Source organism: Cotesia typhae, unplaced genomic scaffold, assembly GCF_013202065.1.
Source record: "Cotesia typhae breed Kobodo isofemale line unplaced genomic scaffold, CoteBio_Ctyphae contig_20, whole genome shotgun sequence".
Taxonomy (NCBI): Eukaryota; Metazoa; Arthropoda; class Insecta; order Hymenoptera; family Braconidae; genus Cotesia; species Cotesia typhae.
In genome coordinates this window covers 3,706,122-3,850,300 of record NW_027423725.1, presented here as the reverse complement: position 1 = coordinate 3,850,300, position 144,179 = coordinate 3,706,122, and the positions used below count along the sequence as shown (strand labels likewise).

The 144,179-nt window shown below is 31.9% G+C and overlaps 7 protein-coding genes and 1 long non-coding RNA gene across 9 annotated transcripts; 3 read left to right on the top strand and 5 right to left on the bottom strand.

Moving 5' to 3' along the window:
- Positions 1-24,476: 24,476 nt before the first annotated feature.
- Positions 24,477-33,573, bottom strand: LOC141538425 (uncharacterized). Its single transcript, XR_012481050.1, has 3 exons — positions 33,302-33,573; positions 33,132-33,222; positions 24,477-24,606 (listed from the first exon to the last, which is right to left on the bottom strand). It is a non-coding gene; the product is annotated as an uncharacterized LOC141538425 (long non-coding RNA).
- A 943-nt stretch (positions 33,574-34,516) lies between these two features.
- On the top strand, positions 34,517-36,428 carry LOC141538421 (acaloleptin A-like). 2 transcript variants are annotated; one of them, XM_074259860.1, is made up of 2 exons: positions 34,517-34,710; positions 34,912-36,428. In XM_074259860.1, exons 1-2 carry the CDS (start codon positions 34,612-34,614, stop codon positions 35,908-35,910), a joined length of 1,098 nt encoding a protein of 365 aa, XP_074115961.1. In that variant the 5' UTR covers positions 34,517-34,611; the 3' UTR covers positions 35,911-36,428. The 2 variants fall into 2 exon arrangements, with proteins under 2 accessions (XP_074115961.1, XP_074115960.1); XM_074259859.1 differs by having other exon boundaries at positions 34,837-36,428.
- A 2,513-nt stretch (positions 36,429-38,941) lies between these two features.
- LOC141538007 (uncharacterized) lies at positions 38,942-42,117 on the bottom strand. The gene is made up of 5 exons (XM_074259260.1): positions 41,454-42,117; positions 41,229-41,381; positions 40,924-41,100; positions 40,314-40,502; positions 38,942-39,786 (listed from the first exon to the last, which is right to left on the bottom strand). Exons 1-5 carry the CDS (start codon positions 41,526-41,528, stop codon positions 39,607-39,609), a joined length of 774 nt encoding a protein of 257 aa, XP_074115361.1. The 5' UTR covers positions 41,529-42,117; the 3' UTR covers positions 38,942-39,606.
- A 3,594-nt stretch (positions 42,118-45,711) lies between these two features.
- On the bottom strand, positions 45,712-63,517 carry LOC141538292 (putative gustatory receptor 28b). The gene is made up of 6 exons (XM_074259675.1): positions 63,478-63,517; positions 63,303-63,383; positions 46,440-46,563; positions 46,302-46,373; positions 46,149-46,238; positions 45,712-46,083 (listed from the first exon to the last, which is right to left on the bottom strand). Exons 3-6 carry the CDS (start codon positions 46,473-46,475, stop codon positions 46,003-46,005), a joined length of 279 nt encoding a protein of 92 aa, XP_074115776.1. The 5' UTR covers positions 46,476-46,563; positions 63,303-63,383; positions 63,478-63,517; the 3' UTR covers positions 45,712-46,002.
- LOC141538232 (uncharacterized) lies at positions 52,469-53,367 on the bottom strand. Its single transcript, XM_074259609.1, has 2 exons — positions 53,175-53,367; positions 52,469-53,010 (listed from the first exon to the last, which is right to left on the bottom strand). The coding sequence occupies exons 1-2, from the start codon at positions 53,356-53,358 to the stop codon at positions 52,469-52,471; spliced, it is 726 nt and encodes a 241-aa protein (XP_074115710.1). The 5' UTR covers positions 53,359-53,367.
- A 9,410-nt stretch (positions 63,518-72,927) lies between the features above and the next one.
- Positions 72,928-74,584, top strand: LOC141538301 (E3 SUMO-protein ligase ZBED1-like). Its single transcript, XM_074259683.1, has 3 exons — positions 72,928-73,612; positions 73,684-74,357; positions 74,402-74,584. Exons 1-3 carry the CDS (start codon positions 72,928-72,930, stop codon positions 74,582-74,584), a joined length of 1,542 nt encoding a protein of 513 aa, XP_074115784.1.
- Positions 74,585-76,522: 1,938 nt separating this feature from the next.
- Positions 76,523-78,739, bottom strand: LOC141538300 (uncharacterized). The gene is made up of 7 exons (XM_074259682.1): positions 78,352-78,739; positions 77,937-78,040; positions 77,809-77,844; positions 77,533-77,740; positions 77,268-77,453; positions 76,798-77,181; positions 76,523-76,702 (listed from the first exon to the last, which is right to left on the bottom strand). The coding sequence occupies exons 1-7, from the start codon at positions 78,737-78,739 to the stop codon at positions 76,656-76,658; spliced, it is 1,353 nt and encodes a 450-aa protein (XP_074115783.1). The 3' UTR covers positions 76,523-76,655.
- A 42,222-nt stretch (positions 78,740-120,961) lies between these two features.
- LOC141538231 (uncharacterized) lies at positions 120,962-122,129 on the top strand. Its single transcript, XM_074259608.1, has 3 exons — positions 120,962-121,108; positions 121,194-121,332; positions 121,504-122,129. Exons 1-3 carry the CDS (start codon positions 120,962-120,964, stop codon positions 122,127-122,129), a joined length of 912 nt encoding a protein of 303 aa, XP_074115709.1.
- Positions 122,130-144,179: the final 22,050 nt, after the last annotated feature.

Genomic DNA, 144,179 nt, shown 5'->3' with positions numbered 1-144,179 from the left:
TTGAAAAATCTTTGCCATCATTTGGTGATACAATAAAGAAAAGTGATGGATTTACAACTTTTTGCGAGAAAAACATAACTGGACGATTGAAAAAACATTTCAAGTAAATGGTTGTACATTAATTGGTAAAGGCAAAAATTATAGTCTAAATACATCAGAGCAAGAGATTATGAATTCCGCAGGAAAATGTCGATCATTTAATAGATTTATTTCTAATGGTGTTCGATATACTTCAGAACACTACCGCGTGTGTCAGAAAATAAACGATTTTATCGTTGAGTTGAAAGATGGAAATTTTGGTAAAATTACAAATATATGCTGTTTCGGAACTGATGATGATGAAAAAAAAATTTATATTTTCTATAGTGAAATAAAACCCCATAACAAATTTTTTTATCAAACTAAAAATTTGACTGTTCACAATATTGAAAAATGTTCTGTTACTGAAAAGTTATGTGTATGTGAACCTGAAAAGATAAAGCAGCCGTGTATGTTAGCTACAGTGCACAAGAATAATTATATTGTAAAAATACCAAAAGGATGTTTTGGTGATTAGAAATATTTATGTATATGTACACAAAAGTTGTAAATAAGTCAGTAATGTTAAATTAATATTATGTACCGAGTAGGGTATTTTTGATATATCGTATTCATGAAAATATTTAACGTAAAAAATATTGTTATAACTAAGATAGATGTTTTTATCACATCTTTAATTCATAATTGTAGAAATGTATTAATACATTATGTAAAATATATAAAATTGAGTATAGCAATTCCTATACTCAATTTTAAATTACAAAACGTATTAAAAATTACTTTATGTTGTTAATATTTCGTAAGAAAAAAATAATTTTTCGTTTGATCTTCGTTATACTCAGATATAAATTTATATTATGTTTTGCAATTTTCAGATAAGATCATTTTTCGATTAAATGAAAAATTGGATAGTTATAGTTTCTATCTAAATAAAAGTAAACGTTTTTTTTTATTTTTAGTATTTTATGCCTTCCTTATATTGTATGAAAGAAAGACTAAAATAATTTTGTAAGAAATCGGATGCTCTGTTTAGAAACTCATTTAAATTTTTTTAAAAAATACTGTCTCGAAAGTTATTTGAAGTTAAATTCAAAATAGACGATAAATTCGATCAACTTTCTCATACTTAGAATTTATAACTTTTTTTGGAAGTATTGCAATAAATTATTTATAACAAATAATAATCAAGAAATGCAGTGATCTGCTAAAGAAATATTAAAATTCTTCAGAAATTCAGTTTGATTTTTAAATAACTTTTGAAAATAACATATTTATTAAAAATTTATCGGAAATTCTTTTTCTGCAGCGTCCCATTTCTGATGAATAGTTGCTCAGAGTTTTTCTGTTAGTATATTTCAACAGTATTAAGTTATTATTAATAAGCAAAAAATCTGGAAATAAAATTTAATAATTTATAGAAGTAGGATAGTAATATTTTTTTTTTCAAATAATACTTCTCCGTTCTAATTTTTATATTCCCTATGAAAAAGATTAAGTGTAAGAAAACGGACGGTAACTTATTTTTGTAGAATTTCACATGTTTTAAAAATTACTGATTTACTCCGAAAAATTATAATTTAGACTTCCGCTTCATATATACCAAATTTCTGAAAAGTTCTGAAAAAGTCTTCCGCAAGAGTCTAAAAACTATTAAAAATATGATCTTAAAATTGCTTAATACGACTGAAATAGATTTTTTCATACTTTTTCAGAGCGTTTCCGAATTTTTCAGACTTATTAATTCTTGAACAATTATTTTTTTGAACACTTCAGGAATTAAATAGACTTCTAGCAGAAATGTATTTCCACCAGGGCACGTAGTAACAAATTTACATCTATTTGTTGACGCCTTTTAGTGTCGATGTGCGACATAGATTTTAGGTAAACCGTAAATTGGCACCAATCTAATGGTAATATTTCGAAAGTCAGCAGTTGCAGGTAACTGGACTTCTAATTGACACTAGTCATCAGATAGCTAATTTTGTATTTGATCGATGGTTATTGAGAATTCTACAGTATCACTCCACTTACTCAATACTCACTAGATATAACTATTTATTTACAATTATATATAAATTATATTGATGTTTAACTTGACAACTAATTGCTGCTTTACATTAAATAAATCTAAAACTCACGAAACTTGACTATTTATTTATTTATTCATTTATTTTACTTCTGGAAATAGTTCTATAGAGGTGGGATACAGCTGTGCATAGAGACTAGAAGGAATACAAAAAGTTATACAATGTTTTACATAGAATTATAGAAGACATGTTTTATTGTACAAAGTATCAAGTATTGAACACATGCATAGTAACTTAAAATCTACAGATTCGGTAGAATCTGGCGCCAAGTTCCGTTCAAAAATTCCGTTGAAAACGGAGCGCCAAACTACCGAATGTGTTTACCGTAAGCAGAACGATATTTTTAGGTTGTAAAATTTTATTAATTCTACAGAACTTTTTTTTCTCCAATATTACTCTATAATTATACATTATATGTTATATTATCAATATTAATTGATAATGGTCATTGAAAATAATAAATTCTATTTAAAATTAATTAAATTCTCTAGCACAAACTATAGCGACCCAGATTTTTAGATTTTGACTTTTTTCTTATCGAGAAAGTGACATGCCACAGACTTAATAATTCGAGAATGTATGGTAACTCTCTACTAGATGGGAGACTACAGTTAAAAAAAAAACTTATGAGCTTGCGTCGATGCTCACTAGGGCTCGTCAATGTTACTCTAACACAAACTGTAGTTAGAAAGTTCGAAATCGAAAATAAAAGAAATAGTAACAATCATCAATATTACAAAAACCATGGAAATTTATTTTACGATTTTATAAAATATAAATATTATGATTGATAATTTGTCTATCAATTTAAACCAAAAGATACACTTGATGGAATTTTATTAATGCTTATTAGTTACTCTACGAGAAATAAAAGTTTAACGTGATTTTATTGTTACAATTGTTTGTGCACTAATTTTCTGCGGCAAAAGTACATAATTTGAAATGAAAATTTTTTTAATCACATAAAATGTTGAAATTTTTTTTTTTTAAATAAAATCTCTAGAATTTACTATCTATCACCTTTACATATGAATTTTTTTAAATTAAGTATTATTTATTAACTAGAGTCAATATCTACAAGAGCTCACATTGTTTGGGTTTAGTTTCTATGTAATAGTCAGCTGATCATTGCCTAAGTAATTCTGGTCGAGTGTTTTACAGATATAGGTGGCACTGCTAGACTGCGACCGAACTGCGCGGACATTCAAAACGACAATATTCTGTACATAATGCTTATATTCATTATGAGTTTGATGAATCGTATTATTTACTAACAACATAATTATGATAATAATAATATATAATAAAAATGATCATGCTAATAATAACAATAAAAATGAAGATAATACTGATAGTTATTATAATGATAACAATAGATTGATGTTAAAAATAATTGCATTCATAATATTGAACAATACGATTATTTTATTAAATTATTAAGGATTGTGGTATTAAATCCAAATTCACAATTTCCTAAAATACAAAAAATATAAAAAATTTTTCCTACGATTTTATAAAATATAAATATTATGATTGATAATTCAAGTCTATCAATCTCATCCAAAAGATATACGCGACTAATTTTCATGAAATTTTATCGATGCTACTAGTTTCTTTACGGAATATAAAAGTTTAATTTATTTTTATAATAATTTTATGAACATTTCATATCCGTGGGAAAAGTACAAACTTTAAATTAAGAATGTAAAAAAATTTCTTATGAATACAAAAAAATTTACAGAGTAAACTACTAACTAAACTATCCAACAACCTATGTGTATGTTGTTAAACATATTGTTCTAATTTAATTTAATTTATTAACCAGACCAAATAGATAATACGCTAAACATTGTTTGAGTTTTACTTTCTTCGGATATACCAGCTGTTCAGGGTCTCGAGAATTCTCATTAAGCAGTGTGTACATGCTATGATCTTTTGGTCATTTCCTGTAGGTGGCATTGTTATTCGATTGAGCGGGTTTCAAATAATCATAATTTTTAGATAATTCGTATTGTAATTATACGTTTGATGCATTGTCTTATTTACTAGCAACAATATCATAATAATAATAAATGATAATTTAGGAGCTGATTTTTAAAATGGTATCTTTTCATTTTTGATTAATCGAGACACAGAACTGATTATCTCCACTTCTAAATATTTTTATCGAACTTTTTTAATTTTGCTATAAAGTGCTATCGGTTATGAAGCTACAATTTGATTTTGATTTAGGAATCTTCATAATTCTTGAAGTAATAAATATTTAAGAATTCAAAAAACTGCTTTTTTTAAAATATGAAAATATTTCCTTTTGAAAATCAGCTCCTCAATTGTAATCATATCATAATAACAAATAAAAATAATAATACTAATATTTATAATAATGGTAATATCGACAACACCAAAAGTAATAATAGTTATAATACTAAAATTATAATATCGACAAAGCCAAAAATAATAATATTTACAATATATTAAAAGTAATTATATCGGTAATAATAAATTGATGTTACAAATAATAGTAATATTATTATTATTATTATTATTATTACTATAATAATTATTGTTATTATTTAATTATTGTGCATTGACGTATTTAATCTAAATTAACAATTTTTTTGATTAAAAAAAAGCGTTAAAAATTTCTTTATGTATATAAAAAATTTAAAATTCCCATTGATCATCTGGTTTATTGATTAAAACTGAAGATCAAACGATTCTTAGTCATATTAAGTTCTTTAATGCTACTAGTACTATAAAAAAAAATTAATTTTCTGATCAGGATTTGGGCTCTTTAATTAACGAACATACGACCTTTTATATAATAATATCTTTGCCTGCAATAATCCATTTATTTGTGACTTTTTAATTTTACGCGGGAAAAGTACAAACCTTAAATTAATAATGTTAAAATTTTTATATGAATACAAAATTTTTCGTATAAACTAATAAACATTCTTATCCACAGATTCAGTAGAATCTGGCGCCAAGTTCCGTTCAAAAATTCCGTTGTAAACGGAGCGCCAGAATACCGACTGAGTTTACTGTAAGCAGAATGGTATTTCTACTATGAGAGAAACAGAATTTTAATTTTTTTGTTAGGATTTGATTTTCAAAATTAACGAACAAATAACCTTTTATATGATAATAGCTTTACCTGCATTAATTAATTTACATATTTCTAATTTTGCGCGGGAAAAGTTCAATTTTAAAATTAAGAATGTATTAAGAGGCGAGCAAAAAATTACACGTAACAAAATTACACTTAACAAAAAGATATGAAATCCGAACAAAAACAGTTTCACTGTTAAAAATTGCGCCAAGTCCACGTTCATAAAACTCATCTTAATAACATCTGCACTTTGCAAAAAAAATAAGACTCGTTACAATAATTTTCATTCTATACAAAAAAAAAGTTAAATACAAAAAAATACCAAGAAACCGTCATCCCGATTAGAAATTACTTTGGGAATGCTCAAGGTATACATTGGGGCCCCATTGGGTTTCAACGGGGCATGCCCAAGAGGGAAAACCCAACGAGGACCCAATGAGAACCCGATTGGGAAAACCCAACGTAAAAATAATAAATTATTGCCAGTTTTTCCCAATTGGGATCTCTGTGGGACCTCATTGGGAAAACCTAACGTAGAAATAATAAATAATTGCCATGGCATAAAGTTTATTTTATCTGAGATCTATTGAAAAACTGGATTGCGAAATTCATAAATAATCTGTAAATTTAACCAATCGTTAATTTAGATAAAAACAATCATCCAAATATGTGTGTGCTTATATTAGTTGTATATATTTGTCATAAGTAAAATAGAAATAAAAATAAAAATTAATCGTTAAGAAAGGTAAAGCACCCAGTAGATAATAATAAAAAATTCTGAAAACTGTTCAAATTCGCGTAAAATGCCACTTAGAGGAAAAATCAAAATTTTCGAAAAATTCAAATTTTTGAAAAAAAATTGTTTACCAAAATAATTTTCAACAGAAAACCTCTACAAAATTGTATTTTCAAGTCAGTTAATTAAATAAATAAAAATACATTCTTGAAGCTTGAGCATAACATAAAGTATATTACAGTCAACCGATCGAGTTGATGTGCACCAAATGAGTATTGTATTCTTCAGTATTCCTGCTTGGACCAGAAGTAACGTGAAGGACTGACGAAACTAAGGACCCCAGTTCGAGCCCAACCCACGCCAAGGATTTTTTCAATCGATAAGTCTGTATCAATGCAAATAAAGATCGTAAATAAGTTCAAATATGATATGAGTATCGGATCCTAAATTATTCTTAATTTTTTCAAAAATTGTACTATTTTATTTCCAAAATTTAGATTGAGCTTTGATGGGGATTTTCCCATTGGGCCCGAGGGATTGCCCAATGAGGACCCCATTGGTCTTTGCGTTACATCCCAATGTGGGGCCCCAACAGGGGATCCCAATGGGGACCCTATTGGTTTTACTTTTAAATTTCTGGTCGGGATAATGTTGAAAAAATTGAAAAAAATTTGTTGAAAATTTAAAAATTAAAAAAAACTTTTTTATCGTACTTGGCGCGCGTCATTGAGTACCCCAAATTTTTTCGGACGAATTTCAACCCGAGAAAAAACGATTTCGCTTGAATTTATGTAATATATATATATATATATATATATATATATATATATCTTATCAGCTCTAATTATATAATATATGATTTCATACATTGTTATGTTTATAGATTCACATCAGTGAAGTATACTCAACGAATTAAAAACACTGCTTACTGGATTAATATCAGTTTCAGTGAAAAAATCCGTTTCGAAATTTTTTTTCAGATTTTTAGTGAAAATAACTGTCAATATGGTAGTCTGGTGAAGATATCTGAAATAACACAAAATTTATTAATTCAATTTTTTTCAGTTCCGTCATTAAGCTTTCATGAAGAAACTTGATCGTGCTTCATTTAATTGTAATTAACACATTTTGATTGGCAATCACACCGCATTTTCTCAATTTAGTCGGCCATATGTTTTATTTTTTAGTCAACTCAATTTTCGCAGTGATTCCACTACAGAGTCAACGTATGCAGGCATATTCACTTGTAAGCATATTGCATAACCGAACAGGAGAGGGCGTTTTATTGAAATCATAAACGATGGGCGGAGAATTTAAAAATTTCAAATAAAATACGTATGCCATGTTGATTTTACCTAACTTTTGTTAAACGTATCATAAAATAATATTTCATTAATTACATTTATGCATTTTATAGGTTGACTTACTTATAAATGTTGAAACATTAAAAGGATGTTCATGTATCCTGAAAAAATTTGGGGTACTCAATGACGCGCGCCAAGTACGATAAAAAAGTTTTTTCTTAATTTTTAAATTTTCAACAAATTTTTTTCAATTTTTTCAACATTATGACGGTTTCTTGGTATTTTTTTGTATTTAACTTTTTTTTGTATAGAATGAAAATTATTGTAACGAGTCTTATTTTTTTTGCAAAGTGCAGATGTTATTAAGATGAGTTTTATGAACGTGGACTTGGCGCAATTTTTAACAGTTGTTACGTTCTCGTAAATTTTAAATTTATTTAAAGTTTTATAAATCTGTTTTAAAAATCATTAAATAATTATTTAAATCATTTAATTATTATCCGAGGTATTTCGTAACGGAAATACCTCGAGATAACAGATTTATAGAACGTCAACGCAGTCTAGTAGACTAAACAGTCTACGTTGTGGGTTTTGGACTGCGTTGATGTTCTCATAGGGTAACCTGAGATGCAACGTTGCTTAAATTCATTATAAAACTCATTGTAATTATTATTGTATGATACATTCTGTCTCCAGACTTCCTCTGGAACAGTCAGTCCGAGGACTTAGCAGACGAGGAATCTCTGCTGGTCCGAGGCTGAACCTTCCAATTCCTTATTAATAAATACTTCTTTTTTTAATTGTCAATCGATTAAAATGGGTACTTATTAAAACCTTCAACCAGGGTTGAGAGCGCTTATCAGCGTTTCACCCTGGTTGCTTTACCTCGAGCGCTAGCCAGCGTTCGGGTATCCTATCCAAAAATATCCTAACTATTACCCCCAAGGTAAGAGCGCTTATTAGCTGTTCTCACCCTGGTGAAATTGCCCAGAGTGCTAGCCAGCGTTCAGGCACTCTACCCATTATCTACCTGTAGGCAGGTAAAACAAAAGTAAAATATTAAAATATATTTTATTTATAAATTAAAAATGAGAATTATTAAATTATGTATATTTAAAAAGTACTTCGCGGATAAATCAGTGACATGACCCACCTGGAGTCTATCGACTTCCTAACGAGGTCAAAATCTGGACATTTAAATAAATTATTTAAATTTAAAAATTAATTACACCCAAAATTTGGGAACGTAACACAGTGAAACTGTTTTTGTTGGGATCTAAATTCCTACAGTAGGACTGGATTTTATCCACATCCCTAACTTTTTACGCAAGGTTTTTTTAGAAACACTTAACTTTAGAAACAGCTTCATATCATTAGGTAGAAAATTGAAATATTTTATTGCTACATAAGAGGCATTCTTAGTACTCAATTTCTTATTTATTTTCGGGAGGAGGAGTTGTTTAGTTCGAGTATTTAAAGGTCTTTCAACATACTGATTTTTACAAAGTTCAAAATAATTGATCAAAGCTCTGACAACAAAATTTTCTTTGAGTTTTAGCGGGGCAGTTAGTTGATGATTAATGAATATTCTGTCTATTAATTTAATTTGTATATTAACAAGAAATTTAACGGAGTTTTCATATGCTCCACCCCAAGCAATTATTCCATAATTAATTAAGCTATCAAACAACCCATAATATATTGTTTTCAATACAATAGGTTGTATACAATGTTTCAACTTATAGTACAAATACAAGAAAAATTTAATTTTTTTTTGCCAGTTCATTAGTATGAATGTTCCATTTCATGTTCTTATCAAAGATTAATCCAAGATATTTACAGCTATCTACTTTATTAATCTCTTTAATGTTTATAAATAGTTTGTATTTGTAAGGAACACTATCAATGTAACTACCAAAAGTAATATAATTTGTCTTATCTATATTTAGGGAAAGTTGATTACCCTTGAGCCAACAATCTATTACATGGAACCATTCAGTTAAGTGTAAATTAGTATCATTCCAGCTATTACCACTACATAATATAGCTGTGTCATCCGCATAAGAAACAATATTATTACTTGGAATTACATTAAAAACATCATCAATATACAGTATGAATAGTAAAGGGCCAAGAATGGTGCCTTGCGGTACACCAACCCTGACAGCCTTATATTCACTAGTATATTTATTAACCTTTACACATTGTTGTCTGTCAGTAAGGTAATTTTTAAGTAGTTGATGAGGTAGGCCTCTTATACCTTTTCTCCACAGTTTATCTAGAAGCAGCTTGTGGTTGACAGTGTCAAATGCTTTTGCAAGATCTAAGAAGGCTAGTACCGTAGGTCTATTGGAATCAATATTATTATAGATAAAATTAGATGTAAAAGCCAGAGCATCATTTGAGCCCTTGTTCTTCGTAAAACCAAATTTATTATCGGATATTAAATTATATTCAGAGCAAAAGTTAGACAGCCTGGTGTAAATTAATTTTTCAAATATTTTAGCAAGATTGGAGATAAGCGATATTGGTCTATAATTCGTAGTTAAATGTTTATTCCCAGATTTAAAGATAGGGATAATATCAGCTTTTTTTAGTGCAGACGGCCAAGTGGCCTTGCTAATGCATTCATTCAATATAAATTCAAGCGGACAACAAATTTAATTGACTACTGACTTTAAAACTCTACTACTGATGTCATCCACACCCCCTGCTTTGTCTTTCATGTTCAAGATAATTTTTCTAATTTCATTCGAGTCAATAGGTACAAGAAAGAGGCTATCGCAGTTATGTTTAACAAATTTTTCTATATCTATAGGTTCAGTATTAATTTTTTTTGCTAGATCCACTCTAATATTGCTAAAAAAATCTACGAAATTATTAGCAATATTCTTACTATCATTTATAATTATGTTATCACTAACTAGATAGTCAATATTATTCGAAGACTTAGTATTTTTACCTAACTTATTATTCACAAATTGCCACATTTTTCTACTACTATTTATGTACTTATTAACCCTTTCTCTTTCATATTTAACTTTGGCTGATTTAATCATTTTGTTTAGAGTTTTACAATAATTATTATATTCTAGTTTTAGAGTAATATTATTTCTATCTAATTTCCATATGTTAAATAGAGATTCTTTGGTTTTGCAAGATTTAATAATTCCCTTGGTAATCCAATTACTTCTTGGTTTATTATCACGACTAGATTTTTTAACAACAAAACTAGAGTCTAATAAACGATTTAATTGTCACTATGAGAGTATCGAAAAACTCATCAGGATCTAAAATGTACATAAACGAAGACCAATCAAAGTTCTTACTGAGTTCACTGATATTATTGTAATCCAGAATAGTAATATCTTGTATTGATTTAGCACTAGGTCTAAGACCAATGCTAACAAAGATGGGATAGTGGTCAGTGAAAATATTATTATATGTAAAACATTTAATTTTGTTGTTATTAGATTTAATGGAACAGTTATCAATGCATGACCCACCATGAGCATTAGGTCTGGTTACTCCGTTAAAATATGGAATGTAACCAGAATCCAAGAAATTTGATAAAAATTCATTAGTTGAATTATCTAGGTTACTCACATTGATGTTAAAATCACCAACAATTGCATGATTTTTTCCATGAGAAATAGATTTAAGGTAATCAGAAATTAAGTTAATAAAGACTTCTTTATTAACATCATGACATCTACATACACCTGAGACTTTAAATTTAACATTATTGTCACGTTTGACAATAGTGGAGACTATTTTTAAATTACCCACTTCTTCAATCACGAAACTCGAGTTTAATGTCTTTTTAATATACATTAAAACACCATCAGCTTTGTTAATCACACTATGATTGTAGCAACAATCATAATCACTAATCTTGAAGAATGATAAACAGGGCAGTGTCCAGGTTTCAGAGCAAACTATGATGTCCGGTTTAACAGATAATTTTTCTATAAATAGTTCTTAGTTTTCAAAGTTAGTATTGAGACCCCTGAAATTAAAATGTAATATCAGGATACTATCTTTACACAACGCAAAATTTAAACTTTCAAGTTCACTGTAATTTTCTTCAATTTGTAGATCCATTTCAGCCATCGATAAAACAGATAGAATACTTATTGATTGATGATCGTTGTTTTATTACTTATATTACCGAGTGACTTTGGTATTATAGATTTAGCAGGGTAGTCGGTATAGTAATAATTATCTGATTCAACTTAAAAGCCAAATACTCGCAGCAGGTGTCAGTTGCGCAGTGGTCAGTTGATCTACCCTGATAGCCACCTTACCTATAACTTACTGTCAATCTACGTCCGCAATTTGAAGCAAACTTGACGGAAAGAGTTGGCAAAGCGAGCGATTATCTATTAGTTACCTATAACTTACTCTGCAAATAGACGTCAAAACTTGCTGTACAAGTATTTCCTTCAAATTGTAGTAAAGTTGAAAGGAAATTTAACTACAAGTTTGATTGTTAACTTGTATTCAAGTTGCGGCCGTAGATTTCTGTCAATTTGCTTACAACTGTTGTTGAGTGAAGAATTACCGCCAACTTGATGTATAACTTAACCGTAACTGCTGGGAGTCAACACTTACTGAGAAAGCGCTGGCTATCAGGGTACTTTTATGAAACTTCTCATTATAGTAGATACAATTGAGACACTTTTTGACTTGTGATGTGCAGGTTTTGGTGGGATGATCACCTGCACAGTTTAGACATTTAGTTTCATTGCTACACTTTTTATGACTGTGGTTCATTCTACCACATTTGAAACATAGGTTTCAGTTAAAATGATCAAAGATACGACAGCTTTGATGACCAATAAATAACCTAAAACCATTATTTTTAACCTGTCAGTAAGACTCGGTAGTTAGTTCAAGAATTAAAGTACGTTTGTTTACCCTATTATTGTAGTCTGCACATATATTAAACACACCATCAAGGTCCAAAAAGTTTCTGTTATAAATATCTTCACAAAGTTCTTCCGTTCCTAAATCAGACTAAACATTAATCACTTTTATTTTAGGCATTTTCAGATGCTTAAGATCAACACTATAATCAGGGCCGAGTTTTTCACTAAGCACAGACTTAGTTCTACAAACATCCTCACTGTTCTTGCATTTTATTAACACACAACCATCTTTATTTTCACTCACATTGTTAATAGGCACAGATAAGTCATAAATTAGTTTCTCTTTAACTTTGCTAAGCGTCTCACGATTATCATTGCTCTTAGCTTTGACATAAATATTTGGAACTTTTTCAGTTTTATTGATACTTTTTGTAGCAACGGCATACGACGTATGCTTATTTACTCCAATACTAGAGGTATTCACAAGTCTGTTTCTTTCTTTTAGCTCTATGTTAAGTTGTTTCAGTAATTCATTTTCCATTTTCAACGCATTTAGTTCATCAAGTTCTTGAGCTTCAGACAGCTCTGAAGTATTTTTTTGAAGCATTTAAAGATAAGTTATTAGTTAGATAATTTCTGAGCTCTTCTTTGTAGAAAAGTTTAAGCTGGATAATTATTTTACGCGCGTTTTCATCAAGAGTATTCAGTGTAACGGGTATTTTTCCGGTTTCCAAAAGGAGTGAATTTTAATAAATTTAAAATTTTATTACTGTTGTGTTACAGTCAAGGCTTTACCTATACATCTATATCCCCTAGCTCGCATAAAATCTCGCCGGAGTCCAGGATCTTTTAAGGGATAACTTATTTTACTTATAAATAAATTTCGAGCCTAATTATAATTAATACTCTATTTATTTAAGACAACAAACAACAAAAATTGAAACTCAAGTTTATAAAATTTACAAGCGTTATGTCAAACTTTACAACATCGCACATAACCCGCACACAACATTTACTTTCCGGTTCTCTTTAGAGCCACCTGGTGGCCAAACTCTGTCTACTACCTTTACACAGTAATATTCTTCTTTACCGACGGTCGCGTTTTTAAATCACGGCCCTACCTGCCCCTAATCCCATCCGGATGCTTGAAAAGCAACCCTTCCCGGCCCTACTTACCCCTAGCCCAGTCTGGGTGCTTGGAAAGCAACCCTTCCCGGCCCTACTTACCCCTAGCCCAGTCTGGGTGCTTGGAAAGCAACCCTTCCCGGCCCTACTTACCCCTAGTTCCCTCTGGGTGCTTGGAAAGCAACCCTTCCCGGCCCTACTTACCCCTAGTTCCCTCTGGGTGCTTGGAAAGCAACCCTTCCCGGCCCTACTTACCCCTAGTTCCCTCTGGGTGCTTGGAAAGCAACCCTTCCCGGCCCTACTTACCCCTAGTTCCCTCTGGGTGCTTGGAAAGCAACCCTTCCCGGCCCTACTTACCCCTAGTTCCCTCTGGGTGCTTGGAAAGCAACCCTTCCCGGCCCTACTTACCCCTAGTTCCCTCTGGGTGCTTGGAAAGCAACCCTTCCCGGCCCTACTTACCCCTAGTTCCCTCTGGGTGCTTGGAAAGCAACCCTTCCCGGCCCTACTTACCCCTAGCCCAGTCTGGGTGCTTGGAAAGCAACCCTTTCCGGTGGCCAAATTTCCCCCAATGGATAAGTCAGCACTTACCTGGTTCCTGGTCGGAGACAAGGTAAGAGTTCCTTGGTTATTCCTTGGTGAAGGGTCTTCTACCAGAAACAAGAACCACTGGAAAACTTGGTTTTCTTTCCCGTCGATAAAAATCGCTTTTGGCATTTCCCAGACCTTTCTCCAAGAGTGAAAGATCTGGGAAAATTATCGCCATCTATCGCTTTTCGCCAAACTTCAGATTTTTTTAATTATTTAAATCTGATCAAATATTAAATTCACTCATTAATTTCAACAGATTACAATAAATTTCATACCAAATCAATTCCATACAAAAGTCGTTCGGGACTTAGAAAAAAATTAACATTTGCTAAATAATAATTTTCACCAAAATAATTTCCCAATGAAAGTAATCAATTGAATAATTATTCAGATATTTTGAATCTGTTCGAGAATTCAATTAATTCTTTCTTTCAGGTAAATAAATTTTTGATCTTTAAAAGAACAAAAATTATCGCCACGCAGTTTCGCTTATATTAGTTCGTCGGTTTTTACTGCAAACGAACGAGCGGCGAAATTCTTCGCCATCTCTCGCCGCGGTGGCGTACTCAAACATTCGCGCGCATTTTAAAATAAATCTCAGTCAAGTATTTAAAACTAAATAAACTTTTTCATTAAACAAAGAAATGTAAATGAACAATGATATATAAAAAAAAAACATCTTTAGTATATTAAATATACTCCGGTATTAATAATGACAAGAACGATAATAATAGTAATAATAATGATAGTAATAATAGTAATAATAATGATAGTAATAATAGTGGTAATAACGATGATGACAATAGTAATAATAACAATAATAATAATAGTAATAATAACGATGATAACAATAGTAATAATAATTCTGTTGCTCTGCCGTCTCGCTCGCACTCACTTTTACCATCACACCCCCTTTCCTGGGAAAGAAAAGTGGTGAACTACGTTTGCCACTTTTCTTCTTGTTCATCATTTTTTTTTTTTTTTTTTTTTTTCTTCATCCACTGTTGGACCGTCTTTCCCAGCGGCTTGATCCATGGGCTTGGGGTCTTCGCTGTACGGGTAACTCGATAGAGCTTCATATCCCGGTCGTACGCAGTGAATTGCCGGCGCTTGGTCACGTGCTCGTTCTTTACTTCCTCTAGTCGGGTAAGGGTGGCTAGAGCTTTTTCCAGTGGTGTCTGGGTCTTGGTTGGTGGTGCAAAAAGATCTCCGGCCTGACAATCCAATTCTGCTGCGTAATCCTTGAGTAGTGGTGCATCGTCGTAAGTTAACCACGCTGCGTTGTCGTTGGTCGATTCGGCTTCCAGCTGGGGACTGCTCCTTGGGAGCGGGCCCGGGTTGGAGGTCTGCTCAGGTGTGACTTTCAGCTGGGGACCGCTCTTTGTAAGTGGGCCCGGGTTGTAGGTCATTTCTGGTTCTCTCCATCTTCCGATCCTTCTCTTCTTTTTTATGAAGCTTGCGGCTGCCTCGGTGGGGAAGGATGGCTCGTTGATGAGCATGTGGGACGCTTCGGCGTCGCTAGATCCTCTAATAGCTGTTGACTGGGGGATGCTCTTTGTTTCCTGGGCTTTAGTCGCCAAACGGGGACCACTTGTGATGGGTGGGCCCGGTCTGGTGGCTTTCCTAATCCCCACAATCATCTCGGTGCTGGCTGGGCGAATCAGGGGCTGTTTACGGGATTTCGGGAGCCCTGGCTTCGTCCGATCGTACGGCTGTCTGAGCCAGTGAATCCGGGTCCTTACTGGTCGATCTTCTCTTATCCGGATGTTGGTTTTCTTCGGCGTGGCGGGTGTGATGGTAGTGGTCGTGGTGCTCGTCGACGGTGTGAGGAGCAGTTGTGGTGGTCGATCCAGCATCTCCTGCATCAGCCATATCTCCTCTTCTATGGTTAGCTCGGGTTTCATTTTGTTATTTGCTAAAACAGGCAAAATCACACACACATACAGTATCGCAACATTTCGCGTATAACATCGGTCTTGGCCGCGGTTTTCCGTAACCTCGTTTTATTATATATATTTCTTTTCTTTTAGGTAGCAGACAGAGTTTGAGAGGGAGAAAAAAAAAACATATGGTGTCGGGTTACTGCCCAGACTCAAGTTCTTTGTACTAAAAAAAAAAGTTCTATAGTCCGGTTTATTTCACCGATTTTCAAAGAGTTTTAGGTTCAATTTTCGGGTTTATTTTAAGGTAAACTTCCGGTTTTTCTCCGTTTCCGTGCCCCCTGCCCGAGACCCTACTCTTAGTTAATAAAGACCACTCAGAATATTCCTTCTTAGACATCAAGAAAGGATTATTTGGTCATCATCGTGGCTTTCTTTTGGCCTGGGCCCGGGTTAGGTAGCGCGGTTCGGGAGGTTCGTCCGGTTCTAGATTCTCCGTATCTAGGTTTTTGGATATTAGGTTCTCAGGATCAAGGTTTTCATGGTAAGGTTTCAGGTCTTTCAGGTGCGCGATAAACGTTTTCCCTTCTTTGGAGACTTCATAAACCGAGGGCCCTATGATTTTAGTAATTGTATACCCAGTACTGAACTTTTCTGCTAATTTTGCTGCAAAATTGTCGACCGCGGACGATAGATGGTGTTCTCGCTTACATACAAGATCCCCAACGGCCGGTTGCCAAGAACCTCGCTTTTTATCATAGTGTTTGGCTTGCTGGCCATATGCTTTGGCTAGATTTACGTTTACGAGTTCGATAGTCTCGTTCAAGGTTTGTACTGCGCGTGGCACGTCGTAGTGTTCGTGGTTTTCTGGTTCTCGCTGTGATTTTACAGATACAGGTGGTTGGATTTCGCGACCGTAGTTCAAATATGCTGGGGAGAACTCGGTGGAGTCATGCTTCGCGGTATTATAAGCAAACATTAATTCGGGTATGAGTTTGTCCCAGTGTCTCTGATTGGCACCCACGAATTGGGCAATCATTGTTCCGATGACACGATTTGTTCGTTCGACTGGGTTACATTGTGGAGAGTATGGGGGGGTTCGCACGTGTTTAATGTGGAAAGTTTCCAGTAGCGACGTAAATTCCTTACTAATGAATGGGGTTCCATTGTCAGTGATGATTGTCTCAACCCTTCCAAATCGTAATACTACATGTTCCTTAAAGACCCGAGCGATTGCCGACGCTTTTTGTTGCCGGAGTGGGTGGACTTCGATCCATTTGGTGAACTTGTCTTGGAAGACGACGAGGTACGACATTCCATTCGATGATCGCGGCTTTGGTCCGATTATATCAGCAGAGACGACGGCCCATGGACGAGTGGCTGGAATTGTGCCCATCGGCGCAGATGGTGGTTGTTGCGAGGGTTTATACGCTTGACATTTTATGCATCGTCGTACGTACCCGGTTATTTCTGCTCTCATTCGCGGCCAATAGTAGCTTCGGGATATTCTAGCAATCGTTTTCGCGATGCCGCCATGCCCTGCCGAAGGAGTGTCATGATTCTCTCTCATGATTTTATCAACGCCTGCCGCAGGAATACATAGTTTCCATGTGTCCCCTCGGTCGGTATAGTCCAAGCTGTGATACGCGTGTCGATATAGTAACCCGTCTTTTAGGCAATACTCGGCGTATCTCTGCGGATCATTTTCTACACCTCTTTTTATGCGTTCGTACCATGCGTCGCCTAGCTCTAATGATTCTATCACGAGTTGACTCCTAGAATCATCAGTTTCGTCATTGTTACTCGGGTGGCTACGTGATAGCGCGTCTGCCACTTTGTTCCACTTTCCTTTCCGGTATACTACGTCGAAGTCGTATTGTTGTAAGAATAGACTCCATCTTGCTACGCGTCCGCTCGGACTTTCCATTGTTCTAAGCCACTTTAGTGATTGGTGATCCGTAATGACTGTGAACGCATACCCTTCGAGGTATGGTCTCATTTTTGGATCGCCCAGACCACTGCGAGGCATTCTTTCTCGGTCACGGTGTAGTTTTTCTCGGCTTTGTTCAATGATCGGCTCGCGTAGGCAATTACTTTTTCGTCACCGTCCTGTTCCTGTGTCAAGACGGCACCTATTCCTACGTCACTAGCGTCGGTTTGCACGGAGAAGCTTTTTGAGAAGTCCGGGGCGGCTAATATCGGCGCGGTTTTCAAGCATTTTTTTAGTTCTTCGAACGCGGTTTGCTCTGTCACTTCCCATTTCCATTTCTTTCTTTTCTGGAGCAGAGAGGTGAGTGGTTTGGTCCGGTCAGCACAGTTTGGAATGAATCTCCTATACCAGGAGATCATTCCGAGGAACTGGCGCAATTCTTTCAGGTTTCGCGGTGGTGCAATCTCGGTGATTGCCTTAACCTTTTCTGGGTCTGTCCTGATGCCTTGTCCATCGATGACATGGCCCAAATACACGGTGCTACTTTTTAAGAAGTGGCTTTTTTCTCGGTTTATTTTCAGGTTCGCGGCGTGGAGGCGTTTCATAACCTCTCTCAGTATTTTCATGTGCTGTTCCAGCGTCTCGCTAATGATAATGATATCATCGAGATAAACGACCACGTATGGTTCGAGGTCAGCGCCGATTACTTCATACATCACGCGTTGGAACGTTGCTGGAGCAGAATGTAACCCAAAAGGCATGACGCGGAACTGGAAAAGTCCACGACCAGGGATAGTGAACGCAGTGATTGCTTTGCTGTTCGCTTCCAGTGGTATTTGCCAGTAACCGCTCTTCAAGTCAATCGTACTAATTACTTTTGCTTTTCGCAGTTTGTCCAGTGACGCGTTTACATGGGGAATTGGAAACGCATCTTTCTCGGATACGTCGTTTACTTTCGGAAATCAACACAGAACCGGTATTTTCTATCTTTTTTTCGAACTAGCACGACAGGAGAATTCCAGGGGCTGTTAGAGGGTTCTATGATCCCATCCTCTAACATTTTGTCGACTTCGGCATTCATGATTTCTTGCATCTTCGGATTTTTCGGAAAGTAACGAGTTTTGATCGGTTCTGTTCCGGGTTTGATCTTAATCCGGTGTTCCGCGCATTTAATCGGTCCGTGAATGTCTTGGTCACGTTGGAGAAGTTCGTCGATCTCCTTTTGTGCAGTTGTTTCGTCGTATTTCGTTTCTAGTTCATAGCAAGTAAAAGATGGGTGGCATTTAAGAAGTTGGTACCCTAATATGGTGAGATTATCCACTCCTAACAGCATGTCATTCCTGTATGTGGGAATAATGTGAAACGGCAGGGCGAAAATCCGGTTGTCTTCACGGATTTTAACCCACGCAGTGCCCGTAGTGCACACTACATGCTGACCGAGTGTTGATCCCCTCACCTGGTACCGAATTGTATTTTTCGTACAAGTTGTTTTGGCGGATGAAATCCCATACTTTTTGCGATATTACCGACGCCGTGGCTCCGGTGTCCATTAATGCGTGAATTGTCACCTGGCCAACCTCTATTTTTGCAAATGGACGCTTGTCCCCTGGTTTTACGTCTTTTGGTTTGAACTGCCCGGTTGTGGTGTTGATTGGTTGGTTGGCTGATTGAATGTCACCGGATTGGGAGCTCCCTGGTGGTCTCTGGCTCGGTTCTGGGAGCTTGAACCGGTCCTCACTTCGTTTCCCTGTCGTGGGCATGGACAATCTCGTGATAATGTATCCATTTTCCCACATCGCATACAGAATTTTACCCATCGATTCGTGCATTCAAATTTCCGGTGCCCCTTTTGACGGCATCGCCAGCAATTCTCCCGCCAATTGTATTCGAAGAGTTCGAGAGGTGTGTTTGGTTTCGAGGGGGCCGAAGTTTTCGCGGAGGTAGTTTTATTTTCGCGGCGCGAAGATGCTTTTTCCTGAACAGTGAGTTGTTCGAGCTCGCCTGCGAGTCGTAGCAATTCTGGGACGCTGGAAAACTCAGTCCGCTTCATGTATCGTCGGTATTCCGGTCTTAGATTCTGGTAGAGACGAGTGAGACGAGCTGAGGGTGACATTTGTCCATGCCTCCTCATTAGAGTCTGGATCCGGGTGGCGTATTCGGCTGCACTCTCTATTGGGCCCTGGACCCGATTCCGTATCTGCTCTTCCAACAGCAGTTCGAGACCTGGTGGCAGATAAAACGCTTTCAAGTCCAGTACGAAGTCTTCCCATGAGTCCCAAACTCTCTTGTTATTACGATACCAGAGGAGAGCCTTTTCGCGGAGCAATATCGGTATGCAAGGAAGCAAGTCGTCCATTTCGTACCCGTAACTTTCGGCCAATTCTTCAAGTCGTTCCAGAAAATCTAGGACATCGCGTTCCCCTTTGAACACGACGCCCCATTTTCTCACCATGTCCCTTCTGTGGAGTTCGACGGAGTCATCCCTATACCTCGATTGGTGATGATTGTCAAAACTGGGTGTTCCTGGATTTGAGCCGACTGCCCTGGGTAAGTTCACAGGGTCGGTCGCTCGTCCTGATCGCCGTGTCCCATCCTCTCGTCCTGATCGCCGAATCCCATTTCCTCGTTTTGACTGTCCATTGTCTTCGCTCAACCAATGCCTTCGGTTGTCGCCACGGGGGGGTGTGCGGCCATCTTGCTCCTTCTTTCTTCGTTGCTCGGCTTCGCACCTCATTCGGGCCTCTCTTGCGTCGAGTTGAAGCTCGTACGCTCGCTGTTCCTCTCTTTCCTGCAAAAGACGCGCCCGTATTTCCTGTCGCAGACGTCCGCGTAGCTCCTGTTCGGCCCGTTCGGCAGTTTCGCGGGCTAACCTCTCTTCTTGGTCCCTTTCCGCCTCGAGTCGCTCCCGTTCTTCCGCTTCGATTTCGGCCCGCAATTTTCTTTCGCGTTGGTCCCCCCTTGACGTTTCGATGGCTTGATTATCATTTGTATCTTCATTTGAGAGTTGCCCGTCGTCGGGATCGGATTCATCCTCCTCCACTACATCGTCAAGGGTTTCAAGGTTGTCTAATTCGGCTTCTGATTGATCGAGGTCGATCAAAAGTTGGTCGTATCGACCAGCGCGACCCGCATTCGCCGCTCGTGTCTTATTCAACTCGGTTTTTAATAAAAATCGCAATTCCGCCAATGTCGCCTTCGGCTCGATGGCCACCCGGTATTTCTCTAATTCGCTAATGACCGCGTCCTTTCTTAGCGACCAAAGCCACGTGTGTGTTCCCGGTTTTTTACTCGCCATGATTTGATAGACCGACGAAAAAGCAAAGAGGAAAAAGAAAACTACCTTTCCATCAATCAACAATATCCAAAAATTCCCGTTACCATGAAAACAACAAAAATCACGGTCCCTGTTCGAGCGCCATTTTTTTTGTAACGGGTATTTTTCCGGTTTCCAAAAGGAGTGAATTTTAATAAATTTAAAATTTTATTACTGTTGTGTTACAGTCAAGGCTTTACCTATACATCTATATCCCCTAGCTCGCATAAAATCTCGCCGGAGTCCAGGATCTTTTAAGGGATAACTTATTTTACTTATAAATAAATTTCGAGCCTAATTATAATTAATACTCTATTTATTTAAGACAACAAACAACAAAAATTGAAACTCAAGTTTATAAAATTTACAAGCGTTATGTCAAACTTTACAACATCGCACATAACCCGCACACAACATTTACTTTCCGGTTCTCTTTAGAGCCATCTGGTGGCCAAACTCTGTCTACTACCTTTACACAGTAATATTCTTCTTTACCGACGGTCGCGTTTTTAAATCACGGCCCTACCTGCCCCTAATCCCATCCGGATGCTTGAAAAGCAACCCTTCCCGGCCCTACTTACCCCTAGCCCAGTCTGGGTGCTTGGAAAGCAACCCTTCCCGGCCCTACTTACCCCTAGCCCAGTCTGGGTGCTTGGAAAGCAACCCTTCCCGGCCCTACTTACCCCTAGTTCCCTCTGGGTGCTTGGAAAGCAACCCTTCCCGGCCCTACTTACCCCTAGTTCCCTCTGGGTGCTTGGAAAGCAACCCTTCCCGGCCCTACTTACCCCTAGTTCCCTCTGGGTGCTTGGAAAGCAACCCTTCCCGGCCCTACTTACCCCTAGTTCCCTCTGGGTGCTTGGAAAGCAACCCTTCCCGGCCCTACTTACCCCTAGTTCCCTCTGGGTGCTTGGAAAGCAACCCTTCCCGGCCCTACTTACCCCTAGCCCAGTCTGGGTGCTTGGAAAGCAACCCTTTCCGGTGGCCAAATTTCCCCCAATGGATAAGTCAGCACTTACCTGGTTCCTGGTCGGAGACAAGGTAAGAGTTCCTTGGTTATTCCTTGGTGAAGGGTCTTCTACCAGAAACAAGAACCACTGGAAAACTTGGTTTTCTTTCCCGTCGATAAAAATCGCTTTTGGCATTTCCCAGACCTTTCTCCAAGAGTGAAAGATCTGGGAAAATTATCGCCATCTATCGCTTTTCGCCAAACTTCAGATTTTTTAATTATTTAAATCTGATCAAATATTAAATTCACTCATTAATTTCAACAGATTACAATAAATTTCATACCAAATCAATTCCATACAAAAGTCGTTCGGGACTTAGAAAAAATTAACATTTGCTAAATAATAATTTTCACCAAAATAATTTCCCAATGAAAGTAATCAATTGAATAATTATTCAGATATTTTGAATCTGTTCGAGAATTCAATTAATTCTTTCTTTCAGGTAAATAAATTTTTGATCTTTAAAAGAACAAAAATTATCGCCACGCAGTTTCGCTTATATTAGTTCGTCGGTTTTTACTGCAAACGAACGAGCGGCGAAATTCTTCGCCATCTCTCGCCGCGGTGGCGTACTCAAACATTCGCGCGCATTTTAAAATAAATCTCAGTCAAGTATTTAAAACTAAATAAACTTTTTCATTAAACAAAGAAATGTAAATGAACAATGATATATAAAAAAAAACATCTTTAGTATATTAAATATACTCCGGTATTAATAATGACAAGAACGATAATAATAGTAATAATAATGATAGTAATAATAGTAATAATAATGATAGTAATAATAGTGGTAATAACGATGATGACAATAGTAATAATAACAATAATAATAATAGTAATAATAACGATGATAACAATAGTAATAATAATTCTGTTGCTCTGCCGTCTCGCTCGCACTCACTTTTTACCATCACATCAGATCAAAGTCAGATTTAGAGGTTAGGTTGTCCGCATGATGTTGAGGACAAATAACTAACATCTCACTGATGTATTAATTGCTTATCATTTTACCTAAAAGATCACAACAAAATTTCGTAAACAAAAACCTTTTTATCGTATGTTTTGTCTACAATGTATGTTAACTGTAACCAGTGTTACGGTTATTTAAGTGTATTTTACTTCAGGACCGCGATCTGCGCAGAATGACTTACCAAAAGAAATAATATCAGGGGCATTCCATGTGAAATAGAAAAATGGATAAAATTTTAAAATTTCTCTTTTTAAATTAGTCTTAATTTATTATTAAAAGTTGAAACACTAAATTTTTACTTATTCGAAAAATTTAATTATCCAGGCCACTAAACCTCGCGGATAAAGAATAATCGCCTAGATTTCGTTATAATTTTAGTCCACTGCCCTGGGATATTCCGCTCCCGTGTATTAATGATTGTCTTTGTTTTTAGTAGATCGATTAAATAATTTTCGGACAAAAGTTCCCACGTGTGCCAGTTAACTTGTTTTAATTACTTACAAATTTTACTGCAAAGATGGTCCTTTGTCCTTGATTGCCTTTGTAGGTGGTGGTATGAAATTACGCAGAATAGATGTTGATGGTTGATAAACGAAGATTAGTTATCGATAAAATTATGACAAAACTTTACTTTATTTCACTAAATCGGCACTTTGAATAAATTTATTATACTCGGTAACGAAGTACAATTAATTAGTTGTATGAATATTTTATTGATATTCGAGGTTATAGATGATTAATTATTGATAATAAACGCAATGATATTAGTTTAACACAAAATAATAATAGTAATAACAATATAAACTTATTAATTAAATAGTAGATTTGATAGATTTTAGTAATTTTGGTGAGTAGTCACCTATTAGTGGTAATAGTAGTATAGTAGTAGAAAAAAGTACTTGAGAATCTAGCGTGGTTGTTAACACCGGGAGATAGATCGAAGTGTCGATCACCGCTCAAGTATTGGGGTTTGTGACCGCTTTCCCCTCCTCGTGTCGTCTTGTGACGTCACGGGACTACCAAATTATTTTAGCTAGTGTCGGTAACGAAAATTTCGGGTGGTAGTTCGCCAGGCTGATAAAGTCGGGACATTTTGTAGTATTACAAAGTCTACATTTTACTAATAAATATAAAAAATTCTTGGGGAATATTGATAATGTTGTAGTAGTCTAATTCTTTAATTTAACAATTTATTCAATTGATAACTATATCCTTTACAACACTCGAATGAAGTTAATTAAGTTTTATAATAATTAGACAATCCCGTAGAATATAGTTATCTGTAAGCTGATACAATAATTAAAGTTTATTATAAGTCTACGTATCAAGGTGGTACTCCGCGATTACAATATTATGATACGTTAAGTATGGGAAAAGGACCAGTTGTCATAAACCACTGATGCGCGTATCTCAGAGGCTGAGGAAAATCTGCCTCGTGCCCCCTTGACTCTCGAGGGTGTTAGTTTTCCTAACACAGCGTTGTTCTTGGGGTCTCGTGACGTCATGAGCCCCTTGGATGCCGGGGAAGGGATTTTATGGCCCAAAGAGTACGGTGGTTGACGGAAAAATTTGAGAGTGGAAAAGTACTCCCACATTCGGCCTCTCCTGACCACGCAAGCCGTCCTCGGCTTTGACTACCTGGATCTGAAAAATTCATCCAAACAAATCCTCATTAATGACCCGATCAGGGTAATAAAAGTTACAAGAAGGTAACTATCGCCGCTCAATCCACACTCCTCTAGTCAGAGTGATCATCTCTACCCAAGAGCGTGAATTGACCCGCAATAGCGACCAAGTGGCGCCTAGGGATAGGATAAGTTAGGATTCTCAACCATTCCAGGGCCTTACCCCGTGAAGCCTTCCGTGTTTACCAAACGGTTCGGTTCACGGATGCCTGTTCAGGATGAGACCTCAGTTAGGTATCCACATACTGAGTTGTCTGAGCCTAGCGCTAGAGTGTACGTCCCTGAAGACTATTGACTGAAGCCCAGCATGACACTCTAACTAGCGGCCAACTGGTCCAACCTAGGCCAGCGTCCTCCGAACCTGCCTTGACCAATGGCCAGGAACCAAGAGGGCAACTGACTCGGTAAAACAGTCCACGCCTAACTGGCCTCGGACTTTCATAGTATTTCCCGACAGTGACAAGCTGCCGGGCTCTCAAAAGTCCCAGACTTGGCGAAAATAGTCGTGCCTGACGCCTGGAACCTCCATAGTATCTCCCGACAGTGACAAGCTGCCGGGCTCTCAAAAGCTCCAGACTTGGCGGTAGGTGAGATCGAGCATCCACTGCCATGACTAATTGACCCCAGTGGCTCGGAGTTCTCAGAAAAGACCAGCACGGTTACTGAATCCGGGCAACCCAACTCGTCGTTGGTCCCATGGGAGTCAGCTCACCGTCGAGCATTCTGGAGACCTATTATGGATCCTAAACGCCAGAGTACTCGCTGTTGTTCCGGTCACCCTTCTTGGTCGATCAAATGACCCAAAGGCACGTTTCTGAGACCTGCAAACTACCAACATTGATTAAAAATCATAATCTCACCATAATTTATTCCAGTGCGTTGAAGGATATCCATCTTTTCATCCTGTCAACCGCTACGACAGTCTTTTGTCCCCTGGATTTCTGCATCTCCCGCAAATCTTGACCTCATATCGGTCATTGGGCAGCACTGCAGTGACCTTGAATGGACCCTTAGACTTAGCGACTAATTTGTTGCTTTGTCCAGTCGCGACTGGATTGGTAGCAACCACAACGATGTCGCCGACAGTGTACTGTGGTGGTTTGGACCGCTTGGCGTCAAACCTGGCTTTCTGCTTTCCTTGTTCAACTCCCGTAGCTGCTTTTGCCTGCTCCCTCATCTCTCTGAGGTCTAGGGCATCCAACGAGCTCTGAATTGAACCTAAAAGAACAGAATCTGCCATACTGCGGGGCCTGTAACCAAGTAAAAGTTGAGCTGGAGTTTTCTGTGTAGTCCGATTGGTAGCACTATTGATACCGCTCTGGACGGTCTTCACAAATTTATCCCATTGGTCTTCAGCTGCCCCAGCACTGGAAGTAGCTAATGAATTCAGCAACGTGCGATTCATGCGTTCGCACTGTCCATTCGCCCTTGGTGTTGCCACTGCATTGAGGACGTGCTTGATGTTGTATTCTTTACAGAAGCCATCAAACAGCTGTGACGTAAAACTCGTGCCTCTGTCACTGATGATCCTCGAGGGGACTCCAAAAAGTGAAAACAGTTGGGTCAGTGCTCGAATGACCCACTTAGCTTTAACGTCCTTCACTGGTTCCAGAATACAAAATTTAGTAAACCCGTCAACTATAGTTAGTATCTGGGTATTGCCTCGTTTACTTTTAACAAACGGACCCACATGGTCGATGTGTATTGTGTGGAAAGGAAGGGCGACCTTCTCTATGGGGTGTAACATGCCAGGCTTGCGGCCAGAGGTAGACTTATAATACAGACATTGTAAGCATGCAGTAACGTATTTTGAAACAAATCTCTTCATGCCTTTAAACCAATAATGTTCGCGCAGTTTCTCAAGAGTCTTATCAATTCCGAGGTGTCCCTGATCATCATGACACATTTTCACGACATGGAACCGAGAAGCTCGTGGTACTAACCATCTATTACCGTTCTCGGTTCTCCGGAAAACTACTCCATTCCTAAGGTCATAGATTTCAAAATAATGTTTGGTACTCGCTTGACTATCTCCCGATTCCAGGATCTTCATGATTGTCTCAATGTCGGGGTCTTGTATTTCAGCAACTTTGATCCACTCACTGGGAGTGACATCGATAGCTAAACATTCGATGGGATACCGACTTAAATAATCAACATGCGCTCCTTGAGCGCCAGGTCGATACACAATGTCGAAATTGTAGTCTTGTAGATATACCCACCATCTGGCAACACGTGGTTGTATGTCCTTCTTTACAGCTGTGGCCCGCACAGCACTACAGTCAGTGACTACAGTGAAGTTTATCCCTATCAGGTATACGCGAAAGGTTTTGAGAGCTGCAACGACCGCAAGAGTTTCCAAGTCGTACGAATGATATTTTTGTTCTATTGGTGTTGTTTTACGACTATAATAGGAAACAACTTTCTTTTCATTCCCATGCTTCTGCATGAGTATGGCTCCAAGACCCATTGAACTAGCGTCTGTGTGGACCTCGGTTTCGAGGGTCGGGTCATAAATAGCGAGAACGGGTCTTGTTGTTAATATTTCCTTTACTTCGTTTATGACTTCAGTATGTTTTTCAGTCCAAACCCATGGACTGTTTTTCTTCAATAAGTCTGTTAGTGGCGAGACTTTTTGAGCGAAGTGTTTAATAAATTTCCGGAAGTATCCCGCAAGGCCAAGGAATGAACGTACTCCTTTTACGTCTTTGGGGATTTCTGCGTTTTTAACGGCTTCGATTTTATGAGCGCCTGGACGAACTCCATCCCTGGATACTTCCCGGCCCAAATAGTCGATCTTTGTTTGAAAGAACTTACACTTATCTAAATTGAGCGTAAAGTTGTAATTTCTAAGTGCTTTCAAAACAAGCCTTAGGTTTTTGAAAGCCTCTGCTATGCTTGAGCCTATAACCAGAATGTCGTCGACATACACAAGAGCTATTGTAAATCTCAGTTCTCCAAGAGCAGTGTTTATGGCTCTTTGGAAAACAGCGGGTGCATTCTTTAATCCAAACGGCATACGTAGAAATTCGTAATGACCATCTGGAGTTACAAATGCAGTCACTTTAACAGAGTCTTTATCCATAGGAATCTGGTAAAATCCGGATTTCAAGTCGAGTGTTACATAATATGCGACTCCGCTTAATCGATCGATCTGGTCATCTATATGAGGAATAGGATGAGGATCAACAATGGTAACCGTATTAACTCCTCGAAAATCGATACACATGCGGATATCTCCTCCGGACTTATGGCGAACCACTATTGGGCTTGCATAAGGCGAATGACTTTCCCGAATAATTTCCCCGTCCAATAGTTCCTTGACTAGGTCTTTAACTTTGTTACGCTCGTCGTAAGATAACCGTCGTGGTGCTGAATGAACAGGTGCGTCAGTTGTCAGCCGGATCTTCATAGTTGTCCCATTGGCTTTGCCGATTTCTCTCATGTTGAGCGCGATACAGTCCCGGAATTCGTTTAAAAGATTTACGAGTTTGTTTTGCGTATCTTCATCCACTCCCGGGCAGCAAACATCAGTTATTCCTATCTTTCGCTTGCCGGAGTCAACCATGTGTACTTCAATGGTGTCCCTGATGATCTGTATACCGGCGGCGTCTACGATAGCTTTGACTCGGGGTTTTCTGAGGATGTCGCGGCCAATAAGGATGTCCCTTGATAGCTGATCGTCAGGGACCACGTACGCTTTTAGTTTGAAGGTAATGTCGTTGATCTTGAGCTTCAGTTTTGCTCTCGCGATTGGGGTTACCACGGACTGATTAAACGCGGACAGTGTTTCTTGAGTTGGTCTTAGCTTTAGTCCTAAAGAGCGAGCCTCGCGGTCTCGTATGACTGAACAATCGCTACCCAAATCAACCATACACTCCTTTCCTTGTTCATTCACGACGCATGTTACTATCGGTTTGTTAACTTCGACTGAGCATACATCTAGTCATGCACAGATTTCTTCTTCCTGGCTTCATCCCGTCGCTTGGTGAAGCAGTCTTTCTCCGAGTGGTTTGGCTTTTTACAATAGCCACACAGGTCCTCATCCGATGATTGCTTGTTGGATTTCGGATTTCTTGGCTTGGTATTATCTCCCTCTGGGCAGTTGTAGCGTTGGTGACCAGATTTGCCGCACCCGTAACAAACGTTTCTTGATTTCTCTTCCCGAGTTTTGACTTTACTGGAGTCCCGCGCGTGTGACTTTTTCGCGTCTTTACTCCTATCTTTTAATTTATGCGTAGTTTCATAATTCGCGAGACGCTCATTCAGTTCCGCAACAGTTTGGAATTTATGAGTCATCAAAGTAGTGCGGATCGAATCATCTTGAATCCCCCCAACTACGCACGAAACTAATTTGTTCTCCGGTATCTCGAGCTTCAATTTCTTTAATTTACCTATTTTAAGGAAAGAGTACGCGACAAGATCATGACCCGCGGCGCATTCGAAATTCGCGGCTTCTTTAAATAATTTGCTGTATTTCGACTCGCCCGGAAACTGCTCGGCAATTAATGAAGAGAATGTCCCCCACGTTAACTGCGAATCATGCAATTCTGTATACCAAAGTTTTGCATTACCTTTAAGCCTGCATGTCGCCATGTAAAGAGTTGTCCGCTCGTCCCATCCATAAAGTCTAGCGTGCGCGCTGACCTTAGCAATCCACTCCGCAGCAGATAGGTTGGTTTCCTTAGGATCAAACTCCGGGATCGCCTTCTCGTTGGTGAAACAGCCACCACTGGGTCTTGGTGAACGTGCTGTTTGTGCGAAACCCGAAAGGACCTCTGTGAGTTTCTCAATCATCAGGAGCTCACTGCTTCTGCTGCTGCTGGCCTCACTGTCAGTCTGTCGGTTATTTGGTACAGGTGGATCTAATCGAGAATTGGAAGAACCTCTCCCCTGAGGTGGTGATTCACAGTGACGGTGTGGTGATCGGGATCTATGACGATCTTTCCGGTAACGGTCACTTTCATGATCACGGTCCCGCCTTGACCTTCGGTCACGACTCATGATTTTTCCTCTATTGAAAATCACTATTCACCACCCTATTTACTGCACTATTCAATTATATGAGCACGATAGTGTATCCCACTTCTGACTCTGTAGTAGTCTAATTCTTTAATTTAACAATTTATTCAATTGATAACTATATCCTTTACAACACTCGAATGAAGTTAATTAAGTTTTATAATAATTAGACAATCCCGTAGAATATAGTTATCTGTAAGCTGATACAATAATTAAAGTTTATTATAAGTCTACGTATCAAGGTGGTACTCCGCGATTACAATATTATGATACGTTAAGTATGGGAAAAGGACCAGTTGTCATAAACCACTGATGCGCGTATCTCAGAGGCTGAGGAAAATCTGCCTCGTGCCCCCTTGACTCTCGAGGGTGTTAGTTTTTCTAACACAGCGTTGTTCTTGGGGTCTCGTGATGTCATGAGCCCCTTGGATGCCGGGGAAGGGATTTTATGGCCCAAAGAGTACGGTGGTTGACGGAAAAATTTGAGAGTGGAAAAGTACTCCCACAATGTTCATAAAAAAAAATTACATTTTCTAACAAATTGTAAAAATTTTTATCCCATAATGTTACTTAAAATTAAGTTGATTTTTTAATGGACTATATCATTATATTCGAAAGTCAATATTTTTATGCTTTTCTATGTAATACATTTATTATAATATTCTATGTATTAAGTATTATTTTTTGAAAATTGCCATTTTGCCATTAGATTTGCTATAAAATAAAATGAAGTATCTATTTATCGATCATAATCAATATAAATGCATTTTTTTTCTGTCAGGAATGCATAGATTATGAGCGACAGCAATAAAATTCGGTTTGCATGCACAATGAAAATCACCGCAAACAGAATTTTCTGCCATGCATTGATTATCTCTCCAACAATATCCATTCAAAATAGGAAAACATGTTGATAGACTCATTGCCATATTATGCGAATCACAAACACATTTGTGAGTGGGTGTACACTGTGCATGCCATGAATCACTGCACTCAGTAACATTGGTACAAGTATTTATCAGGTTCGCTGAAAATCAAAATTAGACATCAATACACTCATATTCATATTTACAAAAAAAAATGTTCTCACTTTCAAAACATTGGCTCGCAGACATTGCAGTGAAGTCAGGTTTGCATTGACATTTATTATCTATACATTGGAATATCTATTGAAATATATCCCAAATCGCAATAAAATAAACCAATCTTCATGCAGTGAGAATGCGGAATAGTAAGATAGTCGTAAATAATCGAGCACGTTTGAACTAGAGAAACTAAGTTAAAAAAAAAATTATTGTTCTTCCTTAATTAATTATTATAACATGACGATATTAGATAGTTTGATGAATCTGAATATGCTTGCCTTTAAAAATGTATTTTATAACCGAAAATAATTTAAATTAAATGGTAACTCGTCTAAAATCTTCGTCTTAAATACTATAATACAGAATCTTTTATTAACTATCTTGTTTATGAATTGTTGAGTTTACCACGAACTCTGTCAAGTACTATGATCAAGAAATTCATCCGAGATCTATTTTATTAGGTATATAATTTGATAGTTCTGCATCGCGTTTTAGGTAAATAAAAAAAGTCTTAACTTACTTTCTGAAGATATACTTACTTTTCACACAGCGATCATTAGATTTAGCGGAAAAACTTTCATGAGTAGAGAAAGAATTCTTCTCTTTTTTGTTGGTAATTCTTGGTAAGCATTTGTCAAACACCACTTTTTCGAGTGTCGAACAGTGTACGGCTGTGTTCAACAGTGTCGTTGATGGAAAGCGCTTTATCGAGCACTGCGTTACACTGCGTCATTTTTTGTATTAATTGGAAAGCAACCATACTATTCTAACAAAATAAAATGTACCAACTTGAAAATAAAAAATCTGGAGCACCCTTGTGGAAATAAATCTCTGAAAAAACTCTTGAAAAGTCTTTATAACTCTGAATAAGACTTTTCGAAAGTCTTCACATCCCTAACTAAGTAGAGGAAAGATTTAATAAATAATTTATTAATAATAAATAATAAATAATAAATAAAGTCTTCAAAACTCTGCAAAACTCCTAAAAAGTTATATTTTTCCTGCAATTTCGGACTTTCTCAGAGAGTTATTAAGAATTGATAAGACTTATTCAGTTTTACAGGAAAAGAAGAGAATATTTCTTTTCAAAAAAATTACTTATCAGAATTAGAGAAAATTGAAAATAAACTATAAAAAAAGAATTAATGCATGTTTAAAAAAATTTTTTTAAATAATATTTTCATCACGAAAATACTTTGATAGGCATCGAATCAGTCACAGTTGAGCAAGTTAAAACATCAACAGCAAATGAAGTGCACTCGATGTTGGAAACAGATACTACTAAATGAGTAAATCTTCAATCGGTATTTAATTTGGACTATCAAATATTTAAGTCAATTTTCTAGGTAGGAAAGAATTTTCTATCCACACGCTGTCTGCTGGAATTAATTGATACTAAACAGATTTTAGTTAACGAATTTACAGTTAGAACCTTTGAGTGTTCTTAGATTCTAATAGGTGGCGTGTGGTAAGTCTTATCAAGTCTTAATAACTCTTTGAGAAAGTCCGAAATTGCAGGGAAAATTTAACTTTTTAAGAGTTTTGCAGAGTTTTGAAGACTTATTAAGTCTTTCCTTTACTTAGTTAGGGATGTGAAGACTTTTGAAAAGTCTTATTCAGAGTTATAAAGACTTTTCAAGAGTTTTTTCAGAGAATTATTTGCACAAGGGCAGAGTAACTATCCGGAGAGGATCTCAGGCGTCAAATGGAAACGGATTAACTCTCATACTCGAAGTGGTATACTATTCGCAGAAAATTGAACAGTACCAACTTCGAAATAAAAAATTCGACCGAAATTAGTAAAATCTCTCGTAGTATCAAAAAACTCGAGAGCGAAAATTTTATGAATTAAGATAACGCAAAAAATAAAAAAAACTATATAATTATTACTGTTTTACAGGAAGAACTAATAATTAAACTATTTAAAGCGCATGACAAGTGTTGACATGTATACAGTAATAAAATAAATCAAGTTGAAAATAGAGTGAGGTTATGTTGACATCTGACTTGAGAATAGAGGCACTGTAGCCTCACGCCTACACGTTCACACACATTTTATGTGTGTTGTTGAACGTGTACTTGGCTTGAGACACGACAGTGCCTCCGGATACCCGATCGTAGTTTCAAATAAATGTTTTGCCTATTAGCTTCCAATACATTTTTTGTAAAATTACAATAGAAATTTTTAACAGTGTAGTATTTTAACTAGGAAATGTATTACTTTACTGAACAGTCCATGAAATATAAATGAAAATGCTTTCACCTGCCGATAAGAATTTCGAGACAAAAAAGCTTCCAAATTTGCGTCAGAATTTCTTTATCCGCAGATTACGAAACAGTACTTCACAAATACATATATTTTGAATTCAAAATTTACCTCTTTCTGTACAGAAAAAGTCATTTCTGGATTTTTTTATTTTGCATGAAAGGTTGTCATCGCAACATGGTTGTGGAGAATAAGGATGACACTAAAAAAATCATTTGAATTATGATAATGTTTAGTCTGAAAATAATTAATCTATGATAATTATACATAAAGAAAGTTACAATTTTAATATATTTAGCACACTTATGACTGAAAGTGGTGTTATTGTAATCTCCATTCATTGAACAGACGTTCACTGTCAAAAATAGTAGAATTAAAAGTGAAATAACAAATGAATTTTGTATTATCATCTTAAATTTTAATGATGGAAAATTTTTCTTTTGAGCACTAATTTTTTTTTTTTAAAACTTATAACCAGATATTTTAGTTCCACAAACGATTGGACTAGTACCAAAAATGACTTCTTAATAACTCAAAAAAAGAAATTAGTGATAATTCGAACATAAGAACCGTATACTGAGCCAATCGAGACTTATTATCAGAACTGCTATAAAGTCTATTTTAGTATCTTATTAAGCAATAACACTTAATTGACATTTTATTGTCATTAAATCTCAAGGTCAACAATTTGTCTCTTTAAAAGAACATACATTATAATTGCTTTACTCTGATAAATATTTTGATAAAAATTAATCTTCGATTTCATAAATATTTCGATAGAAATTCTTTTATTTTGCGTAACTTCTCGCTATTGATGATTAATGGTTTTTAAAAATAGAAATATAATTATTCGGATCGATTTTAAGAATACATACATACATACAGACACGGTGATGTCACCGCAAGGATAGTCGGGAAAATTTTCTACGACCACGAATCGTCGAGATCTGATAAAAACTTGCTTTTCAAAAAAAAGGGGTAAAACCAAAAACTTTCCGATTTTTTGAAAATTTTAATTTTTTTAGCGAGAAGTTAAAATCTGAAAACACTCCAATATGCTTCGAATTATAATTAATGCCATACCGATTGTTATGTCGTATAGATTTCATAACCTTATAAATTATAATTGTACAAGGAAAATAATTTTCTTATTCATAAAAATAAAAGAATATGTAAATAACAAACGAAGTAAATCAGAAATTATTATTAAATGAGAGATATTGAATATTGTTGCTGCAATAAACAAAAAGATAAGAAACTTTATGACGTCTAAGTATATTCATCCGTTGTGAACTGTGAGTGATCAAGTGGAAATGAACTGTATATAAAAGCAATAAAAAAAACTGGGAATCCTCGCCGCTGTCTCGAGCCGGAGTTCCCAATCCCCACTACTGCTCTTAGTATTTCTTCTGACAGACGATTTATACTATGAGTGATTCCCCGTATGCAAATAAGCAGAATAAAATGAAGTATATAAGCTTGCATAGTCGATACTTTGATCACAGTTTTCCAGTTCTTGCAGAATTGAAATTAATTACTACATTAGTAAATAAATTACGAGATTATTGCGAAGTTAAAGTTATCTATCAATATGAAAATCATTTGTCTTCTACTTACCGTAATATTTGCGATTGTTTCAAGCGAACCTGGACTTGGTATCAAGAATGGCCACCAACCTCCTCTTTTAATAGTAAGTAAAATAAAATTAATAAGAAAAAAATATGAATAATTGAAGATTCTATCATAGTAACACTGTTAAATAATTAAAAATAATTAGCTTGCCGAAAATGATTGAATGAACTTACTTATGTGACAGAATCGTCCAAAACCACCGTCTAACCCTTTGCGTTACCGTCGATCACCTGAGCCTCAAGGGTCAATTGTTTTCCAGGGACAGAAACCTTTGAGTGGGCCAGAACGTAGACCTACATGGAACTTGGACTATCAGCATAATATCTATCAAGGCAAAAATGGACAGATAAGTGCTGGAGGCGGTGCTTTGAAGCTTCCTGGACAACACGTTCAACCCCATATTGGTGTTCAAGGAACTTGGAGATTCCGTCGATCACCTGAGCCTCAAGGGTCAATCGTTCTGCAGGGACAGAAACCTTTGAGTGGGCCAGAACGTAGACCTACATGGAACTTGGACTATCAGCATAAGATCTATGAAGGCAAAAATGGACAGATAAGTGCTGGAGGCGGTGCTTTGAAGCTTCCTGGACAACACGTTCAACCCCATATTGGTGTTCAAGGAACTTGGAGATTCCGTCGATCACCTGAGCCTCAAGGGTCAATTGTTCTTCAGGGACAGAAACCTTTGAGTGGGCCAGAACGTAGACCTACATGGAACTTGGACTATCAGCATAATATCTATCAAGGCAAAAATGGACAGATAAGTGCTGGAGGCGGTGCTTTGAAGCTTCCTGGACAACACGTTCAACCCCATATTGGTGTTCAAGGAACTTGGAGATTCCGTCGATCACCTGAGCCTCAAGGGTCAATCGTTCTGCAGGGACAGAAACCTTTGAGTGGGCCAGAACGTAGACCTACATGGAACTTGGACTATCAGCATAAGATCTATGAAGGCAAAAATGGACAGATAAGTGCTGGAGGCGGTGCTTTGAAGCTTCCTGGACAACACGTTCAACCCCATATTGGTGTTCAAGGAACTTGGAGATTCCGTCGATCACCTGAGCCTCAAGGGTCAATCGTTCTGCAGGGACAGAAACCTTTGAGTGGGCCAGAACGTAGACCTACATGGAACTTGGACTATCAGCATAAGATCTATGAAGGCAAAAATGGACAGATAAGTGCTGGAGGTGGTGCTTTGAAGCTTCCCGGACAACACGTTCAACCACATATTGGTGTCCAAGGAACTTGGCGCTTTTAATAAAATGAAAAAGTTACCTCAATAACCACGCAGTAGCAAATTGAGATTCATTTGTTGATGTATTTTGGTGTCGATGTGCGTCATAGATTTTAGGTTAATTGAATGAAAAGTTAAAACGCTTTACTGACCTTCAAACTGCATGCAGAATGACCGTAAGTATCGGATTCCCAGTTTCATTGATGAAACATCGGATGAATTAAAGCTCAGCCTTTAATCTATATATTGATTTTATTTTCCTGCTTACTGACAGTACATTTAGTCTTTTTAACGTTTATTGACAGTCTGATACCAATTAGCAATTATACTGATACCAAAATCAGCGTTAGAAAATTGGCATCAATTTTATAGCAACATTTAGAAACTCATGGTTATTGCAGATTCTACAGTATAACTCCACCTACATCATACTCACTAGATATAATTATTTATTTACAATTTCATATGAATTATAGTGATGTTTAAATTGATAACTTATTGCTGCCTTACATTAAATAAATCTTATACTCACGAAAACTGAATATTAATGGCTTATTATTTTACCTCTGAGATCACAACTTGCACATTGATTTTATTCTATCAAAATTTGTTCGTCCTTTTGTCTGGGATTTAAATCTTTTTCTACTAATTTACGATTTCCGGAAAGGATGTCAATTACTACATCTGGTTGGAATGAATCTTCTAAGACTCTTAACTGTCGGTAGAATAGAAAGTCTGTGCTAGATCAGTCTTTGTAACTTTTTAGCGGTGTAAGTTATCAACTGACTTCGCATATCAAGAGATCTTGTTCTTACCGACCGATGTAAAATACATTTACATTACAAAAATCTTATCACTAGTCTAAAACAACATTTTCAAAAGATAATGCTATAGGATGATTTCAAGTTAGCAGAATTATCGTCATATGCTTGATTGCTCGATGTTGTAGTACTTAGTAGAGAATTTAAATTTACTGTTCAGGTTTTTTTGTAATAACTCCAACGTTTCCAAACCGATTAATTTTACATCTCATATATTTTGCTCAGAATTTGATAAAAAAGCACTAAATACAGGAAATAACTTCAAAATTTTATAATTAGAATATATAATTAGAATGTAATTAGAATTATAATTAGAATATATTTTGATAAAGTGTGCGCGCGCGCGCGCGTGTGTGTGTGTGTGTGTGTGTGTGTGTGTGTGATTTTGAGAAATCTCAAAAATACCTCGAAAAAAAAATTTTTCACATGTGGTTTTTTTTAAATAACTTCTAAACGGTTCAACCGAGTGATTCTAAACACTTATCAGCTTTTAAATTCAAAACACCACGTTGATTGCTGCTGAGCCGATCGAAATCGGTTGATTTGTTCGAGAGATATGGTGAACAAAATAAAACCAAAAAAGTGTTTTTTCGGAATTACTCATTCGAACAATTCTAACTTTAAAATTCTTCAGGAGACTTAAAAAACTGCGTCAAATGCCGCCAACCTCGTAAGAATCACTTGATTAAGTTATTATGGTTTTAAAATTCAAAAAATAGCATTCTATGAAACTTCTATCCGACTTTTAAGATGAAAGAGCTCAGAAGCATAGAAGCAATAGAAAAGGCATTTTTTTGAGCTCGAAGAGCTCAAAAACATCATGAGTGCAACTTTAAGCGCTTAGATATGGAATTAGCGGGAAGTTGTAGGGATGGCCTTTAGGGCCACCGTTCTCCTAATTTTTTTATTTGTCGAAATCGTATTCGAACAATTTATTATGTTTGCTTTTATATGAAAAAAAATTTTAATTATTTTCAAAAATCGACAAAAATGCGTTGAAACGGACTAGAACTGATGTATTCAACAAATGAGTAAACATATAAAATATTGTTCATAAATATTTCCAGCCGAAAAAATCTGAAGTAGAATTTTTCTTATCCTTTCATCAAAAATGCCTAAAAAATTGATCACATTAAAATCGGTTGGCAACGAAAAAACGATAACAATCAGATAAATAGAACAATGGTAAATCATTGGACATGTAATGGTAATGGCGTCAACCTGCCATAACGTGACCCGGAAATAAATCTCAACGACCAAGGTACCGATCGAGAGTACAATGATCTTGATTATGTGCCCGGGAATCACGATTGGGCTTAACTTTATCTTCATAAAACTTTTTTATTCATTTTAAACTTTTACCTGCTCCCCACTTCTGTTTATTTTTTGATACTAGCAGAGTTGTATTTATTTCACTTCAAGAATATTCAACAATAATGTACCATGTCGATCTCATTAAAAGACATAAAGACTGCGCAAAATCAACATTCAAATCTTAACGCATTTTCACGCGCGTTTGCTGCAATGCATGCTTGATTGTAAAATTTATTGTTATTATTTTTATGTCTTATTAACGCGATAAGAGAATATATGATATAATATAATGTAAATTGTGATAATATAAAACATTTGAGAAGCGTGTAACAACATACAATTGTCGCGACACTGAGGCGCCTCCTGTCACTGTGTCAGTCAACCTACGCGAAAATCACTCTGACAATGTACTTTCATTGCTCCATGATCCAGAAAGAAAATTTTCCTGTTCATATATTTGTATATAGGTCGTAGGTTGATAAAATACTTTGCTGAGTTGGCACACGACAAGGATCAAGTTACATTGCTAACGTTCGAGGTTAATAAATAATTTTGTTCTATGGAGGGTAGAGGTAAGGAGAACCATCTCTATATATCAAAAAGTGTCCACGGAAAACAGCAAATTAAGATGACGCCACTGTAGCAAGTGGAAAGTATTTAAAAATAGCGCCACAAATAATTAGAGTAGGATACTAGATTAAAAAAGGAAAGAAAGACTTCCTCTTTGTAACCGCGCTTTTTACAAAAATGTTCATTATTTACATTAAAATCAATCAGGAATAAAATAAAATTAATAATTAATTCAAATAAACCAATTTGTTACCCAAAAGCCCTGTCGATAAAGAAAAATGGAAACGTATTTGATACAATTCAACGAAAAAATTTCTGAATCCATTTGAATGATTTTTTTTAATCAGGGATTTTATAACAAGATAAAAGTCATTTATTGATTAATTTTTTAACATTATATAACATATAGTATAACATTTTTTCTTTAAAAATAAGTCGTACATTCAAGAAATTAATTTTTCATTTTTTCTATTCATTTTGTTTTCGTTTTTGCTGCGTCGTAGCGCTTATTTTCTGATTTCGCTAAAAAATGCGCTCGCATTACAATATAAATGTCAATAATCTTAACAGTTAATTCTTTTTCATGAATAAAGCACCCAACTTTTATCAAGTACTCTTTTTTAAGTTCATCTGATATTTGAGTAATGGTTTCTAGGTTTGTCAAATTTTTGCTTACAGCTCTTAAAACACACTTCTCTAATTGTTTGGTCAGTTCAAATAACTCTTCGCTAGGATAAATAAGCCCACCACATAAATCCATTTTCAGAATTACATCGTTTCTATGTAATCGTTGGCCATCTCTTGGATTCATATGAATATTTTGTAAGCAATCTGAACATTTCACAATTTTTTGCAATTTGCGACTTATGTAACCCGCAATGTATGATTGCACGGCATCACTGGTTACTGCCTCATTATAATCATGATCTTCATCAATTGAAGAATTTTCCACTTGCGGTTCAGAATTTTGTAGCATGTCATCAATACCTTGAAGCCATAGCTGTCGCTCTAAATTTCAAGAAATTGACAGTTCAGGTTCGATTAAGCTTCTCAAAAGATTTTCCCCAGAAACATTACATCCTTTCGGAGGACGTATGAGTGAAAATGTAGAAGCCAATCTGTAAACTTGAGCAAACATTTTCGGATCAGGGTGATCATTTCCTCCACATGAATGTCGCATGACAGAAAAAAATCTCTGAAATAAAATATCAATGATAATTTTTAACATGTTATAATAAATGTAATATCGGGTATATATAGTAAGGTTAACAGTAATTCGGTAATATTAAGTTTTATTTAAAATATAATTGTTACAAGAGATGATTTTCTTCATACAACTATCCGCGTGAGTTAGGACTTAGGAACTATCTTATTTTTCCTTTTTTCAAAGGTCGAGACCCAAACTTGTCCCTTCTGGGACCATCGCCCATCCTTATCTAACTTACACACTAATTGCAAGAGTAATAAAACGACAGATGGTGAAGGATTAAACAATTTACAAAAATCTTGAGCGTCAAAAACATGACCTGAGTTTTATTACTCTAGCATCGCAGGGTCTTATTTTCAAAACTCTAAGTCTAAAATAAAATAAAATACTTTAACTAAAAAAAATATAAGCCTGAGAGAAGAAGAAAAAAAAAAGAGAAAAACACTTATACACATGCATACCACGACATTCCCGATACTACATAAATATAGTCAATAATAATGATATACAATTACCTCTAAAGGATCCTGTGATAACGTTGCTGTCATTAAATATTTAAATCCACATTCGGTTTTAAGCATATCTAGGATTTCAAGGGTAGCTCGCAACGTCACTTTCAAACCAAGTAAAGTGCTCTTCGATATGGGAATTTTTTTTTCTAAATTTTCCCAATTTTGCAAAAACTGCAGGAATTCTAAAATTGACTAAAAATTTGAGAGAGATGATTTAAAACGTAATTACGTAGAATGGCAAAGATTAATTGTACAAAGTTATTAATCTGTATCATCATTTATTGCCATTAGAGGCAGTTCACATGCTAAGAAAAATCTTCGCAGTTTTGACTTCACGGTGGAAATATTGTTTACGCGGAAGCATTCTAAAATAATTGTTTAAAAGATATGTACTAATTGAAAATATCCACTGTTATATTTATCACGAGTCCAATGTCTCCACTGTGTTTTTACTATGAAGTCAAGATCACAATGATAAATAAACTGGACCACAAATGCAATCACAGCAAAACAAAAATCAAGGATGAATCTAAAAATATTTTTTACTTAAGAAATCAACGATAAAACATTATTTTATTAGCCCATGTATTATGTTTTACTAAATAATTCTTACCTGTTTTTGACGACAATCTTCTCTTCCATACAGGGCATCTCTAGGTATGCGAGAAGTCATAGCTTGGATTAAATTAAAAACAAGATCTATGAACTTTTGTGCCGGAGTTGAATCTTTCAACTTATCACACATAGGTTGGTAATGAGCCATCGCGACAGATACCTCATGACCAAAAACCTATAATTAAAATAATAAAAAAATTATTGTAAATCTATTGAGAATAAAATTTTTAAAGTGTCTAAATATTTATCTTATTAGTTTATCAATCGAAAATAGTATGTAATAACATATTCAAGTATACATACTTCAGTTGCAAGAGGTACATTCATTACTTGAAAACCTTTTGGTTTCAAATGTGCAGGTGTTAATTTATAAGCTATTTTCATATTTGGTTGACGATAGTTTTCTTCCTCTAGAAGAGCTTCCCAATGTTTTTTTTTAACGATTCCATAGGGCATCTGAAAAATTTATAGCCTTAGTTAATTATATTATTCTGGATTGTCGGAAATAAACTTATATTTGAACGTTACCATGAATTCGCTAATCTTTTCATCTAAAGTTGATGTTCGGAAACATTTTACTAAATGATTAAAATCAGAAATCATCCACAAACGTCATGAACTATCTGAAGGGTGTTCACAGCTTATGTTATTTTCGTTCACTCCTAATATTTTCCATACCCCTCGGTTCCATGATGCACCGTCAATGACAACTGCGTCTATACAAATTCCGCTGTTTTCCATCAATATGATACACTCTAGAATAAGTTTGTGTAGTGGTTCACTTTTACAAGCACTTTTAGAGAGGAAGCAACCCAAAGCTTGAACCCATCGACCTTGAAAAAGGTACAAACTTAAAAACAAGAGCATGATTTGCAGTTTTATTTCTTAAGTCCTCTGGAGTGTGTTCACCCAAGTCAACAAATCCATTAAATTTCATTTCTTGAGAATCAAAATAAACACCCTCACTCAATTTCATCTCATCAACAAGAAGTACTCCACGTTTTTGACATTTATCCATTGATTCACATTTTTGCTGTAATCCTTGAAAAATAGCTGGCTGAAACCCGTAAGCTGAACTGCTTATTTTTCGTATAAATTTATTTAGTGTCTCAATACACGGTAATGGTAAAATATCTCTAGTACGTAAAAATTGATATGTTCTTCGGCTTTTTATGTGTATTAAAATACACTCGTAAATCCATTCTAATGTGTATCGCCGGCCTTTACAATTTTTCTTTTGAGCTGCGTCAAAGCATGAATTAACTACGCTCTGAAATGTTTTAGGTAACTTCATAATAGCTTTATTAACTGCAACTTTTGATTTCTGAGAACATTCAAATTTCGCCTGATACACTTTTTCTCTCAGCTTCATTTTCTGTAAATAATTAGTATTAAACTTAAAAAGAAAATTGTAAATGTTACATACTTAAAAGTTAATCCAAAAAAATTTGCCATTTTACGGAATTCATCAAACAGCATAACTAATAAACCTCGGTTGTAATAGAACGACATTCACCATTTGACATTAAAGTATTACTTATGCACAATTAACATTTCCTTCTTCATATCAAGTTATTAAATCCGAGATTAAATTAAAATTATTATCGTTTTAATCTGAAGAAGCTACTGAGTATAACATTTAATCAACACAAATATTATTTAAAAACTTTGTATTTATTGTCATTGTATTGTAAAATGTATAAAAAGGGTTCTATAAAATAATTAACAGCTATTAATTCTGTAAACGGAAATAAAAGCAGTATATAGCACAATTATTTTATAGGAATTAAAATATGTACAATTTGAAAAACAACAATTTTTAATTTTTTCGATATTAGGACGAATGTACAATTATTTTTTCAAAATTATAGCTATCTCGACGATATCATTAATATACAAATATATTCAAAAATTAAAAATGTAATATATGACAAATGGATGAAAAAAAACAATAATTTATGGGTCCACAAATGATAGTCGTTGTCAAAAAACCGTTGAAAAAGCACAAATTGTGTGGCTTTCCTGCAGGAGAAAAAAAATAATATCGTTAGATTTTACAGCTTCTTTTAATGTCTAAAATTTAAAACCATCACCGGATTATCTACACACAATAAAATCTAGCTTTAAAGTTTCTGGTATGTATATGTATAATAATTTACCGATATTTTTAAACATTTACATCGTTTTTGTAGATTTGAAGTACGACGTTTTTGAGAAATCGTATTTTCTAAAATATTTGAAGCAGAATTACAATTCTGTAAGCGATGTCGTAAAACTCTACAAGATTTACATCTTGGATTCGCTTGATTTCTTGTATAAGACTTGTCACCAAAAATTACACCCTTACAAGTTTGTGAAAACCTAAAATTTGATGTAATAATTAAAAAAGTTAATTATATTTTTACTCGTCATATAAGTATATTTCTTTGCTAATATAAAAATCGATTATACTTTTTTTTGTCTATTTGAGTACCAACGCATAATGACCATTTTTCTACGAATTTCAAGTACTCGTAGATGGTTTTGAATGAAAATATATTATCGTTTGTAGTCAATTCCTCATTCGTCGAAAAATAACCTATAATGTGTTTTCAATTAATTATTAGTATTAAAGAGATTGAGACAAATACAATTATTTTGCAAGAACTTACAGTAACAGATAAGTCTTTGTTTACTCGTAAATGGTTTACGATTTGCATAGTTTTACCATCCATCCGAAAGAATTCCAACCCTTCTGGTTTTTCAAAATACATCCAACCTTGCGGTAGCACAGAAGATTTCAGATTATCAAAAAATTTCTCGGTTGGCTGAGAAGTGACTTCAGGTTCTTTATCATTTTGTTGATCAGTATGAGTTTCTTCATTCAACTGCACTATTTCTAAATCGTGTTTACTTTGTGTAATCATATCCATAACTCTATCAGAGACTCTCTGATCAGCTAATAGTTCTTGTTGTTTAGATTTATTTTCATGTTTTAATTTTTCTTCAGATTTATTATGGTTAGAACTCGGTTTCTGTAGTTGATTTATAACATTTCCTTCAACGTCATGTATGGCTACAGGGAGAAACTGATGTTCGACCGTTGGCAGAGCTGTATCTCGTAATGTTTTTTTACCTGTTGGAAAAATCGTGATCTCCCCGTTAATGGTGAACATTTCGTACATTTTTATGTCCTCCTCTTTAAAATGTAAATGACAAATATAGTCAGTTTATTTATTTAATTTTTCCAGAGTCTAGAAGTTGATATAAACAAAAAATATTAATTGCCTAAATTATTAAGTATTATTAGGAACATGTTACATTTTTTTAATATTTTTCATCCATCAATAATAATAATGTCTATATTTTCCAAAAAACATTAAGACTTTAATTTTTTTAATCAACTTTTTGTATAATTTTCTTTTATTATAAAAATTAAAAAGTTATTTCACTGTTCACTTCGCTATTGTTAAATAATTAATAAAAATTTATTATACATACTGTTGGGCGAAAAATGATAGAGGTTGAGATATATCAATTCCGTTATTTTTTAATTTACGTCCACTTGAACAACTTTTCACTGAGCAAAGCTTTCCCATTATTATTACACTTATTTTATTAAAATTAACAACAATGAAATTACAAAAAAACTAAAATGTACCTATAAAAATTTTAAAACAATCAAATCGCTATCTGTATTATTTTAGCAGTTTTATAGGTTATATTTACTTAATTACATTCAACTACGTAAGTAGTTTAGATTTTAAATATTGCATTTCTCCTCACTACAAAAGTCACAAAAAATATTAAATTATTACGTCCTTTTGCTACACTAGAGCCACTTTGGCAATTTTTTGAATCATAATTTGCTGTTTACTGGTGGACACTTTTTCAACTGATTCCCCATACTAGATGGTCCTCCTTACCTCTACCCTCCATATTTTGTTCTAAGTGAGTCTAACTACGAGTTGAGAGGAATGATTATGACAAAAGCTTCGATCAAGTTTTTTTTTTTGCATATCATACGCTATATTTATTGGCTATTGATAAATTGCATGCCTTGAGTATGAAGTGCTGATATAGTCTACTTTTTCATGGAATAGAGGATGAAATATTTAGCGTATTTCTTCGATTGATGTCTATTTTTATCCTACAATTGAAATATAATTGTGATAGAAGTATTTTAAGAGGGATAGCAACTGTGAAATTTCAAAAATAAAATTTTTGTCCATTCAAAAATATGTATCTCGGGTTTGATATGAAAATTTCTAATATTTTTAGAGTTATAGTCATTTTTGTGACAGCGATTGTTCTGATAAAAAATTGAATTTTGGCAGGCCAAAAACGATCAAAATTTTGAGTAAAATTCAACTTTAAAAACAAAAAAACGCCGCCATTTTGTCAATTTTTGATATTTTTTTCGACTGACGGTCATTGTTCAGACAATGTCTTCTAGTTTAACAAGAATTTTTTTTTTCGGTTTCGTCCATGAAGAAGGCTGAAATTACTTTAACAGTGGAGGACCTTTTTTTTTTGCGCAGTCGGAGATCGCGTGTAATTAAAAAAATATTAAATTTTTTTCTTCAAAAATTTTACTGTATATTCTTAAAATATGTACACTGTAAAAAATTTCCAATGAATTTTACTATGTGTGCATAGTAACACCGAACTATAAGAAAACTGGTACAAAATTTACAAGTTCCTGTAGTAAACGTATGCGCAGACTACACAATCGTGTCAAAATTATTTTCTTGGTTCGAGAATTTTGCTTTTCATTCAAGTTAATTTTATTTGAGTGTGCTTAACATCCAGGATGAGAGTCCAACTTGTCTCAAAACAATTGAAACGTAAAATATTGATCACACACTGAATTAGTAACTTTTTTCACCGCATATTGGAGCTTAGTATTATTAAATGTATGGTATCACAATTTATTCTATAGCTATGATTCTATTCTGTATGCAGTTTTAATATTCCACGGTAATTACTTTGTTTGCACGTTACAATATCGATTGCTCAATTGCTGCAATATTTATGTCAGTGCGTACTTTATATTAACCTTTTTATCGTTGATTTGATGAGAAAAGAAAATACGTGATCATAATTTGGTTTTATCCGAAGATGGGCTGTCGGCAAACTGTATTGCAATTATTAGATACATTGTAATGGTACCCGTGATCTGAAAAAATAGTCTGTTAGATAACACTTTCGGTGACAAATGTTGATACAATAAATTGTACTCACTACTGCGAGAAGGGTACGATCTAAAGGCATTATATCATAAGTAGTGAATTCTACCTTTAAATGCAAGAGATCGATGGAAAATTGAGATAACTGCAATGAAAAGAAATCAATTTTATTGATTAATAACATCAATTATGATATCAAAATAGTTACTTTTTCCACAATTTTATCATCTGTTATACTTCGGTCTCGCAGTGCGGTTATATTTTTCACCAAGTGACTCGTCTAAAAATAAATTTTCCGATTGTATTCCGATTTTTTTAGAAGTTTGTGTTTTTTTCTGTAACATACCTGTTTCTTGATTGTTGTAATACTCGCAGTAAACATTAGGAATACGAAAACAATCCATATCAAACGTGGCGCCGTAACTTGCCATATCGTCTCAAAATTCCCGAGTTCCAATGCCGGTAAAAGACTGAGATACACACAAAATATAATTCTTTCAGCATAGCAAAGAATAGAAATTAAAACAGACATTCCGTAAAAGTCTGCAGTATACTGGCACATTTCGTATAATTCTACAAACGCGTATTTGAGATTATCAATGTCGTTAATGACCAATCTTCGCGACGACGCTACTTGAGTCACAGAAAATACTTGTGGGGTAGCATCCACTTTGAAACTACTCAACTTTAAGAAAATTGTATTAATAATGTCGAATCTTTTGTTTAACTTGTTAACTACCATAGCATACTGAATCATCACACCCCCGCCGATTATTGTTGGCAGATTTTCGATGAAAATTCTGGCTACCGAAAAATAACATGCGTCCAATATTAATATTAAAAAAATAGTTGTTAAGAAATTAGTACAAAATATTACGATGTTAGTGTGATCGTACTTTCGTTCATAATTTTTGCACTTGCTTAACACCCTATCAACATCTTTGAAGCGATTCATAACTCTTATTAGCTGTTTTTGTTTGATAATGTAAATAAGTGGAATAAAACTCGTGCATAACAATGTTATGAATATTATTTTGACTATTATCAACGGAACTAATTTTCCGGGAAACTTATCGGCGAATGACTCATCTAATACTTCGTAAACACCGAGTAAAATTATAATTAAGCTTATTGATATGTTATAAAATGTTCCGACGTATGAGAATTCACAAATTTCTTTTTTATTGTAAGTCCATGGTGATAATCCGAGAATTCTACTAGAAACATGTTGTATAGATTTGTAATGTTGGTAATACAACATACTGATAGTATAATTTTCTTTTTAAAGAAATGAGAAATATATGCTCTGCACAATGTCACGATCATCACTGAAATCACGCAAGCGCTCTTCAGTTTAAGCTTAATAATTTATAGGGAACGATTTGTTATCTCATGCTAGCAAAGTAAAATATTGATAACTGTTTTCATATTATTTGGCATTGTCAATAGTTATTTACCTTTCTCTCACGTCGAATATCGATTAATTAACTGGAATAGTCTATATAATTTATCAACGGTTAGAATACAAGGTTACAAAGCTTGAATGCTTGCAAATTCAACTGTTTTCCAAATTTAAGTATTTTGAGCATGAAGATAGGTGCAAGTTTGAGGAAAGAACTGCAGGGTAAACCCTTTTTCAATTTTTTTATTTTTATGTATCGTCTTACATGACTATATGGTTTCTAGATCAGAAAATAGAGAACCATGTTAAGCCGTATATGACCAAATAAAAAAATTTTTTTACGAAAAGCAAACTTTAAGGAAGATAAATAATTTTTGAGTGGGTTTAATTCAATTTGAAACACTTTGAATGTTGTTGTCGATTTTTGGGAAATAAATGGCTCAGGGCTTGGACCAAGCCTTGGGGGACTAATTTGCCAGGACTAAAAAGAATGCGAATGTAATTAAAAAATTTAATTTAATTTTAGTTGTATTCGTGATTTTACGGTTTATCAGCCTTACGTTATCGTAGTTCGCGTCTACTCCAGATTACCTGATAAAATCTTTTCTCACAATGGGAATCGGACCTGGTACACGCTGGCGTGAAAGTTCCGTACTGTACTGACTTAGCTGTACGTGGTAGTGACATTAGTAGATTAAATTTAGTTATTTAAACATCGGTCAGTCATTTTGCTTTATTACATGATGTTCCATAATTACAATTAAACTTATAAACTGCTAAAAATGTTGTATAGTTCATATAATATAAGTTATTGACAGAATAAAGTTATGAAATTTATTTCTTTTTAATTAATTTGACTTTAACGAAGTTATTAAATTTTCTATTAACAAAAACAAATACATGATCATAGTTGAGTACATCATAAAAAAATAATAACACTAACCATCTCTGTAATGAAGAATGTTTTAATGATCCTAGATGGGATAAAGTAAAAATACAACTTTTTTCTCATACCACTGCCTTTTTCTTTTTGTTTTTTATGAAAAAAATTGATATCAAAAAATCTCAAAAATGGAAAACAATATAAAATCATTTTTAATAAAAACTGATATAAATAGCTATTATTGTTTAACAACTTTTCTCGATAAGAAATATCCTTTACATAATAATGTTAAGAAAATTTTATTAATAATAAATTTGAACTGCATTTTGCTCTTAAAAAAATTAGGAAAACGGTTGACCCTAAAGGCCATCCCTGCAACTTCCCGCTAACTTCAGTTATGACGCGCTTGCAATTTTGCCGCTTTTGGGATGTTTTTGAGCTTTTCGAGTTCAACAATTTATTGTCATATTTTTAGCTCTCCAAGCTCAAAAATAAGCTGTTTGATTTTCTTGAGCTCTTCGAACCCAAGTCTTATAAAAGTTTTATGAAAAACGATTTTTTTCATTTTCAAACTGCTATAATTTTTAATTTAATAAACCGATTTTTACGCGGTTTGCAGCAATCGATGCAGTTTTTTAAGTACTATAAACAATTTGTTAACATAAATTGATCAGATGTAAGATTTTAGAGTTTTTTGTTAAAAAATTCCACTTCTTTGATTTTTTCGATTTCTTTCGTTCACGATATCTCCCGAACAAATCAACCGATTTTGACGCGGTTGACGTTGGTCGACGTTGTTTTTGAAGGTTGAGAGCTGATTAGTTTTAGAAATCGATCGGTAAAGCCGTTTGAAAGTTATTCCAAAAAAACCACTTAAAAAAAATTTTTTTTGCAGTTTTTTTTAGATTTCTTGAAATCTTGTCTGAATCGGTTCAAATTTTTAGGAAATCTAAGTTTGGTGGAACCTAATCAAATGCCACCACCAACTGCTTTTCGATCGGTGGAGCCGTTCAAAAGTTATAAGAGGGTCACATACTTTTACACACACACACACACGCACGCAGGCACACACACACGCACGCAGGCACGCACACACACACACATATATATATACAGGGTGATTCAGAATGACCTTCACAGCGGAAAACTGTAGATAGAGGAGTCGATTCTAAGAATAAAGTTCCTTAGTCGCTTTTCGTTATTTTCAATAGTTTTTGAGTTATTCAAAATGTAAATTGACCAATCACAGACAAGCTTTAGAAATTAAAAAAAAAATAAAAAAGAATAATAAATAAGTTAAGTAACACTGCCACAGCAGACTTCAAGTTAAATGATATTTATTTAATTTGAAAAGTTCGATTTCTCACAGAAAAAAAAACAAAACATACAATTACAACCTAGAACGTATTTGTATATTTTTTTTTATCTTTTCTTTTTCACAGAAAACATTATTGACTTAAGATTATGCGATTATTAAAAATATAACTTCCGGAGAATTGACAAAATAAATTACGTATTTTTAAATACGTCTCGCTGAATATCTCGCTGGACGTCTCGCCGGACATCTCGCTGGCCGTCTCGCTGAGAGTCTCGCAAATATGCTATGACATACATCAAGCGCTTAGCGAAGTCCTGAGCGAGACCGAGCAAGCAAAATCAAAGATTTTTCAATAATTATTGTATGTATTGTCTATATCTATATTTTTGTCTGTTTGAAATTGCTATTATTTCAGTAAGACAATTTTATTAGTTAAAATTTTTTTATTTATTCTTGGTTGAAGTTTATATATTTAAAAATATATATATATATATATATATATATATATATATATATATATATATATATATATATATATATATATTAGGGTGATTAAAAAAAAAAAAGAATATTTTTTTTTCGTTTGGTACTCTGAAAAATAGGTTCCTAGACACCTCTAAGAAAGCCTCTCCAAGCATGAGTTCTTAATTGTAACGGGAAGGTCCTCCTTCTTACAGTTTTCTATTTTTTCTTATTATCAGATAGAAAAATTTATATCTCGCTTCCAACTACTTGAAAAAATATCTTGTTCCTTAGATTTTGTAGGAAATTGAATGCTCTACAAAAAAAGGTCTCTTACGATTTTTTCGTAAACCCAACCGTTTAAAAGATATTAACGGTTAAAGTTTGATTATTTTTGGGAAAATTATTTATTTCTTATGAATTTTATAACTCAATGAAAAAAAATCATTATGAATGATGAAACTCATAGTTTTGTAGGAAATTTACTGCTCTATAAAAATGGTCTCTTATGATTTTTCGATCAAGTTGAGCGTTTACGAGATATTCATCGTCAAACATCAATGCATATCAATTTTTCTAGTTTTTGATCAATAATTCGAAAAATTTCAATTTATTCTGTGAGTTTCAAGGAAATTTAGACAAATTTGAGTTTCTATGTATAGAAATATGTTATGAACTATTTTTTTAATTAGTTTTTTTAGTCTTGGACATGTTTGATTACATTAAAACAAAAAATTAGTGCATTTTTTTAAATATATAATTCAATTTAGTGTGTTTCACATGTGTTTCACTTTTTTATCGAAGAATTTATTTATTTAATTATCAACTGCCATATAATTTTCAATATTTTCAACATAACGGTTCACTTTTACTGTAAATAATTTCCTCTATTGCAGTTTGGGTAGTTTTTTCGATGTTCTTTGATAATTTGCAATAAGTATTGGAATTGCTCTTCATTTTTTGTCAAGCATTGATTATACTCACTAACTAATGCAACAGCTCGTTCTGCTGAATCATTAACAACTTTCAATTGGTTAAAGTATTCTTTATTTTCAATGTAACTGTCATTAGTAGGCCACGATTCAATATCTTTATCAAGGAAGTCATATGGTAAATCAAAGATTTTAAAGAGATTTAAAGACTTTTTAGAAACAAAGTCACTCAGGCTTTTTTGCGTTAATGAATTCAAATCGTTTTTATCAATTATAAATTTTTTAGCTTTAGAATCTGTACCGTTACGAGTATTAATAGCTCCAACAATATTTTTTTTTACTTCCAATGAAACGGTATCGTCAAATAATGATAAAATGGCAAGTTCATCACTTAAATACCATGAATGCAAAATCATTTTTTCACAAGTTGCTGAAGAAATCAATGAATTGATATTTTTGTACTCGAATAAATTTTTCAAAAACTGCAAGTCATGATTAGCAGCAGTTGTTGCAGAAGTTGATGAAAACCAAGCTTTTAAATACAGTGTAACTATAAATATACAAATTTGCCGAAGACCGTCCAATTCTTTATTAGAAAGTTTAAATTCATTTCTGAATAGAAACATTTTTAAACTGTAAATTGCCTTCGCCATCCACCTAGCATGATGAATTGCACCAGGACGTTTGAAAAAATTTCTTCTTGAGGCATTTCTCCAAGGAAAATCAACGACAATTCCAACAATACTTTATAGTCATCTCGGGGTTGTAGTAACTATCAAAAACAATTAAAAATTTGTCAGAAACAAGAAAATTTTTTTCTTAAAATCGCAGTTAAATCATACCTGTAAGAATTGTGCAATTAAACTAGATATTTCATTTCATTTTTTATCCAAAATGATATCAGCAACAACAGTATCTTCAATTCCAGATTTATAATTAGTTTTATTTATTTCATCCCATGATTTTTAAATCTTCCGAACATTGGTACGTTTGGCCCAGATGACACAGGCCAATATACTTCAAATGCACTTCTCAATATGATCTCAAAAATGTGGTGACGACATGGTAACCAGATTAACTCTCTTCCCAAAGTCTTTTCAATTGCCTTACATGTACCGTTATGAATTCCTGTATAAAGAAAATAGATAACTATCGTTAAATTTAATATTTTCAACAAATTGTAGATTATATTTAAAATCCAAATGAGTAAATAATTCTCAATAATTTCAAAAGTGAAATTCAGTAAGCAATAAAAATTAAACTAAAACGTTAATAATTAAATATTTTTTAGATTAAATTATCATTGATAAGTTACCTGTATTAACTGCCGTCGTGTCAAAACACATCGCCTTAACATAATTAGTAATACCCCATTCACTCAATGTCGATAAAATGGCTGATGTTTGTCAGTTTGATTGTCTGCCGTCCCAGAATTCATTTTTGGAACCCCAAGTAATTGTTCGGTACCAAATGCAGTTAAAATAACTGGTAGCCGTTCCACAGATTTTGATCCAACAAGGTCATTCAGCATTTTTCCGTCCCAATGCACAACGTATTTATCGTGTGTCTTAAAGTTGTCATTAAGTCCTTTAGCAATGTCTTCTCTTTGAAGCATACGAGCTCGTTGAATTGAACTATAACTGAGCGTTGTATCTTCAATTTTAATACCTACTGCTAGTAAAACCGGAGCAATAATAAACATCGCATTTCTACTGCTGACATTAGCTCGGTCGAGTCCAAAAATGACTTCAGGAGTTAAGACATCAAGTTTTGCTCGTTTTGTCGGAATTGGAGGTTCATACTCTGAATCAGATCCAAAATTTGTAACTCCACTTAATGTATACGTAGAGAACGACTCTGATTTTTCACTTGGAACAATCGCATGACTGGTAGACGGTTGATCTAAGTCTGGAATAAGATCTGTTTTATAAATTAAACGAAGAAAATGTATAGAATTTATTCATTTTGATGACAAATAATTAAGAAAGGACTCCAAAAATTGTCTAGTCAAATGTCATCTAGTCATCTATGAAAAGTTACACTACTACCTGACTTTATAATAATTAAATATCTCCGATACTTACTACTCTCATCTATTCCCATCATAGTTGTGGTTAAGTTTGATACAGGTACATTATTAGAAAGAATCTCTTTATGGGTACCGAATTTTTGATCCAAATACAACTTTCTAATATTATCATCAAGCACTTTTAAGGATTTTTCGCTCACAATGTCGAATAATTGTTCAAGATCAGTCTGAAATTTCATTTCCTTTTCGTTTTGCGCTGAATTCTTTTTATCGAAATTTTTTTGTAATTTTAACCATTGACTGTGATAGCGAAGAAATTTTTGACTGCATTAGGAGCTCCACTAGTTGGAATCTGATTTTTTCTCCACAGTTCAATAACTTGGTCAACTGAATTTTTAGCACTTTGTTTGATTGAATACTTTAAAATTTTAAGTTGGTAGAAAAACACACGCATAACCTCTTTCACTTTTGGTAACTTACGTTCCGAAATTCTTTGTAGAGGTATTCCGATAAAACGTATTTCTTTATTCATTGTAGGTTAATTGATGATAAATAAATTTATGTGATGATTATAAGACTTATTTAAAATGAATTATTTTATTACGTATTCAAGATGATCAGTTTTAGGAACACTGAAAATACGGTATTAAATGGGTAGATACTGAAGATAGTTGAGAGTAAAAAACATAGATGGCGTTAGTTTCAGAAGACAAACAGAAGAAGAAATGGAATTCAAAACAAAAATCCCCTCGAACGAAAATTTTATGTATATTTTGTGAAAAACAATTTAAAAATACGCACTGAACAAATTTCATAATAATAAATGACAACGCGATTAAGATTTTAAATTATTAAAGATAAAATTAAAAAAATATTATTAGAATAAAAACTTTCAAATGAATTTTTGAACAGAAAACATCTATAGGAGTTGCTTTTATAATAAAAACTCAAATTTGTCTAAATTTCCTTGAAACTCACAGAATAAATTGAAATTTTTCGAATTATTGATCAAAAACTAGAAAAATTGATATGCATTGATGTTTGACGATGAATATCTCGTAAACGCTCAACTTGATCGAAAAATCATAAGAGACCATTTTTATAGAGCAGTAAATTTCCTACAAAACTATGAGTTTCATCATTCATAATGATTTTTTTCATTGAGTTATAAAATTCATAAGAAATAAATAATTTTCCCAAAAATAATCAAACTTTAACCGTTAATATCTTTTAAACGGTTGGGTTTACGAAAAAATCGTAAGAGACCTTTTTGTAGAGCATTCAATTTCCTACAAAATCTAAGGAACAAGATATTTTTTCAAGTAGTTGGAAGCGAGATATAAATTTTTCTATCTGATAATAAGAAAAAATAGAAAACTGTAAGAAGGAGGACCTTCCCGTTACAATTAAGAACTCATGCTTGGAGAGGCTTTCTTAGAGGTGTCTAGGAACCTATTTTTCAGAGTACCAAACGAAAAAAAAATATTCTTTTTTTTTGAATCACCCTAATATATATATATATATATATATATATATATATATATATATATATATATATATATATATATATATATATACATACATACATACATACATACATACATAAACTTTGGAACCATATGCATTTTCCGACTCAGCTCGACGAGTATAGTCGAAATATAGCAAAATTTATCAAAAGTTCCGTCATGAGGACCAATGCAATAGTTAGATTTCTATGAAATCTACGAAAAAAATATAAAAACATTATTAATAACAACTATAATAGATCATAAAAAATCGATTGTTTTTTTAGAATGTCACTAGATAAGAAGTATGCGTTATAGTATTAATTTTAAAAATACATTTGTTTTTCTTTGGTTATAGTTTTTCGTTTTTAAACTATTATTCTTCATGTTACTCGTAACCGAATTTGTTTTTAATTGTCATAAGAAATAAAATTTATTTTTATAAAATCGTTAAAAGTGTTTCAATGTTTTAGTCGACTGATTATCAAACTTTCTCGAAAATCAATTTTGAAAAATTTTTTTACTCCAATATGTGTGAAATACCGAAAATTTGTGTTATTTAATTAAACTGTTAAATTAAACAGTTAAATCATTAAACTATTGATAAAATCAATATTAATGAAAGATTATCATGTAGGCGACACTCTTAATATTTTTATTGAAAGTGATTATAAAATTGGAGATATATTTAATGGTTATAACGGATCTAAGTTCATAAAAACAGAAAATTTTAGTCACAATGTCAAATGAAATATGCTTGCGGTTTGAATTGTTAAAAAAATATATCTACCCAGAAGTTCATATTAATGAAAGAAAATCGACCAGTTTACCCTCAAAATTATTTCCACACTTAGATGTTTTGAGGGATCAATACTTGGGAATTGATCACTTTTACGTGAATGATAATGTTTTTACATATGGAATCGTTAAATTATGTAAAATGGTAGAAACACAATCTGTAGATATTGAACTGATTACGGAAAAAGATTTTCCACAAATCTCAAATGGAATTAGTTACAATATTTTACGGAATAAAACAGCTGTTTTTCGACTCAGGCGAGACAATGAAAGCCATTATGTTTCATCAATTTCAACTGGTACTTGTTTATTGCAGGTAAGGAAAAAATAAACACTTTTTACAGAACATAAAAAACAATAGTATATTACACCCCTTGGGAAGGAAAAATAAGAAAAGCCTCAGATCACATGTAATTGATGGTCGAGGCGAAGCCGAGGTCAACAAACATGTGATCTGAGGTTTTCTTTTTTACTTCCCCAGGCGTGTAGTATACTATATCCTGAAATTCAAAAACTGAAAGTTCAAAATGATTATCCAAATCCATATCAACGTATCAGAAAATTTAATACGTACAAGAGCGAAAAAGTATTAGACAATATTTAAAGTTTATTAAAAAATTTTGATTTTTATCCATTAATTGATTGTTTTGTTCAGAAAGTTCAATTTTCTGCCCAATAAAAGCCGTAAAATTAAATGACATAAAATTTACATAATTACATGTATTTTTTTTTACAGGTATAATAAAAAAATTTTTTCTTTGTTGTATGAATTTAAAAAATTTTTTTTTATTGAAAAGTAATTTTTTTTGTTGCATACAGATTACCATAAGAGAGAATCCATTTTGTAGTAATCCCAAGGATAGTCTCTCATCAATTAAAAATCATGAATTCTTCACGAATCCAGTATACAGAGGTCACATTATAACTGTGACCAATAATATACAGCTTGAGAAAATAATTGATCAGTACTTTTTTCTGAATGATATTAACTATTCATTGTATGCCTTTCCTGAATTAAATTTCAATCATCAAGAAAGCCTATAAAAAATGTTAGAAAACGATGCTATCCTAAACAGATGAGCCATGAAGTAAAACCAATGGCCATTATTCCGGGAGATGTATTTAATATTGAAGAGTTGGTTGACAGTGAATCGAGTAATATATCCGTGGAAAATGTATTAATTGACAAAAATAACTATTTAACAGCACCATTTGTGACTTCATATTATGAAAAATGCTTTAAAGAGAATCAAAAAGGAGGTCTAAATTTCAAAGCTGGCGAGTACAATTATTTTGACGAACGAATGAGAATCCAAAATTACGGAGTTGACCAGGAATATGCTACTGACCATGCCACATGTTCAAAAATAATTATTTGTTCTGAGCTCAGAATGCAAGACTTGCATTTTCCTTCAATTAAAATAATAAAGCTTAATGAAAAGTCGAAAGATAATATGAAGAATAATATTTTCGAGAATGAGACTATTCTGTTGTTATTTGCCAACAGAAATAAAACACATTACGTAACATCTACAAAAAAAGGCAATTGCTTGTTACAGGTCATCATTTGTTAATGTTGTAGATAATTTATAGTTTAAGGGTGTAGTCTAGGTCGTTGGCTAAAAATACAGGCGCTATTTGAACATTTCCCGCGAGCTTGTTATGAAAGATATGTTAATAAAAATTATTAGGGATGATAAATGAAGTCTAAAATTACAAAGTTAAAAAATTTTTTTTTGTTTTTTTATAAAAAATTTATACTTGAATGAAATACCATAATTTGAAGACAGGTGGGCTCCTACACTAATCTCAGCAACGAGTTATATGAAACGGAAAAACTAAATTGACAATAATTTCTAACGATTATTATTAATTTCAAGTAACAAAAACCAGAAAAATTATTTAAATTAATTTTTTTCGCTGTTATCTGTAAAAATAAATAGTAAAAATCAGCATTTTAATATGATGGAAGTCTGTTTTGTGAATATTGATGTGTAAAATATGTGGTTAAAATTTCAGAAGTATCGGCTCTTGGATTCCGGAGAAATCGTGTTGGCCTTCCGTCAAAACAAAGTTTTGATAAAAACGTGTTTTAAGTTTCTTTAAATAAATAATCTTACCAAAATTTTATTAGCGAACCTTCACTTGTATCGGTTAACACATCCCCGGGAGTCTTATATACGAATTCATTCTAAAAATGTAAAAAATATCGAATTCTCAAAAGTGATCAACTAGACTACATTCTTAATAAAGTGGAATAATTATTTGACAAATATTTATTTTGCAGATGTTGATATTTCCGGTGGAACTTTCATATTTTACAAATAATTCAGGAATCGATGTAAATATTTCTCCCATCCATAAGGGCAGAATATTATCGGCGACTAACAACCATACTCTTGAAAGATGGGCAGAAACTCTGACTCAAAATAATCTGAGTCGCATCTTAGGTGAAAGAAATATCAACATAATTTCGGCAATTTTTGAAGAACTCCATCACGAAGATTCAACAAATGACGCTTTGATAAATCTTTTTTTGAATGAGTTGTATTAAATTATTCAGTAAAATTTTTTAAATAGAATTACAGCGATTTTACTACTTTTTAATGTTTATATGACAAAATTATCTAATTATTTTAAGATAAGATATTAAAATAAAATAAAAATTTAACTGTAATAAAAGATCTGTCAATGGCATGTGATCTGAGGCTTTTCTTATATTCCTTCCCGAGGGGTGTAATATAATATTTTTGTCACATCACTGCCAATTTTTTTTTGTTATTCATTAAAATAATTGATGTCAAAGAATCTCAGAAATAAAAACAATATGAAATCAATTTTGCAAAAAGCTATTACCGAAAGCAATTGTTGTTTTACAACTTCTCTTGATAAGAAACATTCATTAAATTATTATGTTAAAAAAGTTTTATTGGAAATAAATTTAAACTATATTTTGCTCTTAAAAAAATTTAGTGCAGGGAATTCAATAATTTGATTTCTTACACACTTATAACTATTTATTTTCTTGAATGTTTAGCAAAAGCTTAGTTAACGAATTTGGACTTTTTTTTAAGTAATCGATAACATGATAAATTTAGTTTTAAAAAAAAATATGAAAACATTGTTAATAGCAACTATAATAGATCATAAAAATCAATTGTTATTTTAAAATGTCATTAGATAAGAAATATGTGTTGTAGTATGATTTTTAGAAATACATTTACTTTTCGTTGGTTATAGTTTTTCGTTTTCAAACTAGTATTCTTCAGGTTACTAGTAACCGAATTTATTTTTAATTGTCATAAGAAATAAAATTTATTTTTATAAAATCGTTAAAAGTGTTTCAATGTTTTAGTCGACTGATTATCAAACTTTTTCGAAAATCAATTTTGAAAACATTCTTTTACTCCAATATGTGTGAAGTACAGAAAATTTGTGTTATTTTAATCATTAAACTGTGGATAACAGCAATATCAATGGAAGATTATCATGCAGGTGACACTCTAAATGTTTTTACTAAAAATAATAATAAAATTGGAGATATATTTAATGGTTATAAAGGGTCTAAGTATATAAAAACAGAAAATATTAATCACAACATCAATTATGAAATATCACATGAAATATGCTTGCGGTTTGAATCGTTAAAAAAATCTATTTACCCAAAAGTTCTCATTGATGGAAGAATATCGACCAGTTTACCCTCAAAATTATTCCCACACTTTCATATTTTGAGGGATCAATACTTGGGAATTGGTCGATTTTACGTAAATGATAGTGTTTTTACATATGGAATCGTTAAATTATGTAAAATGGTAGAAACACAATCTGTAGATATTGAACTGATTACGGAAAAAGATTTTCCACAAATCTCAAATGGAATTAGTTACAATATTTTACGGAATAAAACAGCTGTCTTTCGACTCAGGCGAGACAATGAAAGCCATTATGTTTCGTCAATTTCGACTGGTACTTGTCTATTGCAGGTAAGGAAAAAATAAATACTTTTTACAGAACACAAAAAAAAAAAAAAACAAAATGTTCATCCTGAAATTCAAAAACTGAAAGTTCAAAATGATTATCTAAATCCAAATTTCAATGCATCAGAAAATTTAATATGTCCAAGAGCGAAAACTTTTTAGACAATACCGGAGGTTCATCAAATTTAATCAAAAATTTTGTTTTTTTATAACAAGATTGTCATAGCAAATTATGCAATGTTTGTAATTTCTCGGATAAATGCAATTTCAGTCAAAAATTTTGATTTTCATCCATTAATTAATTACCTTCTCTGCTCGACGGGCAGAAAGCGTCAACTTTCGGCCTGCTGCGCTAAACGAAATTACCGCTTTCTGCCTTCGTCGAGCAAAAAAAATAGCACACACTTCGGGAAGTAAATAAGAAAGCCTCAGATCACATGTTTGTTGACCTCGGCTTTGCCTCGGCCAACAATTACATGTGATCTGAAACATTTCTTATACTTTACTTCCCTAGGTGTATTATATACTACTTGTTTAGAAAGTTTAATTTCCCATACAGAAAGCGCGTCCAAAAATTTCTACAATGTAAATTTTTGGTCCACCTATCCTTATTTGGCAATAAATGGATGAATCCAAACAGTTTTCTATGCGTTGTAAATAAATTTTTTTTTCTATTTGGCTATAAAAATAAATGATATTCAAAAATTGCGAAATTGTTAGTTTAGCAATCTTGATTTCTAAACGTTGAGTTCCTATCAGATCTCCATATTTTCAAGTCTTATAGGAATATTTTTACGAGGGGGTCACTGTGTGTGTGTTTTTAAATGTTTTTTTTTTTTTTTTTTATTAAAAATTAATTTTTTTTTTTTATTGTATTCAGATTTTTATAAGAGAGAAAGCATTTTGTAAAAATCTCAAGCATACTCTATCACCAATTAAAAATAATGAATTCTTCGAGAATTCAATATACAGAGGTAAAATTGTAACAGTAAGCAATAATATAGATCTTGAGAAAATGATTGATGTCTTCTATTATCTAACTGACATCAAGTACTCTCTGTATACATTTCCTGATTTAAATTTGAATGATCGAGAAAGCCTGTTAAGGATGTTAGAAAACAATACTATTATAAATTTCCAATTACAGTCATTTCCTGAACTGTCGACATACAAAATGAAATCGATAAGACCGATGAGCCATGAAGTAAATCGAGCGGCTATTACTCTGGGAGATGTACTTAATATTGAAGAGTTGGTTGACAGTGAATCGAGTAATATATCCGTGGAAAATGTATTAATTGACGAAAAAAACTATTTAACAGCACCATTTGTGACTTCATACTATGAAAAATGCTTTAAAGAGAATCAAAAAGGAGGTCTAAATTTCAAAGCTGGCGAGTACAATTATTTTGACGAACGAATGAGAATCCAAAATTACGGAGTTGACCAGGAATATGCTACTGACCATGCCACATGTTCAAAAATAATTATTTGTTCTGAGCTCAGAATGCAAGACTTGCATTTTCCTTCGCTCAAAATAATAAAGCTTAATGAAAAGTCGAAAGATAATATGAAGAATAATATTTTCGAGAATGAGACTATTCTGTTGTTATTTGCCAACAGAAATAAAACACATTACGTAACATCTACAAAAAAAGGCAATTGCTTGTTACAGGTCATCATTTGTTAATGTTGTAGATAATTTAAGAGTGTAGTCTAGTTCGTTGGCTAAAAATACAGGCGCTATTTGAAAATTTCCCGCGAGCTTGTTATAAAAGATATGTTCATAAAAATTATTAGGGATGATAAATGAAGTCTAAAATTACAAAATTAGAAAATTTTTTTCAGTTTTTTTATAAAAAATTTATACTCGAATGAAATACCATAATTTGAAGACAGGTGGGCTCCTACACTAATCTCAGCAACGAGTTATATGAAACGGAAAAACTAAATTGACAATAATTTCTAACGATTATTATTAATTTCAAGTAACAAAAACCAGAAAAATTATTTAAATTAATTTTTTTCGCTGTTATCTGTAAAAATAAATAGTAAAAATCAGCATTTTAATATGATGGAAGTCTGTTTTGTGAATATTGATGTGTAAAATATGTGGTTAAAATTTCAGAAGTATCGGCTCTTGGATTCCGGAGAAATCGTGTTGGCCTTCCGTCAAAACAAAGTTTTGATAAAAACGTGTTTTAAGTTTCTTTAAATAAATAATCTTACCAAAATTTTATTAGCGAACCTTCACTTGTATCGGTTAACACATCCCCGGGAGTCTTATATACGAATTCATTCTAAAAATGTAAAAATATCGAATTCTCAAAAGTGATCAACTAGACTACATTCTTAATAAAGTGGAATAATTATTTGACAAATATTTATTTTGCAGATGTTGATATTTCCGGTGGAACTTTCATATTTTACAAATAATTCAGGAATCGATGTAAATATTTCTCCCATCCATAAGGGCAGAATATTATCGGCGACTAACAACCATACTCTTGAAAGATGGGCAGAAACTCTGACTCAAAATAATCTGAGTCGCATCTTAGGTGAAAGAAATATCAACATAATTTCGGCAATTTTTGAAGAACTCCATCACGAAGATTCAACAAATGACGCTTTGATAAGTCTTTTTTTGAATGAGTTGTATTAAATTATTCAGTAAAATTTTTTAAATAGAATTACAGCGATTTTACTACTTTTTGATGTTTATGTGACAAAATTATCTTATTATTTCAAGATAAGATAATAAAATAAAATATAAATCTAACTGTAATAAAAGATCTGTCAATGGTATGTCAATAATCGGCCATTTGAATTTTTTGCGGTATCAATAATATATACATTCGATCTGTTGGTTTTAAGTTGATGGAATAGTTATTAAATGTATTGCTATCAAAGTAAATTAATTGAATTGTGTAAGTAAAAACAATCCGAACAAAAACAGTTTCACTGTAAAAAAATCGTGCCAAGTCCACGTTCATAAGACTATTAAGAAAAAAAAATTTTATTTCTTTACAAAAAGATATAAAATAAAAAATTAAAAAATTCAAGTAACCGATATGGTTGTATATGATTTTCGAAATTTAAAAAAAAATTTTTGTAAATTTAAAAATTAAAAGAAACAATTTTGGAACGTACTTGGTATGCGTTATTGTGTACTTCAATTTTTTTTAAGTGTCCTAGTAGATACAATTTAGGAATTTCATAAAAAGTGAAATATTTCATAACTACGCACACTAAATACGTTCCAAAATTGTTTCTTTTAATTTTTAAATTTACAAAAATTTTTTTTTAATTTTCGAAAATCATATACAACCATATCGGTTATTTGGATTTTTTAATTTTTTATTTTATATCTTTTTGTAAAGAAATAAAATTTTTTTTTCTTAATAGTCTTATGAACGTGGACTTGGCACGATTTTTTTACAGTGAAACTGTTTTTGTTCGGATTTCAGTTTTTTTTGTAATTATAATAAAAATTGACAATTTTAATTTACTACATTTCCGGTGGCAAACTATCTCCTTTAAGCTATAGTTCATGTAAAAGTTATTCTTGCGCCGCTTGGCGTGTGTAATTGCAAGCTGTCAAATATCTTTTTTTCACTGTAGTTTCCCATCTATTATAAGATTAGCATGCATCGTTATATTATTTAGTCTCTGGCTGTCCGCTTTTTACATAAGAAAAAAGTTAAAATCTAAAAATCTGGGTCGCTATAGTTTGTGCTGATTATTTTTAATAATTTTAAATAGAAATTATAAAGATAATTGACAATAATCAAGTAATACGCGTAATAAAAAGCATGAACTACTATTATAAAATATCATATAAAAAAAAATCAAATTAAATTTGAAAAAAAACTTGTAACCTCAAAAAACGATTCTACTTACGATATATACACACTCGGTAGTCTGGCTTGAGAACGGAACTTGGCGCCAGATTCTACCGAATCTGTTGATGAATACGGTGTCCTATTAAAAAAGATGATAAGATTGATTTGAAACACGATAAAAAAATTCAAATATTCATGATTACTCTTATAGTGTCAATAATGGGGGCTTATACCTCAGTGACGTAATTTCAATTTCAAACTTTATTCTGTTAGTTTTTTAGTAGATCTCATCTTATAACCAACAAAATACGCACAATTAATATTATTTTATAATTGTCACATCAATTGATTCGTTAGACTTTATTAATCAGTTTTTCGAGCCGGAAACTATGTAATAAAATAATAAAAACAACATTGATAATAATATCAAAAAAAAAAAAAAAAAAAGATGAAAACAGGAATAAGTATCAAAGACAAAGTCCATAACACTGCGTTTCACGATTCGACCCCAGGCTCGACCTGAGCGGATCGTAAATTTAACGTCATAGCGGTTGTCACCGGTACCTCTTTACGAGCAACGAGCTCGTATTCTTGCCGGTGTATTGCGATATAAGCGATCAAGAGATGCCTCGTGTTCGATCGGCCAATTCTTGGACCTCCCTCCAGGAGTCCTGTGACGTGACATCGTTCGATCTTCATTTTACGCTCTCTCGACAAATGATTGCTTCTCGTAAAATAACTCTTTTCTCTTAAACCTATATGGACCTACAACCACACACTTACGTACTATGCCATCTGCACTTACATCAATTCTGCTTACAGAGTCTTCTGCTTGAAAAAAAAAGTTGTATTGACAACAACTTAAAATTCATAACATCAAAATGGATAATAATTTTATGGTTTAATTATGAATAAATTTCGTGATGGAAGCTTAAAGAACGAATAGAATTTTTTGAATTTCGAGTTAGCCCTGAAAATTTTTTATTCGATGATTTTTGAAGTATGATAAATTATCATATTTCTATGGAAGACTTGGAAAAAATGATTGAAATTCAATGTAAATAATTGAAAAAAAAATTGCGAATAAACTATGGATTTTTAAATTTTCTAATTATTATTAATTATTCGTTTTTTTTTTATTGTGATACAAATTAATTAATGTCTGTTAAATTCATGCAAAAAAACATTTACTGTTTTGTGCAACCTAAACGTGCACAGAAAAAAAGGTTCACTTGAGCCAAGAAAATATTTTTGCACGCCTCATAGCGCGAAGCGCGTGAGGTTGTGCTTTACACTCGACTCGTCAATGTCAAGCAATTTTGCGATCTTTAAATGCCTCTATCTCAACCATATTACACTTATACAATAATTTAAGTAGATGTACACCGAGAAAACACTTAAGTTAAGCCATCTTTTACTTTCTAAAATCATTTCTTGTTGTTATTTTGAAAAAAAAAACGTTTCAAAAAAAATTTTACGTGGACGTCCGGATGTCACCCCATTTAGGATGTACCAACGATTACTCCCGAACGAATTGATATTTCGAGACCGGGTTTTTTTATTAGTTCAAGATTGCGATGAACTGGGTCCGTATTTTATTTCAGTACTCTAGCTCACGTATTTTTTTTTCTTTAAATTGACTTTTTAAAAAATTCACTATCACATACACGTACAGAAAACGAACTTTTTTTCTTTTCTTTTTCTTTTTTTTATTTTCCTCACGTGAAAACGATGGCGCCACTTAATCCAGTTAAAATGAAATAAAGCAGTTCATTTTTTTTTTTTTTTTTTTTTGGTACTTCTGTATATAACGAGTATATACGAAATTTAATAATAATAATAAAATATAAAAAAATAAAAAAAAATGTTTTTTTTTGCTAACTGTGACATACCAGACTTTTTTGTATTTACAGAAACATATAGAATTCAGGAACTAAATAACGAAAAATAAATACTTATTGTTTATTTTTTTATTATTGTTGAATTATATACAGACGCTAAGCAGTACTGGCTAAACATTTAAAATACCTAGATACCGATTAGTTATAACCTGCAACATCACTAGATTTTTTTTTCTCTCTAGATGGAGCTACAAGAGGAATAAGTGTCTTTATATTTAAAAAAAATAATATTTTTTTTTTTTAAACTGCACACGCAAATGGCGTGAAGAATTTTTTATATTTTACTTTAATCAATTTTATTGTGAAATATGAGATTATGAGGCGTGCACTTTTGGATTTTCCAAACTTTATTCTCTAATTATATTCTTGAGCAAAAAAAAAAAAATTTTTTTTTGACACAAGAAATTTTACGTATTCCAACAAAATTAATTCTCTTGATTTTAAGAAGTACGTATCTTGATCCAAGATAATTTATTTAAGTCACGAAAATCTTGTTGTTTTGTTAAAATTTATTGTTATCTCAAGAGCATATTTTTTTATTTATAATGTTATACGTTTAAGTCAGAAAAAAACTTTGAAGTAAAAAAATTTGTATTTATCTATATGCCAAAAAATATTTATTAATACCGAGAATAGCAAAAATACAAAAATTTGTATGCTTAAAACAAGTAAAATGATATCGTAATTCAAGAGACGCGCCATACTTGGAACAAGTCGGTAATATCTTGAATCAATGTTACCGTCCATCTTAATTCAAGAGAAAAAAATTTTTCACGAAGTTTTATACGTCTTATTATAAAACAACCAAATTTTTTCATTCGAGAATCAATTTTTTCAGTTAAGAGAATTGAATTACTTAAAAAAATAATGACTTTTAAAGAAAAAGTTTTTTTGTTATACTCGCTCCAAAAGTTCAACTTCTGAGCGCTGGGTGGCGTCCGTAAAGGGACTCTTTTCTAGAGACTCTACCATACCGTCTTTTTTTCACGGCCTAGGCCATGAAGTTTTACCCCCTCCTTTTTTTTACAAACTTTTCGAGTTCACCCAGACGAAATTGAGAGAGATTGTAAAAAAAAGTCACATTCTAGTGTACCGACCAATGATTGTGAGTAAATTTTAAACAGTTACTATTGAATGTGCTAAGTATTTCTCTGTTGGCAGTTTATTATGAAGCGGACCTAATGTTAATAAAATAACAACCACGCCATAAATAAATATTAATAAAAAGATAAATAAGTTTTGTTGCCCTTGTGAAACTTCATAAAATTTAAGTATGTCATTATTTGCCTCCTATCCCTCAAAAGTTAAACTTATAGAGCGATAATGACAAAAAATATTGTATGTCATTCGGCCGTTAAGTGGCGATTTTGACAACGACTTTCTTTCGATATTCGCTTTAATGATTATGACGCGAATGTTCGAAAACGAGCACAAATTTTCGTCCTCAGCTACGTCTCGAATGTTGAAATTACGTCCGTTTCGAACTTTCCCGCCGCAAATTTTAAGCTCATATCGAAATATCGTTTTTTTTTTTTTTTTTTTTTTTTTTTTATTCTTTTTTACCTTATATTTTACGACAACAATCGACTACAAACAATACTACAAAAAATAAAGATTAGAATTTTTTTATACGATTCATTTCTTCGGATAAAAAATCAACCTAAAAACACACACCTGCATATATAGAAAGAGTGTGGTGCAAGCGTAGGTGTTTTCGAGTAACGATAACAGAACACACATGCCATTATGTTATTTCTGTTCAATATCTATGTATATATCTATAACATAACAAGAAGATATTTTTATGTATTTTAAAATAACCTGCAATACTATTTCCACTCGCCAACGCTTCCACTCTCACTTCGCACTTGTGTTCTACAAATATATACGTATTTCAGTCGAATGGAATCTTCTTAATTCTTTATTTCCAGAAAAACATCTCATCGTAAAATGGTCTAGCTTTTTTTGTCATGTATATGAAGACACATATGACCACATCAAGCTACATAAGAAAATTTTTTCACAGGTAACACTAAAGGTCTCTTCTTCTATATTCAGTGACTTAGCTTTCAATCTTTATAAACAGATAATAATTATAGATATTGTCGTAGTGTGAGCCGAGGTTTACAGGTATTCAGGCATCGGATCCTTATCCTTAGTTATAGTTTTGATCGTAATTATCGTAACGTCTGGTCTATATAACGGAGATCCTGACAATGTCCGCCCCTGGGCATCGATCGATTTGTTGTAGTCAATCGTCTAGACGATCGATGGATTTTCTGTATCAAAGTATCGAGGTTCGTACGCCAGAAACTACGGCTTGCTCTGCAACGAATTGCAATGACTGCGAGATGGAGAAGATCGATGGAGATAGCAATAATATAAAATTATCAGGCTAACTTAGCTCTGTAAATGTAGATCATCGGTGGGTTAGCAATAAGGCGTGATCGTGGATCGAATTAAACCGAGCATAACCAAGGTGTATATGAATTCATCTTTACAATAATTCTTATTGTCACGAAAATATTGCTCTGAAAATTACTATTCATTGATCGTTTTTGTTCTACATCTATATTTAAAGAGAGATATTTTTAATTCAAATTTCCTAAGACATCTCAAAAAAATTAGGAAAACGGTTGACCTTGAAGGCCATCTCTGCAACTTCCCACTAATCCCACACCTAGTCGTTTAAAATTGCACTTATGATGTTTTTGAGCTATTTGAACTCAAAAATACAATTTATGGGTTATTTTGAGCTGTCCGAGCTCAAAGAGATGGTTTTTTTATGCTTTTAAGTTCTTTGAGCTCAGAAGTCTAACAGAAGTTTCATAGAATACTATTTTTTGAATTTTCAAACCGCAATAACTTTTGAATGAACTGACCGATTTTCACGCGGTTGGCGGCATTCAACATAGATTTTTAAGCCTTATAAAAAATGTTCAAATTTTAATTAATCGAACGAGGAATTTCAGAGTGATTCCGAAAAAACAATTTTTTCGGTTTTGTTTCGTTCACGACATCTCTCGAATGAATCAACTGATTTTGACCGGCTTGGCGGCGATCGACGTGGTTTTTTTATGTTAAGAGCTGTTCAATTTTTGAAATTGATCGGTAAAGCCGTTCAAAAGTTATATAAAAAAAACCACAAAAAAAATTTTGTTTTTAGTATTTTGAGATTTCTCAAAATCTACCGGTTCAAATCGGTCCAAATTTTATTCAAAATTTTAGTTTAGTAAAGCTCCTTCGAATGGTACTAACCGCGATAAAATTAGTCGAGCAGTTTCAAAGTTATGAGAGGTTTACATACGGCCACACACACACGGTTACATCACCACGGGAATAGTCAGAGAAGCTTTCTATCATCTCAAAACGTCAAGATCGGATAAAAACTCGATTTTTGTAAAACGGGGTGAAACCAATAACTTCCTAATTTCTGAAAATTTTTAATTTGTTCAACGGGAAGTTAAAAAAAAAATTGATTTCTGAAAAAGCTGAAAAAAATTGTACAAATCTTTTCCCTGCATAAACAATAAATTTACTAAAATATTTACCTTCATGGAAAATAAATTGTAAAGAAAACTACAACAGGTGTAGTTCAACTTACTACACGTTTATTTATTACTTGTTTATTTTTGACGTGATCTTACTTACGCAGAAGTGTTAAATATTTAACATAATATTTTTTTACGCAATGACGCAAAATTTTCACTGTGTGATTAATCTGATTGAACAAGTGCAAGAGTCGTTTAAGTAAAACTGATTTATTTTTCTTATTGTTGTACAAATAATGCTATTTGCGTAACGAATTGGAGATTGACGATCATGTTTTGAATGTAAATGTCGTACTAAGATCTATCAATAAAATAATTTTGATAGTTATTACAATTAAGAAGTTTAATGCTCGATCGAAGTTAACATATATCTAAAGAAGTCAAAACAAATCAACAAATCATTACCAAAATATTTTCATGCAACCTTAGCCTGATTCTTCTATTTGATAAGAAGAACTGTTCAAACATTTTTCAAGGACGTTTTCAGTTTATTCTATATATATATATATATATATATATATATATATATATATATATATATATATATATATATATTGGCCACGTCTAATCATATATAATCAGATTTACTTATGCATTATTATATATGATCATATGTAATTATTTTTACTCATATATGTCTGATAAAAAAATGCTTTCGAGAATAACAAATTCATTTCATAAATACATAGAGAAATGGAATAGTACGGTAATGGTTCGTTACAATATTAGGATAATCAATTCATGACAATATTAAATAAAAAAATCGCAGGCGTATGGAGGGCTCGAACTCAAATCTTTTTAGCTGGAAGCCGTCTGGAACGCTGCTCACTCGTCCAAGTCACCAGCATTAATATTGAAAGACATAAATTTATTAGACTTTTAACAACAGAAAGTACTGGTTTTTATAAAAATTTTTGCAATTTCATCAAATTCCGGAATTCAATAGATTTTTGTAAAGTTTAAGAACTTATTAAATTTGATAAAATTCGCAAAGTACAATAAAATTACAAAAAAATTATGTCATTATTAAAAAAAATTAGAAAATAGTCACTGTCCAATAAATTTTTCGGTAATTATTGACAGGCTGTATGTCAGTGTCAAAACAATCGTATTGCCAGTCTAAAAAAAAAACTTTTTAAGGTCCCAAGAGTATTATCGCAAGATGTTTTGATCATATATGTTTGATCATTCCAAACCTCATGTATAATCATTAGGGTGGGTCAAAAAAATCAACTATTTTTTTTTTTACAATTAATACGGAAAAATGGCTTACTAGGCACCTTAAAAAAATTCTCACCAAATATGAACTCTTAATTTTAATAGGAAGATCCTCCGCGTCGCAGTTTTTCATTTTTTTCTCAGTCCAATAGAAAAAAATTCATTCCTCATCATTAATTCCTCATCGGCAATAGAAATTTTTGTAGCAAATTAACTGCTCTATAAAAATGGTATCTTATGTTTTGGCGATTAAATTAATCGTTCAAAAGATATTCATCATCAAACTTTCATATATATCGATTTTAAGAGTTTTTGATTAAATAATCGAAAAATTTCAATTTAATCTATCAGTTTTGAGAAAATTTCATTTTTTGTCTTTAATGTAAGTATTATTTGAATTTTGTTTTCAAAATTTTTATTCAATAATTCCAAACTTTTTATTTTTCATCATTAGAAATGACGATCATGTTGTTTTTTTATAACGTCTTCAAAACGTCTTAAAAAATTTTTCCACTACAGCTGTATATTGTCCTTGGGAAAATTTCTTCTGTAGAGAATTTTTGTTTTGTATTCTATTTACTCTGTTTCCCTTGTGAACTAGCGCCACCTACATTTTTCTTTATAGTTATATTGTTTTTATTTGTTTACATTTTCTACAGCATTTCTAGTGTTTCCACAAGGTATGATCTTGTATATGTGATAAAACGATTAAATATTTACAAACTTTGCGGTCACTACATAAATTTATATATTTATCCAAAATATGGATAAGGAAATTCATTTGATCGGAAAACCCATGCAAAAAATTTCAGAACGTAAGTTGCCAACAGTGAAAGAGTTTATGAGTGTTTTTTTTTATCAGCTCAAAGTGTTAAAATGTTCTATCAAACAAAGTGCTAAAAGCGCAACTGATCAAGTTATTGAACTATGGAAAAACAACCAGATTCCGACTAGTGGATCAACTAATGTAATACAAAAAATTCTTCGCTATCATAACCGATGGTTGAAATTGCAAAAATCTTTTGTGCGAAAAAAATCATCAACCCAAAACAATAATGTAATAATATTTCAGAATGAAATTAAAGCATTATTTGATATTGTAGATCATAAATCAATAAAACTGCTTGATAATGATATTCGTGAACTACATTCAAATCAAAAAAGTGATACCCGGAAAGAAATTCTATCAAATAACCCAAATAAATTAAACAGTACTATGAATACGATGGAAGTAGATGAAAGTCGTGAGTATTTACAACATTTAATTATTATAAATTTTAATCAGAATTGAAAATAAATTAAATTGATTATAAATTATGAATAATAAAGTATATTATTGTTTTTCTAATTAATTATATCATAAATGTCAATATGTTCGTAGATGATAAATAAAAAACTCTTTGTGTTCCTTATTTGATGTCAAAATAAATGAGTTCCATATTTTTGCTTTCATTAATTAAATAACAACGCTTATTTTAGATTTGAATCAACCCTCAACCAGCCATGAGATTGTTCGAAGTGAGGAATCAGAGTCATCTTCAACCCTTACATTAAGTCAAGCTACAAATTTCGGTTCAGATTTAGAGTATGTGCCTCAAATACCGATAACACGAGCAAAAATAAATATTCTAACTCCAGAGCTTATCTCAGCACTCGACAGAGCTAATGTTAGTAGTAGAAATGCGATGTTCATTATTGCTCCAGTTCTATCAAGTGTTGGTGTTAATGTAGAAGATACAACTCTTAGTTATCGAACAATTCAACGAACTGGCATACTCTTACGAAAAGACATTGCTATAGGACTAAAAGATAACTTCAAAGCTCATGATAAATATGTCGTGCATTGGGATGGGAAAATACTGAATGACATTTCTGAATCGAAATTTGTGGATCGATTACCGATTATTTTGACTGCTTTTGGTACTGAGCAGTTACTTGGAGTTCCAAAAATGAATAGTGGATCGGCAGAAAATCAAACAGCAACCATCTTGTCAACGTTAAATCAATGGGGTATTATTAGTTACATCAAGGTAGGGATATTCGATATATATCGATGTATTGACAACATCGATGTTTACAATTCGATACATCGAATGGATTCGATGTTTTGAAAATCTATTGATATACTCGATGTATCGATGTTTTTAGTGTTAAAACATCGAATCAACCAATTAAAATTTCCAAGTCTGACCACTAAAATTTTACTCTTACCGACAGCCCCACTTTTATTTTAAAAATGTTGGCAACACTGCGTACGAGTGCAGTGAGTAGTGTCTTCCTTTTGGTATTATTCTATGGTAGTGTCTATGTATATATACTCCATGGTAGTGTCTATAATGACATTTAAAATAAAACTGTTACATTTATGTCAATGTCGGTCGTGTCACGTAATGTCGGCTGGCGCTTTTGTATAGGTTTAAAAATATTGCAATAAAGAATATTGAATGGTGTTAATTGCATTACGTTTTACATTTGCTGTTGTGGATTGATGAAATTGAAGTGGTTTTTATATAAATATACTGTTATTTATTACTGATAATAAAATCTCATCTCATATTTGTGTTTACTTCACATATTCGATTAGTTGGACTGAGGTAAGTAAAGTTTTCAACAATGTTGGAGTTATTAACATGTCAACAAATACTAAAATTTGAAATTCACTGTATGACACATTAAATAGTAATTATTAGATTAGTAAATTATATTACCTGTAATACGAACATTAATTATTAAATAACCTACATCTTAAGTTACAGTTTACTAAACAAACTTATTCTCTAAATTGTATTCACGTCGATATTCATTTATTAGACAATTATTTGATGAAATCAATAAATGTATTCATCATCTTATTAATCTGAATCATTTAGTATTTAATTTATTTGTTGTGTGTTTGACTTTTGTAGTGATGTAACATTATCGATTGACGAATTTATCGATTTTAACTACTAATTATAGATTTTGAACTTTTGATTGAATGCACTATTTTTGTTTCAGTCTGACAACAAGTACGATGGCACCGTCTAAGAAGAGCGATGATGTATGGAGGTTCTTTGATAAAACTGAAGAAAATAAAAACTCTGCAAAATGTAGACTCTGTCAAAAATTTATAAAATCTTGTGGCAACACAACGAATTTAATTGGTCATTTAAAAAATATACATAAGGCTGCTTATCAAGAGTTCAGTAATGAATGTTCGAAAAAAAATGATATTCAGAGCAACACCGTTAAGAAAAATACACACTTATCATTAGATCCTAATATCTCTGATCCACTCCCATCAACAAGCTCCGCTGGCATAATGACAATAGAACTGACTAGTAATGCTGAAAAAAAATGTGACTCTTTAAAAGACGATGTATGTGTTTCTATTCCTCCAGCTCCAAAACGTCAGAAATCTATTGTGACAAGTTTTCAAGATATATACGCTTTTTCAGAGAGAGGCGATAAAACGTTAAGAATAAACAACGCCCTAATATATATGATATGTAAAGATAACCAACCATTCACAATTGTTGAAAATGAAGGCTTTGCCAGTTTGATTAAAGTTCTTGCGCCACATTATAAACTTCCTAGTAAAACAACGTTGACACGATGTGTCGATGATAAATACGCAGCATTATCAACAGTCTTCAAAGCTAAGTTGGCAAATATTGTACATGTTACTCTTACTACTGACATGTGGTCTGAAACAATGAGTATGAGAAGTTTTTAGGAATAACAGCCCACTTTGGTGAATCTAATGATATTTTTGCAATAACTCTTGGAGTTTACGAGTCAAACGATCGTCATACTTCAGAACACATATCTGACATGCTGTTGAAAACTTGTGCTGAATGGAATATAGATAATGACAAAGTTTCAGCTGTAGTCACAGACAACGCAGCTAACATGGTAAAAGCTGTTGATTTAGCTTTTGGAAAAAAGCATATACCATGTTTTGCACACACGTTGAATTTGGTTGCACAAAATGCTATACAGCAGTGTGCTGGTCTGCGAAACTTGATAACCAAACTAAAAGAAATAGTGACTTGGTTCAAACAAAGCAATGTAAACAATGAGCTACGTAAAGCAACCGAGAAAGAAACAAAATTAATTCAAGAGGTCCCAACGAGATGGAACAGTACTTATTACATGATCGAGCGATTTTTGGAGCTTCGCACCGTCGTCAATAATATAATAATTCTTCATAAAAATGCACCACCGATGCTAACTGCGTCAGAATTATCTGTTCTTTCTTCGGTTTTACAAATCCTGCGACCGATTGAAGCTGCAACTAAGGAAGTATCAGGTGACAAGTACTGCACTAGCAGTAAAGTAATACCCCTTATTCATTGTCTTCTTTTAAAAGTTAAACCTCTTAAAGTCGAAGAATCTCTTGCCCAAGAATTGCAGACATTGGTCCTGAAAGAGATTGATAAGAGAATGGGCGCTATAGAGAGAGTAACACCTTTCGCTGTAGCCGAATTTTTTCAGACTGATTTCAGAATGATTTGAAAGTCGCAAGGGGGTACAAGTCGCACAATTTGAACGACCAATTTAAGAAAGTCTTTGACAATGGTGTGTTAGATACAGCATTGTCTGAAATGTTGTCTGCTGTTAAGGAGTCGCCAAGATCTAAATCAAGCATTTTTGCAGCAATGAGTAAATACTACGACCCTAAGGTATGATAATAAGATAGAATTCTTTGGAAATTTATCTATCATATACAATCTTACATATGTTGTAATTTTAAGAAAATTTTGATTTTTTTATTGTGTTTGATCAAAGTTTGTCAGATTTGATCTGTTAAGATATTATCAAATTTAATCAGTTTTCTCCAAAAGTAGTAAATTATAATCAAGATTATTATTTTAGAATGGCTACCAATTTTAATGTGAGAGTGCTTCTCCTCTGGACCACCTTCACATTTTCTACGCACATGTTATAAAAGTTTTTACCCGAGGTTACGCTATAATTTTGATGACTTACGACTACTGGAAACGGATATCGGATGATTTTCGTAAGCATCGTTGTGTCTTTCTTGAATCATTTTCATTTCTTATAGACTCATGTGAGGTAGTTATGCATAATGGATAAGTGTGCGCAACCCCTGTATTTCTAAATAGAGAGAGTGGAAATTTGTGATATGAGTAGGCCAATTAAAGGTTTATTGATGGAAAATTAGCTTTTGCTCGAAAAACCCTTTCGGTATCTTTCGTTTACTTAAAAAACAAAATAGTAAGAATTTGGCGCTGTAAAGGTAAAATTTGCTGTGTTGGCAAAGATTTTCACACTGCTAAGAAAATCGAAAATTTTCAAAAATCGGGAAGTTGTTGGTATTATTTCGTTTTGAAAAAATTGAGTTTTTATCAATTCTCGACGTTTTAAGGTCACAGGAAGCTTTTCTGATTACTGAGTTCCCTCAAACTGAGATTTCCTGTGAATTTGAACCGATTCGGACCGATAGATTTTGAGAAATCTCAAGAAAACTAAGAAAAAAATTTTTTTTAAATGGGGTTTTTTTGGAATAACTCTTAAACGGCTTCACCGATTGATCCCAAAAACTAATTAGTTTTTAACACCAAAAAATAACATCGATCGCCGCTTAGCTGGTCAAAATCGGTTGATTCGTTCGAGAAATATCGTGAACGAAAGAAAACAAAAAAAGTTGTTTTTCGGAATTACTCCGAAATTCCTAGTTCAATCAATTTAAACTTGAAAAATTTTTATGAGGTTTAAAAAACTGCATGAAATACCGCCAACCGCGTGAAAATCAGTTCTTTCATTCAAAAGTTATTGAGGTTTGAAAAGTAAAAAAATAGTGTTTTATCAAACTTCCATCAGACTTTTGAGCTTGGAGAGCTAAAAAAAACACGAGAATTGTAATTTTGAGTTCGAAGAGCTCCCGAGTCGAAATTTAACGCCGATATAGAACCTCCACAAGTAGGATTCCACGCGGACCTATGGGCTCAAAGTCGGTTCTAATTGCATGTTAAATTAACTCCGACTTTAGACCTTGTAGTGGCCGAAATTTCCTTTTTTGACACTAGTAGGTCTAAAATCGGGGCTGATAAAAATAAAAATTAGGCCCGAAATTAAACCCTGGTACCCTACTTTATGATAATAATAATAATAATAATAATAATAATAATAATAATAATATTTTTTATTAAATAATATTATTGTTATTACAATAATTTTATATAATATTATAATATATAATAATAATTATAATATATTATTATAAAAATATTATAATAATATATTGTTTTATTATAAGAGTATTCTTATAATTTAAAAATATTATAAGAATATTATATATTATAATAATATGTAATATTCTTCATTTTAAGAGTACAATTTTTTATGAAAATTAAATTTTCTTCAAAATTATTATTTATTATTAATATTAAGATTATTATTATCATTATTGTTGCAATTATTATTACTACTACTATTAACATTGCTATTACTATTACTATTACTGTTATTGTATTGTAATTGTCGTTGATTATCAACGTGCAATTCACTGTATCAGAATTTGATTACAAGGTTCGTTTGCTTTATATTAAATGAAATAAAGATTTTTATATTTTTTATTTATTAATTTGGATAAAGTTATTTTTAATAAAAGTTTGACTCATCGCATGCTAGTCATTTTGTTAATATCTTATAAATGTAAAACATAATTTCATTATTAAATAATGACTGTAAAAAGAAGACTATTCTCTGGTTTTGTTAATGACCGTGACCGGTAACTTATAAAGGCATGAAATTTTTTTCATCGTCACTTTTTATGCTCGATTCTGTAACAAGAGTTAATTCAATATAAAATTCTGATAATGAATAAATTTTATAATTTATCAAAAAAAAAATTTGTTTTAACATGTATCAGATTTACCGGATTCACAACTATGTTCGTTTTCATCAGTGTCCATTCTGTTATTATGGTAATCGTTTGTAGGATAGTATGCCGGTATATATGAATTTGGATCATTTACTTCACCAGGAAATATTGATGATGCAATTAAAGAATTTTGATGAAAATGGACATTTTTGTTACTATAATTAAAAGATTTTTCTACGGCTGTGGGTGAAACAAATTGAGTCGACGTTGGCATTGAATTAAAAGCAGCTGCTGGTGTTTCAAGTATTCGCTCAACGTTAGTAGGCCATGTTAAGTTAGCTGCTGGTGTTTCAATCGGTGATACGGAGATGTTTCCGCTCCGAAACTCGTCTTCTGTATCTTCATTTGCACATACAGATTTTTTTTCCGATACTTTTCCTAAAATAGAAAAATCAAATAAATTATAATTCATCGGTCATAAACAAAAAAAATATAATACAAAATTAGTTTTGAAAATAAATTACCTTGATTATCGTGTGACGTAGTCGTAAGAGACTTATTTCCTGATGAATTATTTTTTTTTACGGATGTAGTTTTACTATTGGATAATTTACTGTTTTTATATTTTCTTTTATTTTCACTGACTTTATTTACAGCTTTTGTAAATAACTTAGTTGAAATTTTATTGTCGAATTTACGGTTTACCCATTCTTAAAAAAATAATCATTTAAAGTAAAGTAAATATTATACACAATAAAATGCAAAACAATTTAATTTTTGTTCATATACCAAACAATCCTTTAAACACATCCGAATCTATAGCCGGGCGTTCACCTCGTTGACCTTTCGCACTGTAGTTAACAATACTGGAACCGTAAATTTCGAGAAGTGTCTCTTTTACAATAATTTTCCAATTATTTTTTCTTATTGCTTCTGCTTCAATAAGAGATGCACGTACTTGAGATAAATAAATCCCCGCGTTCGGAGACAATTCAATCTATAATTAATAATTTTAACGTTAAGTGTGTAAGCATTAAAGTTAATGAAAAAATCAAACAGTGTTACTTTATCATTTCCTTTATCATGGTAGCATTCCGCAATCTGAAAAATAAAAATCGGTATTTATTTAAATTCTAATGAATATATTCAACCTTGTTAATCACCAATATTATTACTGGAATTATTTAAATTACCGGGATTATATTGCTTGACTTAGCATTCATTTTTACTTGATCCGCATACTTGTGTTTCATAGCCTTTAACAACTGTTCTTGAAAATGAATATCTCGTAAAGTCACTAAAAAATATTATTACAAACTTTAATAGTTCTATTATTTATTCACTTTATTAAGTAAAGCTAGAATCTATAATTTTATAATTCACTTGAAGTTTATCAATGAATCTTTATTATAATAAATTTAAAAAACGAAGAAAAAAATAATTATCTATTTTTTTTATAGTGATTAAAATTTTTTTTAGCATTTCTCAAGAGTTTACGAAAAAAAAATTAAAGAAGTCATTAAATGTTGAGTTTTAATTTTAAATTTAGTCACTAAACTAATATTTGGATAACAAAAAATATTGCAGTGCTGCAACTAATATTTTTACCACCTCCAAATTCGATCCTCGACAGAATACCACCGTCATCGCCATCAGAGTCTTCAACTTGAAGATCGTTATCTAATTCATCTTCACTCGTTTGACGAGGATCATTTTTTTCATTATCTAAATTATTAGCTGGCTTTTTTGAAGGTGATTTATCCTGAATATACTCGGAACCCGAAGTAATAGTAGATGATGCTGGTTTACAAATATCAGGAGACTTCATATTTATAGTAGGTACCATTTGACTCATAAGCAAAGAGGATTTTGACTCCGGACGTTGATTTTGACTTAGTGAAGAAGAATGATTTGTCATTACTGGAGAAAACTGTCCCGTAGGAGGGTGTTGAAGTGCTGATGAACTTTGATAAAAATTTGATAGACTTGCTTGCATATTCTGATGGAACCACGGAAGGTATTGTGGTTGTATGCATTGTAAATTTGGGTTTAAGGTTAATAGTTGTGAGTTTTGTGGTGGAACTATTGAAGCATTTTGAAAAATTGGCTGATTATTTCCAATCTTTATATCAACTTTCCTTTTTGACTACTTTTCAAGTTAGCTAATAACTTGTTTCTTTTGTTGCATTTCCTTTATTATTTATGACTTCAGAAGAAAATATTTTCTTACTGCGATCATGGAGTTCTCCTTCAGATGTTACTATCTCGTTATCTAAATCTTCTTTATCTGTAAAATTAAAAGTAATTAATGTTATTCGAATCAAATCGTTTATTTTAAAATTATTTACTGATTGTCAATTATCCTTAAAAAAAAAAAAAAAAAAAAATACATAATTGTAACATTAAAAAAAAAAAAAAAAAAAAAACCAAGAATTTCATTGTGAGAATTCATTTATCAATAACATTAATACTAAAAACTATTTTGAAAGATATGGTAGTGAAGTAAACAATAATCTAAAATAAGAACTAATTAAAAAAATTTTTTTTTAATATCGACACGTGGAATTTTTATTAAAATATATATGAAAATGAAGTTAGCTGATTTATCAAAATTTTTGAAATTTTTATTAAAAAAATTTAATTAATTAATTTGAAATAAAAATACACTCGTAAAAAACTTGAAAACCGATAAGTATAATTTTTTAGAAATATCTTTTTAGTTATAATTTTATTAAAAAAAAAATCAAAAATTTTAAGACGTCTCTTAACTTCAGTGTCATAAATATATTTTATTATAATTTAGGATGTATAGAAGTTAAGAAAATTGATAGATGTTTGGTAACCTCAGTATTATTCAGGAAGCTACATTGAAAATTATTATTTTGCTTTGACTTGGAAAAGTTTTCTTACAATTTTTTAATAATGACTTTTTAATTTGTTCTAAAACGTGTAATGTCTAATTTAGTCCTTTCGCCACAACAGAGGTCTATATTCAAAATTTCAAAATATATGTCGAAGGAAAGTTAAGGCTTTCCTGTACGTATTTTGATATGAGGAATTCAAATCTGAAATTTATTTTTATCGAGCATGGTCGAGTTAATTGTTATTAACAATTTAAATGTTTAAACCGCGATATCTCCTAAATGGAAATAGTTAACAATTTTTTTTTTCACTATTGGATTCCTTATAAAATACTGAACAAAAATATCTAAGTCATTTTTTTATCTCTAATAGTTCAAAAGATATTTAAATATTTTGTGTAAAAAGCTTAGTCAGAGCGAGAAATACGTGAGTTGCGCGCGTCGCTTCTCACGTACATGCACGCATACATTCACCTACTCACGCTGCCTCTTGCTGGCGCGCTTTTAACAAAGAAGACGGCACTCCTCGTCTCACTCCGTCTTTGTTTATCACTCACAAAAATGTCGACCGCTCTTTTTTTTTTATACGCGATTCTCGAGCGCGAATTCGGAAATGAAAATCGCTGTTCAACTTATTGTTTTCCATTATTGTATGTTGAACGCTTCATGGTTCCAGTTTTTATTCTCTTGTAGTGCATGCTATTTTTAATCGCATTATTGCTTATTTAGTAAATAAGTATTGATAAATAATTAAATTCATATTTTAGAAATGTAAATAATGTATATATATTTATAAAAGTTATGTGATTTTTCAATAAAGTGTAGTTATGTCATTATAAATTATTGTATAGTTTTAAAACAATGGAAAATAGCGAACTTGATATTGTTAATAACACTTCCTCCGTGTGTGTAATTTGCAATAAAAAGTCTTATAAAAAAAATGAAAAAAAAAGTCGGCTAACTGAAGAAAAATCCATTGCAAGTTTTTTAAAAATTTGTCTATTTTTTCGCGATGATATTTATATTCGTACAGCTCATCTGGATACAGTTCAAAAAATACAAAATGCTGGTATTTACTACCATAGTAATTGTATGCGAAACTATTCAATGAAGTATGATCGTGCAATAAATTATTCTCAGGTAAGCAAAAGAGCTCACGTCACTCATGAATCTTCTCAAGCTGATGATCATGGTGATGATGATGATAGTAATAATGGATTTAGACCTAGCAACGAAATTTATGATACCTGTCAATCTAGCTTAGCTGATGATTCCGACTCTGTCATTGATCAAAGCACTGAAAGTTTTGTTTTTGATAAAAAGGAAGCTATTCAAATTATTATTGATTCTATTGCTAATGACTTAGACGCAGGAAAATTGTTTACATTAAGCAAATTACGAGATCAAATGAATGCTCTCAACCCAAATGTGAATATACAAAACCGGGACATTAAAAATTACATAACCAGACATTATCAAGAAAAAATTAAAATCTCAGTCCCAAATGAATGTAATAAACCATCACTGATATTTGGTAGTTCAATAACAGTTAGCGATCTGGTTCAAAAACTCCACACAGAAAAGTCTAGGAATTTAATGAAAGAAAGTGCTAACATTATTAAAAATACTTTAAAAATTTTGACTTCGATTTAAATGACCGGTTTTGTGATGCAATAGATTTAAAAGATTCATGGGAAAAAAACAAAATTCCTGAGCCACTGTTAACTTTTTTTTCAGAATTGTATAGTGTAGACAGAGATAATTTTGATAATGATTCTCTAGCAATAGAGCCTGAAGAAGATGATGATGAGTTATCGCAGGACAATAAAGAAACTGGCAAAATCTTGCGAATTAAAAGTTTATTCAACATGATGTTCTTTATTTTTAATGATGGCAAGAAGAAAACGCCTCTGCAAATGATGATTGGGTCCAGTGTACAGTCTACTTGTAAAAGTGCTTCTTTAATTAAAAAACTTAATCGTCTTGGTATGAGTATAGGATATGACGAATTACAACGATTTCAAACGAGACTTGCTAATTTTACAGCTTCAAAATCCGATAAAAATGTGCCTATGCCTGCTCATTTTGACGTTACTAAATTTACCATTGGTGCTTTTGATAATTTTGATAATAATGCAACAACACTTTCAGGATTAGATAGTACACACGACACTGTTGCAGTTCTTTTCAGGAAAAATCAAGTACTCATAAGAAGCCAAAAATTTCCCAAACTACTGTCTCACCACGAGACAGGACATTTAATAAGTTGTTACCATGTCAACAATTACAAGAGTTTCAAAATTCTACAGATTCTTTAATTTTACCGAATGATTTCCCGGTGCAATATAATACATCTAATCTGAAACCTGAAATTTATTATGATTTGTGTACTGATGATTTGGCATGGTCAATTTGTCGCATGAATTTATCGCAAATTCCTGAATCTGTTTCTAAAAATAATGAAGTTCAGGAAATACCTACTTGGTCTGCGTTTCACTCTATGGTAAGTAAAGATGAACGACCTGTAGATGCAGTGGGTTTCTTACCAATTCTACCTTACCCCGTGAAGGATTATGCAACTGTATATACAGCAATGCAAAATTTTAATAATATTTTAGAACAGTTGCATCAACATTCCTTTCCAGTTTTTTGCGATCAAGATGTATATAGAGTTGCTAAAGACATCAAATTACGTTGTCCAGATAAGTTTAAAAACCTCTGTATATTAATGGGAAATTTTCATTTAGTTAAATGTGCGCTTACTGCGATTGGTAAGTATTTTAAAGATAGTGGTATCGAAAACTTACTCATTGAAACTGGCGCATTTGGACCTGCAACAGCGGAACAAGTACTTTTGGGGACAAATTATGCTAGATCATTGAAAGGGTTCACTTTACTTGGTGAAGCTTTGCGAAGACTGCAGTTAGAAGCTTTTTTCAATGAAAATTCTTCTACTTATTATGAAAATGAATTATTTTCGTATCAATTGCTGAAAGAAATGATATTAGACGAATCGTACGATACAGCTAAGATTCAACACTCAGATTTAGAGCAAAAATTTAATAAACTAAAAGTCGACTTTAAAGAATTTATAAAACGTAGATGTATCGAATCCAGAATATTTCATTACTGGAATAACGGACTAATAATGATTCAACTCGTAAAAAATTTAATTAAAAGTGATAGGACTGGCAATTGGGATTTATACGTAGAATCAGCTAAACAGATTTTACCAATTTTTTTCTCCTTAGATCGTACAAATTATGCTCGATGGTTTCCTTTGTGTGTACAAGATTTTGACGCTCTACCTCACATCTATCCGGATATTTATCAGGCTTTTAAGAATGGGAAATTTACACTGAAACAAACTAACACTCCGTTTACGTCAATTTCTCCTGACCAAGGGCTCGAATGTACAATTAATCGTTCTTCTAAAAGTGATGCTGGTGTCATTGGATCAGAAAAGAAGAAAGATTATGTTACAAGGTGGAATTTAGTCTATCATGAGCAATTATCGATAGACAATTTATTAAGGATCATTACGGACATTCATGACGATAACTATGAATTACAAACACATTATGAAAGATCTCAATCAATAACCAAACAGAATGAGCTATTAGTAGAGAAGATGACGTCATTTTTAGAAAGCAAAGTGAATCCTTTTGCTCCTGAAGCAAACGATTTAATGAATATCACAACTCGAGAACTGTTTTCAAGTGAAAACGCTATAGCTATTACAAATTTATTTGAGACTGGTTGTAATCTTTACAAGAGTTTTTGTGAAGAACGTATTTATGCTGAAAAAAAGAAGAATTTGTTAGATCCGTTGAAAAAAACTAATTTAGCTTTAATAAATACAAAAAAAAATGTACCGATAAAAAAGAATCGTCAACTATAAATTTACAAGCATCACAAAGAATCATTGAATTAGCAAGGGAGCGAAATTACGATCTAAATGTTTTATTATCTTATGAATTAACGAATTCGAATCCTCTTTATGAAAATGATGGTACAATAGCATTTGATAAAAATAAATTTGCCTTGATTGATGCATTGGTTTTAAAAGCAGGATATAAACATGCAGGAACAGCGCAATATTCACTTTTAATTGTTAATATTTTAAATATTTGTCAACAAATAAAATGGAAATTATTACCTAAAAGAACATTCAAAGAATTGGCTCTACATTTTATTAAAGTGATAACTGGGATGGTAAGGAACAGAGTTCTACGGGTGGATTTAATCATGGAAACATTTTCATTGAAGATACCAAGATTGAAAAACTCATGTTTGAAGTAAAGATAATACAATTTATTAACCATATGTTCAATTCCACAGACGATTTAATTTGTAAAGTTTTCTTTTTTGCTAATTCAAATTTTTGTTTTCTTCTTTTCAGAAATTCAAGTGAAGCAATTGTGCTTAATGATATTACCGATGACACTGAACTACCGAGCCAAGACAAAAAATTTTGGTGTTCTGAAAAAAATTGCATGCTAGTTCAAAACTACTTATTTAACTTTATAATGAAAAATTTTCAGCTATTTTCCAGGAAACACAGAGATTATCATCAACGGAAAAAATAACGAATGTGAAACATCAAACGTTACAAGAGTTAAAGCAAGTATTAAAATGCTAAATAAATTTGTTGATGAAGTTCATGAACGGATGATAATTCATACAAATCATGCTGTGAATGAAGGGCATAAACAAATCAAAATTATTGATGAGGATTCCGACTGCGTAGCTCTTTTATTACAGAATTGGAAAACTTGGGCTACACAGGGACTTAAAGTAAGTTATAATAAAAGTTTAATAAATGATATTTATGGTGGACAGATTATTCAAAATAAAATTGCCTTACATTTGTTGGTTTTTCAGTAATCTGACCAACATGATGATCTTATCTCTTTGCTTGCGCATTCGCAAATTATAAAATTTTGTATTAATATTTTCATAATATTTATTAGGAATTATGGTATGAATATACATGCGGTTATAAAAAAAAAGTAATTGGAATCCACATCTTGGCTGAAAAACTTCCGCCAGAACTGTTGTTAACAATTGTAGCAGTACATAATTTAACAGGATCCCTCTATACGAGTAGAATTGGTACAAAGCAAGCAGCTATCAACAATAATCCCATGGAATACCTATCAATCTTCGGAAAAGGTACAAATTCATAAACTTCAGGTAATTTATCTTTTATGACATGTAAATTTAAAAAATACGTTTTTTACTTAGATCCTACAGGCGCGGAGATGGAGAAATCATTTGTACTCGCTGAAAATTATCTAGTTAAATTATTAAAAAAAGTTGTTCCTGTCAAAATTTTAATGAATTAAGATATTGGGAATATCATCATGGATCTAGTTTTAGTATACAAAATTTACCAGCAACAAGTGCATCAATAAGATTACACATTCTTCGTGCTTGGTATATAACTTATAAACAACTAAATCTACTCAATTATTTTTATCAGGTGCACTTGAATTTTACTGATTTTGGCTATGAAATTATAAAAAACGAGATTTGCCCGAAAAAATTCAAAATTTGTTCCCCTCTATTGATGATCTAGTACCAGCATGCAGCTGTATTAAATGTAGTACGAAAAGTTGCAGATGTATACAAAAGTATTTAAAGTGTACTTCATTTTGTAAATGTTCTACTAACAATTCGTGCCAAAATCCCCATGGTCATAAAGATTAAAAATTTATTTTTTGAATTTCTAAGAATTAACTAAAATCTAACCCCTTGTTTTTATTTATCACAGAATCTTTTCATTAATATTAACAAATGTCAATAAACATTAATCAAAAAAATTAATTAATTATTTATTTATAATATCACAGTCTCACATTATTTTAGTTAAACGTTAAAAAAAAATAAGGACCAGCAATCAACTTTTGTGAGTGATAAACAAGGACGGAGTGAGACGAAAGAGTGCAGTCTTTTTAAAAGCGCGCTAGTAAGAGACAGCGTGAGTAAGTGAATGTGTGCGTGCATGTACATGAGAAGCGACGCGCGCAACTCACGTATTTCTCGCTCTGACTAAGCTTGTTACATAAAATATTTAAATATCTTTTGAACTATTAGAGATAAAAAAAAATGACTTAGATATTTTTTGTTCAGTATTTTATAAGGAATCCAATAGTGAAAAAAAAAAATTGTTAACTATTTTCATTTAGGAGATATCGCGGTTTAAACATTTAAATTGTTAATAACAATTAACTCGACCATGCTCGATAAAAATAAATTTCAGATTTGAATTCCTCATATCAAAATACGTACAGGAAAGCCTTAACTTTCCTTCGACATATATTTTGAAATTTTGAATACAGACCTCTATTGTGGCGAAAGGACTAATTTCAGTTATGCTTGTGGACTTGAAAAACAAATATTTTATCAACTAGCTTCACAATATGAAAGTCTAGAGCATCTTTATAGAAATTCATTGAGCAAATATTTATTAAATTTTAATTATTTTTTTAAGAAATAAATTTTGGCAAAAAAGGAAAAAAAAAGATTTGACGATTTTTTAAAATTATTTTTTGCAAAAAAATTGTTTGTTATAAAAAATTCTTAAAGTTTTTCAGAGACTGCTAATTTTAACGTTATAGCATCATTTAGTGAATGATAGGTTATATCACCTATGTAATTCTCACAAGTAAATTAAACATTAATTATCAAAATATAATTATAAATCGTACTTACATCCTATTTTTAACACTTTTATTTCGTACTTTTCTTTTCTTTTTGTGTCAGCATCAATCCAGTCTAGCACGGTTATGGCATTCACTTGTTGAAATTTTTTTGGAATCAATGATAATTCAACGACGTTAGTTTTTTTACATTTCATCCACCAAATCAAGGCGTGTTTTCGTTTTCTACTGGATGACATTGTGGATTAAATATTAATTCGTACGAATAATAATAATTTTTCAATTCCAATAGAAGATAACCCAAAACAATAAGAATGGAGTTAACAAGATGGTGGATGGCTTGGAATAGTGGCGGTAAAGTCGTACTCACATTAGTGCACTACGTTGCTCAGAAATGACTTAAAGGCCTGTTTGTATAGAATGTTGCGCGAAATCACCTCCAAGCATAGAAATATTTGATTGGTTAAAGAATAACCCCATCTTTATTTTTGAATATGCCGCTACTATGTGGCCAATAAAAACTATTACGATTAAAACTGCCTATCACAGTGGAAATTAAACTTCATATAAAATATAGTACGACAAGTCTTTCAACCGTAACTCTCTATTCTATCATAAATATTATATACAATTATAAATTAATAAGATTAAAAAATCTAACACAACAATTATAATTACTCATGTGAAAAACTTTTTAATTTTTAAAAATAGAATATATATTACTTACAACTAAACACATTTAAAAAAATTTTTGGCGAAAATAATTTTTAAAACTAAGGTTAAGATACTGCTATATATTTTTGTTTCGTAGCTGATAATAATAATTTATTATGTGATTCATTGACATTTACTGTAAAGTGAATGTACCAGAATTAAGTCGTTCGGTGTTTACTGAAAATAAAAATTCTGAGTGTTGTGCTATAATATATAGTACTAAAAAATATTTTGTTTGAAAATAACTTGGTGGACAAGGAGTAGTGATGGCTTATAAATCTATTGATGATATTGGTATTAGACAATTTCGAAATAGATTTAATCGTCTACGTGAATATGTTGATGATGTTAATATAAATCAAAATATTGATAATGTGGATCAGAATCAAAATGTTGATGATGTGGACCAGAATGCTGAACGTCTGATTATACTTAACAGGAACCAAGAGGTTCTATTTCCAGCTGCACTTTTAAACCCTCTGTGAGTAAAATTAATTTATAACTGATAAATTTATAAACCTATTACTAAAGCAATTAAAAATTTTTTGTCCATTAAATGTGAGGAAATCGTTTGAAGTACACCCACGTTTTTTATGTTATTTGTGGAAAACTATAACTATTTATTGCTTAGTAATTTATTCTTATTTAAGTGAATAGAGAGATAATAGGATTTATGAACTATTAATAATTTAATTAATTTGAAGACAATTATTTAATTTATAAAATTTTAATGAATATTTTTTAATGTTTTATATTACATTGACATCTTTTATATTATATTATAAAAACATTTATTGTGAAATACCAAATTCTATAACATCTAAAAATTATCTTTTATATTTTAAATTATTATAAACGTTGATTTATTTAATGAATTGATCAATTCGAATAATTATCTTGTATTCCAGCTATAAAAAGTTCCAGGTTATAAAAAGTGTGGAAAGAATACTGCCATTTTTGTTTTTTTATTTTAAATAAATGATTGTCAAAAGTTATCAAATATTCTTTAACCATCAATAAATATTTATTAACAGTTAATAAAGCTTATTAAATAGAAACAAATTCTTCTATCACTATATAAATAATTGTACTTAATATTAAATTATGTGTTTCAATGTTACAAAAAAACCCCCACGTGTTAATTTTTTTAATGAGTATATTTTTATTCGAAGCTCACAGTACATTAATAATCAGATATAAATTTTCGTACGGCAAAAAAAGTTTACATTTTATAGACTAATGGTATATCATATGAAAATAATTTTAATTAACTTCTATAATTGAAATTTTATCTTTTCAGAAATGCTGATGAAGTTATTTTTCGACATGAAGAGATGAGAGCCTTGGAAAACGAATTTGATGGTCATGACGAAAGTTCAAATGATGATGATGATGATGATGATGATGTCTTCCAACCCTCTGTTCATAGTGATGATAATAGTGATAATGATAATGACGATGAAAATCAAGCATATGATCATGTTAATGAACAGCCTGAGTATGGAAACAATAATGTAAACCAGCAAAATAACAACAACGACAATAACATCAATCAAAATCAGCCTCTATTTAATGGTGCTCCAATAACCGTTGGAGAAAAAAAGAATTCATACTTCGTCCAATTACCGATACTGAGTCAATTGAAAGAAATGTATAGAAGACAAAATTTATATGAGAAACTTCAATGGAGGTTTAGAAGACCAATCCCTTTTCCTGGTGTTATCTCTGATGTTTACGATGGTGAACTTTACAGAGAATGGTTTAATAATGGTTTTTTATCAAATCCTCATCATATATCTTTCAGTTGGTATACTGATGGTGTGCCCGTATACAAATCATCTCATATCAGTATATGGCCTTTTTACCTTACTATTAATGAACTGCCTTTCAATGAGCGTAAAAAAAGACAAAATACGCTGCTCCTGGGCTACTAGTTTGATGATAAAAAACCATACATGAACAACTTTATATACCAATTTCGAGAAGAATTACAAAGTATAGCTGAAGGAGTTGAAATTTGTCTTCCTGGAAACCGTCAAATAATCGTAAGAGGAGTAGTATTGATGGGTGTTTGTGATCAGCCGGCGAAGAGCGATTGCTTCAATTTTATGCTATACAATGCTGATTTTGGCTGTACTTCTTGTTTATTAAGAGGTCAGTCATTGCGTACAGATGCCGGTGGGCACGTTCATGTCTATCCAAATGAGCCTCAAATACAACTAAGAACATCATTACAAACAGTGGCACACAGTAACCTCGCAACGCCAGATCAACCGGTAATGGGAGTTAAGGGCAATTCAGCTTTGTTTTTAATTATGCCGGATTTTATCAGAGGCACAGCTATAGACCGTATGCATTGCTGTGATGGTGGCGTGGTTAAAAAATTCTTAGCTTATTATTTGATTCTAATTATAGTGATAATGCATTTTCATTACGTGCCGTCATCGATCAAATTGATAATCGATTAATAGGTATTAAATCACCTAAGTTCATCCATCGGCTACCTCGAACAATTACTGACTTAAAACACTGGAAAGCATCTGAGTTGAAAATATTTTGCTTTTATTATGCGATACCTATATTTGAAGGTATCATGCGCATTGATTACTTTCAACATTTGTTAAAACTAATTATTGGGTTGTATATTTTAAGCTGTGATGTTATTAATTACGATATGATTGAAGTAGCCCGTGACTTATTAAATTGCTTTGTTCGCGATTTCGAGCAGCTATATGGATTATGATACTGTTCTATAAATATCCACCTATTGATACATTTACCAGACTCAGTGAAAAATTTAGGACCCTTGTGGGCCCACACCTGCTATGAATCCGAAGATTTAAATGGCCAAATACTAAAGTTATTTCATGGTACCTGGCATATTGACACCCAATTAGCAAGATCTCAAAGTCAATTTTTAACTATGACTAGGCTTACCGATCAATCTCAAAATGAAAAAGTACGCAATTTTTGTTCCGAAAAAAAATTACAAGTCAAAATTATTGATCAAATATCTGACCATTGTTATACTGTTGGCAATTATAAAAATCTCATGGTTGATGAGCTACCATTAATTGTTATGCATGCATTGCACCAAAGCAGATTATTAATTGATAATATTTCAGTTAAACAGTATTTTAGACTTATGAAGCATAAAAAATTATATGTATCTGACATGTATAAAGATAATTTGCAAACATTATCGTCTGTGGTTCAATATTCTGAAAATAACCAACTCCGATGGGGATTGATTTATTGTTTTATATTATGGTCACATTGTATTTGCTTTCAAAATGTTTGTCAATGTGATAAACATCATTTTGCAATTATTCGGGAAATTATGTGTACTGACGCACTTATTGCTAATGGTGATCACTTTGTATATGACAGTAGATCATTTTTACTGAAACGCCAAGAAACTGATAATGTGAAGGTCATTACCGTTGAGTCACTAATCACACCTTGCTTTTACATACAAATTCAGGATCAAAATTATGTTGCAATGCCCATAAATAGTCACGAACGAGAGTAGCAATAACATTTATATGGGATAACTAATATTTTTGTAACACTTATAATTGCATTTTTGTAAAAAATAAATTTATGTATAAAAAATATGTAGTTCAATAAATATAAAAACTATTTGTAAATTAAGTAACGACTCAGTAGCAATCCACTCTCATAATTTACATAAAAAATATACCTGTCAATATTTATTAAAAAAAAAAAGTTTCATCATATTTTATTATTATAATTGTTTTTGAAAAATTACATTTAAAATTTTTTCAAACTTGTCAATTTTTTTCGACAGTTTATTTGTCAGAAAAATTATTAAATATCTGCTAAATTAATTTTCATAATTTTTCAATGTCTCATGAATAATAATTTTTAAGTAATTTTATTTTAATTAAAAAATGCAATTTTTTATAATCGATTTTCCACGAAATAAAATTATTTATAATTAATTGGATATAAAATGTAAGTAAAAAAAATTTATACTTTAATATACATAAAAACTATTTGTAAATTAATTAAAAATTAAGTAGCGAATCCACTCTTACAATTTATATAAAAATATACTAGTTAATATTTATTCGAAAAAGTTTCATTAAATTTTTTTATTTTAATTATTTTTGAAAAATTACATTTAAAATTTTTTTAAGCGTGTCAATTTTTTTCGATAATTTATTTGTCATAAAAATTATTGATTATCTGTTATATCAATCTTCATTATTTTTCGATAAATTATTAAGAAAAATTTTTAAATAATTTTATTTTTATTAAATAATTGAAAAAAAATTTATCAATGATACCTGCCTGTTATTTTTTGTTTAAAAAAAAATTTTTTTCTTTAATTTTTTTCATATCCAACTAGTTAGATATAAAATTTATCTGAGTAGTTATTACTTGCATTAAATTTATTACGGGGTTTAAGCGGGCAATAGTAGGACTGAATTTTAATATTATCGGACTTAGGGGTTCAAATTGGTACCTATCACCAAAAACTCGGATTCCGGGGTGCAATGTAGGAGCTAGTGGTGTAACTGGACTCTAAATCGGTTTTATTTCGGACTAAGAGGACCAATGTAGCTTTTAAATTTCGACTCGGGCTCTAAAACGTCATAATTAGCTAAAATTTGAAGGGATGGCCTTCAGGGTCAACCGTTTTCCTAATTTTTTCTGTCAACAATGTATTTGAGCTTTTTATTTAGCATAACATTTAAACTTGTCTTACGTCTCAATGAAAGTATGTAAGTATTATTAAAATCAGTTTGCTTAAAGCATCAATAATTTACGAACTTCTCTCAGTTGTGCAAATTTACCCCATACGATTGCGCACATTTAGCTGCTATACGAAGTAAGTGTGCACATTTTGAATCATTCGGAATAATCCGTTTTTTCTATAATATTATCGTTTCAGATAGTACTTTTTAACTTAATTATTACCTAAATAAATATTTTATCAGAGACACATTATTCTTTCATACTTATCGTTTAATTTTGACGGTAATTTTGATGCTTAAGTGCGAACACTTAACCCAAATAACTCTACTATTCTCAGATCTAAAGAACATTATTTTGATTTTTAGCATTTTTCCATGATCAACAAACACTTACTTTCCAAATCTTCAAAGAGACTATAGAGTCTGTAACTAAGCACGCTCTAAGGGATTTTGATTCACTCAAAAACAGTAATTACAAAGGATCATTCGCTTGTGACCCGCAGGAGTGGAAAGAGGGTATATTTATTTTCCTACTGTTTTTGTTTCGTGCCAGTTTGACTTTTCATACTCAAACACTGAAATCACCAAAATAATTTATAGCTTTTTTGTTATGAATGAATTAGGAGAAAACTTCATCCGTGTTAAGAATTACGTGTCGGTGCAGCAAATCCAAAATTACTGGGGGAATCATGTCAACGATCCTGAAGCTGTTGCCAAATCGAAAGAATACGATTGCCCTTATGGTTGGGCCGAATATAAAGCTCAATTTGAAAATGATCCTGACACAACAACTCAAGTGTGTACAGCTGTAAGTATTTGGTTTTTGGTTCTCTTATCTCTTAGACGCCTTCACTAGTAGAAATGAAATAGGGTTTTGGCCAGTAACTAAGCCAGTTCAACTAGACTTTAACCAGAAACTGGTCAGTACAATATCGAATAAATAAATATTAATTTGTTTACCAATGTTTACAACTTAGTTACCGGTTTAAATCGAGTGAAAATCAAAACATGCAACTCTATTGTTCATCACTTTCAACCGTTCAAGGTTAATTGCGTTAAAGTCATATCCAAATTTTTAGCCATTTAGTCCTACTCTGGCCAACCCTTACTCTGTAGAGTACAAAGAATTCAAGAGCCCTTTGCCTCGAGTTTGGGAATCAAGAAGGTGTAGGCCTGGAACAACGAATTACTTCGGTGGGATTTGTGAATTCGATCAAGATTCGGATACTGATTTGAGTATAATAGTACAATCTGATAATAGTACAATTTGAATATAAGAGTACAATCATGTGACACCAGCAAAAATGAGTAATATACAAAGTTTTTAAAAGAGTTTTAACTTTTATCTGACAGATGTATCAGATCTGATCTTTTTTCTCCAATATTATGAAAAGCTTATAGTTAATTGTTTTCAGAGTTGTGACGGATGCTCGATTCCATGAACAAGATCATAAGATCCACATCAAGCTTCGATGTGGTATAATCAAGAACGGTACAATTGATCCATATACTTTAAGATGGACTGAAGACAATGAACGCTTCTCAGAGATCAAACCTCGAGAATATGTTGTGCTGAGTTCCAAGTTAAAATTATTCAATCTTGACGATGTTATGGTTCCTAATGGCGTATTAGTCACAGGAGCTGGATTCAAAGTAGTTGATGATCATTTTATTTCGTTGGTGGTCAAAGGAAATAAAATCAATAATTACAATCATGGAAACACATTTGGTGCTGATAATTTATACTCGGCTCCGAAATCTGGAATGCCAAGGTAAGACTACTGTGGGTTATTTATTATCTATATTATCAGGAGAATAATTAAAATTTTGTGGCTAGTGTATTTATATGATAAAATGGGTTTTTATGGTTAAATTTGGTATCGTTGGAAAAGTCTTGACCTGGAGTTGTGCCTTTTCATGGTTGTATATCATTCTTACCCATAGTCAATCTATGATGATAAATGTTTAAGCTGTATTCGAAAATGCTCTATCTCTAGATACATAATTCAGAAATGACCTTGTATCTCGTGAACTATTGACATTTTTAAAGATATAAGCTTATCCCGACATTACACTCATCGAGACCTCTCATTTGAGTACCCACAACAATTTTTCATATACACTAGTCACAAAAATTAAGGGATATAAAAAAAATTCCAAATTTTTTGGTGATTTTCAGCGAGCTGTAACTCCGAGGAAAATGATCGCACAGAAAAAAAAAAAAAAGCAAATTGTAGCTCCAAGTGTCTAGTTTTTAGATATGACCATGAAAATTTTTTGTCATCGTCAGGTCTGGAGAAATCCTAAGAAAACTACTGAAAAAAAATTTTTCGAAATTTTTTTTCGTCTTAAAAAAGGTCTACGGGCTTCAAAAAAATTTTTTCGATTGTTTCGTTTAAAAGCTCTTTTAGTAAATTTAATACCCTTTAATTTGACGTAGCCAAAAAGCCTGTACGATAATTTGCCGCGGAGTTATCGTCAATCAAAGCAAAAAAGTTTTTTTTGACTTTGGAAATCAATAACTCTGGAAATAATGACCGTATAGGAAATCGAAGGAGGGTTTTGAAAACTACACAATATTCTCTATAAGAGAACGTAAACCGCTTTTGAAGAAAAAATTTTTTTGAATTGAAAACTCGGACTGAAAAAAGACAAAAATTCGCATAATTAAGGATATTTGGATAACTTGGTATAACTTTGGATAAAATGGATGAACGAAGGATATCGTTGGTAATTTTTAACTTCAAAGTGTCCCCTAAAATCCCTAAGAAATTCAAAGCGCTGCGATTTTTTGTTCATAGTGCCCAGAAGCTTCAAATTCTGTGTTTTCGCAAAAATCACCATTATGAGCAATTTTGTGATTTTTATTCATTTTTCCATTGAAAAAATTTTTTTTTCAAAATTCTTTATTTTTCGATCAAAGAGATTGATTTTTCAAGAAATTTGAAAAAAAAAAAAAAATTTTCAATTTTTTCGAAAATTTTTTCGAAATTTTTTTTTTTTTATCGTCTTCAGAATGCTTCACTATTGTCAAAAAAAATTAACTCAATTTTTTCTGTCCGCTACAACTGCCTTAGTTTTAAATCTCATTTTAAAAATTCAATAAAAACAAATTGATATACCCCCCGCGGAGTTCGGCTTTTCCTCACACAAAACTTGAATTTTACGTTTTCTTTTTAGCCTAAATTCCTTACGTGAATTTTATGTAAGTTTTTCTTTGATAAGCACCTTTTGATATGCCTCGTCGACATTTAGCTGCCACAGATGTGGCTCGCATTGTTACCCTCCTTCAAGAGGGCTACATTCAGGTAGAAGTAGCAGCTTCTATGGGAGTGAGCCAGTCCGTTATCAGTCGGACCTATGCCCGATTTAACGCGACTCAAAGTTACGATCGTCGTCCGGGTCAAGGTAGACTACGAATCACTACCGAGCGTGATGATCGAGCTATCATTCGAGAAGCTCGTCGAAACCCTACTGCGCATGCCCACACGATCGCTCATCAATTTCGCAATCGTCGACAACGTCCTCCCCAACAACACATATCGGCATCGACGGTTCGAAATCGCTTTCGAGAGCAAGGACTACGCGCTAGACGCGCAAATCGCATGCCTATGCTCACTCCACGACATCGCCGAGCCCGATTGGCCTATGCTCATGATCATCACCATTGGGGTCGTAGACAGTGGACCAGTGTATTATGGACTGACGAATCTCGATTTTGTCTTCATGGCAGCGATAGACGATCTCTCGTTTGGCGCCGTCGTGGAGAACGAGATCGGGATGGTTTTACGAGACCAGTTACAGCTTTCAATGGTGGATCAGTCATGGTGTGGGCAGGCGTGTCCTTCAATACCAGAACCCCGTTGGTCATCGTTCGTGAGACGTTGACTGCCGATAGGTACGTCGACGAAATTCTGGAGCCACACGTCCTGCCTATGCGCACACGCATGGGGGCAAGACGGTTCATTTTGATGCAGGATAATGCTCGTCCTCACACTGCAGTTCGTACGCGAACTTTTCTCCGCGCCAACAACGTAACAACGCTTAATCATCCAGCGATGAGTCCTGATTTGAACCCAATTGAGCATGTTTGGGACATGCTTGGGCGTCGATTGCGGCGAGACTATCCGCAACTGCACAATCTTCATCAGTTGACTCAAGCGTTGTTACGTTGTTGGCAAGGAATTTCGCAACGTGATATTCGACGATGCATCAACATGCAAGAGCGTTTACGAGCTGTGATTCGGAACAGAGGTGGCAATACACGGTACTGAGCAGTTACTGCCGTGCGTACAGAGGTCATTCGGCAGCTGCAAACAGACAAACACGCAGACAAAGACACACACACACACACGTGTGTGTGTGTGTGTGTGTGTGAGAAGCGTAAATCCGACCGAGCAACCTCCACGTGGTACGCTTTGGGTAACGCTAATGCCGGCGGTAAAACAACAGTTGAAAAAATTGAGAAAATTTCGAAAAAATTTTCGAAAAAATTGAAATTTTTTTTTTTCAAATTTCTTGAAAAATCAATCTCTTTGATCGAAAAATAAAGAATTTTGAAAAAAATTTTTTTCAATGGAAAAATGAATAAAAATCACAAAATTGCTCATAATGGTGATTTTTGCGAAAACACAGAATTTGAAGCTTCTGGGCACTATGAACAAAAAATCGCAGCGCTTTGAATTTCTTAGGGATTTTAGGGGACACTTTGAAGTTAAAAATTACCAACGATATCCTTCGTTCATCCATTTTATCCAAAGTTATACCAAGTTATCCAAATATCCTTAATTATGCGAATTTTTGTCTTTTTTCAGTCCGAGTTTTCAATTCAAAAAAATTTTTTCTTCAAAAGCGGTTTACGTTCTCTTATAGAGAATATTGTGTAGTTTTCAAAACCCTCCTTCGATTTCCTATACGGTCATTATTTCCAGAGTTATTGATTTCCAAAGTCAAAAAAACTTTTTGCTTTGATTGACGATAACTCCGCGGCAAATTATCGTACAGGCTTTTGGCTACGTCAAATTAAAGGGTATTAAATTTACTAAAAGAGCTTTTAAACGAAACAATCGAAAAAATTTTTTTGAAGCCCGTAGACCTTTTTTAAGACGAAAAAAATTTCGAAAAATTTTTTTCAGTAGTTTTCTTAGGATTTCTCCAGACCTGACGATGACAAAAAATTTTCATGATCATATCTAAAAACTAGATACTTGGAGCTACAATTTGCTTTTTTTTTTTTCTGTGCGATCATTTTCCTCGGAGTTACAGCTCGCTGAAAATCACCAAAAAATTTGGAATTTTTTTTATATCCCTTAATTTTTGTGACTAGTGTATTTATATGAAAAATTAATGTACTCAAATGAAAGCTCTTCATGAGTGTAACATCGGGATGTGCTTATATCTTTAAAAACATCAACAGTTAAAAAAGTACAATACATTTTAACAAAAGTCACTATTTAATAAAGCAAAATTTGATTTATTCATAGTTTAAAAGTCACTGCAGTTACATAGTAATGGCAAGGTTGCATATATTTTATAATATTTTTGATTTTGTTTGACAGGAAAGGCATAAACATTGATTTTCTTGAAAGGCCACCAAAAAAGATGAGTCAAACTTACGAAATGAGTAAAGCAGGAGAAAATTACATCAATTTGACTCTCTCCAAATATTCTGACGAGTATAATAATGAAGCAGTAGTGCCATATTTCGACATGACTCCATATGGGTCGAAACATGGGCTTCCAGCAGTGACACCCCTAGGTGGACTTGGATTGTTCTACAAGAGTTTGCCGGGTTACGCGGAATTTTGGCCTTTAAACATCTTTCTCCAACATACGCTTACTACGTTGATAATGAAGAGACATTCAAGTCACCTCTAAAGACAGCTGAAGATCCACACGATGACTGGTACTATAGATAAATATAGATCAGGATAAAAATTCATGACATCTCATGAAACAATCTTTGTCAATCTATGCTCATAAACTGTTTTCGAAATTACTGTACTATGACATTAGAGGATTTTCAATAAAATCTAATTCGTTACTTGAAAATTTACTCTTGTAATTTTCTTTAATTATAAAAATAGCCTCATCGTTTGTGAAATATTATTGACGAAAAAAATCGAAAAAAGCGATTTTTTCGAATTAAAACGTAATTTTTCAGTCTAATCAATTTGTGCTTAGAAATTAATCATGTAGGGTTCAAAAAGACCGAGTAGAATGCTGCTAACCACATGGAAATCGGTTTATTTATTCAAAAGTAATTGCAATTTGAAAATTAAAAGAATAGTGTTTTATGAAGGAGGAATACCACTGTGATGATAAAAAAAAGAGGTGATTTTTGGGAATTTTTTTGACAGGGAAAATAAAGGAATTTGGATTGCCATTTTATCACTGTTTGACGATGGCGTTCCATTAGAAGTAAAAAAAAGTATTGTTGAAGCTGTTAATACTCGTGAAGGTACAGATTCTAAAGCTAAAAGATTTGTAATTGCTAAAAAAGATTTGAATTCATTGGCGCAGAGAACTCTGAGTGACTTTGTGTCTAAAAAGTCATTAAATCTTTTCAAAATCTTCGATCTACCGTATGACTTTCTTGATGTCGATGTTGAATTATGGCCTACTAATGAGAGTTATCTCGAAAATAAAGAATACTTTCAACAACTAAAAGTTGTCAATGATTCAGCAGAGCGAGCTGTTGCATTAGTCAGTGAATATAATCAATGCTTGACAAAAATGAAGAACAATTCCAGTACTTATTGCAAGTTGTCAAAGAACATCAAAAACATTCCCAAATTGTAATAAAAGAAATTATTTATAGTAATAGCGTACTGTTATGTTAAAAATATAGACAATTATATTGCAATTGATAATTCAATAAAAAATTTATCTATAAAAAAGTTAAATACTGGTTGTTTCTCACTTGATTCAATACTTTTCATATTAAATTTGACAAAGAAATATGTCATTCACTTCAAATTAAACTAATCATTGGCTATATGTCGAAAAAAATGCTCTAATTTCTTGTTTTAATGCAATCAAACAAGCTCAAGACTGAAAACAATATTAAAAAAATTGTTTATAACATTTCTTTATCGATCGAAACTCAAATTTATGTAAATTTTCCTGAAACTCATAGTTTAAATTAAAATTTATCGAATTATTGATCAAAAACTGGAAATATTGATATTCGTTAATGTTTGACGATGAATATCTCGTAACGGCTTCACTTAATCAAAAATCATAAGAGACCATTTTTGTAGAGCAGTAAATTTCCTACAAAATCATGAGTTCCGCAATCCGAAATAATTTTTTTCATCGACTTATAAAATTCATAATAAAAACGAATATTTTCCTTAAAATAGCCAAACTTCAACTATGAATATCTTTTAATCGGTTGAGTTTTTGAAAAAGTCATAAGAGACCTTTTTTGTAAAGCATTCAATTTCTCACAAAATCTATGCCACGGAATATTTTTCCAAGCAGTTGGAAGCGAGATATAAATTTTTTTATCTGATTATTCGAAAAAAATAGAAACCCGCAAAGCGGAGGACCTTCCCGTTATAATTAAGAGCTTATACTTGGAGAGAATTCTTTTTAGGTGTCTACGAACCTATTTTTCAGAGTATAAAATCAAAAATAAATTATTCGATTTTTTTGACCCACCCTAATGCTCGTTCAATAATTTCCTAGGAATCGAATCTCACATTGTAATTGATTTGCATGAATTATCTTGAAGAGTAGAGATAAGAATCCAGTGGACTGTATAATATGGAGAGAAGTAAGTTAGCAGTTCTCGAGGTTCCTCTGGTTGTAAGGCAGAGGAACCCAAAAGGCCAGGTAGTGTTTAGGTGGACTTTCCAGAGGCGGTTCAGTCAGAGCGAGGGCTGCTGAACGAAAACCTTCCAGTTCCGTCCTGAAGAGTAGGTACGAAGCATTGCTCCAGAGGCGGTTCAGTCAGAGCGGAGGCTGCTGAACGAAAACCTTCCAGATCATCAATGCGGACTCAGAAAGTAAGGAATAGCGTTCCAGAGGCGGTTCAGTCAGAGCGAGGGCTGCTGAACGAAAACCTTCCAGATAACTCGGTATTATATGTACGAAGCATTGCTCCAAAGGTGGTTCAGTCAGAGTGGAGACTGCTGAACGAAAACCTTCCGGATCATCAATGCGGACTCGGGAAGTGAGGAATAGCGTTCCAGAGGCGGTTCAGTCAGAGCGAGGGCTGCTGAACGAAACCTTCCAGATAACTCGTGCATAGATAATTGAATACATTGTTCCGTAAGCGGTTCAGGATGTTCGAGAGTTATCTGAACGATAAATTTACAGATAAACAATGATTTTGAAAGAGATAGCGTGCATTTCAGAATAATGAATAAATGAATTGAGTGCGTATCTTTCAGTATTTTTATGCAATAAAAATACTATACCAAATTACGTTTAGCGAAACTGCTCCTTGATGAAAGATTGATGAGAGCCGGATGATATTTCTGGAAGCTGGTAGGCTCGTTGGCTGCTAGTCGGGTTGTATGGATGGACAATTGTATCTCTTTTGGTCAGCTTGCAGATCGAGAATGTTATTGGCACGTTTGAACTTACACAAAACCACTTGACGATTTGAACGATAAAGGAAACTGGTGTGTGAACCTTTTATTGATTGATTAAGAGTTGCTATGGTTGACTTTCGGATTGCGAGCTTGGTGGGAATTGACGTAGCTGTCGCTAGGAAAGATCCTTTCGGACTGACGCTTTTGGACGTATAGTGTGTACACAAGAGTACGGAGACTCTTTTCATTTTATTATTGGTGGGATAGTTCCGAGAAATATTATTAAGAAAAGTACGTTGACAAAAATATTACATATATAAAAAAAGGGAAAGTCGCAACGGAAAATATTCGAATGTGAACCAGATGAGCGGTCGGGTTACGAAGAGAACAAGAGGTTGCATTTGTACGATCTCAACGGCCAGAGAGTCATAAAAGTAGGTACTTGAGTCTAGCGACCCGCATGCAGGTATCCAAAACTCATAGGAGAAAATAAAGATGTTTTTAACTTTACATTTATTTTGAAGGCAAAAGAATATTTTAGAAAATATTCAATTTGAGTAAATTGGTTAAAAAATTATAACTTATGAATTTAGCTGATAATTAAACAATTAGTAAGGATGTAGTTATCGTCGCACATACGGAATTTAGAAAATTTTTATTTTAAAAATTTTTTCAGCCGGGTTAAAACAAAAAAAAAACAGTAAGAATGATGAGAAAATTTTCAATCAGTCGCCATTTTTTTTTTAAATAAAAATTTTTAAAATTCCGTTCGTGCGACGATAACTACATCTTTATTGATTAAAAAGCAATTTGAGTTTTTATTTTCAGTTGATTAGTTTTTGAGTTATCGAAGCAACCATGGAGGGAGTATTTTTTTCTCGTGCTCTACGAGATTGTTAATAACTTTGTAATAATTAAATATTTTTCAATAAAAATTTCGGGCAATAATCTTTCATGTACTCTTAATAGTATAAAAGAAATCCGATCCCCAAATTTCTTTATTTTCCCTGTCAAAAAAATTCCCAAAAATCACCTCTTTTTTTATCGTCACAGTAGCGTTCCTTCTTAAACTTCTATCAGACTTTTGAGCTCAAAGAGCTATCTCTTTGAGCTCGGAAAGCTCAAAATAATACATTAAATTTATTTTTGAGCTCGAAGAGCTCAAAAACGTCATGAGTGCCATTTTAAGCGTTTAGGTAGGGAATTATCGGGAAGTTGCAGGGATGGCCTTTAGGACCAACTGTTTTCCTAATTTTTTTTAATTGCGATAGTTCTATAGTGAATTTAACGATTTTCAGCATTTTATGATAACGATATACTTTAACAAAATCAGTTGATTTCGATGTGGTTGTTTTTGTGCGTGCGGATAATATCAGATAATATCACATACAAACTTTTGAATAAAATGTATTTTTTAACCTAATTCAACAAACTGAGTCAAAAATCATAAAATTTTCTTATTTCGTAACATTTATAAATCTATAATTTTACTTTTGTCTATGAAATTTTAATCCGTTATAAAATTGAACTCGTTAAGCAATCACTTACAAGAAATCCTCCAAGCCTGTATAAATTGTCATTAAGCAGCAATAATGATAAAGAAGAATCTCTGTAAAACGAGAAATAACCGCGAGTATGAAACACGCGTCCATATTAACGATATCTCAAAAGGAAATGTAACAAACAACAAACTGGACTAATTAAGAGATAATACAGCATTTAAACAGTTCGTTAACATCTATTGGTCTCTGTCTCAGTGTTTTTGCAAGACACTTAAGATATCTCTTAATTATGGACCATCCTCAAAAAGTCTTCGAGAAACTTAGTTCCAGTTTTAAGAGACTATTTATATGCCACAGACTCATCATCATCTTAATCTCCATAAAAACTTTATCTTGGAACAGAAAAAATATAAAACTTTCAGTAGGACAGCATCATCTTAATGTAGATACATTAACCAGCAACCAGAAACTACTGAAATATTTTTCATTTTACCTGCCATGACCCTCAGATCGCTTTCTGACAATAAAAAAAAAGACGGCTGAAGAATTTCATGGTCTCTAGGTCATCCCAACACAACAAGCCGCAATCATGGCGAGCGGTGGGCAAAAACATCGAAAAACAATTCCGGCAAAAGTGTATTTTTGTCTTGTATGTGCAATGGTCAAAAAGAAAAAAATAAACAAACGAAGAGAGTTTCGCAGTTGGATAAAAGATATTATAGTCAGAGTCATAAGGAGCGTTGGAGAACGTTTGTGTGCGTTATCGGTGGAGAATCGGAAGAACAAGAGCGCGGTATACCCATAACCGTGGATCAACTTCTGGCTACGACCCTGTTCGTAAATACAACCAGTCTCCACAAGTACTGTACATACCTGATGCAGACTACCTGGCTGGCTGCATCTCCTGCTGGTACTCCTACTGCTTGACCAGTCAAGATACTGAACCTTACTCTCCAGAAAGGATTAAAAAAGGAAAAATTGCTGCTGACTGGATTGTGCTATCAAGTTAGAAGTACATGTTGATGTATGTTTTTTTTTGCTTTCTTTTGTCTACTTTAATCTAAATAATACGCATCAGCATACATCGCAGCAATCGTCTACTTCGTATATTTGATATATTAATCTGATATGTATTATCATAGATTATCTGCGTTTGTGATTAATTAACTCATGTCTTTTGAATTCGGGAAAATATTGATCAAGAGGCATCGATGTTTAAAGTCTAAGCAAGCATTTATGGATCTTGCAATTTTTTTTTTAAATTGGTACACTTTTTTCCAAGTCAATAGATAATTTGTTTAAATTAGTACTTATGGTAATTTTCATTAAACCAATCTACAAAATTTCTGATTTTGGATATTTATTACTTTAATTTTTGGTTCGAATTATTTCAAGTAGCCTTTTCAATTTAAATTCGATAAAAAAATTGGAATTAATTTTTGTTTCAGTTTCAATCAAGAAACAGAGTTTGAAAAGAATTTTAAAATGGGAATGAAATTAAAAAATTTATTGCTTCAAGCATTTATTGTAGAAAAAAAGGTTTGGTTTTGAGCAAACTGATGGCAATAATAATAATTCTTACAGCATTTGCAATTTTATTTATATTTCTACAATTTAAGTAGAAAAAAAACGTGTCACTAGTGTACAGAAGAAGTGTAAAAATAAACATTTTTTTTCTCATATCAACTTAAGAATGTTAGAAATGTAATAATTTATCAGATAAATGATAAATAAGTTGACTTAGACCGTTTCAGCTTAAGGAAGAAAAATTTTTAAATCCAAAACTGATTTTGAGCAAAATAATCTGCATTTGAACTTATTGATCTGTGTTTGGACTTTTAAAAATATTTTCTTCTGTATTTAATCTACTATTCAAATTATTTTTGATCTGCTTTAAGTTTACACAACGTTTTAGTAAAATAATTAAGCAGCTATGAATATTTTATGCTGTTTCTAATCTAATGACTAAAAAGTTTGATTGTTTTTTAGTCTAGTTAATCTGTACTTGAATTTTATGTATTGCTTTTAAATTCAACATGAAATCTTGTACTGTTTTTGATCTACAATTTTAACTCTAAATTTTTGAAGGCCCAATGTATCTACGTTAAGTACGTTTTTCTGTATGCAGCCAAAATGGCCTTAAAAAATCTCAAAATTTAGAGATCTGACAAAATTTGGGGTTTTTAGAGATGGATTGGAATCAGCAACTTAATGAATTGCTAACAATTTTCAATTTTTATTGCAGTAAGCTAAAAATCTTTTATTTTCACACCATTGTAAAAAATAAAATACTTTAAAGTAATTGATGATCAATTAATCATCTGCAGCTCAATACTTGTTTTAATTCATAAAACACGTAACCCTATACTGAAAGTTACAATAATTTAAATGTAACAGAAAGGTGCGAGGCTCCCGCTGTCATTTGGAACAACGTTCTTACTTTAGCAATCGTAAAATATAATTTTTTTTTTGTTCAGACGATACACAACAGAAACAGTTAAAAAAGATATGCGAATGGGGTATGTATTATTCTCAGAGAAGATAAAGAAATAAATATATAAATGAAATGGCACGAAAAGAAGCCAAAGGACGTGGACGTTTATGAAATGTACGAGGTACTGGGTTGTACTCATACATTTGCACATTTGGGATTTCTCGAACTTGTTGCTGCTGTCGTAGTAAAGGAGGCGCCCCATTTGCTTTATTGAATTAGGTTACATGATTTACGATACCGCCTACTGAACTCACACCACAAAGATTCTGGCTCCACTCTTGGATATAACAGGTCAATTCTTTTCCAATGCACCCGAAAGTTTAACCTCTGTTTTAAATAATTGTTACACTTTTAAAGTGCTCTCTTTTTGAACTTACATTAAGCAAAAAAAAAGTTACAATAGGGTAAAGGTTTCAAATATTGATCAGTTTAGATCAAATAAAGATAAATGAATTAAGCTCCTGTTAAAAAATTCTATGAAAATCAAATAAATCCTTTCTCCCTAAAATATTCCAGGAAATGTCCAAACACAGCTCCTGTTAAAAGCGGAACTTAAAATTTCAAGCTTCTTTAATATCTCCAAGAAAACTTATTTAAAAAGATTTCTCCAAAAACAAGAAGTATCTCAATATAGGGATGTATTGACGTTGGCAAGTTCATCAGAACATATTCCTGAAATGAAATCAGCGGATGTTAATTAATTTTCTGCGCAAGGTACACGGGAAGAACAAGATGACACTGGATATCATCCCAGATTATACTGAGTGAAAAAAAATTTCAGATAGTATAGCTAGTATAATCCAGATTGCAATGGGTATAATCCAGATATCACGCAATATAATCTGGATTCTTCTAGCTATTATCTGAAAATTTTTTTTCCCACATATATCACTGAATATAATTTAGGATGATATCCAGTGTCATCTTGTTTTTTCCGTGTAATATTTTTGTTGATCTGCCATATTGCTTGGCGTCAAAAGCTGAATTGCGCGTGCGCGGCATGCGCGCGCACCTACCCAAATTCAAACGCTGAGAATTAACTCCAAGCTTTTTCCGTGAACTATATTTTTATTCAAAGAAAAAAATTAAATAGCTTTAAAATTTTTACATCAATAATTAAAAATTAATTTAGAAACTCTCATTTCTTTGGATTTAACAAAATTTAAATACTATACCCATGCAAAAAAAATTCTGATTCAAAATGAATTTAAGATTGAAATTCATATTTTGACACATATATGAATTGGTTTTGATATCAATCCAAATTTGAAATTGATTTGTAAATAGAAATTAGCACGTCTGTAGAAATTTTGATCCTGCTTTAGAATATTAATAAAGACTTAAGAATATTTTATAGATAACATTTATCCTAAATATTTTCAAGTTTTTATTAAAATTCTAAAGCAGAATCGAAATTTCTAAAGATATGCTAATTTCTATTTCCAAATCAATTTCAAATTTGGATTGATCTCAAAACTTATTCATATTTGTGTCAAAATATGAATTTCAATCTTAAATTCATTTTGAATCAGAATTTTCTTTGCACGGGATATTGACATTAAATGAATTTCTTGTTAATTGTCAACCTTTATGTGCCTCATAATTATAATAATAATAATAATAATAATAATAATAATAATAATAATAATAATAATAATAATAATAATAATAATAATAATAATAATAATAATAATAATAATAATAATAATAATAATAATAATAATAATAATAACACTCACTAACCGCCTTGTTGTGTGGAGTGGTGCAGCAGTAATGGATGGCGCTCAGGCTGGGCCCTCGGAGAGTCGGACTCCGGGGAAAACCCCCCTGAGCAATTAATAACAAATAATAATAATAATAATAATAATAATAATAATAATAATAATAATAATAATAATAATAATAATAATAATAATAATAATAATAATAATAATAATAATAATAATAATAATAATAATTCGGTGGCGTCATCACACACTGAACAAGAGTACTCTTCATGTCATCAAGGAAGAGTGTCTTAATAAATTGCGGGCTCTAGTGGCTGCTAAAAAGTCATTAGAGAAAAGGCTGAAGCGGTTGGTCGACAACTCGTTGTTTCGATCCAGCCCTTCACGGTTTCTGACACCAAAGACCGATGTTACCGGGAATTATCCAACACCTGAGCGGGTGGAAGCTTTTGGACTGAGTTGTATGGAGATCAACCAAACGTGAACGCCAACACTCCAGCTCTGCACGACTTCAAAGTATTCTGTCGGGAACACCGTCGACAGAATGCTGATGAAGAGAGCCCTGCAGTCAGTGTGGATGAAGTTCGTTCAGCTCTAAATGGCAGCAAAAATTGGGCTGCCCCGGGACCAGACGGCATTAATGTCTTTTGGTGGAAGAAGTTTACTTCTACCCACCTCCATCTGGCCCGCATATTTACATCATACATTAGAGCTGACGATCCGATTCCGGACTGGCTTGTAGAAGGGCGAACCGTACTGATACCTAAAAAAGGTGACTTGTCTGACCCTAAGAATTTCAGGCCTATCACCTGCTTGAATGCGGTTTATAAAATTTTTACAAAAATTTTAAATAACCGTATCTTGCAGCAGATAGAGCCTGTATGGCAACAGATATATGAACAACGTGGCAGTAAAGAGGCCTGTCAGGTTGCAAGGAGAACCTGATAGTGGATCGATGCGTCTTACAAGATGCGATCTACTATCAACGCAACCTGTCAATGGCTTGGATTGACTATCGCAAGGCATTTGACTCAACTCCACATGAGTTGATTTTATATCTACTCAAATGCCTGGGAGTCAATCCGGAAATAGTGGAATGTATTCGGCGTACAATGCAGCTCTGGCGAACGCGATTTCACATTGGAAGTGGAAACGCATTGCACGTAACCGGAGTTGTAGAGTACAAACGAGGGGTCTTCCAAGGCGATTCCTTGAGCCCTCTGCTGTTTTGCATTTCACTGCTGCCTATATCTGTTGTTCTCCGTAAAACTCATGGGTACTCTGTGGGGCCTCCGGGTGATCGAAACTATTCGATTACCCATCTGCTTTACATGGATGATCTGAAGTTGTATAGCGCTGATAAAGATCATCTACAAGCGGCCCTCAACATCGTAGCAGAGTACACACGAGATGTCGGAATGTCTTTTGGGTTGGACAAGTGTGCGGTCGTACATCTGGCGAGGGGTAAGTGCTCTGATACTGGTGATGATGTCGAATTAGTGGATGGGAGCGTCTTAAGCCAATTAGACGCCGGGGAGTTGTATAGATATCTAGGAATGGAAGAGCACCGCATGCATGCGGTCTCTGAAGTCCGAACAACTCTCCAGAGCGAGTATGTTAGGAGACTCCGGAAAATTTGGTCCTCCGAACTTTCCGGCAAAAACAAAGTCTCAGCTACTAACATGCTCGCTGTCCCAGTCTTACTATACTCTTTCGGTGTCCTGAAATGGACCCGAAAGGATTTACGAGATCTCGACATCAAAACCCGTAAGATCATTAATATGAATCGGAGCATGCACCCCAATTCATCAGTCGCCAGATTATACCTCTCCCGGTCCATCGGTGGGAGAGGTTTGCAGAGTTTGGAACGGCTTCACGACCGTTTGGTCCTGGGTTTAACTCACGAAGTTGTCAATTTCACTGCAGACGAGGATGACTTTCTTATGCAAATTGTACATAAACATGAAAATGCGCATAAGGGGTCATTCTTGTATAAGGCAGCAATATATGCGGCAAGAACCCTTGGTCTTGGAGAAATAAACGCTCTTATGGAACTCCGAAAGGAGGAATTTAAGAGCGTCATCAAGAACGCCGAGGAAAAACTACTCCTTGGCGAACTGATGGACAAGTCCATGCACAGCGTGTTCTTTAAACACGTGCGTGATCATGGCTTGTCCATCCAGCTGACGTTTTCCTTCTTAAAGTCAGCGGGCCTGATGTCCGAGACTGAAGGGTTCATATTTGCCTGCCAAGATGGTGTCATTAACACTCTTGAGTACCGTAGCAAGGTGCTCCAGGTGCAGCTTCCGGACACGTCCTGTAGGAGGTGTAGACAACATCCGGAGACGCTTATGCACCTTTTGTCGGCATGTCCAGTGCTGGCGAGAGGTGCATATATCCAGCGTCACAATGCTGCCCTGAGAGTACTGTACTACTATCTTCGTCATTGCTACGGTATTGACGTAACACCAGTGCTGCCTTATTTGCCAGGAGATATTCCCCAGGTTGTTGAGAATGACAGTTGCAAAATTTATTGGAACATGCCATTTGCAACAACCCGGCGGATAGATCACAACAAACCTGATATTGTGCTCTTCGACAAGGCCACTCGTGACATTTATGTCATTGAGTTCTCGGCCCCGGCTGAATACAACATCTCAGCCAAAGAAGAGCACAAAAGACAAATATATCAGGATCTCCTGTTTGAAATTGGCAAACTTTACCCAGGTTACCGTGTCAAGCTTGTCGTCCTGATTGTTGGCGTCCTAGGAGGGATGAAACAGTCTTTTGTATCCTCACTTGCCAAAGTTCCAGCTTGCTCATCAAAAGCTGAGTTCTTGGCAGTTAGGATGCAGAAGGCTGTTTTACTTGGTTCTCTCCGTCTCTTAAGGGAAATGACTTTGGCCTGCTGTGATCACTAACCGCCTTGTTGTGCGGAGTGGTCCAGCAGTAACGGATGGAGCTCAGGCTGGGCCCTCGGAGAATCGGACTCCGGGGATAACCCCCCCTGAGCATTTAATAACAAAATAATAATAATAATAATAAGAAAGTCATCCTCGTCTGCAGTGAAATTGACAACTTCGTGTGTTAAACCCAGGACCAAACGGTCGTGAAGCCGCTCCAAACTCTGCAAACCTCTCCCACCGATGGACCGGGAGAGGTATAATCTGGCGACTGATGAATTGGGGTGCATGCTCCGATTCATATTAATGATCTTACGGGTTTTGATGTCGAGATCTCCTAAATCCTTTCGGGCCCATTTCAGGACACCGAAAGAGTATAGTAAGACTGGGATAGCGAGCATGTTAGTAGCTGAGACTTTGTTTTTGCCGGAAAGTTCGGAGGACCAAATTTTCCGGAGTCTCCTAACATACTCGCTCTGGAGAGTTGCTCGGACTTCAGAGACCGCATGCATGCGGTGCTCTTCCATTCCTAGATATCTATACCACTCCCCGGCGTCGAATTGTCTTAAGACGCTCCCATCCACTAACTCGACATCATCACCAGTATCAGAGCACTTACCCCTCGCCAGATGTACGACCGCACACTTGTCCAACCCAAAAGACATTCCGACATCTCGTGTGTACTCTGCTACGATGTTGAGGGCCGCTTGTAGATGATCTTTATCAGCGCTATACAGCTTCAGATCATCCATGTAAAGCAGATGGGTAATTGAATAGTTTCGATCACCCGGAGGCCCCACAGAGATTATTATTATTATTATTATTATTATTATTATTATTATTATTATTATTATTATTCATGTAAATAAAATTTTTTATTGATGAAAATCACAGGTTCTCTCAACAACATAATTTTATCCTCACATTACTTGTATAAATTTTTTCATGTTTTTAAAGAATAAATTGTAATCAATATTAATTTTTGATAAAATGAAAAAAAAAAAATGAGAGAAAAATGGCATTAATTCTTTTAAAAATGACATTATTTATAAATCAACTCCGAATTATCGCCCGATTTTTACTGTGTATGAAATTAGACATCCATTTTTTTGAGAGTGTAAATAACTGCAAAAAAAGGTTGGTTAAAGGTGTTTTATCCAACACACCATAAAAATGTTGGACTTAATTGGTATAACGATCTCATTACTTTTATTGTGGTTGTTTATACTTATGATGTTGAATAAACAATAAGTATCAGAGACGACGTCTCCACCTTCATTTGCCCGGGGAGGTTTTTGAATTGTCTTGCGGACCACACGTGCGGGTCGAGAGGCCTCGGGTTTACAGTTCGATATGTTCGATATGTTCGATATGTCGATGAGGATCACGAAACTCGAGTTAAGATGCACGCAATCGCTGTTGATATTTTTTCCATTTAACGTATTCGAATTCCACATTTCTTCTTTCTTCTCCAAAATAGTCGGCTCTTGAATCAATTAATTACAACTTTTTGATCCACACTGAAAAAAAAAAAAAAATAAATAAATAAAAATTAATTTGAATCAAAAGAAAAATTATTGAACCAAGAAAATAATTTTCAAGAGTTTTATTGGCTTGAATCAAGTAAAATTCACTTGAGGTTGTAGTCTAGTTCATCGACTGAAAAAAACTAGAGATTTTTGGGAATCTCTTGTGAGCTTGTTATGAAAGATATGTTAATCAAAGTTGTTAGGGATGATAAATTAAGTCTTAAATTACAAAAATAAAAATTGTTTTTTTTTTTTCAGTTTTTAAAAAAAAAATTAGTACACGAACAAAATATCATAATTTGGAGACAGGTCGGCTCCTACACGATATCTCGGCAGTGGCTTATATGAAGCGTTTTAAATTCATTATGACAATGACTAAAAAATGGACTATTGTTATTAATTTTCAACGATTGTTGTTAATTTTAAATAATAAAAACCAAGAAAATTAATTTAATTAATCTTGTTTGTTGTTATCTGTAAAATAAAAAAATAAAAATCAATATTTCAACATTATGGTAGTCTATTTTGTAAGTATTTATGTGTAAAATTAGATTCATATTCAATCTTATACGTGATGAACATATCATTCCTTACACGCACCAATTAAACTGGCTCACAATTAAATCCAAAAGACTTTACACTTTTTTAAAAAATTAAAAAATTTTTTTTTAAATCGTTAATTGCATTAAATTCTTAACCAAATCTAAGGCTAGTGGAATCTCCATTTACCTACATGTAAAAATTCTAATTTTCAAACCTTCTTATTTCATTAAATATCCTGGAAACTTAATGGTTTTAAATTTTTTCATCATTTATTAGGCTACGTAGATTCAATTTACAAATTTTCAGGAAGTTTTAAAAATTGACTACTTTGCGTGGATCTCCTTAATTTCTTAGTCAAAAAATTTTTCTATATAAATCAAAATAATGACGATGTTAAAAATGATTTTCATGAATTCGAGTCATTTTTTTTTTTTTTACTTAGAAAATAATTGAAAATTTTCATATTCACTTTAACAAATGAACGAATCACAGACAATAAAATAAAGATGACGAAACGTTTAAATAAGCAAATATGGAGTCAACAGCTCAATGGTCAGTGTATACATCGTCGGCAGCTCTGTTTTGCTTAATTTATTTAATTTTATTTTTTCTTATGCCCATCTTCGCATCTCAAGTTCTCATTCCACTTCTGTGCAACAAGTGATGCAAAGTGCCGCTTGGCTTTACTTGAAAACACGTCTTGATATGGACACACTCTTATCTCCGACACTTGAGAAGTTCCGCGTTTTTTTTTTTTTTTTACATACTTTTTTGCCTTTTAAAGGCTTCTCAGTTTCAGTTTTATGTTTTTAAAAGTAGGTAGAAAATATAAAAGGGTAAACTGTAATATGGACTACCTGCTTATTAAAAACAAGTGCTGTAACTTAATCACCTTAATAAATTTTTTTTTTCCAAGATTTTTATTATTTCAAGAAATCATTATAAAATTTTTTGACCCAGGGTCATCCACTTGAAGTAAAATTATTGTTAATTCTCATTTCATAATTAATCACTATTATTGCGTAACAATAATCTCAAGTATCTAGTATCGTCATTCTCAATTAATAATTAGTTATCTATCATCAGCTTTCGAATGAAATAAAAATGGATACTATTTATTTATTTTTAAATGACTTGGCAGAGTTTGCTGATCATTTTAAAATAAACCGGGACAATGTGGCGTGAGAAACAATAAATGATTCAAATATAAAAAGAGATTGGCGCAGGTGGAGGTCCACTGATCGAGAGATCGATCGATTTATCGAGATCTTTATGATCTCATGATCGTCTAGAGTCCACGGGACATCTACATTGCTGTAACGGTTTAATGACATCTCTAGGATTTCTCAATGTTTTATAGTGTGACCTGTAGATTGACCACGAGATCATATATTTTACTTATATAAATATATATATGGAAGTATACTGACACCAACTTTATTTTTGAATGATCAAATTTAACGATCAATGATTAGTTTCTATATACCTTTCCTTATTAAGCTGTCTCTTTCAAATATTTTGTTGACTGCCATTTGTCGTTATGTTTTTTTTTTTTTTTTAATGAGTTAATACATCAATTGGAAATTTCTTTTGACTTGAATAAAAAAATAACAAATTGATTGAATTAAACAAAAATTTCAATTTTTAATCTGCGAATTACTCAATTTTCATAACTAAAATATGAACTAAAAATATAAACTCTTAAGTAAATAGAAAATTCTTTGGAAAAATTATTGATTCTTGCCTAATTTTTTACATATGATCTTAAACGAATTTTTGTTTGAGCATTATGTTAATTAACAAACTCATTTTTAGTAAAATCAAAAAATTAGAAAATTAGATTAAATTAATTTCATCTTCATATATAGCTTTCAAAGTAAAATGTATTTGACCTAACTTTTGATATATATAAAGATGTAAATATTAATTCAAATGAGCCAGTTTCATAAAAATATAAACAATTTTGAGTTGAAGCGCAAAATGACGCAGATAATTGAATATTCATATTTTGACAATGTTTTTGAGATATGCTATGAAAGGAGTAGTAGATGAACAATCAATTATAAAAAGCATCACACTGATAGAAGGATTTTTTAGCATTTAAGAAGATTTCTTTGGATTTAAGGAATCATTTCTCAAACATCATTTCTTAGTAATTGAAAAATATTTCTTAGTATTCAAGAAATATTTCTTAGAATTTGTAACATTTCTTAGTATTTAAGAAATATTTTTTAAATACTAAGAAATATTTTCTAAGGACTAAGAAATGATGTTTAAGGAATGATTTCTTAAATACTAAGAAATCCTTCTATCAGTGCAGTAGTTGAACACTTCGGGAGCAGTAGTTGAACTAGTAAAATATATGGCAATAGGCACGGCAAAAATTTTCAACGTTTTATTAAAATATCAAAATAATTATAACATATTATTGAATAATATGAAAAACAATACTGTGAATATTTAACATGTTTATTTAAAAATAAGAAATATTTGTATTTAATTTTTTAATTACATTTTTTATGAATGAAAAAGTAAATTTTCAATTATAAATTTAAAAAAACTTAATCCAAAACGTTCAATAATTTTTATCTACACTAATTTTTAGCTATGAAACTTATTTAATTTGCAGTAATTAATACAAATCACAATGCTGTTTACTAGTCTATAAACTAATTAGAGATTAGAGTGCTGCTAAAATTATACGGCGCCAGCTTGTTCAAGTTCTGGGTACCGCTTTGAAAATTTGGAGGTATAGTTTGACGCTAAAATTTAATATAAAAATTATAGATTATGTCTTTGCAAAAAATATGTATTATTTAAAAAAAACTATTTCATTGGGTGGTAGAATTTTTTTCACTTGAAATGATAATATACCGTTTTTTTATTGATTATTCGGTTTACGGTTTAGTACCTTTTTCATGAAAAAAATAACATCTATTGGTTATTCTCGACACGTCAACTTTTAAGTTAACTAAAATATAATTGAAAAAACTTACAGAAATCAATTACTGTATCATTGAACAATTATAACATGCGCATATTACTCATAATAAATATACGGATTTTGTAATACAACAATTCGAAAAGTCTGTTCAAGTAGTGGTCCCATTTTTATAAGTGTTTAAGTTCTAGGTATACTTTACTTTACAAAGACAAAGGTAAGCTAAGTGCCTGAAAAATTCGATTAAAATTTTTTTTCTTTAATGTTATTACATATTAGAATTCAAGCGCTATTTTCTTTGTTACTTTGTTGTTTTTTAAAAATAAATTTCATTCCAAGTGACAAGTCAATTCAGTAAAAGAGATAATTCATTGAATAACGTGAGAAAAATTAATAAACGTCTCGAATTGTGGGCGTAACGTCGATTTACTTTAAAGAAGTCTACATAATAAAAAACTAGGTTATGAGTTTTAATAAAATGATGTTGATTTTTTTCGGCTTTCTTAGATTTGAATTGAAAGATTCATTCATGTCCACGGTGTAAAGGAAATTTGATGAATTTAGTACAGCGATATGTGTGGTTAAAATAAAAATACGGGGAATGAAAAAGCAGACTTCGATAGGGACATAAAAATTATTTATCGTGTTAAAAGATATACTCAGTAGTTAGAAGACAGTTTTTCATTCATCAGTAGCTGTCGTAAATAAAAAGCTTACTTTGTATGCTTCTGGAGTTATTTTATATATTTTGTATATAATGTGGAAGATTTAGTTAGCGTAGTTGAGCACGCTGCTATGACAACAAGACATTTTCGAGATTTATTAATGTCATGCCGATGAAAATATCATATATAAATATATTTTCATCCCCGAATGCACACAGTAAAAAAGATGGAATATACAAAGTATATGGGACAGTTCTTGGTGACTTTTTTCTCGCTAACAATATTTTTATGATCTCATAAATATAATCTGATGTATGGGTATTTGAAATATTATAAGATACAAATCTCATTTATTTATTTGGTATACTGCTACTATAGGATTGATATTCAGTGATAGTAATACCCGCATGGAAAAATATCTGTGTCAAACATAAAAGTGGCATATATTTACGCAAAATGAAAATATGTCGACATATATGTATGAATTTATAAATGTAAAAATTAATGTGTGCATGCATATTGTATATTCACAGATAGATATTGATAAATATGATTATACAGATGGCAGCATATATTTAAACATATACACAGAAAAAAAAATTAACTTAAATCAAGAGAAAAATTCTTGAACCAAGAAAATAATTTTGAAGAAATTAATTGTCTTGAATCAAGACAAAAAATTCTTGAATCAAGTAAAATTTACTTAAACCAAGAAAAATTTCTTAGTTTAAGAATTTTTCAACTCAAACCAAGACGATGAAATTCTTCAAAATTATTTACTTGATTCAAGTAAATTTTTTTTTCTGTGTATGTACACTTATAAATGTGAGATATTCCAAGTGATTTTCAAGAAAAACGTCACTTTTTATAAGTGCCCATAACATCGTATGAAATGGCATGCATGTATGTAAACATATATATGAACATGTAGGGAAGGGTGGGGCACAGCGGCCCACCTCAAAAATTAGGTATAAATTTATTTTTTGCATTTTCCGTCAAGTTATGATCTCGATAATGTTTTTATATTTTGGGCCGATGCGTGATATGTGGGGTATAATAGACCACTCGAAAAAAAAAAAAATTTTTTTTTTTTTAATTGTGAGAAATTCAAAGAATTAATTTTTTTAAGCCTTTTCAGGTCAATTGTATTTATCTCGGGTAAAATGAATGAGGAAAAAATTCAATTGAACTGAAAAATTTAACAAAAAATTGAATTATATGGCTGGTAAAAAATTGAAAACACATTTTTTTTTTTTTTTCGATTTTCTGCAAAATTCCGACTGATTTTTTCGAAATAGACGGAAAATAAATAAATGTAATAGTTAGAAATCACAAAAAGAAATAAATAGATTAAATAAATAAGTGTGCTGTTATGCCCCACCCTCCCCTGTGCAAATATATTTCAAAATATAAGTAAGCATATATTTAACACAAAAAATATATATATATAAATATATATATATCAAAATATCTTGATACAAAGAAAAAAGTGTTCATTTGAGTCAAGAAAATATTGTTCTTTCTAATTATTTTCTTGAGTGAAAAAAAATTTTTTTTTTTTAAACAAGAAATTTCACTTATTCCAACAAAATTAACTCTCTTGCTTTAAGAAATACGTATCTTGATCCAAGAAAATTCATTGAAGTAAAAAAAATCTTGTTTTGAGAAAATTTAGCCTCTTGCTCCAAAAAATTTTGTTTTTGATAGAAATAAATTTTCTTAGTCAAATTGGAGGATCATATAATATTGAATCATTCTTTTTCATTCAATATGCATTTATGTGAAAAATCAATTTAATAATCCATTTTTACTCTACTTAAATTGATAATTTTTTTTTTAATTATAATTTTTTAATGAATTTAAATATTTTTCATTAATTTCTTATAATAGAACCTTGTAAATTATTTATTGACATTTTTTTTTTCAGTTGTATCAGTTCACAATAATAACTATACAATTTAAATTAAAACGATAAGTTGATTTATGCGCTGTCAGATGGCATTACTTGTATTCAAATTCTTGAATTTCCTTACAGCATTGGTTCTCAGTACCAAAGGCTTAATAATAATAAAAAAAAATATTTTTTTTTAATTCTTTATCTTATTTTTAAATAAGTAGGTTCTTAATTGTAGCTAAAACTGAAATATTTTTATTCAATTAAAGTTATTTGATACAAATTATTGAAGCTAAAAATTAAATGCTCGAATAAAATCATCGCGGAAAAAAGAAAACTCGAAAAGTTACATTATAAATAGCAACAAGTGTCTCGTGGTATTCAAAACTGAAAAAATTACAGTTCGAGATAATATTTTTCTTTATTCAAACTTGAACTGTTAATTTTCAGAGCTTTCAATGTAAACATTACATTCTACAATGTAATTCTTATAAAATCTGTAATAATTACAATTTGAAACTGTAATTTTTTTAGTTTTCTTCACGGAGCGTCAAGATTAATTATACAATGAAATTTTTCTTTTTTCCGTGTAAATATTTAAAATGAAAAATATCGATTCAAACAAGTAGCCCAATTTTTTCCCGTAATAAAAAATAGTTTCTTCGAGTCTCTTTAATGTCATGGAATAAACTTTAGATTGTACGCGTAGTTACATACTTTACATTGTTTATTAAATCTTAACTGATGTCCAGATAATAAAGTAATGCCGAAGGATGTCTAGATATCTGGATGAAGGAATGCAAGATACGTGCCTCAGGCTTAAAAAACAAATAATGGCTTCATTCATTCGCTAGAGAGAGTGCTGTATACATACATATGTATAGTAGTAGACAACAAGTAACTACACAAAACCTGAACCGGAGACTGGACAACCGATCAAACGCCATCACCATCGCTATCAACTTCTGTGTCGACAATATAAACCCATTGTCCACGTATTTTAATATCTACTCAGTGTTTCTCAGTCAATCACAAGACTTAAGGAGATCCAAGTACCCTCCTAGTGTCAATAATGTTTGTAAAAAAATAGTACGAAGAAATACTTTTATGCATCTTAAAATTAATTTTTAAATTAATTAATAACATTTTTGAGGGAATTTCCGAAAAATTTACTCATTAAATAATTATTAATATTCAATTAACTGATAAAAATATAGCACTCTGAATTACCGGTATACACTTGACAACACCGCAAGAGTTCCCTAACTTTAAAATTCATTTATGTTTAATGTCTAACTAAAATGACTACACAGTAAAAAATTTTGCGTCATTGCATCAAAATATTTTGTGTTAAATATTTAACACTTTTATGTGTAAATTTAATACTTTTTTGTGTAAATTTAACACTTTTTTGTGTTAATTTAACACCAATGTTAGATTCACACATAAAAGTGTTAAATATCTAATACATATTCTTGGTTCAAGTGAACTTTTTCTTCTGTGTAGCATTTCAAAAACCGCTGTTAATTATGCGCCGGGTAACTGCGCAAACGGTGTTGCCAAGTCAAATACAAGACTTTCAAGAACAGAAGTTACTTGTTATTTTTCATAAAAACAATAAAATATCTCCGTATTACGTTCGGAAACTTTATTTATTCTTTTAATCAAAAGCTTATTAATTTTTCAATCAAATTCAATGAAGATAAAATTTTTTTTAAATCGTTAATTGCATTAAATTCTTAACCAAGTACACGGCTGATAAAATCTCCATTAACCTGCATGTAAAAATGCTAATTTTCAAACCTACTTATTTCATTAAATATCCCGGAAACTTACTGTTTTTAAATTTTTTTATTAATTATTAGGCTGGGTAGATTGAATTGATGAATTTTCAGGAAGTTTTTAAAATTTGACTACTTCGCGTGGATCTGCTAAAATTACGTAAAAAAATAAATAAACTAAAAATTTGATAAATAAATTTATTTTTAATTCGTAAAAATGTTGGTAAAAATTATGGATCATTATTGAACAGATATTTTAAGATTCTCAAAGACATATTTGATAAAATCACAAGGAAAACATTGTAAGTGAACAAAGGAAACGGTAGGGCCGCTAACGAAATAATTCTTTTTGAATGCTGTGTGTAACAATAACACGATACTCAATTCGATCGCCAGGTAGTTTTCTTTAACTTGTTTCTTTATAATATTCCTTTCTGTAGCATAACAAGTTAGGTCTACTTTTATAATACCAGCCCGACTACAGACAAGCCTCTGTATTTGCTCGATGTGGGATATGTCTTGCTATTTAAATTGATGAATGGAAAATCGAAGAGAATTCGACAGGTAGTTGGTAAAATATCCTGTGGGTGTATTATGTTGCAGCAAGGTGGTATTGACGAAATTTTTCGGTGTGATGGAATGAAACAGAATATGCCGTATTGGGAACAAGTGTATCCATCATTTGACAATAGCATTTAGAATAAGTAAATAAATAATAATGTTGTGAGGAATATACTAAAAATGTTTAGTGAGTGATTTATAAATTCTATTTGTCAACTGTTTACTAAGCATTTGCGGGTGAATTTTTTTCTAAAAGATTTAATCGGAAGAAATAAGTTTTATGTCTTTTAAAATTATTTAAAATTTTTAATATACTACATATATAATGACTACTTTCTATTGAAGATTTCAATTAATCGACTTACAAATGTATCAATTCTGTTTATTAATCATTTATCGCAAAAAAAATTTCCTAATGTATAAGGAAAGGGGTATAGTACCCAATACTTGAACACTTATAAAAATGGGACTAGTACTTTGACAGACTTTTCGAATTGTTACATTACAAAATCCGTATATTTATTATGAGTAATATGCGCATGTTATAATTATTCAATGATACAGTAATTGATTTTTGTAAATTTTTTCAATGATGTTTTTGTTAACTTAAAAGTTGACGTGTCGAGAATAGCCGATAAATGTTATTTTTTTCATGAAAAAGGTACTAAACCGTAAACCGAATAATCAATAAAAAAACGGTATATTATCATTTCAAGTGAAAAAAATTCTACCACCCAATGAAATAGTCTTTTTTAATTAATACATATTTTTTGCAAAGACATAATCTATAATTTTCATATTAAATTTTAGCGTCAACTATACCTCCAAATTTTTAAAGCGGTACCCAGAACTTGAACAAGCTGGGGCCGTATAATTTTAACAGCACTCTAATCTCTAATAAGCTTATAGATTAGTGATCAGCATTGTGATTTGTATTAATTACTGCAAATTAAATAAGTTTCATAGCTAAAAATTAGTGTAGATAAAAATTATTGAACGTTTTGGATTGAGTTTTTTTTAATTCATAATTGAAAATTTACTTTGTAATTCATAAAAAAAAGTAATTAAAAAATCAAATACAAATATTTCTCATTTTTAAATAAAATAAACATATTAAATATTCACAGTATTATTTTTCATATTATTCAATATATATTATAATTATTTCGCCATTTCATTAAAACGTTGGAAATTTTTGCCATGCCTATTGCTATATATTTTATTAGTTTAACTACTGCTCCTGGAGTATTCAACTACTGCACTGATAGAAGGATTTCCTAGTACTTAAGAAATCATCTCTTAAACATCATTTCTTGGTACTTAAATAGCATAGTGTGCAACTAGTGCGAAAAGTTGTCAATTGCCCACGAGAGCGAAGTAGAGCTCATTCGCTCATTCGCTCTCCTGGGCAATTGACAGCTTCACACGAGTTGCACATACTATTTTTTCTTACGAATGCGGGGATATGGGGTCCAGGGGAGAAGCTCCGGCCCCCCACTCTCAAGAAAAACTGAAAAATTTGAAAAATTTTTAGCAAATTTATTTTTATCATTAAAAAAAAAAAAAAAAAAACACATTAATATAAATTGAAAACGATCAAGTACAAAGTTAACTAAATTATTTAAGTTGTTTTACTACCATTTAAATAAATTGTTAAGTTTGAACAATTTGAGAATGTAATATTTAAATTGGGTATTTGCATGATTTTGATATTCATAAACTTTTGATATTTTTACATTCTATATAATTTTTTAAAATTTTTGGAAGAAAAATTTTTCGATTTTGTTCTTAAAAATTTAAATAATTTAATAAATAAAAGTGGTCCTAAATTACATAAAAGTCACGTGATGTAAAACGTGATGTGATTGGTGTGACGTCATTGTGCTATTTGTAGCGCGTATATTTGAATGAGCATTTAAGTCATGTATAATATTTTACATTGCTAAAAAACTTAAAGTTAAGTTTTTTCAATTTTAAGTTTTATACATCCTATTTTTAATGCTAGATTTTGTTGAAAATAATTAAAAGTGAAATAAATTTTTGTGAAATGTTTTTTTAAATTTAAAGTGAATGTGTTTGGAGGTTATGAACATGTCAATGTTGTTATACTAAGACTTTTGAGAAGCATCAGTTCAACAGTGTAGTTTGTGATTATCATCGAATTAATAAAAATGCCTCGGCGAAAAGTGGATCCTGGTTTTAGTGAAGCACGGTCTGATAATTTACCGCGAGTTGATGCATTCATGGTTGCAACTTATCTCGCTACAAACTCTGATTTTGTATCAGCAGAAATGAAAGGAGCAAAAGCTAGCATGTTCGTATATTTTAATACAGCTGTTTATTTAGATATTAGTTATAAATAAATCGGTGCTTTTTTATCAACAAGTACAAATTAAGCTTCAGGGACCTGAATGTACTCTCAAGTGTCTTATTTGTCCTGAACACAGAGTACATAATAAATCATATAGAGTGACTGTAGTTATAAATATTGTTGATGAAGAAATTTTATTGATTCAGTATCATGATTGCGCCGCATCGTCAGGTAAATAAAATAATTTAACAATATTCAAGTAATAAAATCATTGCGGTTATTGTTTGTTTCATAATTTCCTGCATAAACATTCATATCTAATACACACGTTATATAATATGCTAAAATAAATATTTTGATAATATTATAACCAATAATCACTTCTTGTTATACCTTTTTTAGGTGGATGTAAGCACTCAATCGCGTTTTTAATGTGGCTACACAGACGATCGGAAGAACCATCTCCAACTGATGTTGAATGTTACTGGCGTAAATCAGTTTTATCTCAAGTTGGGTCAGCAATCAAATTCATTCGAGTGACAGATTTTGATTCTGAGACAAATATTACTGCTGTACCTAAGTCTTTCAATACTTTGCAAGAATTTGTCAATAGAACAAAACAAAAAAACGTACAGAGCCAAATCTTGAAGTATTTCAACTCTGAGAATACTGAAAAAAGCCTTTCAATATACAATTTATTAGTGGACTTTATTAATTTAGGAGGAACATTATGCGATAATTTTATACAATTTAGTGCAAATCGAATGTCTCCTGACTTGTGTGATAATATAGAAAAGGAAACTCAAAACCAACCAGATTGTGATCTTTGGTTTTCATTGCGGTATGGACGAATAACAGCGTCGAAAGCTTATGAAGCATCCCGCTGTAATACACCTAATGGAACGTTAGTAGAGTTGCTAGTTGGAGGTCAAAAACTACGCAATACAAAAGCTATGGAACGAGGTAAAGAGCTGGAAGCTATAGTTTTACAACAAGTTGAGCAGAAGTTGAAGCGTAAATTACAATAAAATTGCAATGAAATATTTTATTCAAATGCAGATGCAAATGCTTTTCACAGGAAGAAAAAAAGCAATGTTTATCGTAGCAGACCCAACTTTTGAAGAAACACGGCAATTCAAATCTATTATTATCGATTATGATTCACAAGTAGTTGAAAAATTACTAAAAGACCTAAGTAAATTTTGGAAAAATTGTATTACCAAGCGTTTATTTAATTCATTGAAATAAATTAAATTATTTAATAAAAAAAAAAATACAAAAATTGAATTCTTAATATAAATATTACATTTTTATTGAACAACAACTTTTAAAACTTATGTTTTTTTGATCAATGGTCCTTGTAGATTAGTTAAAGCTGCGGCGATTGTCATTATATTATCCATCTGTGGAATAAGTTTAATATTTACACATGAATGAGGTTCGCAAATTTCAAATTCTCGTATTCTTCTTATTAATCTTTCAATGTGAATACGGAGACTCGCGATTCGTTTTGTTGCTAACACTTCATCATGACTTGGTTGCTTCTCAGAACTTACTGTTGGTGGTCTAATTAATGTACATTTTTTTTCAACTACAAAATTTTCTATGTGTTTGAAGCCTCTATCAGCCAGTATAGCAGCGCCTGGTTTTAAACAATCCAAATATCCAGATTGAGAAACTATTTCAGCATCCGATGTTCTACCACCGAATCCAGGTGAAATAAAATTAACTATGCCATCAGGTGTACAAGAAATTAAATATTTGACCGTATTGCATTTTTTGTATTCAGACCAGGTTAATGATTGTTTAACAGGATCTGTTGACTTTTCAATTTCAATTTCTAAACAATCAATGATTGATTCTACTGCTGCATAACGGCTTCGGAAACTTATTGGCAACTGAAGTTTAATTCTTGCTGATGAAGGCCATATAATAAAGTCTTTTAGATATTCTGCCATGACTGGCAAAGTCAGTAAAGATACGACTTATATTAGAAGTGGACATTCCAAAATCATCAGCTAAAATCGCAAAACTCTCATTCAACCTTATTTTTTTTAACGTAATAAATATATCAATGTCACTTAAATTAGCCATACGTAAAATATCGATAATATCCATGCAATCACTTGGAATCCCGATGTATTTACGAGGTGACAGCCGAATTCTTTCAAATGTTTGCTTTAAATTACGCTTCTGAAATTCTTCTTGTTGAAATGCATTTTTCCACTCATTTTCTGTACTTCCATTTGATGTTAAAAAATTATCTGATGAAGTAGGGAATGAACTAGCCATTGTATTAGAAGATAAATTCGTAGTATTAGGTGAAGGATTCAATAATTGATCATTATTAGCTGGTTGAGAAATAAAATTATGCGCATTTATATCATCAACCAACTGCTCAATTGGAGATGATGAACGATCTTTAGTCACAGGTTTACATTGAACTTTTACACTTCTGTATGAACTCCTTATTTTTACTTGGACACCAACATGGAGTTTTTGACCTCCAGTGGCAGGGGGATCGTCACAAACATTGGATTTATTCTTTTGAAAATCTTCTGGTGTATTGAAATTTAATAGGTCAGAATGTAAATCGTCCATTATACCTCCTAAGTTTTGATCCAGCCGTAACTTGGCAATATTTAGATCCATTGCTTCAGTACCTACTTTATCAACTTTCATTGAAGGAGCTTGAGGATTCTCTCTACTTCCATCACCCATGCTTAATGATTTTGATTGCTCAATAAATTTATGAGGTATAACATTATTCCTCATACGTTTGTTACCACCAACCATTGTCCATTCCAGCCAATTTCCTAAATCCACTTTGAACTAAAATGAATAAAATTCAACATCAATTCATGCAATGAGACGAAAATCACAAATTTAGATTATGATTTTATGTAAACATTAAAATAAATTTTTAATAAATACTTACGTCAAAATGATCTTCACAACAATAAAGCCGAGTTGATGATGAATAATGAGTTTTATTTCCACATGCATCTAACCAATTTTTCCGTTTAACAGAATTTAATGGAACATTTATAAAAATTTTTCTGGTGTCGATTTACCAGTATTTCTACACGTTGGAACTATACACCAATAAAACTCATTTTTGACGACATTTCGAGTAATTAAATAATTTTATTTTATTATAAACAACACAACCAGATCTTTTTTTAATCAATCACAATTAATACAACAATTGTTTACACCTGCCACGTGTTTACAAGAGATTGGCGCTTAAAATTTCAAATGAAATAAGCACTATGACGTCACATACACGAGATGGAGCTACTTATTCATTTAAATATCTGCTTTTTTTTATTTATTAAATTATTTAAATTTTTAAGAACAAAATCGAAAAATTTTTTTTCCAAAAATTTAAAAAAATTATATAGAATGTAAAAATATCAAAAGTTTATGAATATCAAAATCATGCAAATACCCAATTCTTCTAGTTTGTTGATAAGGCCGTATTTAAAATGTCGAAATTTAAATCCTTGTTGTTTTTTACTCCAACATCAATCGGTATTTCTCTTGCTGACTCATTACTAAAACCAATTTCTGGCTCTGGATCTTTTGAAGTAGATGGTCTAGAAGTGATAGTACTGGCGATTCGTTGACCAATTCTTTTTTTGTTGCCCACAGAATTCTCAATGTAGCCTTCCGCAACGACACTCGATTTCCACCCTCCGTGTCTTTTGATAGTCAAAATATCGGAACCAGAATCAGCTCACAACGTAGTCGAAGTTTTTCGAAAGGAATGTCCGGTATATGTTTCTGGATTTGCTAACTTCAAGAACTTCATGATCGACCAGTACGTCACATAATTCTTTCCGCCTACATGCACCTTGCACTCCAAAAATTAGAGCAACCTGTTATTAAAAAATTCCAATTAAAATTAATACATAGATTAGAATTCAAATATTTAATTGATAATTTAATAACCTTTGTAGCCAAGAATTCGTTATCTGGAGCTTCACGTAGGAATTGGTTTACTTGTTCAGCACTTAATGTTTGGGCTTTCTTACTCTTAAAACTTTTACCATTCTGCTTTAAAAAAGCGATTAGTAATTAGTAATCATGAATATTGAAGTTATGCTTGATATCAACCATGTTTTGCAACATTGAATATTTCGCCCATAAAGTTGACGACATAAGAGTCTCGGAAAGCTCACTAAAATAAGTCAAAAACACCTCTTCAGAGAAGCTTGTAATCCGTTGTGCTGCTAGCCACTGCATAAATTGTTTGTATGCCGATTCATACTTGAGCCGTGATGTTGCAGGAGTAAGATTGTTAATCACCTCATTTGCTCTTTTAAGAATTTCAGGAGGTAGCGATTCATCATTTGCTGTTGTTGTTGGTGTTGTTGTTGTTTTAAAAATGTCAGGCGATATAGATTCATCATTATACTCATTGTCACTTTCATCAGTTTCCGGAATCCAGTCGGGATTATTACTCATCTTTCTTTATTTTACTTTTTTATTTAAATTTAATAAAACGCAAGGATAAATTATTTTTATGTAAATGCCAACCTCGCTTCTTTGATATTGACACTTCGACTGTCTTTTTTTTTTGTTATTTATTTTAATTTTTAAGTTTTTTGTCAATTTGCGTGCGCCAATGGAAATTTGAGTGCGAGAAGTTTACTTAAATACTAAGAAATATTACAAATTCTAAGAAATATTTCTTGAATACTAAAAAATATTTTTTAATTACTAAGAAATGATGTTTGAGAAATGATTCCTTCAATCTAAAGAAATCTTAAATGCTAAAAAATCCTTCTTTCAGTGTGATGCTTTTTAGAATTGATTATTCATTTACTACCCCTTTCATAGCATATCTCAAAAACATTGTCAAAATATAAATATTCAATTATCTGCGTCATTTTGCGCTTCAATTCAAAATTGTTTATATTTTCATGAAAATGACTCATTTCAATTAATAATTAAATCTTTACATATATTAAAAGTAAGGTCAAATACATTTTACTTTGAAAGCTATATATAAAGATGAAATTAAGTTATTATCATTTTCTTATTTATTTATTTTACTAAAAATGAGTTTGTTAATTGAAATATTGCTCAAACAAAAATTCGTTTAAGATCATATGTAAAAAATTAGGTGAAAATTGACAATAACGATGTGTTTTGTTTAAGCTCCGGTTTATTATGGATGGGCTTTTACAAAATTTCTTTAAATTATAACAATCGTAGAAAAAATGTCTGGTTCTGATAACCGCAGGATCTGACGTATAGTTGACTGGAAACTCGTTCGGAATTGAGGATGTTGATGACTCAGGTTGGTACGTCGGCTGGTAGGTCTGATGAAGGGAGGTTCAGCTTTTCCTCGGAGGTATCTGACTCGATCTCTGGTCTGGACTGTGTTAATATGCTCGTTCAATAATTTCCTAGGAATCGAATCTCACATTGTAATTGATTTGCATGAATTATCTTGAAGAGTAGAGATAAGAATCCAGTGGACTGTATGATATGGAGAGAAGTAAGTTAGCAGTTCTCGAGGTTCCTCTGGTTGTAAGGCAGAGGAACCCAAAAGGCCAGGTAGTGTTTAGGTGGACTTTCCAGAGGCGGTTCAGTCAGAGCGAGGGCTGCTGAACGAAAACCTTCCAGTTCAGTCCTGAAGAGTAGGTACGAAGCATTACTCCAGAGGCGGTTCAGTCAGAGCGGAGGCTGCTGAACGAAAACCTTCCAGATCATCAATGCGGACTCAGAAAGTAAGGAATAGCGTTCCAGAGGCGGTCCAGTCAGGGCGAGGGCTGCTGAACGAAAACCTTCCAGATAACTCGGTATTATATGTACGAAGCATTGCTCCAGAGGCGGTTCAGTCAGAGCGGAGGTTGCTGAACGAAAACCTTCCGGATCGTCAATGCGGACTCAGAAAGTAAGGAATAGCGTTCCAGAGGCGGTTCAATCAGAGCGAGGGCTGCTGAACGAAAACCTTCCAGATAACTCAGTATTGTATGTACGAAGCATTGCTCCAGAGGCGGTTCAGTCAGAGCGGAGGCTGCTGAACGAAAACCTTCCAGATCATCAATGGAAAGATCCTTTCGGACTGACGCTTTTGGACGTATATAGTGTACACAAGAGTACGGAGACTCTTTTCATTTTATTATTGGTGGGATAGTTCCGAGAAATATTATTAAGAAAAGTACGTTGACAAAAATATTACATATATAAAAAAAGGGAAAGTCGCAACGGAAAATATTCGAATGTGAACCAGATGAGCGTTCGGGTTGCGAAGAGAACAAGAGGTTGCATTTATACGACCTCAACGGCCAGAGAGTCATAAAAGTAGGTACTTGAGTCTAGCGACCCGCATGCAGGCATCCAAAACTCATAGGAGAAAATAAAGACGTTTTCAACTTTACATTTATTTTGAAGGCAAAAGAATATTTTAGAAAATATTCAATTTGAGTAAATTGGTTAAAAAATTATAACTTATGAATTTAGCTGATAATTAAACACGATGCAATAATCGTACTCCTGTTGACTATTTATTGTAGAACCTATTTTCATGTAGAACCTTCTCTAATTTATTTTATATTCACAAATACGCATCCATTTATACGCTTTTTATTAATTAAAGATTGTCATAGTAGATAGACGCTAAAGGTTTTCGTTTGCTTGGGGACTAGCCAAAGTCTTAATCCAATTTTACCACTGAACCCCTGACTTCCTGTTCATTTTCATTCCGTTTACATTATCCACAGGCACAGACATATACATTAAGAATAAAATAAACTTTAATATTAATATGTAATGTCCATATGTATCTTATTTTTTATTATCCTTAGTATGTTTTTATTTATTTTTTTTCTTCCAAATCTACAATCGGTCTCTGTAAACTGGATTATGCATGAAATGCATCCGGCTATGAATTGAAGAAAAGAGGCCATTCAGGCACACACACTTGTCGGTCTTTTAAATATTTTTTAGGTCTTGAGCCACTGAACAGGGCTACCGGTAGACAAACTTCGAAATAAAACGGAAATCATAGCTTTTATTCATTTTTTAAAATTTTCTTGATCTGATCCAAAAGTGGTAAAAAATTTTTATGTTACCAGCTGTGTTCATATATTTCTATGAATCCAATGATAATGCGATAATACAAAAAAAGAAAAAACATGTAACACAAAGTATTCGTGACTAGCCGACAGTTGCTTACATAGCGGCACCAACAAATATAACCAAAGTGTAGGTGCATTTGATCTCCATGATGCGCCCATATGTTGTAATTAAAAGTATGGGATGAAAAAATGTGTGTATGCGTGTGCCGGTCTTTTTGTGCCACGCGTCTATAACCATATGGCTCTATCTAGGCTTAATAACATATTTAGGTGGTAGACCACACATGCCATCATTTTTTGAAGTTCCACTGCCTCCGAGATTGAAACTTTTAAAAAAATTGACTTAGCTGATATAAAATAGTGATGGTGATGCTGTTGGGGCTAGAGATGGTTTATAATTTGATTTCAAATGAAAGAAAATCACCTGCAATCGATGATAAATCGTCTTTGGTATGGTACCGACGGGTAATAAGGCCTAGCTAAGGGAGATTTTGAAAAACATCGAAAATATTGCATTTAATTATTGCAATGTATCATTAATTTTTAAATTAATACATCGGTAAAGCCGTATAAAAGTTATTCCAAAAAAACCATAATTGAAAAAATTTTTTTCGTAGTTTTTTCGAGATTTCTCAAAATTTTTTGTTTTTTTTTCAACATTAATAACACAAATTAAGAGCTCAGTCACTGAAAATGTGACTAATTTCACAGATACAAATTTCCACAAAGATAACTTGTAAAAAAAGTATCTAAAACCGATAGTTAGGCTCATTCTCGCTGATCGCGCTTGAGACGTATTAGTCAGTGTAACCTCACATAAATTAGTAAAAGGCTAGAATCAATTCTAAGGAGTAATGGCAAATCAATCTGCCGAAGACGTAAAACAAATTTCTTTCTCAAGAGATTCAATACCCCATGTATTAATCTCTTATTCTCATTGATACAAAATACGCTTTCTCTCACGCTTTGTCGACAGGTTTCACCTGATATTCGTTTTCTTTATACCGACATTCGCTTTTAGTTTGTTCCGATTTTCGAATTGAATAACACCCGCTTAAGTCTGTGAAGTTTTGCCGCCTATAAGGCGCATCATCTATTGCCGTGACGAAAATCACTTTACGCAGATTTGCAGGTCCTTTGTCGCTTGTCTGTCTGTCTTTTTACGTTTAAATGGGTGTCGAGTTGAGTAAATAAATGGCAAAAGTTCGATTTCAGTGAATCAAAGAGTAAGAAAAAATTTTTTTTTAACAAATTTAAAATTTTTCTTCCACAACAATATTAATAATTATAAAATTTCAATTTATATTTTATAAAAAAGTTTGGTAGATTGAATTGATCACTAATTGAATGCCCATAAAACAATCTATACTAATACATGAAGAGCCGGTTTTGAGCAAGTCAAATCAATGCTCTACTTAAATTTTAAGTCTAGATCTGCAATTCTATAAAGCTTCCAGCAGAGCGGGAGAGTAACAGCTAATAATTAAATAAATAAAAATTAATTAATTGATAATTTTTTTTAAATTATCAATCTAAGGAAAACAATAAAATATTCGTACATATTTTTGAATCAGGTATCTCTTTAAGCTGCGGAGTATTCTCCAAATTCCAACACTCAAGAGACTCTTTTGTCCTTTGGTATAATACTAGATCACGGCAGGACACCAGTTCTCACTCATTCACTCGTTTCCCACAGACTTTTTGAAATCCAGGAAATCTATTTCATTTTTTTTACTCTATTCTCACTGCATTTTATTATTTTTTTCGTCATCCTACATTTTTTTGTGGCTCTATATATATTTAACGACACTGAGTAAATACTGATTTCGTCTTATATGGGAACCGCGGTCTATCGTATTATAGGTTATATGAACCCTTAGGTAATCGTCCAGTCGACCAGATACACTGAAAACTGTCAAAGATACGAGGATTCTTTTATTGCAGACTTCACCTTTCTTTCATTTTTCTATTATTTCGTTTTCAAGATTTTAACCTGTGAATTTTCTTGAGCAATCCTTTTAGATTCCATTTTTTAGTTTAAGTCGACGTACCTGCTCTTATATAAAAATATTCTATCCCTTCTCACGAATATAAAAATAAGAAAAGTTTGGTAAATTCAATAATGCTTGTCTTAAGCGCTCGTGTCAGACGTAAATTAATCAAAGTTTAAGTACATAACGAGTTTTCACTGTAACAACTTGAAATCAATGGTTAATAAGTGATAAATAGAACAGTTTGGGACCTCGCGTCGGAGGCAGCAAAAAAAATTATCTTAAGGCGTCAATTTAAAAAAAAAAAAAAAAAAAAAAAAGCTACTTTTGTAATCTAGAAAGGTTCAATAGGGATTGAGAAAGAATTGTAGAGGCAGCACTACTGCTGAAAGTGGAACGCCCTGGTGTTATAAATATAAAGCTTAGTGATGTACATAATGTAATAATCAGTATTAGTTGACATTAAGAATGCAAAAAATAATTAAATTCGGGTTTTTGCCGGTCAAAAATACCCTTATTAGGGATCAAAATGACATCAAGGGTAAAAAACTATTTGAGTCAGGACACGTTTTAAACGTAGTGGAAACAGAAGATTTAAATAAACATTCAAGCATAACCTGCTCAGTTGTCGCTCAAACCAAAGTTTCCGAGGTGTACAATATAAAAATTCATGTTAGTTACTAATTATTCTAACAATTATTTTATACAATATTAAAAATATGACAAATCTGGCTACATCGAAGCTTATTTAAAATTATTGTTATTGTTCATAAATTTACAAAATTTATAATTAAATATAAACCTAGTAAAAAGTTTATGACATTAAAGTTAGCAGTCACTTAACCATTTTTTAATTTTTTTTAATAAATAAATTTACTCCAAAAAATTATTTTTAAAAAATTTGATTTTTTATTTTTTTAATTTTCTAAACGTTCTGACTTTTGATTATTAACAAAATGAGTACTACTAATCCGAGTATTTTGAGTTGGTTCCCAATCATTTGGATATTTCCTGAAGAAAAATTATTTTAAATTTTATTTTTCCTTAGTAAATTTTTATTTACTTTACAAAATAATCATTGTATAATTTAATATTCTATTTCATATTACTTAGTCTTTTAAATTTGATCGTGATTAATTTAATTTTTTTATTAAAATAATTTACTTACACATAGTTTTTCACTGCATTTATCCATTGTTGACGTTTAAGGGTTATCCACGCTAAGTTCAGAGTACTTGCAGGGAAACGATAAAATTTAACACTTATATTTTGATTTTTGTTTTTATATGGCATATTGGAACAGCCACGGATACAGCAAGAAACTTTTGACGAAGACAATATCAAAATTTATTTCAATTAGATTAAAAAAAAAAATTTATTTAATAAATTTGTTATTGTTTAGTATAGCACTTGCCACCATTTTGCTTTACATTTTTCCCGGCAGGTGGCGTCAAGGTCATCTTTCTCAATCCCTATAAAGTTGTGTTGAAGTTTAAAATCAAAAAAATTATTTTATCACCTTCAAAGATATTTAAAAAAATTGAACGATTTTGAGGTTTTTACATGGACTTCTCTTCTTAAAGGGGAAAATACGTGTAGAAAGCCGTTTTTATGATAATTTTCATTAATTCTTTTAAGGTATAAAAAATAGGTGTTATTCATTGGAACCATCAGGTTATTTTATATATATACAATAGAATTGCATTTTTAGATCTAGACTTAAAATTTAATTATATTATTGTTTTGACTTGCACGGATTTCCATTTCTATCAAATTAGCATGTACTTTTTATCCACCCTAGTAGAAATGAAATCAAGTATCTGGTCAGTTTAAACTGGCTAGTTTAAATAGACTTAAGCTAGGAACTGGCAAGTATAATATCCAGTAACTGTCTAGTTACTAGCCAGTTTTACTAGACATCAAATAAAACATAGTGACACTTGTTGGTTTTGAGGTTGTTTAAAATTAAATATGGATAAATTTGTTACAATTTATTTATTATTATAATTTGAAAATTACAATTTATAATAATAATAATAGTAAAAATAGTTATAATTAATAAACGGAATGATTATAAAATTTATTTATTAATTTATTATATTGTATTTTTAAATATAAATCGAGAAACATGAATAACAGAAAATAATAAAAATTACGATTATATTTTTCGACTTTCCTCCCAGTCTTTTGCATTACTTAAAATTACTCCCACAGCTTGTAATATATCGAACGGATTACCACAATTTTTGGCTTTAAAAACTTCGTTTAAACATTCTATAATTTTAAAACTTTTATAATAGTTTTCTCACCACTTTTTCGAGAATCAGTATATATATTAATTGTTTACTTATTGTAGTTATGGTCGGGGCATACCCGAATTAGTCGATTTTTTTTAACTTCATCCATTTTTTTAAATTTATTACTGATTATTTTTATATTGAAATAAACAATTTTTGTTAATTATTTACAGTGCTTCTTAATATTTCATAGAGATAATTTAACTTACAAAAACTTGAAAATTACTTTTATTTTATGTGTATCTTTTATATGAATCTCAATTCCAAAAAAAAAGTAAAAATTTGCATTTTTTAGAGAGCTGTTACAATAATTCATGATTTTTTGCTTTTTCATACATTTTTTATTATAAAAAATAGTTAAGGCATACAAAATAGAAAAATTATAATTTAATAAATAACATTTTTATTCAGATTCATCAGATCATATATGGCTATATCAGGAAATTTTTTCACGGATAGCTAGACCTTCTTACTTGTCGGTGCCTTAATCCCAACAAACGTGTCAACATAAAGCGTAAGAAAACAAACTGGTAAGTATATGACGTCGTAGAGATAGAATAATAAGTAAATAAGACAACAAGTAGCTTAAGTATCTGTTTACCATTACAAGAAGAAGATAGAAAACTGCTAATTAGGCGCCGCGCTTGTTCTCGAGCTGACTCCTCTCCGCCATAATGCCTTCTTCTTGTCTATCCCCCTATCATCATCATCATCCTCGTATCATGATTATGGTTAAAATAAGACGACGTAACATACCAGCTTGTTGAACAAAGAAAGTGCCAACGAGAATGTGAACGACACAACAAACAAAATTAAAAAGGAAAAAAAAAGTACAGTTGAATTTCTTGAGACATTCAGACACACATACACACGTGGGCTTCATTACCGGGTCGTGTTAATTAGTTGACGATAACTGATCAACCAAGACACGTTATACCACATCAGTAAACTCGTCTTCGTCTTGGTCTTCCACAGTAGTTGTTGGTCTTTAACACTAATGTCGTTTTATTTACTTTTTATTTTTATTTAATTCAATATACACCAGCATCACGACCTTTTGGTAATCAAATTCAATTCGACTAAATCAAGATTAATATTTAATTAGTTTGACAACTTGATTAATACACTATCATCAATCAATACAATATTATCATCATTGACCAAATTGACTTAATCCTTGTGATTATGATACTCAATAACATGCATCTCCATATCATATCGCTAAAATAAAATAAAATAAAATTAATGTACCAGTTTTAAGAAGACAGTGCTTTTATTCTGGTGATGTTGTACAGTTGAATGAATAAAGAAACTAAATGTTGTTTGAAGATAAAAAATACAACATCAACAGCAGCAGAAGCACGTGGGAGACACGCCTACTGACAACCTGCCCCGGCTAACCCTGTTTGTAAGCAATTAACATTTAAGCTGCACAGAAGAGTGAGCTAAAGATAAAAAGAACTTCATTTAACTCTCTTTAAGCTCTTTAAATCCAACTCGAACTCCGTTTACGTTAATTAACTAAACGAAACTGTATTATCTCTTTACCGAGTTTTAGTTCAAGGGAAATGAATTGTAGATGCATCTGTTTAAGACGAATAGCTAACAGACGTCGCGGTATCTTTTATCTATTTTTTTTTTTTTGATTGATTTTATTTGAATGTTCAAGAAACATTGTTTGTACAAATATATTACTTTTTTTGAGATTTGAAATTTTTGGAATTCCTGTTGTTTTTTTAAAATACAATCAAATTTCTTTGAAAGTTCAAATTTTTCTGGAATACTTGATTCACGAAGAATATCTTCTTCGATATTTTAGATTTAATTCAAGATATTTAGTTTTATTCATTCAACAAATCTACTTTTTGATCAATAAATTAAAACTTTTAGATTAAGCAGATAAATCTCTGGAAAACTTTTTTCTAAAGAATAAATGTACACTGTAAATAATTTAGGAAGTGATTTTTAGAGAAAATGGAAAGTAAATGATGTTTGATTAATTAAATCTCTTAAGAGAGAAATTCACTGCGAGAAAGATTTTATTTACATTACAATTAAGAAAACTCTGGTAAGTGAATTCTTTTTATTTTTTCATTCAATAAAAATAAAAAAAATAGTTGATTTCATATGAAATATATCAAAATTCGAATTGAAAAATTTTAAAAATTAATAAATTTTTTTTTTTTCAGTTTGATAACCCTACTTATATTATAAATGTGAATGTAAGTTTGTTTGGTACGCTTTCACGCAAAAACTACTTCACTGATCATCATGAAACTTTGTAGTCATATTCTTGGAGGTATAAAAAGTAACATAGGATACTTTTTATTAAAAAACAAAAATTTACTATGTACAAAATATAAAAAAATTAGAATCACATTGATTCAGTTCTATTGGAATGTAATAATCTCTGATATTTATCTAAGGGCTTCAACGCGAGCGAAGCCGCGGGGAAAAGCTAGTGACAAATAAATTTCAGTACTGAAGATGTATCAAAAAACTTGAAAACAAAATAATTGTTGTAAAAATATAGTTTAATGAATTTTTCATGAATTTTTCTCTTGAATCAAGTTAATTTTTTTTTAATATATTAAAGACAATGAAGACATCTAGACGCTACAGTAAGTCTCGTTGAAGTAGTGCATACACAGTATATGATATTTATAAAAATCGGCGCTTATACAAACGGAGATTATGGAAATTGTAATAAAAAAAAAGGTAGCATTGGCCACCCGGGAGATTCAGTTGGTGAAGTTTCAATGGGAGCTGGTTGATAGTGGGCGACTTAGTTGGATTATGAATACAGGTCATTTATGTTTATTCATGTTAGAAATGTCGGAATACGAATATCAGGTCGCAAGTTATTATTATTGTTATTAAAAAAAAAGTAATCATAATAATAATTTTATTTTTTAATTTTTATATACATGCTGTCAAATATTCAGAGCATATATTTTTGCATATTTATTTTTTCTGTAAGGATTTATTCTTTGATAAAGTTGAAAGTGTATACTAGGGTTTTTCATAGTACATATAAAAACAAAAAGTTTTGGCGCCTATTAGAGCTCTTAATATTAATATTAAGGTTTGCCTCTATTAATTTGTAATTTTTCTATTTAAATGACACGGGAAAAAACTTTTTTTTTATTTTTGAATTTTTAAAAGAAGATTTACAGCGAATTTCACCAAAACTAGTTCTCCAAAAAACGTCGAAAGGTCGAAGTTCCTCAGATCAACCGTTTCAAAGATATCTGCGATCAAAAATACTACTAATCAAAAACTTAAAATATTTCCCAATAAAAGTGAAAAAAAAAAAATTACACTTAATATTTACATAATTTTTTTTTTTTTTGTAAAATTCCTTGAATTTTTTTTGCAACAAAACTAATAATATATGTCACTTTGGGGTAGCGATTGTCAGACAACTAACGACTGTTTTGTAGAGAATTTGATTTATATTGATAAACAGCGCTAATGTCAACTTTACTCTGCAGCAGAATTTAAGGACAGATACGTTTTATGTAAGTTAATTTTTAATAATGTACAATTTTGAAAACAAATACTAACAACCGAAAAGTTTATGATCAATTTTTTTTTCTTTTAGTTTTTAACGAATGATTACCACATATTCTATACTCCAATCGATCTCCCATCGTTTATGACCTAGGAATAAATATAACCAAAAAAAATTATAAAAAAAATACTGAAATGTCTTGTTTCAAAGAAGAAGATATTTCGTCACATATTTAGTAAGATGTCACCCGACTTCTGTGAAATTTTTTTTTGATGTATATCGCGCTAGTTGTGAACGTGATATTATCACTTGTAACATGATATTGTTTTACTTAAATTAAATAAATTTTTAATAAAATACATGTGCGATTTATTTCATCCAGATTTTAACTTAATAATAATAACAATAATTTACTGCTTTGAAAAAAGAGCCTAACTAAATAAAAATAATCGATAGCAGCAGTCAGTTGGTATTGAAATTGATGGCGTTAATCATCGTTATTAATGTATTTTTTAATTATCAAAATAAATTCATTGCCTTAACAGTTGGTATTAATTTATTAAACACACACTGGAGTATAATCAAAGAGAGGGAGCGTGCCTACCACCCAAGGAGGGTTTCTCAATCCTTTATGCATATACATCTATATATTTATCGTGCATAAACGCTATGAGACGGCATGGGCTGGGATTGTGAGACTTGAACGGGTTTCCATACAAGAAGCATATACGTCCTGGTGTATCGGTAGCTAACGAGCCGTCGCCGATCACCAACAGCCGGTGTTCAATACCGTATGTACTTACGTTGGTCATGTGAGTGACAGTTCCACGCCTGATATTGATCCTAAATTTTCAAAATTATTCTTTCCGATGGTGAAACGATATTAAGATAAGAAATTGTTTTTTTTTTTTTTTTTTTTTTTAGCTTGGAAGTTCAAAAAATCTCAAAGATAGCTTTTAAGTTCTGTGTTTATTCATGAAAAAATTTTCGGATTTTTTTATGTTTACTTTCTTAGTAAAATTATCTATCATATTTGTACGCCTCATAACGCAAACGAGTTTGAGGTGATACTTCACCCTCAATACGTGACACCCTGAATACAAAAGTATATTACACCCCTACACTGAAAAAAAAGTATGAGTCACACACTTATAAATTTTAGTGATATTGCAATACTTGGTATTGGGAATATTCTTGTATAATGTTTGAGTCTTAACGCAATATTTTTAAGCACTACACTGAAACTCGTTTAAGTCATACACTTAAACCGAGTTCTAGCGCCACCGCAAAACTCATAATAGTACTACACTCAAATCCTTACATTCATAAATAGATAGAATTAAAAAAGAAAGGTTATGGGGAGAATTATTGCTGTAGATTAAGAAAATGACAATAATCCCATTTATTTAAAAATTAATAAATAACTAATAATAATTATGATATAAGTCACCAAGTAGGGGAGGAAGGAGTCAATTGAACCAAAAAAAGTTTAGCAATTTTTTACTATTTGAATTAAAACTAAATTATAATTTTTTTTTTCTTGGAATGTCTATTAGTTTATTATGTCTCCTATCATTATCAATACATAAATTAGTCAATAAACAATGTAAATTTTTAAAAATTATTAATTCATGCAAACGCAACGAATGGTTCAATTGACCCCCACTCGGGGGCAATTGAACCACTGCTTAGGGTTAATTGAACCAATAATATTTAAAACTCAAACCCGAACTTTTAATAAATGATATATTAATTGTTACTTGCTAATATTACTGTTGCACCGTTTTAATACACAGATATTATATTAAATAAATTAAAAATCAATTTAAAAAACATTTTCATTATAAATTCAGTTCATCAAATTTAAGACTTACTCATTATACAAATTTGATTCAATACAATAAAAATATAAATCGGAGCTGTTGCAAGTAATTAAAAATTCAATTTTTCAATGATTTAATTTATAATTCATTTAATTTTCTTAAATTTACTAAATTCTGCTATTTCTCAAATGATTCACGGCATGAATAACATTTTAGTAATTTGCATTGTCTGATATTCATTATTACAAGCCCATGGATTTTCCAAAGTATATACTTTTTCACTTTCTAACTTCTAAAATAAAACTTCAAGTCAACCTTAATTTCAACCTGTGTTCTTTTGCTTTTCAATGTTCTGCATTCAACACCCCCTGTGGTGTCTATACCTAACTTATTTTGTTCTCTCTCACCTTTCTCAATAATTAATGAGAAAATCATAAAAAATCCTTATCGATCGGATTGTTTTCTTACAAATTTATTTCCATTGCAGGTGGGCTGAGATCAGGTTTTTTCCAGCGAAAGTCTTTCATTTCACATAACTTACAACGTATAAATTAGTTTTTCACTAGCACCCAGATACTTAGATCGTATCAAAATCCATTGAAATGTACAAATTTACAAAGTTACCCCACATACCAACACAAAAATTGTCTGCGCACTTAAATTATTAGATAAAATGTTATATTTTTAATACGATCTGTTCCTTTGATGAAACAGATCTCTTGGAAAAAAATTGACTTAATTATTTTTGTGTTTTTGATGCAAATGTATAAAAAAAATTATTTTAAAAAAATTACAGTTGTTATAAAGATTTTCATAGACCTAAAAAATGATATCGAAGGTGTGCAAAGTACTCAATAATCCATAACATTAATGAGACCGAATCTAACCAAACATATAAGTCAAGAATAATGGTATCAATAATTTATTAAAATTTATATATATTTCGCGCAGCATTATCTTAGAAACAGGTTGTAGGTACGAATCTCCCGTATAATAATTAGCGGCTTTACAACGAATCCTACTATTTATAGTTATCGTCGTCGTGGGATTTGCGGTAGATAAACTGGTTCTATTTCTAGTACTACCGTATACATTATATTTATATATTTAATGCACTAGATCAATATTAAATATTCATTTAATATTCACCGACGCGTGTTAGCATATAACTTATTATCGAACATTAATGAAAAAGATTAGTCAATTTTCATGAAAAATATGATGAATATAAGAAATTGGAGGATTATTTGATTTGATATGATGACACATTATTCTTATGAAGAAACGCAAAATTTGAAATTATTTAATTGGTAAAATTTATTTACAAAAAAATTGATATTATAAATTACAAATAAAATGAATCCGTACACTATTTCTGCTGGTTTTTTTCTTTCTTAACGTGGAAATAAGTTTTGTATATCAGTACTAAAAATTTAATAAGTTCTTAAAATTTACACATCTTATATCGACGATGACTATGCTAAAAAATTTTTCAAAGATTTTTTTATTGATATAAAAAAATCAACAAAATAATAATTTATTTTCTTATTTGATCGTACACAGAAAAAAATTTACTGTTGCTGCAACAGGATTACTACACTGCAAAAAATTTCCAATGAATTTTACTATGTGTGCATAGCAATACCGAACTGTAAAAAAACTGGTACAAAATTTACAAGTTCCCATAGTAAACGGTATGCGTAGACGACACGATTGTATAGTAGTCTAAATAGAATGTCCAAAAAAAAAAAAAAAGGTAAAATTATTTCATTATTTAATATTTCCACGTCGTTCATTAATCTTTTCAAAACTAAAAATTACAATACTATGTATCTGCGTAACTTTACCTTATTTAGAAGTTTCTAAAAACCAAAAAAAAATTTTTTTTTGAAATTCAAAAATTCATACTTTAAAAAAAAAAATACATTTCTAAAAATCTCAGGATCTTTTAAGATCAATACAAGGTATTACACAAAAAAAATTGAGCCAAAATTTTAATGTCAATCTTCACTTTTGACGATTTTCAAAAATTTTTTTTCAAAATATATATTTTTTTTTCAATAGCCCCAAGTGTCTCCTTTCGAATAAATGAAACGCCATTCCTGTATCTATAATAGCGTTCGAGATATTATAAAAACAAAATTGAAAAATTGGAAAAAAAACGAAATTGTCAATTTGTATATCTTTTCACTCAACAAAACAGTTCTAAATCGTTTTTTATGTGATGTATTCACATAACTGGCACTAAACTTTAATATAACATTCCCTCTAAATATCTTAGTAGTTATTTTTAATTTCTAATTGAATTTTTCATTAATTTCAACGGCTTGATTTCTATTTTTATTTTATTGAATTGAATTTGTACAATGAATAACTCTTAATAAGATCAATTAAAAAAGACAATTACCTTCAAAGATTTTTTTTTTAGAGATGGTAAATCCCATTTGAGCAACTTTTTCGTACCCAAGAATCCATCCAAATCTTAATATCAATTGTAATACAGCTTGGTCATTGCTCAATAAATAATATATTAGTATATACAATATTTCAATGATGTAAACAAGCACACCAGGACTGTGAAATTTGAGGGTGTTTTCTTGCCAATTAATGTGGTAAGAATTTAACAAGAATTTTGTGATATTTAATTAAAAAGATCACAAATATTTCGATTTTGTATGGTTTGGTTTATTGAGTACTAACTATACTTTTACATTAACTTAATCGGTACATAAGTCGATAAAGGTCAGGTATAAGGCGCTCGGCGAGCGTGGTCAAAGGTTTTTTGGTAAATGTCTTATTCGATTTTTCATCAAAAACTATCGTTAATCAGGGAGTGTAATTTTGGGAAGGGTATTTTGGTTTTTGGTTGGTGGAAAATGACTGGGGGTTGGGGTTGGGGAGTTGTTGTTAAACAAGAGGATCCTGGAAAGGGTATTAATTTAATGCAGGGTTGTTTAAAAAGTGTGGGAAGATTTTCTAAGTTGAAAAATAGTCTGGTTACCATCTGATAAAAAGATGGGTTGTAAAATTTTGTTCGTTTGTGTCGGAGGTTCGTCTCAGTCATTAAAGAGATTATTTTACAATGGCAACTATTTGAGTTTGACTGTCATAAATTTCCGAATTTTAAGTTTTATGACGTCTTTGTGAAAGTCTGTCGCATACTTCAGAAAACATTAGTAAACTTAAGAATACAGTACAATTTTCTCTTAACTTATAAAAAACTAAAGTACATAACTGAACAGAGGGAAATCAGAAAATTGGCAGCGTCACCGCTGCAGTTGCTGTGGTAACGCAGCATGAAGTTTTTGCTCCAGAAAAAACTTGGATATTTTCGGACGAAAAATACCAGATTTTTTATGTTAAAAAAACGTATATTGGATATAAAAAACTTGGATAAAAATACTTCGTATTCTGGTTGAAAAAAATATTTTTTTTTCAGTGTACCTGTAATTGATTTTGTCATTTGAAGTCCTAGTCCAGTTTTAATATTAACTTTCAACATGCCTATGGCAATAGTCTAAGAAATGAATATCTTCTATTTGACGATGATTTAATTAGAATCCTCAGTGAAACAGCTAGACTGTAATATAAGCCGAAGTTGATGAAGAAACAGGTCAATATAAAATAAAGAAACTGGTAGGGACAAATAAATCGTGATATAAATATATGATTCTCGGATCGGCGGTTCGTTGAATCGATAAGTTTAAATTAAGACTGACAGGATGGGTACGGTGATCCTGGTGGCAGTACAGTTGTGATAATAATGATAATGATGATGAGTATCATCGACGTCGAGACACAGGATGGTGATTTGATTGGAACCGGGCACTGATCGTGTAATTAGACACGCCTCATATCACGTTTATGACATTGAGTTGGTATGTATCATGCTAGTTTCTCAGTTGCTGAGTTTGAGAAAACGGTAATTGGTTCAAGTCTGGGCATCGTATAAGTGCTATTGTTGATTTAATTCATTTTCATTACTGAGTTGGATTGAAAAAATATTTTTATCATTATGATTTATAACCATTATCATTTTTAACACTTATGAAAGTCGACAATATTTTGACTATTGTCATCATCATCATTCTAAATTTTTGTATACTTATTAAGGACATGATGATACAATTAGTCTAAAAATTTGAAGTCGATTGACCATCTGTAATCCGAGATAAGTTCAATTAAAAATTAGATAATTAACATTGATTGCATAGGCTTTCTGCGGTTTTGTACCAGTTTCTTAGTTATAAAAAAAAAAAAAAAAACTTTACTGTCAGAAACTTTCAAAAAGCTTAGTCTTTTAATGTATTTATTGTAAGTTTAAAAAAATTAAAAAAAATGGTGTGAGTACTTATGTACACGCGTCAGAAGTTATACTTCTTTGGCGGAAGAAAAAAAATTAAAAAAAAAATAATGCAAAAATGATCAAAGAAACATGTTAAAAACAATCAAAAAGGTTTCATTATAGTAAAAATTTAGCTATACCGTATAAATATGAAATCATTAATTATCGTATAGGTTGAATTCAATATTATTTAAGATTTTGTGATTCAACTAATTTTTGAGTTACAAAGAATCAATAGTTTACAATTGATAATTATATAATGTATTAATCATTTATTTAAAATATATGTTACTCATAAAATAGTTCATTATTCAGTATCTAACCTGGTAAAAATATCTTTTTAATTAATATTTTTTCAAAAATAAAATTAATCACATGAATTAAAAGACTTACAAATACTTCACTCTCATCCAAACGTGCCAAAAGAAGTATAACTTAAAAAAAAATTTTTTGACCGCCTAATTATTTAAATACAACGGATTAAAGTTCAAAAATCCATGAAAAAGTCGATTTCTATGGAGTCGGACAGAAATAATTGAATGGGTTGCGTCTCCACGGGTACAGTCTTGCGTAAAAATTATGGATTACTTAGATACAAGATCGTATACTTTTACGTTGCGTATAATCTCTAATTCTATGATGATATTGTACCATGACAACTACCTTAAAAAATAGAAAAATTTTGAAACATTGATATACTAAATCAGAAAATTCGCTGTCCATATACATCTTTGTATGAAATGTGCATGATCGTTGAATCTTACCCTAACAGGAAAATTCTGAATAGAATATTATTTTTTTGCATGCCTTAAGCGCGAAGCGCGCAGGTATGCTCAATTCTCGCCTAAAATTCATGATTTCGATTAAAACGTGATTTTCATAATTTAAACAAAAAAATTATGTATAAAAAGCATATTGAGATAATTAATGATAACTACAGAACACGTCAAAAATTTTTTTTTATCGATTATATAAGATTTCTCAGGAAAAACTCGTTTTTCTGACGAATTAAATTAATAAGAGCGTGGTATTCACAGAAGCACTGGGCTTGACAACACCACAACTTTGTCAAAATTCATTTTCACGATTTAACTTTTTTTTTTGTTTTATTCCTTAGGAAATTTGCCGAAACCCTTGTGAAAATTGCGCATCAAAATAATTCCGTTTCAATACAGTTAATTTTTTTCGACTGTCAGTTCGGTAACTTTTTCTGCGATTTCGGCAGCCATATGTATTATTATTTTTCATAAAATAGGATTGAAATAACTATAAACAAGCCGAAACTATACATACATGATGGTATAATTATTAACTGTTTTATCATCTGTTGAGATTTTTTTGCTCGACCTACATAGGAGATAACACCACTCGCGGGAAAATTTAAACAAAAAAAAGAATAAAAAAAAGTATAGAAGTCTTTATGAAAAAGTTAACAAATCGTAATGTGAACATTTAATTTAAATAATTTGTGTATGACATAAGCTTAAGGCATGCTCATTGGGATTTCCCAAACTTATTGCACGACTCATGATGCGAAGCATCAGAGAGTGCTTTACGATCGAAAAATTTTTTTCGCCTCATTTTGGCGGCTATTTTTATTATTATAGCCTTGTTAGTTCACGGAATCAAGATATTTTGTATACTATTGTCGAGATAATTTAATGGAGATTAATTCCATACTTTTTAAAAATTGATTTACTGCAATAGAATTTGAAAAAAACACCAAAACTTTACTTATTTTAAGTAAAAAAATTTTCCTGTCCGTCATGTGTGAAATCCGGAAACACTGTAACTTGTGAAAAAATCCATTATTTGAGTTAAATTTTTATTTTTTTTAATTCTAATCGACGATTGTGGGTCACTGAATGCGAATGATTAATTAATTCAGTGTCGTTTAATTGCAATTAATAAAAAACGAAAACTACAAGACTGTATATCTATATATATCCATGTGAAATTAACATAAATGGTGATATATCTATATCTATAGATATTATGTACATTTTATTCTACC

Bases quoted from the DNA above. Each gene is read 5' to 3' on its own strand.
- LOC141538300 (XM_074259682.1), bottom strand. From the start codon at position 78,739: ATGCAAGCAAGTCTATCAAATTTTTATCAAAGTTCATCAGCACTTCAA. The intron at 77,182-77,267 runs GTAATTTATTTT...TTTCTATTTTAG, and splicing joins TACGTCACACGATAATCAAG to GAAAAGTATCGGAAAAAAAA. The intron at 76,703-76,797 runs GTAAATCTGATA...CTCTTGTTACAG, and splicing joins CGAACATAGTTGTGAATCCG to AATCGAGCATAAAAAGTGAC.
- LOC141538292 (XM_074259675.1), bottom strand. From the start codon at position 46,475: ATGTTTACTGCGAGTATTACAACAATCAAGAAACAG. The intron at 46,374-46,439 runs GTATGTTACAGA...ATTTATTTTTAG, and splicing joins TTACAACAATCAAGAAACAG to ACGAGTCACTTGGTGAAAAA. The intron at 46,084-46,148 runs GTGAGTACAATT...CTATTTTTTCAG, and splicing joins ATCGTACCCTTCTCGCAGTA to ATCACGGGTACCATTACAAT.
- LOC141538301 (XM_074259683.1), top strand. From the start codon at position 72,928: ATGGCACCGTCTAAGAAGAGCGATGATGTATGGAGGTTCTTTGATAAA. The intron at 73,613-73,683 runs GTATGAGAAGTT...TAACTCTTGGAG, and splicing joins CATGTGGTCTGAAACAATGA to TTTACGAGTCAAACGATCGT. The intron at 74,358-74,401 runs GTAACACCTTTC...GACTGATTTCAG, and splicing joins GAATGGGCGCTATAGAGAGA to AATGATTTGAAAGTCGCAAG.
- LOC141538421 (XM_074259859.1), top strand. From the start codon at position 34,612: ATGAAAATCATTTGTCTTCTACTTACCGTAATATTTGCGATTGTTTCA. The intron at 34,711-34,836 runs GTAAGTAAAATA...CTTATGTGACAG, and splicing joins ACCAACCTCCTCTTTTAATA to AATCGTCCAAAACCACCGTC.
- LOC141538231 (XM_074259608.1), top strand. From the start codon at position 120,962: ATGCCTCGGCGAAAAGTGGATCCTGGTTTTAGTGAAGCACGGTCTGAT. The intron at 121,109-121,193 runs GTATATTTTAAT...ATTAAGCTTCAG, and splicing joins GAGCAAAAGCTAGCATGTTC to GGACCTGAATGTACTCTCAA. The intron at 121,333-121,503 runs GTAAATAAAATA...TACCTTTTTTAG, and splicing joins TGATTGCGCCGCATCGTCAG to GTGGATGTAAGCACTCAATC.
- LOC141538007 (XM_074259260.1), bottom strand. From the start codon at position 41,528: ATGATTTCTGATTTTAATCATTTAGTAAAATGTTTCCGAACATCAACT. The intron at 41,382-41,453 runs GTAACGTTCAAA...TAAATTTTTCAG, and splicing joins AAAAGATTAGCGAATTCATG to ATGCCCTATGGAATCGTTAA. The intron at 40,503-40,923 runs GTAAGAATTATT...TCAAATTTTTAG, and splicing joins AAGATTGTCGTCAAAAACAG to TCAATTTTAGAATTCCTGCA.
- LOC141538232 (XM_074259609.1), bottom strand. From the start codon at position 53,358: ATGAAATTTCAGACTGATCTTGAACAATTATTCGACATTGTGAGCGAA. The intron at 53,011-53,174 runs GTAAGTATCGGA...TTTATAAAACAG, and splicing joins GATGGGAATAGATGAGAGTA to ATCTTATTCCAGACTTAGAT.